This window comes from Cryptomeria japonica, chromosome 3 (genome assembly GCF_030272615.1).
Source record: "Cryptomeria japonica chromosome 3, Sugi_1.0, whole genome shotgun sequence".
Classification (NCBI taxonomy): domain Eukaryota; kingdom Viridiplantae; phylum Streptophyta; class Pinopsida; order Cupressales; family Cupressaceae; genus Cryptomeria; species Cryptomeria japonica.
This window is the reverse complement of record NC_081407.1, coordinates 400,293,899-400,438,077: the sequence shown is the minus strand read 5'-3', so window position 1 is coordinate 400,438,077 and position 144,179 is coordinate 400,293,899. Positions and strand designations below refer to the sequence as shown.

Below are 144,179 nucleotides of genomic sequence, written 5' to 3'. Positions count from 1 at the left end.
TAGGAGGGATCCATCAAAATGCCTTAAAAAAAGGGTGTCACTGAGGATAGTGTAGCGGGGGCAATGGTGGATGAAGGTTTGTTGTTGGGTTTTGGTGAGGTGTGGAGGGATGATATTGTCTCAAAGGTAGGAAAAGGTCTCTTGATACCAAGGGGAGTCAGAACCAACGAGGACACACACCATTTCAGACTCAGGGACATCATATGAGAATTAGGAGTTGCTCAACCAAGAATTCACACTTCTGACTATTTGTCGGCATCTAGAGGAGGGAACCGATTGTAGCCATAGCATCAACAACACAATTATTTGTTCTAGGAATCTGATCAAACTGGATAAGAGTGAAATGTTGCTTGAGGTCTTCTACCATGCTGCAATAGGAGAGTAACTTGTCATCTTTTGTTTGATATTCATCATTTACTTGTTTTATGACAAGTTGGGAGTCACCATAGACCTATAACGCATTTATCTTCCAGTGAGTGGCAAGGCGGAGACTAGTGATTAAAGCTTCATACTCCACAATGTTGTTGGTACACGCAAAGGCAATCTTATATGACTTCGGGATGCAATCTCCTCGAGGTGTCACAAACAAGATACTTTCCCCTAATCCATTTTGTGTGCAAGAGACATAAAAGTACAACTAACATTTTGTAGATGTGGTGATAGTCTTAATGGCGTCATCTAGAAATTATGTTATAAGGGGGTGATCACCTTGAAGAGGAGCATCAACCATTTGATCTACTATAAATTATCCTTTGATTTATTTTCAGTCCACATACTCAATATCAAATTCACTTAATAGCATAACCCATTTTGAAATTCTTTTAGTGAGAGTAGCTTTGGACAACATGTACTTGAGGGGGTCAATTTTGGCGACTATCTTAGTCTTATTGTTGAGCATGTAGTGTCTTAACTTCTGTGTGTTGAATACCAACACAAGGAAAGCTTGTTTTATGAGGGTATAATTGAGCTCATACCCTACAAGTGATCGACTGATGTAGTAGATTGCATGCTCTTTACCTTGGTCATTTGTCTGTGCTAGTAATGCCCCCAATGCCACTATAGTTGCTGATATGTACAAAAGAAGCAACTGTCCCTAGATAGGAGGCATCAAGGCTGGAGGAGAAGCTAGATATTCTTAAAGCTTATCAAAAGAATTTTTACAAAGACAATCCCACTTGAATTTGGTATCTTATCTTAGAAGATGTGCAAATGGGTGACACTTATTTGCTAGTTGTGCAATGAATCTTAAGATGGACTGAAGTTTCCCTTGTAGGCTGTACAACTATCTAAGTGTCTTTGGGGGAGGCAATTCCATTGTAGCTTTCACTTTTGTAGGATCCACTTCTATGCCTCTGCGAGATACTATGAACCCAAGGAGCTTTCCTAATGTGACTTCGGAGACATACTTCTTAGGATTTAGGCGCAACTTGTATTTTTCAAGTCTCTCAAAAATCTGCCTTGGGAGTTCATGTCTTGTTTTTGACTTGCCGAGAAGATCATCTATGTAATCTTCTATTATTTCATGCAAGAGATCATGAAAAATAGTTGTCATTGAGCGTTGATAGGTTGCTCTTGCATTCTTGAGTCCAAAGGGCATAACTTGGTAGCAGGATGTGCCCCAAGGTGTTGTGAATGTTGTCTTATGTTGATCTTCTTCTGCGATTCAGACATGGTTATAGTCAAAAAATCCATCCATGAGGGTGAGCATTTTGTGCCCTATTGTCAAGTCCACAATCATGTCAATGTTGGGAAAGGGAAAATCGTCTTCAAGGTATTCTTTATTCAAATCTATGAAGTCCGTGTAGATTCTGATGCCCCTAGTGGGCTTGCCAATAGGTACAATGTTGGAGACCCATTCAGGGTAATCAATGGGTTTAATGAAACCAACATCCAATTTTTTTTATAATTTTGCTTTGAGTAAGAGGGAAATCTAAGGATTCATCTTGCGTAGCTTCTACTTGACAGGTTTAGCATCCAGACGAACTGCAAGATTATGTACCACCAAGTCAAGATCAAGGCCTGTCATGTCAACATATAACCAGACAAATTGATTTTTGTTTCATCTAAAAAGTTCATGAAGTTCAATCTCTCTTAATCTATTAAGGACTTGGCTATGAGCACATTCTTCAGAATGTCTTCTATACCCAGATTGATTGTGTTAGTTTCCTTAATGAGTAGAGGCGACCTTTCCTGTTGTGGGGGAACCATGGTAGGGAGGTCAATTCCCTCATCTTCAAGTGCCTGATTCAAGTTTTCACTTGAAGATGCATCTTTTATTTTTACTTTTTCCATGTCCAAAGGTGCCTCAGAGAGGTTTTCACCAAGAGACATGATTTTTCTTTTTATTTTCATTTTTTCGACTAAGGGAGTTGACCTGGCTACCAAAGCATGCTTCTAGATGAAGCTGAATCCCATGGACAATTATGTGATTCACAAGGTCTTGCATGTTGAGTAATGTTATGAGAGCATCATCATTGACACAAATATCTAAAACAAGTGGTCCTCGTTGGTCATGGTTAATGAGTTCGGGATGGACAAGCTTAAGCTCATATGGTGTGGAAGAGGTGATGGGGGTGATAGTGTTTATATGGGTGTCATAAAATGTGTCGTTAAAGTATTCGAAGGGAATTTCATAGAATTCCTCTTCATCAGAATCTTTGACTTCAGTAGGAGGATCTGGTTGGGCACCAACGATAATGATCTTAGGTCTAGGAGAGAAACCCAAGCCTCTATTGTACTTATAGGAGATCAGAGAGATGGGTGCTTTCATGCCTTTTTCTTCTGGTCCAAGACAATGTCCTTTGTAACCCATCTTATCTACCATGGCAGATGCTTTTGGATACATCTGCTACGAGACGTCTGCTGGTTCTTCTTCCTCTTCTCGATATAACCAAGAAGTGGTATTTGTTTCTAAGCTTTCCTCATCAAGTGGGCCCTGTATATGGTGAAAATGGATAACAATAATAACAATATTGAAAGGCTAAATGAATTCAACCACAAAACCCTAGCCTAACAACAACAAAGATCCACCATAACATATGAATATTACCTAAGACAATGCAAATCAAATGAAATCACAAAGATTATACCATCACATGTCCAATAGGGTTTGGATCTCCATTCTTCCTATCTCCATTGATCTTGCTTGATATATTTGCTCTCAGATTTTATGTGCACAAGAGCTCAACAACGAATGGAATGTGGTTGCAAGTAGGATCGTAGTGTAGTCGAGTGATCAAGTAGTTATGTCATTAGGGTTTGATAATGAAGGAAGCATCACCTTATATAGAAGACACTATATGAAATGGAGGGATAAGATTGAGAGGTGTAAAAAGGAGGTCGGCTATGATTAGAGGGTAGGTAGAGGAAAGAATAAAATAATGAAAGAGGTAGGTAGTGTAAGAATTAAGAGATGAATGACATGTGTCATGGGTAGAAAAGGTTAATGAATTAATTAAATTAATAGAAGAAGTGGGATAATTAAATAAATAAAAATATTTATTTAATTTAGGAAAAGGGTAATTTAAATAAATAAATGTATTTATTTAAATGAGAAATAAGGCTAGAAGAGGATAAATGAATTAATTAAATAAATAAAGATTTATTTAATTAATAGAAGAATTAAGCTTAGATAATTAAATAAATAAAATATTTATTTAATTAGACATGACAATTTTGGGTGTCTACAGGCCCCACTGTTGGAAGGTAGTTTATTTGCATTTGATAGTGGGTTTATCGTATTTCTTAATTTCCTTTGGTTTTGCATATGACTTAGGAGAGGGTGGGAGTTGACCGATATATAGTGCATTATGTAGGGTATACTCTCCACAACCATTGTCTATGATTTTGACCTTGTCCTCAGATTCGAATGAGGTGGATGCGACATTGGATGGATCAGATGGGGGAAGTGGAGTAGGTATATGGAGTGGGCAATGGTAGGGGTGCTTTCCTTCAAGAAGTTTGCAATATTCAAAGGGTTGTGGGTCTGCACGGATGGTGACCTCTCTACAATTGAATGGAAATTCAAGGCATTGATGGTATGTGGAGGAGACAAATTGAATGGAGTGGATCCATAGATGACCAAGGAGGATGTTATAAGGAAGCTCAAGGTCCAAAACCTGATAAATTGTATCCACAATAGCAGGATGCACTTGAAGAGGTAATGTGATGGTTCCTTTGGAAACTCTCTCTGCATCATCATATGCTTTAATCATGATCTTGCCTGATGTATCAACCAAGTCCTCATAGATTCCCAATTGTTTGATTAACTTATATGTGTACGTTAGGAAATAGGAAATCATCACAAACAAAGATAAGCATTAATCAATTAGCTCAATCACGAAAGCAAATTGCAATGATCTATCCTAAACAACACTCAATAGAGACATAAAGATAAAACATGTAAAAGATTATGCAAACCAAATGTTCCCTTCATGCGGCTCCATTGTTCTTCTTTCTTCTCCAAATAGTTTTGTTGTAGATCTCACCTTCAAGCGCATACACCTAATTGAGAAAGCAAGATTGACATTGACACAAGAATACTAGAAGCGTGATTTGACGAAGTGATTAGAAATTCAATAGTCTGATTAGGGAATTAGGAATCAAGAATCAAGGGATTTGAGTGAAGAAATTCATCCAATTTATAGAGAAATTGGAGAAAAAGACAAGATTAGCATGAAATTGATTCGAATAGAAATTCAAATCAAGAATAGCAAAATTATGACATGTGTATGACAAATTGCTATGCAAGGATTTATGACAATTTATGACAATTTATGACAAATTGCTATGTAAGGATTTATGACATGAATTTGAAATAGAAATAGACATTTAGGAATTTAGGAGAAATTAGAAAATTAGGTTAGAAATGATGACTTGGAAATTAGGAATTGATGCAAATTAGGTAAATTAATTAATAATTTCTCATTCATTAATTAATTTACAAAAATAGGAGGAAATTAATTAGCCAATTAAATAAACATTTAATTGTGACAAGAAGACTTAGGATAAATAAATAAATTATTTAACCTAGAGGGAAAATGCCAAACAAGATTAAATGAATAAATCATAAAACCTTGGAAGATGAATTAGAAATACAAGGACGACAATTAGGTCTTGACAAAGGATCGTTGATATTGATTCGATCATGATTTTGAATTGATAAATGATTTGATTGATAAATGCGTCGAGGAACAATGACAAATTGATCCAAATTGACATGATTGAAGAGGACAAGGATCGATGACAAATCGATCGTAAAACGACGAGATTGACAAGTTGATAAGAGATTGACAAGATCGACCAAAATCATGATTAAAGATTGTTATCGGCAAGACCAAATTCGAAAGCGAGACAAATGAAGAATGTAGAAGAAAGACTCGATGCTCACAAATGATAAAGACCAAGTGCGTAACATAGGAGAAATGTTAATGCGATGCAAAAACTCTAAAATGAGGCAATGCGCCAATGTTAAAGTATGACTCCGCAAGCGTTGACCATTTTTAGGTGTCTACAATATGTACACAAATTCAAACCAGATCCACCGTTTATGAGGACTCTCTTAACTTTATGTTTCTGTACAAGGGCTTCAATATGAAGGGGCTTTTGTGAGATGGATCATCGATGGGTGCGTCCTTGGATGTAAAAATGAGATGGGGTTGTGCAACAAGGTTTCCTATTAGGGCTTGAAATTGGGCTACGTTGACGTTATCGGAGACCCAATATTCTAGGAGGGCCTGCTCAAGGACCTCTTTATAAACATGGATGTTTTGAGAAGTTAAAGAATGGAGATCTATGCAGGTGTTTTCCTGAGATGATCAAGGATATTGTAACAATGAGTAGATGACATAGGGGGTTGGGGAGTAGGAGGAGGAGCTCCTTGGATAATTACTCTTCCTCTTTTGGTAGTCACATTGCAATCATTTGAGGGCGCTTCTCCTTGAATAACTATTTTGGCTTGAGAGGTCTGATTGGATGATTGCAGGTGAGGGACACGTTGGATGGTAACCTTGGGGCTATGAGGAGTAGGAGGGGGGTTGACTCCTCGGATTGTGATGGTATTTACATGGGTATCGATGATTTCTATGTGACCTACCAAGGAGCGGATGCTGAAGACATAATTAGTGTAGTAATAATTGACATTGTGAGATGTTATCATTGGAGTTACCAAGTTTTGCAACATCAACCTTAATATCACCCTTATCAATAAGGTCTTGGATATAGTTCTTAAGTTTCATATACTTACGTGTGTCATGACCATTGATGCAATGGTATTAATAATATTCATTCTCATTATACCATCGGGGCTTAGGTTGGTTGGGATCAAAAAGGTGTGTCATCAGAAAGACAACAACGCCAACCTTGATAAGCTTTTGGAAAATAACCTCAATGGGTTCACCTAGTGGGGTATACTCATGCTGATTGTTGGATCCAGGAGGGCGACCTTGGATGGAAGTAGTGTTGCAAGGTTGTTACTGATCATGAGAATTAAATTGGTTGCGAGGATTAAATCTCACTGCCAACTTGGAAAGCATGTCGGCAATTGTATTCCTTTCTCTTATTATATGGGAGATTTTAAACTTTGTGAATGTTGCAAGAATATCCCTTATATTTTTTATATATTTTTTTATCTTCCACACTCCAATTGCTCCATTGATCAATGCAATAATGATTATGTAATATCCTAGTAATTTTTATTTTTATTTTTTAACAATAAGAAATACAAGCAATCACCACAACCCGTTAAGGTTAGAGAAATAATCCAAACTGCTGAAAGGGAACCCTTCCACTTTTTGTTCACCGAGAGCCCAAGTTGGGAAGGTGAGAGCATACGGTGTTCTGGGGATCGTTAGCAACAACAATCAACTGAAATTACAATGCCTGGGTGGCAAGCCAGCCCCTTCTGCTTATCCAACAGGATAGAAACCAAACTCTTGGCGGTAAACCGACCAAGGGAAATGACAAGAAACTGAGATTCAATCACTCTACCACATATTTCAGCGGGAGGACATTACATCAAGACATCACTCAACCGCATATTTCAGCGGGAGGACAATTGCATTAACTTATCACTCGACCACTTATTCAGTGGGAGGACTAAAAATTACAAATTTCCTGAATACCAGGCGGCAAGCTAGCCTCTTCCACTTATTCAGTGGGATGAGAGTTACAAAGATAGAACTGGTTAGTAGTACTACTACCTAACCTTACAATAATAGAGATGAAAGAAGGAGAGTAATGCAGATTTCTACAATAAGGATATAAATTTCTATTACAACCAATCTGCAGGCTGAAAGTATAAACCACCAGCCTATAGAAATACCAAAATACTCATAACTCCCTCATTTTACATCCAAATCAACTCAAACCAGTCCCAAACCCACTGTACATCATAAGCAATGACAACCAATCAAAACCACGCCCCAAACAAACCTTTATTTATTTTGCATGCATCCCAATGCAACACATAAAACCCACGCCTAGCCTAAGAATTTTGATTTGGCATAATAAATTTAAAACTCCAACAAACATGCTATAAACTTACAAAGTTTATCGCCAGTGCTGGGAAGGAAGATAGAGCTGATACCCATAACCGTCAGTCGCTTCAGTAGAGAGGTGTGATCGAAAATATGCTTCAGCCACAGGAAAAACCAGCGAGTCTCCAGAATCACTTCAACACAAAAAATGTCTATGGTAAACTCTGAGAATGTAGGAGAATACAATGCATAGCTAGGTAATGTATTTCAAGTATGAAACCGGGTAGCACTAGGGAGACGCACTCTGAAGCCTCAAGTTTTGTCGCCAAACCAACAACATAACATTACAAATTTTCAAGATACCAAAATGAGAGCCCAAGTCACTTATTTATAACTTTTTGCCAACCAAATTCAAATTCAAATGCACTCCAAATACGCCCAAACCAAATGCCATTCCATTTCATCCACATTTAGCATTGCATTTCATTTCATTTCCTTGCACAAGTTCGCCCTTTTTAATAAATATAAGTGTCATAAAATAAAGTGTAAAGTGGGCACCCAACTATGAATTCCAAATAAAAAATATTACTAAGGCAATATACTTAGAAAATCGCCCATTTGCCTTGAGTTATAATTTACTTATTAACACCATGACGACCCCTTGAAGTCATATGCAATTTTCACCCAAATAGACTTAGGATAAAATTAATATTTTCTCCCTTCCTAAGTCGTCCATCCATAAAATAATCAAATATTAATACCTCATGCCTAAGGTATAATATATTAAAATACCCTCTCCACAAATATTGATTATTGCCAAATTGAGCCGGAGGCTGAAGTGCTGGAAATCACCAAAAATGAACTGAGTTGGGGCTCTGAACTAAACTGCCAAAAATAGCCATCTGAGCTGAGCTGCAGAATCCTTGCCAAGAATAGCACCCAAAAAATGCTGGAAGACCAACTGCTCAAACTGACCTGCCGAAAATAGCCATCTGAACAGGCCAGCTGACATCCTGCTAAAAATAGAACTGCTAAAAATAGTACTTACTTAAAATAGCATACTGCTAAAAATAGTAAGTGTTTCCAAAGTGATTTTAACCACAATCTGAGTAGTCATCGCACTTACTAAAAATAGTAAGTCAGGAAAAAGTCATTCGATGAAGATGCATGTCGAACCATCTTGAAGCTCTTTGAAAACCCAGAAGGAATCCAGAATCCAAACTGTCAAACTCCCACATATACGCCCTGAAAACACAAAAGAATCCTCCTAGAAAATAGGAAACCCTAATTCTCCTTTCCAAATAGCCTACGAGTCTCCGGAATAGGCCAATGGACCATTGAATGCACATCACTGAGAAGGGGACATTACGGATTATTTGAGAGTTTCCTTCCAAACGGATCATGGGGAGGTTTAGTTTTTTGGCCATTTTGACGGTCAACCACATTGCCTAATCTTTTGTAAAGGTATTATTTCTTTCTGCAAGTTTAGTTGCCCCTAAGGCTATAATACTCTCTGTCCAGTCTCTTGCCACATAACCAACACTAGATGGTCCATGATTTCCTCTTGACGCACCATAAAAATTCACTCAAACCCACCCCATCTTCGTCTTACTCCGTTCCACATTTATATTCAATTTTAACATTGGATTAACCCCAGTAGGCCCATTAACATGCCTTCAAAGTCTTGTGTTGATAAGATAACGAATTCAAAGAAAAAATATGTGAATCCAAAACTAGAATTGAGCAATCTACAATCCCCAAAGCACAAAAATCAGCAATCCACCTAGATCTTAAAATTTGACAATCCTAGATTGAAGCAATACAAATATCTAAATAAAAATCTGAAAAATCCAAACCATAAAACTCAATCAAGTCCCAAAATATCACAACATGAATACTCACTCCAAAGTCCAAAATCCTTCATCCAATAGCATAAGAATATATGATCTCATAAGCCAACAAGACCCACAAGACTAAAACTAAAAGTCCACCATATCACATCCAAAAAAACAACACACTTTAAATATAGCACAATGATGAACTCATTGGTACCACTTCTTATTGATCTCAAGTCATTTATGCATGCCTTCACATTCTACCTCCCACTCCATTTTCCCTGGTGAAACCCTAATAGAAACTAACTTCACAATCATAAAAGTTTATAAATAACATTGTTGAGTATAATACTAACATTATGATCGACCTAATATAGTCATGTGAAATATAATATTATCAACTTACTATGAAATTAGATGCTTGGTTACAGACATTAAAATAATTCAAAAAATTCAAAATTATAAAAATGAAAAAAGTAAAACAAGTAAAGAGAAAATGTGTCTAGTGGTGAAAACCAGTACCATGCATAAACCCCCTACCTATGTGTACCCAACAGTTGGGGGAAATATTCTTCCATCCACTCATCCCATTCATCATTAGTAATCTATACTTGATCATCTATATCATACTATCACCATATCCCATATATCTCCATCCCCATCCATTCAAACCTATCCTCACTTACCACCTTTCACCTTGATAATAGAAGCAAACAAGATCTTGAAATGTCTTTGTAAACCTTTGATGTGTTCAAGCATAAAACCATAAATGAGAAATATACCTATAGAATGAGAATATCATTCCTATGTTACATAGCCCTTAGAAATCACATCTTACATTTTCTTCTTTTTTTCTATCTCCAATGCAATCCTTCAATCCATTATCGTCATTGATATTCCTATCTTTTTATCCACGCTACACCTTCACCCTTAGTGATACAATGAGTTTCTTCTTAAAAATTCACACATCAACCAATCCTAAGCATATTGTGTAGTACATTCACGCTAGAAACAAGATCTAGAATCCTACATTCTAGATCAAGTTCCTTAAATAGTGGGATCCCCTACCTAGCATCCAATTAACATGGCTAGTTGTCTCTAAATCACACCCATGCATCCAATATATTAAGACAAAGCTCTTAATTATCCACACACCACACTATCAACATATGTAATGATCAAAACAAGCTCTGCAACTTTCCTGATCTGCAACTTATTTGAATTTTGAATTTCTTCTACACATGGTGTCCATGGAGGGTGGGGGCTAGGCCCCCCTACTTGTTGATCCTCCTCTAAAATCAGCTATGGTGACAACCTTTGTCAAAAATAATGTGACTTCTTCTGTAATTGACTCATCCCTTGACGATAAAGTGGCATCCGAACTTGTGGTGAACCCTACAGATGCTCTGCATTTGGAGGAGCCTGTTGTCAATGGTACTGCCAAGGTGGCCACGTTGGGATCTAAGGTGGATTCACAACTTGTGGATTCTTTTGGTCCCTTTCTAGTGATTAATGCATTTTTTTCCAAGTCCAAGGAGACAGACGTTGTGCAACCAAAGAAATGCATACATGATGAGATTGTTTCCAAGACCAAGGTGACAAATAGGGTCCAACCAAATGAAAGCACACATGTTAAGGGTTGGAAGAATGCACTTGTAGATAGTACTCGAGGGAACATGGAGCCCAACATTTTTCTAGAATGCTTACAAACTAAGGAAGAAATGGTTAGGAAATAGTTTACTACTAAATGGAAACTCAAGGGCAACGTTTTCATTAGTGCTATGTCTGATGCCACTTTTCTATTCAAATTCATGACAGAGGAGGATGTTGTCTTGGTCCTCTCAGGTCTTTGGGTGCATGGTAAACATCATATTTCTTTTTGCAGATGGAAACTTGGCTTTGACCCAGCTCCTAATTTGAACAAGATTGCCCTTGTCTGGATCCGCCTTCCTGGACTCTTGTTGGAATTTCGGGATGAAATGGTCTTCAAATGGATTGGGAACATGTTGGAATGTTTTGTGGTAGTGGATGAGGTAACTCGAACAAAGTCTAGGTTGGTCTATGCTCACTTTTGTGTTTTGGCTACTATTAGCAAAAATCTTCCCAATTTTATTACTTTAAAATCTAAACTGGGAAGTTGGACTCAAGCCTTGGTCTATGAAAATTCCACTATTTTCTATCAAAAGTGCTCCAAACTTGGCCATTTGATTTCTAATTGTAAAGTCCTCACGCCAAAAACCCTCAAACAAAAAGAACCCATGGCCACTACAGAGGCTGCAAAATTGGGTGAGGCTGGTTTAGTGGCTGCTAGTGAAGACTACCCCTTTTGTGAGGGACTAATTAGGTTAATGGAAACCCCCAATAAATATACTAAAGGGTTTAAGGAGGCTACCACCCCTACTCAACTAGAGCCATGTGTTGAGGAAAATCAACAATAGGAGGCTCATCCCACGCTTGTCATGGACATGGGAGTGATTAATGATACTTCCAATCCATCGGTCTGTGGAACTCCTATGAGGAAGGGGCATTTGGAAGAGGGGGGAGATCCCTCCCCACCTGACAACCCCATCTAACAAAACCAAGGAAGTCCCTATCCCTAACAACCTTGTTAGTGACAAGACGACTAGATAGATTGGCTTAGATGATTCTGATGTTGTCTTTATATCACCAAAGAACTTCTCCTCGCTTGGGGCCTCTTCGAGCAGCTACTTTGTATTATATGATGATGGTTGGATAACACAGAGGATGAAAACTAGGAACATGAAGATTGACATGGGGCCAAAGTTAAAGATTGGATGCACATCGCGAAGACTCTCTAGATACAAGAAAGTGGTAAGGGAAATCACCAATGAGAGGTAGATGACCCTAGACTCATAATCTAAAATTAAGAAATGAGGTTCCTTTGATGGAACATGAGGGGACTCAATAGACCTAAAAATCAATATGCCCTCAAGAATTGCATTTTTGAAAATAATATTGATGTTCTTTTGCTTCAAGAAGTTAAGATGATAGAGAACTCTTTTAATGCTATTGCTAGAAAAATCTAGCCAGGTTCTTAGTTCCTAATCAGCGTCTAGTGGACTGGTTACATGTGGGATCCTTTGCAATTTTTTAGCTCCCTTTCATCCTCCTCAATTAGCTTCTTAGCTATCAAACTATCTTCCCACAATGATTCTTGGTGTCTTGTGAATGTCTATGCCCCCAACACTAGGATGGTTTGTCCTGCCCTTTGGAATGAAATTTTAATATTGATTAAAAATGAATTGGAATCATTTAATGGTTGTCAGTTTCAAGTCCCCTCTCTTCCCCTCAAAAAAGTTGGGGGGTCTTCTGGATTATTCTGATAGCATGAAAAAATTGGCTAATTTCATAAATAGGAATGGACTGATGGATGTGGATTTGGTTGGACAAAAATTTACTTGGTCCAACCATAGGAAAGGGGAACACCTCATTCAATTCAAATTGGATATGTTTTTTATCATAACCAACTGGGACCTGGGATTTAGTGACATTCTTCAAGCTTTACCTAGGACTGTGTCCGAGCATAATCCCATTCTCCTGATGTGTTCGATCAGAAGCACAAAAGGAAGTTATCCCTTCCGTACGAAATCACATGGAGCACTCATTCAAATTTTAGTGATTGTATCAATAACTTGTGGAACACCCCAATTATGGGAATACCTATGTTCACAGTCACTCAAAAATTGGATTTTATTCAAAGGAATGTGAGGGGTTGGAACAAATCCACATTTGGAAACATCTTTGCTAGGAAAAAAGAAGTTAACAATAGACTGACTGCAATTTAAGTGGATTGTATAGGGGGACACGCGGGAGACTCCTTGGAAGCTACTCATAGAGAGGATGAACCTCTAAGGAGGGAATGGAAGGAGAATTTAAAACAAGAGGAAATTTATCGGAAACATAAATCAAAAGTTCAAAAGTTAAAGGAAGGGGAAAATAAAGTTGACTTTCTTTCACAAATCAGCTAGCAAACATAGAAGGAGAAATCTAATTTCATGCTTAATGGATGATCAAAACAAGGAAATTAGAGATTATGACCATTTAGGAGTAATGGCCTCAAGCTACTTTCATAGCCTATTTGAGGAAGACAACAGGGTCAGTAATACCCCCCTTGATAAACGCCTCCTCCAATGCCTCCCTTATTCTCTGGATGAGGTGGACAATGTTGTCATTGTGGTCCCGGTCATGGATGATGAGGTTTGGGATGTAGTCTTCTTGATGGGTTCTTACAAAGCCCCAAGATCGAATGGCTTTCCCCTTACCTTTTTCCAATAATTTTGGGATATTGTTAGCTATGATGTTACCACGACTGCCAAGGACTTTTTCGGAATGGGCAAACCATTAAAAAAGTTTAATAACACTTATATTGCCTTGATTCCCAAAGTCCAGGAGCCTGTGCGCCTCACGGATTTCAAACCCATCAGTCTATGTAATATTGTCTATAAAATATTTTTAAAAGTCCTAGTTAACATGATTAGATAGTCAAAAAGGATTCGTTCCAGGTAGACAAAATCTGGATGATGCTATTACCACGCATGAGGTCATTCATTCAATGGATAAATGTCGCCAGCTAGTTATGGTCTTAAAGCTTGACACATCCAAGGCTTATGATAGGGTAAACTAGTCCACTTCCTATTTAAAGCTAGTAGGAAGCTTGGGATTGGTGATAGATTTCTCAACCTTATTAAGGAATGTATATCTACTATTAAATACTCTTTTTTGGTCAATGAGGTCCCTAGGGAGTCTTTTGGGGCGACTAGGGGTGTGCGACAAGGTGATCCTCTGACTCCCTACCTTTTTATTATTCTTGCTGAAGTTATTGGAAGAAATTTAATCTCCTATGTTAATAACAAGGTCTTACAAGGGATTAAACGTTCCTCCTCTGTCCTCCCTATTGTTTAACAATAGTTTGTGATGAGACTATTGTCTTTGGGGCGACCTCAGTGTCGAAGCTCGGGGATGGAAACCCTTCCTTAACCAATATGTAGAAGTGTTTGGTTAGCATATTAACTATGATAAGAGTAATATTTACTTCCTCCATATTGCTAATAGGATATAAAGTAATGTTAAGGATATTTTGGGATGCCAGATTGCTAGCTTCCTATGTACCTACCTTGGATTACCCCTTACAGTCAAGGAAGTCTCTAACTCCTTTTGGAAATCTATTCTTGAAAGAATGCAGAAGAAACTCGTAGACTGGAAAGGCATACTCCTCAATAGTGTTGACAAACTCCAACTCTTGGCTTCCTCCTTACAGGGGATCCTTGTCTACTTCTTTGAACCTTATTCAAGATCTTCGCCTCTATGGTTGAGAAGTTGGAAAGAATCCAAAGGACTTTGCATTGGACAACTATGGAAGAAAATAAGAGATTGGCCTTGGTTGGATGGGACAAGGTTTGCTACCCAAGAGATAAGGGAGGATTGAGAGTAAGGAAAATCTCACAGTTCAACAAGGGCCATGGAAATTGGCTATTCAAAAATCTGAATGGTGTCGCATTATGAGTGCTAAGTACTCGCACCCAGAAAAATTCTATAGGATATTGAATTTAGAGGGATTCTCCTATGGTTCCATGATCCCTCTATGGTTCCATGATCTAGAATAATACTCTTAAGTGGGAGGGCATCATCTCTCTAGGTATGAAATGGCTTGTTGGTAATGGGAGTAGCATTTGCTTCTAGGAAGATACTTGGATTGGGTATTAACCGTTGGCTCCCATCCCATCTCTTAGAATATTATAGGGTTGTGCTAAAGCTTTTTTTGGGCAATGGGTTGGTGATAACCTTGCCTCTAATAATTTTTGGAAGCATATTGCACTCTGCTGCCATAATCGGCTCCATATTTTGCTTGTTGCCTTTGAGGTGCAAAATATGCTTAAACAAGTCAGATTGCCCTTCTTTCCCCGTGAAGACAAGTTCAAATGGAAATGGAACCTTGGGGGGTGACTTCAAGGTTAAATCTACTTATCATAATCTTCTTCAAGACAACAACTACCTGGATTGGTGGAGGTAGGTCTGGAACCCTCAAATCATCCATAAACTTAACTTTTTCTAGTTGATACTCCCCTACAACAAAATCATCACTCAATACAATCTTATCAAAAGGGGAATTAAACTCCCCAATAGATGTGTAATGTGTAAAATGGAGGAAGAAAATATTTCTCACTTGTTGCTTCATTGTAATTTTGCCAAAATTCTTTGGGGGATGGTATGTCAGGAATTCAATCTATGTTGGACTATGAATGAGGATTTGGTTCACCTGAGGGTCAACACTTAATCCCCTTATTCGTCAATTATGGAAGCAAATTCCACCCCATTTGGGATGGAGCATTTGGGTGTCTTTCTCCCAAATAGGCATGTGTCCTCAAGGACACTTGTCATTCCTCCCCATGACACTTTCCCTTCTCAAGGACACTTGTCATTTCCATGCATGATACTTACCCTTCTCAAGGAAAAAGTGTCTCATTTTCATGCCTCCTCTTCTCCAAACCTGGCCTATTTAATGCCCTCCATTTTCCTTCCAATTCATCCACTTTCATGATTTCATACCATCATAATTCTAAATTATCCACTCATCTTTTGCATAACCATATCATTTTAGCATCCATTTTGCATTATCTTTATCTTGCATCAACAATCATGGAGCCGAATCGAACATCTACAATATAGCGTGCACACATCAAACCAAAAGACAACCAAAGCAAGGGTTTCAAGAGAGTTTGCATTTTTATTGTTTACCATTTTCTTTCAAAATTCCTTTTTAGTGTCTTTATCATGAGTGTGGTTGAATTTTGTGTTTGTTTAGGTGGATAGTTTAACATTTTAATCTTCCTAGTCTTGCACTCACAATTTTCTGAATATAGGATGTATCATTCCTAATCTACATGCTGGGATATTTCATTCTCATATCAACAATATTATCATGATCTTCAAATCAATCAATTATTAGGTTTTAACTTTATTACTAGGGGCAAAGTCTTGTTTGTCTTATCTTTTTATCATTCACGTATGCTCACTTGCTCATTTACATTTGGCTTCTTATTTTACTTAAATTCTTTTATAGTTAAAAAAAAAACAAAAAAAAACAAACAAACAAACAAAAAAAACACAAAAAACACAAAAATGTTCGGTTTACTACAAGATATACTTCCCCAGGAACACCATAGTTCTCTATACTATGTTATGTGTCGAGGATATGATTATTGGGGGCATGATTCTTGTCTTCATTTTTATCTTCAATTAAATGTTTTTCATGCATTTGTGTGTATATTTAAATTTTATTTTTCTATTATTTTATTTTACTTCTCTAGCATATGGTGTATCATCAACATGGTCCATTATATTGAGATGCATAATATTTATGTAAAATAAAATTTGTTGCTAAAAAATGCCATAATCTCTTTGAATATTGATAGCATATACCTATGCTTGAATAATTTGAGAAGATATCATACTACTTCATTGATATCAATTACCCCACCCATCATAAAGACAATTTATCATCTCATTCTCTCATCCCCCTCATGCATCCACTAATCCTCCTCCTTATCTCGCATATACATCTCATCCCTTCCATCCTCATTCCATTTCTCCTCAACATTAATCCTTTGACTTTCTTTCTTCACCATTTTCAATCTCTTTGTATATCACTCAAATCCATAACTATTCACCCCTTATAAGAGTTTTGTCCATTTCGAGAGGGTAGCCATGTTGTTAAAACCTACCTAACCTCTTTAGGTGCATCCCATTATCCAATCCAATTTCAAATCCATTGAATCAATAATTTGAAACATCTTCAAGTGTCAGAGCATATTTCAAATCCAATCTTATTCAATCTTCATGTTGTTCTTGGGATGATCATTCCCACATCAACAATTTTATTAGTCAATCTTTAATTATTTATGGGACATATTGTTCTCATATTAACAATGTTGTCAATCAATCAATCAATCATAATATTTGAATCTTGGAGCATCATCTTTCACAAGTATAATATCACCTTACGTTTTTATATCCATTTTCTTTGAAACAACATTGCTTCTTATAGTCATAATGCCATTTCAAAAGGGGACAAAATATCAACATTGAAATATTGCATATGCTCATCTCTACACTGCTCACCCTATTTCAACACCTAATAACCTTCACTTATTAAATAATTCATCTTACCTTACTTCATTTTTATCATTTGACTAATTTAAATAAAATTATTTCTTACAAATATTTAAATATTAAAATAAATCTAAAAAATATATTATCAACAAATAATTAAATAAAAATAATGATAAATCAACAAACTAGTCAAATTAGGTAATAAATAAATCGAATTAGCCAACTCATTGAATCAAAATAGTTAAATAATTCCATAGAATAATTAAATATGTTACTTATCTAAATATAACTATCACCTCTCCACTTCCAACTCTGTTGTTAATAGAACTAAACTTATGATTCAAAATCAAATCCTAGACATTCATCTATCTTATAAAAAATATCTAAATTGAGATCAAATCCATCATTTCCTTCATCCCAATTTTGAACAATTATATGTTTTGAAACATAGCTATAAACATTTTATGACTTGTAAAACAAATCTATTTGTCAAGCGATATTGTATTACATTTTTAGTTGATTTTGTTTATCATGTTCATCTTTTTGTTAATTCAATTTGATGTTTGCATTTCATTTATTGAAATCTTTCTTTTGTTTGAATTTCACACTTAGAACTACAAATGATTTTCTTGAGAAGATAGCATAAAATAGATCATATATCAAATTCTCTCCTAAAAACATGTTTTATATTATGAATAACTTAGATGAGAATAGACAATAGACAAACTTTGCATAATTATAACCATAGTTTTTTTTACTCTTAAAAATAGTCTTCTCAATCTAATAATTGTTTTCAAACATAAACTAACCTATATATCAATAACTTATTTTATTTTTTATTTTTGAGACAAATATTCAAATATTTCAACTCTCTTTCACCCTTCTTGCAATTTCCAACTATGATGTTACTAAAGTTGTTTGTAAAAGATTGTGAACCCTAGAATCAAGGTGGTCAAGAAACGTGGTGCTTATACTTCTGAGTAGTCAAAATACCTACTAGCAATTGCACCTTCGTGTGCAATGGGTACATCTAAGAGTTGTGGAAGGTTAATTAGCAAAAATATTGGTTTATTTTTTGCATACAGTTGTGTAGCACATGAGATTAATTGGTAGGTAATTTAGTGTGTTTGTTGAGAGGTAGAGAGGAGAGATGGAAGGATCATGTGATAACACATTTCAAATTATCAATAATGCATGCCTCGATGTACATGTTTTTGTCTAACATTTTTTTGGTTTTTCAAACAAAGATCAAGAAAAACTTAATTGATGTGCCTACATTATTGGTGCCTAGAACCTCAAACAATAGTTGCCAGGTCTTAATTTACCTTCAAAGACATAATAAATTTTACAAAAAATGACTTACTATTTAAGAGCTTGAGGGATGCAAAGTTTGGATGTATGACTATTGGGTTAACTTCCATAACAAATTATTTTTTTTAAAGAATAATCACGACTCAAATTCATATTAATGCCACTACTCCATCTTTAATTTTCACACACCTTGAAGTTACCTTAAGATTTAATAATATAGATGGTATTGTTATCATTTTTCTCAAGATTGCCTAATTAAATAAACATGCTTAAAAGCAACCCTAACTATTTCTAATTGAAATTCTACACCCTCCCTACTCAATTTATATGACATCCTTAGGATCAACACCTCGATGACCATATAAAAAATAAACTTATTAAATTAATAAATGATTAAATAAAAATAAAAGTAATTTTTTAAATTTATTAGAATTGAAATATTAGTAATATTATATAATTTAATTTATTTTTTATCAGTAATATTTGTATTTTATTTATTTAGAACTAAACAATACAACTTCAGCAAGATAATAAACTATCAAGAAGTTCCCTAAAACCACCCACCCAATAAACTGGAATTTCAGAACCAGTAACCGACGCCCACACTAAACCCACACCCCCATGCTATGAGTACGAAAAAACTGCATATTACATCTTTCCATTCAAAATTCAGGCAAATTTTGCTTAAAATGTACTAAACGGAAACCATAAAGTTTAATTTTTCCAACTGAAATTTTTACTTAACCAAAAAAAAACAGAGGAAATTGGCACCTAGAGGTACCATTGCTTGCTGTGACGAATTCATCTCTCTTCCTTCTCTCTTCCTTCACATCTCTTCCAACTGAGGCACTCGATTCACCAGCCACCCTAAGTCGGCGAGAGCCTCCTCTTCTCGCGTGTGGAACTCCTATCCTTCCTTCTGCATCCTTTCCCGCTGCCCCTCATGAGACTGGTTTTACCTACTCGCCGCTGTGTCCACCCTCTGCATCAACCACCACATGTTTTGCCAATTCTGCAGATAATCTCCTCGTTATTGACCTCCTAAGGCTCCATTCCTCCACCACTCTTTGTCCACCCTCCTGCCTAGTCTCATCTTCAATATCCATAATTTGGACAAAAATTAGCAACCCTTCACATCCTTGCTTCACATCATCCTTGAAGCGCGCTCTAGCTTCATCACGGCGGTGAAGAAACTGAATACGCAAATGTCTCACCCTCAACTCCTCGTTATCCTTTGGACCTTCTACGAGATTAAAACCCCATCCTGGGACCACCCACTCTAGCAGGGACTCCAAATTTAATAGGTATTGTCTTGGAATAATTCTCTGCACAAGTGTGTCCCAACTCCAAACCCCACGCCATAAGAATGAGTAGATGTCTGCTCTGCACCCACAACGGTGGTCGATAACAACCACCTCTTCTCCTAAAACCAACTGAATTGCTTTCAAGAGTAGAGGGTCCTTAGCCAGAAACATTTTCTCGAGCTTCTTGAGAGGGCAGGTCCTCAAAAAGCCGACATAAGCTTGGAGGATTCCAAAGTGAAGTTCGCTTCCATTTCTGAGCTTGCTAAAAGTTGCAGAAATTTTTGATGAAACCTTATTTAAATTTGGTTTCACCAACCTGCCAAACCTATTCATTACCTGTGCGAGCATTACAAAATTGGCATTCAATGCATGGAACTCCACCATCGTCGCCAGTTCAGAGCATGTCGCAATAACTGTTCATTAACTTAACCTTGCATAGGAAAAAGTCGGCTTCTGATAGGAAATTTGAAATGTTTGTCTTACCAACTTGGTAAGCAATCTTAGCTCCATTTAACGGTTTCTTTTCTGCTATTCCACCACCTCAGCTCCCCTGGCGCGAGACCACATGCATCATTTGACATCCCATCCACAATAATATTTTCATCTCTTTTCACATGCGAGATGTAGTAATTTTTGAAAGCTTTCAGTTTTTCACTTATATTATTTACATATTTGTTCAATTTCCAGCACGGTGTATGGCCTCTAACCAGAGCCTGGACAACAATTTGGGAATCACCCTCTAGGTGTAACTTCGTCACCTTCATATTTGTTGGTAAATCAACTACTAGTAAAGCCGCTTGAACTTCCACCTCATTATTAGTGCCATCTCGAAGCCTTCTAGCACCCGTACATAGGATCTTTCCATCATCATCACAGGCCACACATTCCACACTTGAAATCCTTGGATTGACTTTTGAAGCTCCATCAAAATTTATTTTCAACCACCCCTTCTCTGGTTTTGACCACTTTACCATCTCTCCATCCAAAGGGTCAGTTAAAGGATTAACCCTAGGGAACCCATGAATGGGTCTGAGTTTGATAAGAGGCCAGCTAGCAATAATTAAGCTATCCGTCAAACTATATGGGCGTTTCATAAAGTTATGATTGACTAATGCTGACGAAATAATTTTAGAAATAGCCCGCTCTACTCTTCCATACAATCTATCAAGCCCTTCCCACTTATCTGGAAATATTCTCCTATTTCTCTCCTTCCACAATTCCTAGATTACCGTAGAAGGCGATATTGTCCATACACTCGAAAGAGCATATTTGCACTTTTCCTCAAACCAGCTCCTGAGGAGGTCAGTAATATTATTTGGAAGAGGTACTGACCATCCTAACTTGCTCAAAACAAACCTCCACACTCCCTGAGCCAAATCATAGTTTAATAGCGGATGATCTAATTCCTCATATTTTTTGCACATGACACATTGAAAAGGCTCGTTGAAACCCAGACGCAACATCCTATCTCCTGTCAGAATCCTCCTCTTCAAAACCAGCCAGGTAAACACTCCCGCCTTTGGGAGACACTTAGAACTCCAACATAGTTCGGAAGGCCAGTTTGGTTGGAGGTTTGCATTCTCAATAATATTATATCCAATTTTAACTGAATATGCACTTGATTTTGACCCACACCATTTGATGACATCTTTCTTTATGTTAAGAGATGGGGAGTATTCATCCAGAATATTTTTAAGGCAACTCTTTTGCTGAGGAGACAAAGGCAACTCCTCCATATTTTTCCATTGCCAAACCTCAATTCCATTGGACCGCTTTGCTTGTACATACTCCTTAACTATAGTTCCCCAAATGTCCTCAGTAACTTGTTTAATACTATTAATGTTCTCCGTCAAATATAGAGTTGGTCTTCCATCCCAAGAATCTGTCCAAAACTTGGCTTTCTCCCCATTCCCTACTTGCCATGTTATGTGTTCTGTGATCAGTTTCCTACAAGATAAAAGGAAGTTCTTGATTGCTGAGCCTCAAAGAGGTTCACGAACAGTAAAAATCCTCTCAACCTCTAACGAATCCAGGTACTTATGTTTGAGAATCTAAACCCATTTATGGTCCGGCTTTGCATACATCTGCCAAACCAATTTCGCTCCCAAGGCTTTGTTTAGAGAATACCACTTCCTCAGACCAACCCCTCCCACCTGACGGGGTTGACATACTTTATCCCAAGCAACCAAAAGAAGTTTGTCCTGGTCGCCCTTCCCATTCCAAAAGAGTTTTCTCATAAACTGGCTGATGCTACTAAATATCTTGTTTGGAATTTTAAAGCACATCATGGAGTAGATCGACATTACTGACAAGACTAATTTCAATAATAGAAGTCTACCCACATAGGTAAGCCATTTGCATTTCCATCCCTCTAACTTATTCACACAACTATCAAATAATCTTTTTCACAAATGAGTCCTATTGGCCCCCCCAAACAAAGGTGTTCCCAAAAATCTCACAGGAAGTGTGCCAACTTTCACACCCAATATCATAATGGTTTCTCTTTGTTTTCTAGAATCCATATTAAAAAAGAAAATATCATATTTCTTCCAATTTACCTGTTGCCCGGATGCCTCACAAAAAAATATCAAGAGTTCTTTTAATAGTTCGAGCTTCTTTTAAGGAAGAGTCTCCAAATAGTATTGTATCATCTACAAACTGTTGATGTGTTATAGGGTCCACACCCTCAGCTACCTGGACACCCTTCCATCTATCCTCATTTTTTAGTTTATGGATTTATCGTCCCAGAACTTCTACCAGGATAATAAAGAGAAAAGGAGAAAGAGGGTCCCCCTGTCTTAATCCCCTAGAAGCTTGGAAAAAACCTTGAGGGCTACCATTAACTAGGACTGAGAACCATGGTCCATTTATGCAATCTTTCACCCAGTTTATCTAGTGAGATGAGAAACCAAACTTTTCTAGGACACATAACAAAAACTCCCTATCTACCATATCATATGCTTTCCTGATATCTAATTTGACGAGCATTCATTCCACCTTTGCTTGCCTGATAGAGTGAATGACTTCATGCGCTATTATAATTCCTTCCACAATTGATCTTCCAGGTACAAAAACACTTTTCTCTTCTGATATTATGAATTTGAGTAAGGGTTTCAAGCGGTTCATAATAACTTTAGTGATTACCTTATAGATCACATTACACAAAGCAATAGGCCTAAAATCGCCAAAAGAGGAAGGCTTCTCCACTTTGGGGATTAGAGTAAGGAATGTGCAATTCAGTTCTTTCTCCACTTTTAGATTTACTCTCACTTCTTCCACCACCTGCCATAATTCATGACCCACAATTTCCCAAAATTGTTGGTAAAAGAGGGCGGGGAAACCATCTCGTCCCGGGGCTTTGTCACCCCCCATTGAAAAAATAGCTTGTTTCACTTCATTCGTTGAAACAGGTTTACACAAAAATTGGTTCTAATTTTCTGAAATTATTTTTTGGATGTTACTCAAGAGAGTTTCATGGTTCTTTGATAACAACTCAGTGAAGAAATCCACTGCTTTTTTGTTGATCTCCTCTAAGTCGTTTAAAACATCATTATTCATGTTCTTGATACTCGTCACCTTATTCCAAGATCTTCTAACTTTAACTGAATTGTGGAAGAATTTTGTGTTCTTATCACCTTCCTCTAACCAGTTTTCTCTTGATTTTTGCTTCCAATAAACTTCTTCCCTTGCCAGCAGTTCATTAAGTCTTGGTTTTAGCATCTTCTCGTTATTAAAAGCATTGAGTGTCATTCCATGATTCAAAATCGAGAACTCCAAATCCTTTAGCTCCGCTTCAACCCTGCTTTTGCTATCAAAGATGTTTCCAAACTTAACCTTGTTCCATTCTTTTAATTTACCTTTGAGATGCTGCAATTTTTTGAAAAATCTGAAAGCTTCCGAGCCTATTATCACAGGGGCCTCCTTCCATGTTGACGCAACAAACTGCTTCAAAGATGAGTCCCATAGCCACATTTTCTCAAACTTGAATGGACAACAAATCGGAGCACAATCTAGGCAAATGAGGAGCTCAATAGGAAAATGATCAGAAGCTGCTAAGAGTAAAACCTTGGCTTCAAAAAGGAGGGGTTTAGAAGCCCAATTACCCCCCAGAAAATATCTATCCAACTTCTCAGCTATGTGTTCCCTGCCTGCCCTCCGATTCGACCAAGTATAAGACCCTTTGTTGGTCTTAACTTCTCATAAGCCATTATCAAAAATGAAAATTTGAAAACCCAGTTGGGATGCAGTAATACCCATTCTCCCTCCTATCGTGTCACTAGAATCTAAAATGACATTAAAATCTCCCCCAAGCACAACTAGGTCCTGAGTAAAATTACTTAGAGTAGTCGAGATTTGATTCCAAGTATCCAGTTGTAGATTACCTCTTGTAGGTCCATAAACATTGATCAGAAAAAAGTCACAATTCATTCCAAAAGAGTGGACCTTACACACTTGCCATGCATGAGAGTAAGTAATTTCTTCAACCTTGATGAGATTTGGATTCCAGATTATCCCCAAACCACCTGAAGAACCCTCTGCACTTGACAACACTCCTTCCCAGAATCTCCCAACACCCAACCAAATCTCCACATCTTCCCTACTGAGCTTAGCTTCCCGCAAACAAACAATACCTGGTTTCACCTGGTCAAGCCCTCGCTTGATGAGATGACGCTTGTCAGGAGCATTGCAACCCCTGACATTCCAACTAAGGATCTTCATTGTCCTTTAGGAAGGGTAGCCCCCTTCCTTACTAATAATTTAGACTGACCTTTTGCATTTCCTGCCATCGCAATCCGTATTCTATTTGGTTTACGACCCCTGGATTTCTTTTCTTAGATAGCCGCTTTATCAGTTTGAGAGGTCGACTGTTGAATAGTTCTGCATTCTAGTATGTCTTTTTCATCAAAAGCCCCCCAATCTTCTTCATCTTCCTCCACCTCCCAAGAACTATCATCATTCTCTTCTCCCAACTTATTATCCGCCCCAACATTCAGGATCTCACATTTCTCCTAGTCTCGAAACTCCTCTCTCTCTATGGGACGAACCCCCTAGGTACCCTCCATACTTGCATCTATAACATTCATAACAACCTCCATCTTATTTAACACTTCATCCACTAGTTGTGTGGCATCCAAATGGGCTGTTGGATATGTCCCTCTCAATTTATCATCCATCTTTGGGTCCTCAACTGGAGTGCAAGTTTCACCAGCTCTGGCAATGGTTGAGGTAGCTTCCCTGCCTTGTGAGAGTTCAACTATCCATCCTCTCGATGTATCTCAACAACATGTTCTACTTTAGCTTCCAAAGGGTCATCAATTTGTTTTCCTTTTGGTCCGATCAAACAAACCTCTTTTGAGTGACCGTCTTTATTACAAACCGAACATTTCTCCAGAAATTCCTCAACTTCCACCTTCTGCATCCAGCTCCCCGCGTTTTTGTTGATCTCTATCCATGGCGGGAGTTGGAAATTGGGTTTCCAGCTAACACAAATCCTCGCATAAGAGCTAAAATATTCTTTAGAAATGGCTTCATCCGATTTAAGGTAAAACCCTAGTTTATTTCCAATCATTTGAAAAATGTCCTCATTCCAATATTCCCTAGGGAGATTATATAAACGTAGCCAAATTGGGACCTCCTCCATTGAGGCTTTGATAGGGTTAAAATTTGGTTCGCAATCCCTTATTGAAACTCCTCGTCCTCCCAAGAAAAAGGGGTCGTTTTGTAAGATCTAATTTTTGTCTTTGTTGTTTACTGCTATGACAAGAAAATACCCATTTGGCATAGTCTCCATCTTGAAGGGCCACGTTTCTTCACACCACTTCTTAACATGGCAAAACGTCGACCAATCTCCAAAACATTTCAGGAAAAAACCTCTGTCTTTGAAAAAAGCCACTGAATCACTCCAACTTTTACTATCCAGAAAAAAATGACAACTTGTGATTATCATCAAGTTTGGGTTTCGGTTTCACAACCGACCCAAATCTTGAGATCTTCTTTGGCTTCCATTCTTTCTCCCGCACCCTTTGCCAGTCTGTGTTTGCCCCAACCATAACAGTGCCGCGATCACCAGGATTCAGACGATGATCCCCTTTGGGTCTAGAAAAATCTCTCGCCCATTTATCCAGATTTTTGACATTCAGCCCAAATCCTACAGATCTATTCTGATCCTCCCATACCCATTTCGGTTTCGACCACGATTTGAAGCTTGGATTCATGAAAAATTTTGGTTTGTCATTTTGTCTGAAGTCCCTAAACTCCCTGAGATGTAGACCCAATCTCCTTCGCGATGCCATTGCAACACTACAATAGTAATATTATATAAATTAAAATACAAATTCAAAATATAATTATTTTAGAATGATTAAAATTTCAATAATTTTTTTTTATAAATTAAATTAATTCTAATAACTTTTTATTATTTGTAATTTCATAAAAAATATATTATTAATTATAATAAATTTTAAACTTAAATCTAAGTTAAAATTAAAATACAAGTTTCAAATATATCAAGATTTAAATATTAATAAAAATAATAATTAGAAAATATTAATAAGTAATAAATTTATTATATTAATAAATAATTAAAAACCTATGTTCATAGTTAAAATATTAAACAATAATATTATTAAAATTTACACATATACAAATCCATTATTTATATATATTACAATATAATATTAATATAATATATCACAATTAAAAAAACATATAATTTTTAATTTATATATTGAAATATATGAAAATTTAAATTTTTAAGTATATAATTAACAATAATTTATATGTTATATTTATTATTTAAATATATATTATGAAAAATAAGTTAAATAATTAATTTTTTTTTTTTTCACTCATTTCTCTCTATCCTATCTTATAAATTAATGACATTAGATTTTCACAATCTATAATAACATCCATGAGGCGAAAGCAAACTATGAGACCCACTGATAGCACACACCCTGCAAAATCAGGACACCACGATCTTAATTTGCATGTAACCTCTTCTCAAGATCTATTCTTTTGCAATGAATTTTTATCAACAAATTTGCTATTTTTTCGAGTTTTGTTTCTTCAAACAAAGTCTTTAAATCGTCTGTTTTCAAAATGTCTTCATAATATGCTGTACATTCCAAAACAAAATGTCTTTCCGTCTCTATTGCTCCACTATTGCAAAATAAGCATATCCTCTTTTCCCACTCTTCTTTAGGTATCATCCATCTATCCATTTCACATCGATGAAAGCTGGTTCTTAATAGAACCATTAGCATTTTTGCTTTCCATTTAATATTTGCTCTTATGTAGACTTTTTCTTGATGATTTCAGTGACGTCCATCTTGTTTTGAATATGTGAAAGAAGCTTTTGCACCTTTTTATCAGTTATGCTCATTTTTTAATAATTGTTATTTTAACTTTTATATCTGCAATTTTAGATTCTTCCCCATCAATATCATAATATATTTAGTTATGCTCATTTTTTAATAATTGTTATTTTAACTTTTATATCTGCAATTTTAGATTCTTCTCCATCAATATCATAATATATTTTGGCTTTTTATAATTATATGTGGATGCTGGTAGAATTCACAATAAAGCTATGAAATAGACTATTAATATAGTTGAAACATATTTACACCTTCAAATTACACGGCTATTATTCTTTCACATAGCTGTGTGTGGACTTGAGCTCAGCAGCCACAGCTCAAAACCATACATAATTGCATACAAGATGCAGCCTTCAGATGCACAGTGAATGTTTGATGGACGCTACTGTAGCATATCCTGTTTCAGACCAATTTTTAAAGAGCATAAAAAGAGACAAGAGCGTGAAAATTCCTAACCCTCAATGAAAGGTTTTCAAAATCCAGTGCTTATGGAATGATGGGACAATCCACAACATCCCGGACTGCAAAATTCCCTATCAATTGGTAGTACATATTTACGAGGAATCATCCCAGCCCTGTCAATGGGGGGAAGGAGAAAGGCTTTGGTGTTGGGCGGTACTACTGATGTTGTGAATTCAATATTGGCTTTCAATAAGCCCACCTCGACAGAAGTTTCATCTTCATTGCGTCTTTCTGCGGGACTTCTGCATGTGCACTTTGAGGAAGGTTCAAGCTTGCAGGATTTACTGGGTGAACGGGGAGGAAAGGAAACAGCTTTTGATGATGCAGTCATCGTAGGAGTCGCTGCAGCAACATTAAGGGAACTATCTCTCACTTCCGGTTCATTGGTACTTATCTATCTTTAACCTTTCTTTACTTAACCTTCCTCGTTGTCCTACTGCGCTGGATCACTTCTCATGCTTCAGTGCAAGATAGGGATAATTTTAGCGTTTAATTTACTGCCAATTGACTAATTTTGTTAGTTTTTTTCTTAAAATATTTCCCATTCCTATTGGCCTCAATTTAATTTTTCCCAAGAATTATTTTCCTTACAAATATCCAAAATTAGAAGAATTAAATATTCACAGTCCATTAAAGCTGTATATGAAAGCCTTTGGGTAAAACTATGTAGAGATTTCTACACAACGTTTCAGATGACGCACCGTGACTCATCATTCATTTGCCTCAGCCATTATTATGATCCTGTGATCGGGAGTATTGATTTAAACATCTCGACATAACTTTATATAAAAGCATTACAAAACAAAATTTGCCCAAATTTATATGTAAATATATCAAATCTTAAGAAATTCGAAAAATAAAAATACAATGACTGAACAAAGAAATAAATAATTGAATATTGAAACAAATGTGTTGGATTGATATAGATAAAATATGTGTTCGCCTTTATAGATGTGAAGTTTGGGATTCATACATGGGACACAAAGAGCGTTGATTTTATTGAGAGGGCATACTTCTATGCTATCAAAATGTATTTGGGTAGAGAAAGCAAGTTCCACATGCAATCACTTTAGCATAATTTGGGGCACATCTACTTCTTATTTTAAATTTTTTTCCATGTTACAATGTTGCATACTATTCATTGTATGCCCGATTCTTGTCTGATGCTAAAGTGGTTACAAATATTTATGGTATGCTAGAGTTGCTACTCTTCCCCAGCAGTTACATACTGATATACAGATATTCCCTCCTTTGTATTTATGTTACTCTACCCAGAAAGCTTGAAATCAATGAAGGAATCTGAGAAGCGATCACTAGAGTGTGTTTGAAAGTACTTGGGTAGATATTAAAGAGCCCTTGACAACTAAGGTTCTGCTCAATTTTTCAATTTTATGTCTCCATTTTGGTCACATTTAGGTTCCAGAGTATTCCAAGAGTAGGCTTCCTAAGAATCCTTTTAGCACAATTTCTAGTTTGTTCTTATCATCTTTGGATGCTGATGCAGTCAAGGTAGGGAGATCCAATGAAGGACAGCCCATCTTTGCAGCCTAACACAAACACCATGCAAAATATACTGGTAACCGGTGACAATGCCATAAATAGCAGAAAGAACAACCGGTAACAACACAAAATACATAACCGGTAAATAATATGAACAATTCTTATTACAGTTTGAAGAATTACACATGCCACATGCTGGATCGCAGTTCAGGATACAAACAATGCTTACAACACAGTTATCAGATCCGCAGATCATCTGCACAACAAATCGGCCTCCAGAAACAATCTGCCAGTTCTACCCTAATCCGGACCTCAGCCCTTCTGGCCTCAGTCCACTGGATCAGAATCTCGCCGGATCTACATCTTCGCTCGATCTCTAAATTCTGTTTTCAATCTTCTGTCTTTTGTCCTCTGAAATGATTCACAACCCTCCATTTATACCGTCCGCAAATAATTACAACTCGATCAAGTCGGCCCAAAGACCAACCGGCTCATGAAACTTGCAATGGTAACATGTCGGCTCAAATCACTAAGAACAACTTCCAAAATGCATAAAACAATGCGCGGTCCTCCGGGAACATCGGACACGACACAAGAAACATAAATCCACGATCCACAAGTCATGGGAATCAACCGCAACCTGATCCAACTTCGTTCAACACACTGCCAGACTAACCGGTAAGAACATATCAATCAGGCCAATGCTGGAATCGATAACTCACCAGGATTAAATCCAAATGCCATGAAACTCAAACATGACAAAGATGACGAACACAAGGGAATAAACCCAAAACTACAATGCTAAACACTCAAACAAGAAGAAATGCCACGATCTCAAGCAATTCCACTGAAAATCGCTCAACCAGTAAGAACTACACCGGTGCTCCTGCATCAGATGGAGTCACATCACCACCTTTTACAGTAGTGTATACTTGCAACCTTTGCCTCCTAGAGCCAGAGTTTGAGGAACATTTCATTTATAGATGCCCTATCTATTTTGGGAGACACTTATTGACTGTCTCGAGACTTACGGCTTTATGTTTTTCATTCACTAGGAGTTTAAGATGTTCCATCTTAGATATTAAATACTTAACTTGAGTTTGTCTCACAATCTTAGCTCCAGATTTGTCATTTTCTATTTTTTAGGAAATTGGTGGTCCTCATCACAAGTGACCTAACAACCAATAACAGATAATGGGTCAATCAGTAGACATAATCTCAACAGATTAAAGGTTTAGGATCAGTTAGACATCATATACCTTAACAGCTTACATATACAAGATTATCCAGATACCATAATTTTCGGCTGTACTGAAATTTCAGGAGGTTGGTTATTTGACGATTGCTATTTTTTTTGGCTTTTGACTTCCTAATATATTGTTTTTACTTTTGAGTTTATTAATACATTTCATTCTCGCTTTAACTTTTCTGAGATGCACTAGGCACTCCCTTTGTCTACTTATCGTTTATGTACTCTTTCACTCCTCTTGTCCAATCTTGGCCACTTACAAACATTAATACTGAAACTAAAAATTGAATTAAAATTATCCCACATCAAAGGTTCAGTGTGGATGGTGGACACTTAGATGTTCTGAATTCAAGCATTTTATATTGCATTATAAAGACAAAAAGAAGTTTTTTATGGTTAGTCAGTCAATGATCTCTAGGACTAAGAGAGTTAGTTACAGATGTTTAGGCAATCTCTTTTTTAAGACATTTATAGTACAAGGGAATTCAATCTGATTTTTAAAATATTCAAAGCTTTGTAACTTAAGTGTAGGGTGTTCTCCTTGACGTGTCTGCATCATTGCACATCAATTATAGTTGTATTTAGTCACAGTTACTGAATTTTTGTGTGTTGATTTTTAATAGAAGCTCTTACGAATGGGCCTGAGAATCCACAAGTGGAATGCTATTTTGAGCTTATTTATTTATTTATTAAAAATGAGCTTGGCAAAAAACTTGTTGTCATAAGTGGGATGGTTTGCTAATGCTCCTAAGAATAACACTAATTGATATCATACTGGTCTTCCTTCTTGTAACAAAACAACTCTTGGTGCATATTCAGATGCATATGTTTTTATGTCACGCAGAACATTGTTTTAGGTAGCGCCAGTGTTGTTGCATTAAAAATATTCCTTCTCGATTTCTCAAAATATTGATGCCCAGGTTTCCCTTTGACAAAAGACTTTTCTTAAATGTGGGGCATAGAGAAATGCGCAACACTTGGAGAAATGAGCTACGATTGAGAAGGATCTAGAATTCTCCTCCCTTTTGTAGCATTGGTGGGAGTTGGTCACTATAGTATGGTGTCTAACTTGGCTGGATTGGCTCTAAATTCATCTCGACCAACTACAAAACTTAGGAATACCAGTGAATGTTGGGAAAAATCACAGCTTCAAATTAAGAATGATTTATTTCTTTGCTAGATTTGCTTATATTTCATTCAAACACTCTTTCCGTGTATGAGAAAAAGAAGTATATTTGAGAAAACATCACAAATGAATATAGGAAGTAATTCTTTTTTATCAAGACTCAAATGCATAGTTTTTGAGTCAAACTCATTGACCATATACATGAGTAGTGGTTAATATGAAGTATGAACCCATCTCTCATGAGCATGAATGGTCCACTTAGCACTCATTGCATGTATGTGATGCTCATAGGGATGAAGTATCGAGATTTCCTGAGAGTTCACTCATCCTAGAATCGTTGCAACTCAAGCACATTTAACCATGGAGTTTCCCCCAAGATCATGCATTCTTAGTTTGCTACCACATTTGCAAAACCTTCAACAAATGTTGTTCCCTATGAATCATTCATTATAGAGCCCCTTTTTCTCATCTATTGACAAGTGGGGTATATTTTGTAATGTGCCAAATTATGATGTTTTTATCAGGATTCAATTGCGTAGCTTTTAAGTTAAATTCATTGTCCTACATTTTATGAGTAGTGATTTATACAAGTCCATCTCTCATGAGCATGAATAGTCCACTTAGCACTTATTGCAGTTGATGATATTTACAAGGGCAAATTTTTAGGATTTCTTGGGTGATCAGCCATCTTTTTTCTGCTTTGACTTAAATGCACTTAACCATAGATGGAATACTCGCAGAGTACTCGGTGAGTTTTGAAAAACTTGTGAGTTTTTTTGCTTGGTGAGTATTTACGCCATTAACTTGCACAAAAAACTCGCCGAGTTTTTGGCAAGTTTTTCACAAAAACTTGGCGAGTCTCTGGCAAAAACTCGGCTGCATAAAAACAAGAGGCCCAAACACCTCAAAAAATTATCTAATTTTTTTTTTTCATTTCAGTCCCATTCTCTTCATCAGAATATATACATGAAATATAACATTTAAGTCGTAGGATGTTTTAGAGTGGTTTCAAATCTTTAGGAGTTATAATGCAAATTCTAGGTTTTAGAGGATCTTTTAAATTTTCAGACAGTCAAATTTTAGTAATTAGTAGGCTCCTATCAGCATTCTCTCGCTCTATCTCACTCACTTTATCTGCCCCAAATTTTAGACCTATCTATCTCCCTATCACTCTTCCTCTATCCCCTCTCTCTACCACTCTCTATCTCACTCTCTCCTCTCTCCCCCAAGATCTAGACCTATCTCTCTACCCCTCACTATCTCACCCTCAGACCCCCGCGAGGGGTGCTACCCTCAATCTCATTTTGGCGAGGTGGAGGAGCCACATCGGACTCCTAGGACTAGACCCTCTAGTTATATCTCTCCCCTGGTTTTCACTAGAGCTGGGAAGAGGAAGATGTAAAATGTTTTGATGTAGTATTTACTTTTAGTTTTACAAAACAATTTGCTATTTCATTTTGTTCAAGTCTATCAGCCATCAACATTCCACAAGAGGATGCCATTTTGTACCCAATTTGCATTTAAATCAATCAAACATATCTAGACTCAAGCTTGTTTCTTTTGTGTACTCATTTATTGACTCATTGGATGCATCTCCTCATTGAATTTTGCAAAAAAAATGCATTTCTAATTAAATTTAAGCAATTTTTAAAGTTGCTGAGTTTTTTTTTGGGCCTCGGTGAGTAGTTCAACTAAGCACTTAACCATGGAGTTCCCCCCAAGATCAAGCCCACTTAGCTTGCTATGCCATTTGCAAAACCTCTGGCAAGTGTTATGCTTTATGAAGTACTAATATGACTCAAGTGCGCTTAACTTGGAGTTTCTCCTAAGATCAAACCGACTTAACTTGTTACCCTATTTGCAGAACCTTCAACAAATGTTGTGCCTTACAAAGTATTGGAATGGGTGACCTTCCAAGACGTCTCTATGCTTCATCCTTGTGAGCATCACCTAGATGCAATGAGTGCTATGTGGATCCTCATGCTCATGAAGGATGGGTTTGTGTTGACAACTACTCATGAAATATGGGTCAATGAATTTGACCCAAAAACTACATTGTTGAATCTTCATAAGAACATCATAATTTGATACACTGCAGAAAATACCACTTACATTTCAATTCAAGAAAGTATCAGCAAACATTAGTAATTATTTCATTAAAGTAGCTGCTCAATTACACAAGCGAAAGGGACATGCTAACGAGTCATATAACTCAGGGTTACAAGACTTGCTAGAAACTTGCTACACTTGGCCAAGCTTGATGCAAGTGATATGAAATGAGTCCCAAAGACATAGAATGGAGTCATAATGAGTTTGGTTAGATTCACTCGCAGGGCTTGCCCTAAGCCTCAAACTTAGCTATCAAATTAGAGGCAAAAAAGCTGGAAAGAAAAAAGAACCTAAAACCTTAAAGTGGACCTACATCATTTTGAAAGTCTATTCATTTCATTTGAAAGCACAAACAAGGAGAAAACAAGAACATTCGAAGCTAAAATACAATCCATTAAAGCAAAAACCAGCAAACATAGAGCCTAATTACTAATCTATGGCTTTGACACTCACATTTTTTGAGGGTTCAGAGTTTGAACTCTTAGAGATTGGTTTTTAAAAGTGATAAGATTATCAAAAGTGGCATGTGCCATGAAGTTTTTGTTGTCGCAAAGGTTTTAATTTGGGGCTGTGGCAGGCTGCCCCTTGACCCGGTTGGGGATTGCTTCTGCCAAACACTTGCGCTATTATTAAAAAAAGCAAAATATAAAAATAATGTTGGGTTATGCCAGATGAAAAAGCAACTTTTTTAATTGTCTCCAGATATTTCCAATTAAATTTTGGTTTGCCAAGTCAATTCTGATCTCAAGCAATGCTTCTATGGCTCTAGTAGGATTGCAGACTTGTGTGAGATACGAGCACATGACACACACAGAGCTAATAATGATGGGTGAGTGATATAGGCTCCTATTTAGCATAGTTCATGGCTCAATGTTGTGGTTTGTTTTTGATGCTATGGATATCATAATCCCTGAGTTTTGTACACCTAAAGCACTTGAGAATATTAATATATTTAAAAATATTGTTTCCTTCAATTCAAAATGTGATCAAAGTAGCCTCTAATTGATAAGTTCATAATGTCTTTAAAGTGGATTTATTGAAGGGCGCATGGTAAAATCTTTAAATTCTTAGAAAATCTTTATATTTCATGGTTTTTCATTTTGCTGAGTCTGAGTTTGGGCCAAAAATCAGCTTGCCAAGCTTGAGCCAAGTCGAGTCTTGTAGCTATATGAAATTTGTTTAGTCTTGAAAGAATTCTTTATTACATGTTCTTCTTTCCTTTGAACTTGAAACTGGAATTTCAAATATTTTGGTGTGAAGCATTTTGCCTGCTATAGTTGATCAAATAGATTGCTGATCCAAGGCTGCGGATTTGGTGCAGTCACCGGCTAGGAGAGACCTCAAAGAGATCAGTCCAGACCGGTCAGCAAGAGTAAACACAACAGAAACACACGGACATGATGGAGGCAATGCAGAATAGATTGAATTATATCATGAAAACTGATTACAACCAACCGGTAACAACCGGGTTACAGTAACTGGCTCACAAGCCTGCTAAAACATGCTCAAAATACAAAACAGGTCACATTCGAGACCTCAAATCTTATGATCTATCTTCTATGCTCTGTCTAACTTCTTCGATTACATTCTAATGCTCTATTACAATGATTTATACGATCGAAGGGGATCCGGTTGGCCCAAAAAGGGATCAAAACCCGAAGAAGAAGACCTAATGTGTAAAACCAACAAGGTCGGCCTCCACCAAAGAAATTCCTTTGGAAAATCCAAAGGATGAAGGTCGGGGAAAGGTCGGCCACATGCCAAGGAACATCGGAATCAACGCTCAAGGCTCCGCAAGCTACGGAATGGATCCGGTAGATCACCAACGCAAATAGGTCCTGGCAACCGGTAACAAAAAACTATCTCGGAAACCGGTAGTGATAACTTGCTGGAAAATGATCCAAATGCTCCATGGTTTGGGAATAAGGAAGAGGATCAAGTCTTCAAGAAAAATCCAACTCCACAGGTTCTAGTGAGCCAAATCCGGGAAGCACAGAAACAAATGTTGAAACTGCAAACATAAAGCAAAACATAAAGGAAATATTTTTGGTTGATGCAAGATTGCCATGAACCGGGGATGCTCATGCATCGGGATGCCTCTTTTTTATGACAACCTTATCAAGAGTCATGTAATCAATACACACTGTCCATGTGCACTTTTTTCGTAGTTAGCAATGCTAAATGCAATCCAAGCACTTGATGGGTCTTATTTACCTGATCTTTGACCAAATCCTTTCTATCAAATTCTTCTACTAGAGGCCATGTCCCATTTTTTTCCCTATGTTATTTTGCAAATATTCATTTAATTGATTAATTAATTAATTATTTCTTGACATCTTTTTGTTACTTGTACCATCATCTGACTATTGGTTATATATTTTGAGAATATATATAGGGTTCTATTAACAAGGGTTCACCCTAGAGACTACTAATAGCACACAACACAATAATTGAGAATTTGTATGAACAACCATTATACAAGGCATGGTAAAACTACTACTAGATATAGATAGTATTTACAAACTAGTAGAAACAACTATATGGAGAATCCACTACTAGACCATCTCACACAATATAACATAGCTGCATAAAAACCACATACGCAAGTCCCTAACAAAACATTTAAAGATGAATTAGGGCATTTGCTAAATTCCAAGCCTTAACAGTTGAGGGAAGAGTTGTCAACCATGTATATATGCTTGATTGTATACTCCATTTTTAAAGACAACAACCAATTCCATTAAGGGAACAGTCAGCCCAATTGCATTATCTAGCCCATTTAAAGCTGAGCTATTTTATTAATTCAATCCATCGAACCATAAAGTGGCATTATATAACTACTATGAGCTCCATTGCCCTTTTATGTTGAGAGATTTCCATATATTTCATGACCATATAAAGGTCTCGACAAAAAAATTCTATGTTGACATATCCACCATTAACACTTGGACTATCTCATCCATTGTCTTGATATATCTTTGAACCACCCATAGGCGCCTTGCCCTTGACCTTTGTAGTTGGCAAGCTCACCTGCATTCCCACCATCTTACCTGCTGAAACTCATCCTTCAAAGCAACGCAAACTAGAAGATCTAGTGAACTTTCTCTTTCTACCATATCATTTGTCGTCACCTTTATCTTTAAGAAATTATTGTGCCCCTCAAACAAACCTTACCAATCTCATCTAACCCCTCAGGCCAAGAATAGATTTGATGACCTTTAACTTCTCAACATTGTTACAATTGAAAATTTTCTCAAGCTTGTGATTAATACGCTATGGGGGTCGATCATAATCAAGAAGATTGGAGAGGTTTGGCCAATCTTCCACCTCACAACTGCATGTATGAAATCTCCTCTTGTTTCACACCTTCATTTGCCAAAAAATTCACTACTCGATTTTCCAATAAACAACTTGTTCCCACATCACCCTGAGCTGCCAATTAGGACAATCCTTTTTTCACTGCTTTGATCACTGTTTTGAGAAACCCATTCTATAATTGGTTTCTGTTACTGACACTTTTATAGTCTGCCACATATGCAGTTTGAAGACCTCCTAGGAGGAATTCAACCTTAGCTTCATTATTGTTTTTTACCCCTAAATATTTTGAGCCCCCTTGTGCAATTTTTTTATCCATCTCTTTTCACAAAGCCTGCACCAGATTTTCCAGGTTCCTTTTCGATGCACCATCAAAGTTAATTTTAACTCCATCCTTAGGTACTGTGCACTTTACTTGCCAACCATTAATGTTCTTCACTATTAAGTATTAACCCTTTAACCGTTGAATGGGATAGTAGTATTTGTATCATTCTTCTTATGGATGACTTATGGCATGCTTAGCTGTATACCGGCTTGGAAAAGCTTAGTGTTTCTTTCTTTAATGTCCTATAATATTTGCTAGACCCACTGAGACTGGTATTAGGGATTGAGTTATTAGGGTTGTAAGGTCCCATAGTTGGAAATATCACTCCATTAGGAACCTTACTGAATGTTTATATTCAAATCATAGTTCTGCATATATAACGAATCCATTACTCAAGGATCAGAAATGTGTGGTGACAGTAATTTCGTATCAGTCACCAAGCAGATTTGTCAGTTTCCAAGATGAGAGGGGTGTTTTGTCATGTTTGGATGGATTTCCAAGGCATTACCGTGGCCTTATAAGCACTTTGTAGAGTTGCTATCCCAACTTTTAGACAAATCTTGTATATTATTTGGAAAAGATAATGCACATTTTGTCCCAATAAAAGCAACATGAGATCAATTGGAGTCTGCACTTCTCCTAGCAAACAGGATCTTAAAAAGGTAATTAATATCATCATCGGGAATATCCTTTATAAGAAAGTAGGGATTAATTATTTACATCTTTATTGCGAATACTCCTCATAAGGAAAAATGGATTTGTGATTTACCCATAAATACTGTTGCTCCTGTGTCAGTCTGTCGAATTCAGACTAAGTCTGCAAATTGCACGTTAAAGAGGCATTTGGTTGGCTTTAATTAGAGAGAGTAAAGTAAATGAGTTTGTCAATTTCTTTTAATATTTGCACATGGTTCAAATTTTTGTGTATTCGAATCTTTCCAAGTATTTCTTGGTTGTCTTTAAGTTTACCCTAAAAATAAGAGCCCCTTTGTGAAAATCTCTTACCTGTCAAGTTTGAGGTCCATCCGAGTTGACACCTTAATGTGTGAAAAGTTAAGATAGGCTTTGCAGATTATGAAGTCCCTCATGGCACTACATAAATTATTTCTAAGACATCAGAACCATTTAGATTAGCAGTTTGACTCCTCTAACATAAAAACAGGCCAAAAGAGTCTTTGAAGCTACTTTATGAGGTTATTTTTGTTCTTTCCCCAGCAAGAATTTGTTAGCGGGCTTCTGATTTTACTGCTTGAGCCATCCATTTCCTTGCCAGTGTTTCTCTTCAGGCTCTAATGTCACTAGTAGATATTAGCAAGCATCTTCTTTTCTTTGGGCAGAATCTAATATCCAAAGCTGCAAAATTTTAAGGGAAATCAAAGGGATTCGTTTTTAGGAGGGTCAATGAAAAATCAAAAGCTAATCATCATTGGCTTCCACATACTGTTATATGTTTATTTCAACTTGATAAAAATAATTTTTTCCTGCAGAAGTCATCACAAAGCTACCATAACATACTCATAATTGTGTGTGTATTAAGGTTGCGAGTTTCAAAAAACATGCCTGAAGGGCTGCACTGAAAACATAGACTTTCTTTGTCCTCACCAGGTTTGAGGGTAATGTACTCTGACAAATCTGTCAAGTACATGCACAGGGTTTCATGATGTTTTTGTATTCATGTCATTGGAGTAGGGGAAAATGCAGGTGGAATTGAACCTTAGTGGAAACTTGGCACTTTATAGTTTATTGATCTTACTTCTGAGCCAAGGCCTATTGGCATCATTCTATCTTATTCAATCTTTAACAATTGTTTTGTGTTTTAACCTCAGTTTCTGCATCTATAAAATAAAAAATGATTTACAGTTGTATGTTCTTAGATCATCAAGTTAAGGTTAGCATTATAAATTACTGAACTAACATTTTTAAATTGTGTTGAATACAGTGGCCACGGTTGTTTGTAGTTTTTTATTAAAATTTTAGTTTATGTAATTACTTTCCATAATGGAGCTATTCTCTGAATTTATCAAATAATGTTTAAGATTCTTTTCTTTACTTGCAGGTGATTGTAAAAGATGCTCATACAAATTTAGGAAGGCTCGCAAGAGTCCTTGTTTTGGATCCTCCAGATCGAAGTTCTGCAGATTTCAACCAATCACAGAAATTGTTATTTTCTCACTTGCCCTGCACAAAGCATATGAAAAGCCTTTTGTCTGCTTACTGTTTGCCTCGAGAAAGAAGCTTGGCCATTGACCCACATATGGCATATCTCTCACCTCAGTTGGCCTTTAATATTGGCCTGCATATAGCATGCCTGAAAGTTCTCATAGGTAGCGGTCAAGATTCATTTGCTTCTCTGTTTCTTAATTGTTCTTTTGCTGAAAATAAGTATCTTAAGACAACTGCTGTAGTGGATATTATTCCTTATTCTGATCTTCATCAATTGCATTGCTTAGTTCCCAAAGAGAAAGTGCCTAGAAACCAAAATTGTGGTTTTGAGTATTGTAAACCTGATATGCCTAGATATGCATCACACTTGAGGATATCCTTTGTCAAAATACCTTCCAGCAGAATCTTTGATAAATTAAGAACTGGCTATCCAGTAGAAGTAGAAGAACGGCAAGAAATGATAGATGCTGCTTTACACTGCTATTTCAAAGTTGACAGGCTTCTTGCAAGGGGAGACATTTTCTCCATACAGCTTGCTCAGAACTGTAGATCTGATTTCTGCAGTAATTGCGATAGCAAGACAAGATCACTCTCTTCTGACAATGTGATCTACTTTAAGGTATTTTTCACTTTTCATAATTTTGTTCGGAAATGAGGAGCATTAATAATCTTAGACAGGAGGAAAATTATCTGAACTGGTGATTTCCAGTTTTGGGAATAAAATCTTTTAGTTTTTTTCTTGTATTATTCATCTGATAACTGAATTTCTGTTGCTGGTCTTACCGTTAGGTCATGGCTATGGAGCCTAATGAAGTGATTCTCCGTGTCAACTGCAATCAAACTGCACTTGTACTTGGTGGCAGTGTGCCTTCCCTCTTGCCTCCTGCTTTCCTGGCTACTTGTAGTGTAGATTGCACACCTTTACAACAGGATATAGCTCAACAGTTGGCATTTTTGCTTGCACCTTGCATGTATCCATCTGCATTTTCTTTCAAATTTAAGACCACGGTACTTTTGGAAGGCCCATCAGGTATTCTTTTTTTTTCCATGAATTAAGTTAATAGTAAATCTTCTAGTCTGTGGATTATTTCCTTTTCTTAAAGCACTGCTTTTTAGCAAGCAATGTTACATGGATTTTGTTCCTTAACAACAAAATGGCACAGGCAGGAGATAGCTCTAATTAAAGATTGATGCTATACTGGAAGGAATTTACTGTGAAATTATCTTTTTTTTTTCAAAAGTGCCGGGTAAACTTTTTAACATGACCGGTGACATTGGCATGACATGCCCTCTGGTACCACATGAAACGCTTTTGGCTCGGAGCTATGAATCGGTGAGGTCACAAATGGGGGATCTCATTTCCATTTAACAAAGCTGAGGCTCAAACCTGCAAGCACATTGGATCAGTGAAGGCACACGCCTGCGATCACAAGGGCCCAGCGGGGGTTTGAACCTTGGTGGACATAACAACAACTCCACCACTTAACCAACACACTATGGGAAGAACCCCATTGTGAAATTATCTTTATTATATTTGGTTTTTTAGAATCTTTAGCTAGGCACCACCATAATGGCCTATTTTGCTCTGATGCTATTTATTAAAAAGTTTTTGGAAGATTCATTATCCCATTATTTATTAAAGAGTTCTTTGGAAGGTTCATTGGTTTGTCCAAATGTTGCCTATTTTGCCTTGATGTTCATGTGATTGGGCTCAGGTTCAGAGGGTTTAGATAATTATGCTTCAGCATATTATTTTGTGCAAATAGATGGTTCTTTAGTATATTGTCTAGGCTGAATTTGCTGCCCAACCCCTTTGTTTTGAGACTGTCTTCGGACTCACTTGGTTTATGCACAAGCTGAGATCCATGGTCAATTCACCTTTGTCTCATGGGAGATATGCTCTTGATGCTATGTTTCTTGGAAGCAATTGCCTCGTTGGGCCATCCTAGGCATCAATATTGTAGGTTCTTTGAGGTGTACTTGCTCTTCCAATTTATTGGCATTTTTTTAAACAACTCCCTCTCTTCAAGTTCTCTTGATTTGCTTCTCATTGACTTCTTCCAAGAAAAGAGATGCTTAATCGATTCATTAGAGAGGACATTTAGTGTCAGTACACCTAAGTTACTTGAACATACCCTCTGACATCTCTTAGCCCCAAATCAACATTTTATGTTAAGCATTTCTTATAGGTTTTTGATGGGGTCATTGTTCGGCCCACCTATTTTTAGCATCATCGGTCTCATAATTTGAGGATCACACCTAACTAGTTGCAGGTGTGTTCCAAGTTCTAACCAGCTTTGTGTTGAGACAGACCACCATATTGTACGAAGTTTCAGTCTATGCTGCCTTTGTTCCCTTCAAGAGGGGGAATTTGAGGAGAATTTTATCTACTAGTGTCCAATCTACTATGAAATCCATGGAGGCACTATTGTCTATATCGAGATTTTTGGTGGATCCTTTTCTCTTTTCTTCTTCTACCATTATAAGAAATGCTTTGTCTTATTTTTTGTGTGAGATCTCCTGGTTTGGGCATAGGTCTCTCTGTGGTAATCTCTGACCTACCAGATTGATTACTTCTTTCTCTCAGTCCATTACTGCTGTTGGAGGCATTAAACGCCATTTGGGCACATCTCATTTATGTATGAATGACACATTGCTCAGACATTGCTCTTCCTTCCATTCTAGTACAGTTGTGTTAATGCCAATAAATGTTTCAGTGCAATGAATCAACCCAATTGCCTACTGTGATGGTCCAAATGAACTCAGACCAGTTTAATTGTGGAATCCCTAAGAACTAAGAACTAATTCTCAGTGCAGAGGGCAGTCTAATTGCTTAAAAATGATGATTGCTAGTGTGGATTGCAGTGTCCTCTATCAGGAGATAGCCTGTTTTCCATTAATTAAACACATCTCATCATACTTATTATATTTTATTATGCATTTGTTAGCTCTAGGGAACAATTAGCATACATCATACAAGGGATAATCAACATAGCCAGGTCTAATCCCTAATCAATCCTAATGATCAATCTTAGTGGAAATTGGGAAGTATCTTTGTTAGGGCTCCAGAAAACTATCATCCACAAGTAGTGCCTTTGTATGATGTAACACATGCCCATTCCACCGCAGGCCTTATCCATTGCCTTTGTATGATGTAGCACATGTCCATTCCACTGCAGGTCTTATCTACCTTGCGAGGTATTAATACCACCTTTCCCTAACAATTCCGCATCCAATCCTAGCGTAGGCATTAGCAGAAAAGCAAGGATTAGGCTATGAGTATGCTAACTTCTCATGTATTATTAATATATATGAAATTAAGTATGACTGTCATACATAATTGCAGTCTATATTGATATTACTACTAAATTCTGCATAAGAACATTATCAGGCTTCATATATTAAGCATACATATTCAGCACATCCCCATGCATACCACCAAGAACAAAGATGTTACTGCCTGTAACTTAATAACAGTTCTGATCTGATCTGATTGATGGTGATGTCACTGGAGGCTTTTGATTCCTTTCCTTTATATCTCTCAATGTGAGGGAGAGGTCACACCTCTTCATCATGAATGCCCTTTGGCAAGAGACACACCATTTCACCATTAGCACCCTTTGAAAGAGTGCAACTCTTCATTATTTCTGCTCTTTGAAAGGGACACAACCTGTCACAATCAGATCTGCACCTCTGATTCCCAAATTATCCCCCTCTTAAATGAGGTTCTCTTCTCCCTTTTATATCTCATGTTTGAGGGAGTCACAACTTTTCATTCCATGTATTTTGACCATTCATTAACTTAAATAAATTTTAATTATATTTAATTATATTCTTTAATATTTAAATTTTAAATCTAATTTTTATTCTTTTACATTTCAATTTTATTATTATTATATACCATTAAATTCTATTTCAAAGTTATCTTGATATCGGTTAGTAAGTTTTTTTAATTAAAACTATGATTATGCAGTGTTAAAAAGGATCAGCAATTTTATACTGGTTTTAACTGAAATACCTTGCCGATCTAGAATAGACCTGCTATAAATACTAACAAAATACAATGGGAAGAAAATATTTAAATAAAAGTAGACAAGTCTGCCTACACAGAAAGATCACGGCAGTGATAGAGACAAAACAAGTTATATTCTGAAAAATTAACAGTACACAAGAATCATTTGATAAATAACTAGGAAAAAATATTTGTATTTATAAGTTTGAAATACAAAATGTGATTACAAGGAAAATAACCTATTAAATCTAACTAATCCTTGTTGAAAGAGAGGCCAACAAAATTGTCATGCTATTCCTAGCATGAGATATTATCAATTGAAAGCAAAGTTCATGATTTATTCATTATATTCAGTGTAGAGCTTTCAACCAATACTGCACTTATTGAGCAACAGAGCCAACTACTCAAATGATCTACCTATTGCAAGGACGGGTTCACTCCAAATGACGGTGATTGACTAGAAACTCACTCCAGAACTTACAACAAGAAATCAATTCATACATTACATCCATACACCATGCAGAGGAAGTTTGGAAATATACACTCTATAGTTGATAGTGGGGCATGCCGAGCAGAAGAATTGGTTTAGATTGATTAGATCCTTTCTCGTTTGAGCCCTTACTCGTCAGTGTGAGATCTTATTATTAGAAAGCAAAGTTCATAAAGTCATGAATAAACCTCACTGCAAAATATCTAACAATTATTAGATGGTCAACCTTAATGTAGTGATCAAATAATTGGCATGAATTGAAAAATAACTAATTTCACCCTTAAGTGATGAACATCTTGCAAGCAAATGCCAAACTTAAAACGTATTCACATAGAATTATTCAATATGAATTATTTCTGGAATAATAATTTTGTACCTGTATATACACCTTTTATTTTATGTCTTCAATGTCCTTATATAAAATCAGGCTAGTTGCACAGGTTTTGTCTTTTAAAATGAGCTGAAGATAAATAATCAGGTAATTTTTAACATTTTTTCACAAAACTCACCAAGGACAAAATAATATTTTGTAACTTGAGACTTTAACTTATAAATTAAAAACCCTTTATGGCCTAGAATAAGACCTAAAGAAAACCAATAATTTTTCTCAAATATGACCATGGGTAGGAGGGCCTACATTCTAAGCTAAACCTTAGTGTAATGTTCCCTTTTTAATTCCTTCAGTTTCAAGCCCTAGCACACAGAATATAAACTTGTACAATTGTTTATTAATAAGAATTTTTTATTTTTAACTTGTTGATTTGATAATTACTGTCAAAATTAAATTTATTAGATTGCTTTGGATACTCATAAATCTGCTCAGACTTATATCAGATATTGTTTTCTATAGAATGCCTTTGGTAAATAATTTCTTAATCTGTGTGAGTCAGGGGTTTTCGTCCACAAACTCAGCAAGAAAAATAAAAGCGTTTTCGTCCTTTAATTTCTCAATGAGGGGTTTCATCCCCAGGTTAAATGAACAGAAGTTCCACGCTCCAAAGGAGTAATAATTGGATAATAAAAGATGCATTCTTCATATATTTTCTTTCTCCTTGTTTGGTGTCTTATATATCTTTTTTCCTTCAATAGTCATGATTCTTCACATGCCCCTTGATTTTTAATAAAATTGAACCTTTTTGTTATATTTTATGACTATATTAAATTTTATTATTTTTATATTTTAATTTATTATTATTACAATCCCATTTCAAAAAGGGGACATTACAGTTCGCCCGTCCCAAGATTGCTTGTCCTCAAGCAATCACAAACTAGGATACTCCTAGAATTTCTTCTTTACTTGATTGATTCTTTTTTTAAAGATACCAAGATCCCAAATCAATCTTGGAAATATTATGTATCTTCTAATGATGCTGTGTATTTTGCTAACTGCCTATCTATTGCTAAGTCTTGTTAAATAACTTTGTCTTTCTTGTCTTTAAACAATTTTGCTTGATAATTCATATTGTCTTGCGAAACTTCCTTTATTTTTGTAATAGAGCTCTTATATGCGTGAGTTCTTTTCTTCGTGTTTTTAAACACATCTGAAACTCAACTTTTTCTAAATGGTCTTGCATTGTTTTAGTCATAGATGAAAAACTCGGATTTTGCAATAACTCGGCAAGGCCAAAAAATTTTAAAAACTCGGGACTCGCCAAAACTCGGCAAAAAACTCGGCAAAACTCGGCAACTTTATCGAACATTTGAAAATACATTTTTTTTTTATATATAATTCAAAAACACACATTTACACCAAATTTGTATAACATATATGATTTCCATGATATATAAATCAAATTTTTTTGGTAATACATAGCAACAAATGCAAGTATCATAGCATAAACCAAAAACCAAGTGCAACATATGTATAAGAGTTCAATACATATCAACGTATCATAGTGACAGTCTCATAGAGTTATAGAGTCATAGACCACAAAACAAGAACCTCTGAAATTCTGATTACATATCAAGTTCAAAGTTTGGTATCAATGAAATTATGAAAATAAGAAATCATAAATTGCGTCTACGACTAAAGCTCAAAATAGATTGTGGCCGCTGGGTAGGTGGTGCTGAAGTAGTGGCAACATCCTCAACACTAACAGGTGCCTCTTCTGCATGATCAACCTCCTGCTCCTCCTCACGTGCTGCCACTTCCGCATCCCATTCCTCTCCTGCCCTCTCCAACTCACTCAGCTGCTCATTAGTAAGGAATGGATCCAAATCATTATCAACATCATCAGGAGAAGCAACCCATTCTGCTGCATATGGATCAATGTCATCCAAGTCAAGTGCTTCATGTGAATCTTGCCCTAGCACCTTCTTCTCATGTAATCGAATGTTGTACCGCACATAGACAAGATCATTCAAGCGTTGTTGAGTCAACCTATTGCGCTTTTTTGTGTGGATGTTCTCAAAAACACTCCAGTTGCGCTCACAACCAGAAGCACTACAAGGCTGTGATAATATGCGGATGGCAAGCTTTTGAAGATTAGGCGTTGTGGCACCATAATCTTCCCACCACAAATCTGCAAGGATACAAAATGTGATTTATAACTTGTAAAGATTTCAATAATCTTAAAGAGAGAAATAAATGGTAAAAATTAAACATATGTTTTTTTTTACCTGGTCGTAAGGTGGCTCTCCTACGTTTGCAATCAGGTGAAGAAAACAATTCCCCTAAGGCCTTCTTATAACTCTGCAACTCATCAAGTATCAGGTCTCGAAGGATCTCATCATCAACTAATCTCCGAATGCATGTGTCAAGGCCAATTCTAACCTCTGCATCTGCTTTGAAACTCGGAGAGTAAAAAAACTTGGGATTCAAGAAGTAGGCAGCAGCATGAATATGTTGGTGGAGTTGATGGTTCCACCTCCGATCAATTATGCGCCATATGGGTTCATACTTGGTCTTGTTTGACCCATACAAGTGTTGAATCGCCTCTTTGGCCTTATCCATGGCCTCATATAGATACCCCATGGAGTTATGATCCCCATCCACCATTCGTAGCACCCTCACCAACGGTTCCGACACCTAGATATAAAAAATCTAACAAAATCAGCAGATTGAAATATTAGAAAATTAAATAATAAATCATCAATTAAAGTTTCAAAACTTACATTGATGATCTCCTCCACCATCTTGGCAAAATTAGTATCAAAAATGGCAATCACAACCTTCTCTGCTTCAGGCTTTGTAGCATAAGGACTCCCCAACCATCTTTCACTCACGAACATCCGCTTCAGGTTGGGCAATGTAGCAAGTATGCTCTGCAAGGTGAGGAAATTGGTAGCAAAGCGTGTGACCCCCGACCGCACAAGATCCTTACCTTCAGTGTGTTCTCTCATAAGATTCAGGACCCATGTGTGATTGTAGATGTATTTGGTGATATTCCTTCCATCTTCAACCACTTTCTTTACCCAACTTAGTTTCCCTATGTCCTCAAGGAGCAAGTCAAGACAATGGGCAGCACAAGGGCTCCAAAATAATGTCGGATGTCTAGCCATTAGAAGTTTGCCGGCTGCCACATATGCAACTGCATTATCAGTCACAACTTGGATGACATTCTGCACTCCCACATCCATCACCACTTCATCCAACATGTTGCACAAGGTCTCCGCATTCTTCACTTCATTGGAGGCATCAATTGATTTTAAAAATACTAACTGTCCTCCTGAAGCAACTAGAAAGTTGATGAGTGTCCTGTTCCTACCATCTGTCCATCCATCAGAAAGAATGGTGCAGCCATTCTTTTCCCAAATAGTCCTTTGCTCTTCCACTAATGCATGAGTGTTTTGGACCTCATCCTGCAATAACGGTCCACTTACCTCGTAACGGCTTGGGGATTTGAACCCCTTACCTGCCACAGTCAACGTGGTGACCAATTGGTCCCAAGATGGACTAGAAATAGCATTGAACGGAACATCGTTGTAGATAAAAAATCTAGCACACGCCACCTTGGCTTGTTGGTGAGCCTCTTTATTCCATGCAGTGCCAAGCAATCCAGGTTGTGCACCAGGAGTGTTACGTGGAATAAAGAAGTTTTCCATGTTGCTGTCCAAAGTTCCCTTTGCTCGTATCCGTGGCCCAAGGGAAGAACCAGATGTCCCCACATCTGTATGTGACCCCATGGAACTCAAATCTGCCCTTGGGGCTGCCATTGCCTCTGCTGTTCTCTTTTTTGTTGCCTTCCTTTGATCATATGCTTCAAGCGTTGCTATTGCATCTCTCGTAGCCTCTTCAGTACATTCCGTACAGCTTGTGGTATCTCGGCATTGAATTTTTGCAAGGTGATATTTGAACCTATTAATGCCACCTTTTACAATTTTTTTGCAATGGTTGCAAAAAACATCTCCTCGTTTTGGACCTGGTCTCCCATGTTTCCAACAAGGGTCTCTCTTTTTGCCACCAACTTTAACTGTAGAAGCTGAATCCATTTTCTTTCAAAAAGATGTGGAAAAGAACCTAGCAAAAGAGAGGCAACATTTAGAGATAAATAACATTGTTACCAAAAAAAATCACAAACATCCAAAAATTACAATGACTGTATAACTGTATTTTATTTACAGTCAAAATAGATGACTCTCTAAAATTAAAATTTTTAATTGGTTGTGTATTTTTTTAAGTTTTTAACTTCAAATTTAAATTTAAATGAAATACTTTAATACACATTGACATTACACAGTTGACAGTCATTTCAAATGACTATGAGTATTTCACAATTGACTGTGTAATACACAGTCATTAATTACAATGTACATTAATGATTAATGTATTACACAGTCATCAGTCATTTGAAAATGACTATGTATTACACAGTCATTTCAAAATTTCAAATGACTGTGTATTACACAGTCATCAGTCATTTGAAAATGACTGTGTATTACACAGTCATCAGTCATTTGAAATTTTGAAATGACTGTAATGACTGTGTATTACACAGTCATTTGAAAATGACTGTGTAATACACAGTCATTTCTCATTTGAAATGACTGTAATGACTGTGTATTACACAGTCATTTGAAAATGACTGTGTAATACACAGTCATTTGGAAATGACTGTGTATTACACAGTCATTTCAAATGACTGATGACTGTGTAATACACAGTCATTTGAAAATGAATGTGTATTACACAGTCATTTGAAATGACTGTGACTGTGTAATGATGACTGTGTAATACACAGTCATTTGAAATGACTGTGACTGTGTAATGATGACTGTGTAATACACAGTCATTTGAAAATTTGAAATGACTGTGTATTACACAGTCATTTGAAAATTGAAATGACTGTGACTGTGTAATACACAGTCATTTGAAATGACTGTGACTGTGTAATGATGACTGTGTAATACACAGTCATTTGAAAATTTGAAATGACTGTGTATTACACAGTCATTTGAAAATTGAAATGACTGTGATTGTGTAATGATGACTGTGTAATACACAGTCATTTGAAAATTTGAAATGACTGTGTATTACACAGTCATTTGAAATGACTGTGACTGTGTAATACACAGTCATTTTCAAATGACTGTGTATTACACAGTCATTTCAAATGACTGATGACTGTGTAATACACAGTCATTTGAAATGACTGTAAATTGTAATTACTAATTACTAATGATTGTGTATTACACAGTCATTTGAAATGACTGTGACTGTGTAATACACAGTCATTTGAAATGACTAAGACTGTGTAATACACAGTCATTTTCAAATGACTGTGTATTACACAGTCTTAGTCATTCGAAATAAAACAATACAAAAAGATACCTGGTTGTGCGTGCAAATGCAAACAATACAGTCATTTTGACTGTGTAATACACAGTCATTTCAAATGACTGTGTATTACACAGTCAAAACGACTGTGTATTCGAAATAAAACAATACAAAAAGATGCCTGGTCGTGCGTGCAAATGCAAACAATACAGTCATTTTGACTGTGTAATACACAGTCATTTCAAATGACTGTGTATTACACAGTCAAAATGACTGTGTATTCGAAATAAAACAATACAAAAAGATACCTGGTCGTGCGTGCAAATGCAAACAATATAGTCATTTTGACTGTGTAATACACAGTCATTTCAAATGACTGTGTATTACACAGTCAAAATGACTGTGTATTCGAAATGAAACAATACAAAAAGATACCTGGTCGTGCGTGCAAATGCAAACCCTATGCAAATCGCGTGGCGTTTTTTTGCCTTCCGGAGTCGCGCGAGCCGCGAAATGGAATAAAGACTTCGGTTTTTTTTTTGCCTGCGACTTAAGTCGCGTTTTTCTCGCATTTTGTGCCGCGTTTCGGGCGGGTTTTGGCCATTAACGGCGATTATTTGCCAAAAAAATCGCGGCGAGTATATAAAAAAATCGCCCCGAGTATTTCCGCGATTAACTCGCGCGGGATTATGGATCGCGATTACTCGCGAGTTTTTGAATTGCTCGCCGAGTTTTTCATCTATGGTTTTAGTCTTGTCATTTTTCCATTCTATAGAATTGGAACATTGGCAACTTGCTTGATACGGTTTAGAAAGGTTTTGGTTAATGTTTTCCTTTGAATCTTTAATGCCTTTATCCACTATGATCCTCAAGAGATCATGTGGACTTTGTTGATGTGTGTTTTTTGCACGATCGAACACAAAATAAAGTATTGAATACTCTATCCTCTCTTTAACAAAGACTTCTCAAATGCTGAAGATGGCGAAGGGTCACTTGAGACGACTCCAAGGTTTACAATGTCAGGTTTTGACTTGTTGGATAGCTTCAATGGTATGATGCGTTTGTTGTACCTTCAAGGGGACTTACGTAATTTTTCTTCACCAATTCAAGCTCAATGAATATTATTCTTCAAATGATGTTGCAATATCGCTCTTTCCTATTACTAATGATCTTTGATAAAAAAGTGAAAAAAGGAGCAAGGTTTAGGAATGCTACGCTAATGCTAAGAATGCAAGACAATGGACAACTTCAAGTGAGCTCAACTAAGCTTTGCTTTGACATGCCATGAACATCTCCACAATGCTAGTGCAATCTTCTAAGGGTAGTGTTATGACTTAATCACACATCACCCCATTCCAAATGGGGACCCCCTACCTTTTAGGTCCTCTTGGTCTTTTGGTTTTGGTTCATTGAGTCTTTTCATGGTAGTCTCTTCGGTCTCCTCAGTTTGCAAGTGTTTTGGGGTGAATTTGATCAAGCCTGCAAGTCGTTTGAGTGAATTTGGCTAAGTCTAGAACTTGTTTTGTCTATTTTAGGGTTTCACCCTTCAGACTTAGATTTGAGGTCTTTTTCTTAGGTTTTTGGAGAAATTGAACATTGCATTGGAATCAAGACCCTTCAAGGAACCTACCAATGAAATTTGAGCGAATTTTGAGCAACTTTTGATTTTTAGAAAGTTCCTATTATTTAGGATTTCACTGCCTCCTAGATTGTGGATTGTCTTTATTTTGCCAAAAATCAAACTTACTATTTTTAGCAGTTTCTATTTTTTAGTAAGTTTCTATTTTTAGTGTCATCTTGCCCCGGTTTGCCCTAATTTTGATGTTTATGAAGTACTTACTATTTTTGGTAAGTTTTTCGCAGGCAGGGGTCTCGACATTGAAGACTGAGTATTTTTGAATATTTGTCTATATCCGAAAAGTTTGAAAAAGCAGGCAGTTGATCGAAAAATGGTTGTCTGAATTCATTCCAGTATTGGAAAGGCATTGAAAAATCTTCTAAGTCTGGCAGAGAAATCCACTTCAATCCAAGATGGCATCCCAAGTCTGGAAAAGGGCAAAATTGGCTAAGTCTGGCAAAATCCAAGAGAATCCTTACCTTGGCAGTGAATGGCTTTCAACTGTGGGTGGGCGCCAGATTGGGGTCATGGAGGATTTTTCCTCCAACCCCAAAATTCCATGACTAGGTAGTTTTGGCGCTCATGTCAAGGATTGGGCGCTAGATTGTGTTTGCCACATACGAGTAAACGATTAAATGTAGAAAGTAAATGCACAAAACATAATGGAAATATATAAATAACCAGTCTCTGTATTAATTCAACAGTCCATTTACATCAAGTGCTTATAACATTAAACCCAAATACGACTATCATGATGCCACTACGAAGGAATACCCAAAGGGGTGCGACCAATTGTCGCGTCTAATTGCCCTTCGGGACGACTAACTAACTGACCGCCGTAACTCATTATTACCGACGACAACATAAACATAATATGACAACATAACATAATGATTATTCCCGGCAACATCATCCCCCCCAAGAAAAGAAGTCGTCTCCGGACGACGTAATACAAAATAGAGATGACATTAAACAAAACCAAGGTAGAGAACTACAGGAACTGCTGACGCCAGTTGAGCCCGGAACTCATACACCTACTGCATCCTCGCCTGAAAACCTTTTTCTGCTACCATCAAACTTGTCTGCAAAACACGCTTTTCAGTCTTAGCCTCCACCAACTGCTACTCAAATGATACTGTCTCCCTAGCCAATTTGTCCTCGATAGCCACCCGCGCTGCCCTCTCGGCATCCAACTCCTGGGTACGTTGAGCTAAGTCTCCCGCTAGTACTCCCTCCAACCTGGTGGTTAGCTCCTCCCGAGCCCTCTGTGCATCCACCAAGGCAACCTCTTGTCCAATCGAGACATACTCCGAGTTCCTCAAAGCATACCATTCATGCCTGGAAGTGGCCACAACCCTCGAGCACAAAGGCTAGGAGACGCCTCAAATCCTCCATCACACTCCCCAAAGTTTGATAATTGAACTGAATAACTCCCTTGTATCGTATGACTTCGCGTGTCGGCAATGCCTTCCCTCAGACTCTGTTTGTTCCAAACCTCCAAATCCGTCTCCCTCTACGGCTTATGGATTCCCCGCCAATGCTAAGCTTTAGGCTTTTTTTCTCACAGTACGGGACAACCCAACACTTACCGTGCCTTCTCTGATGCCCTTCGCCCAACTCAAAAAGTGTATTGTAACTCAAAAATAAATTGGGGGTCTGGGGCAGCGCTTTACAACCAATTTACAACCCTCAGAACCACACGAAAGTCCATGGCGCACATCATTTCTGTGATATTTTAAGATGCCAAAAACCCTTCTTCTCCACTCTAATATTTTCAGCGTCCTGGCTCCAGACGCCATCGAATGATTTTTCAATCTGGTCATCGTTTTTTTTTTTTCACATGCCATCACCACCTTTATCCCTGTCGTACCATGGTATTTTCCCTCTCACCCTCTTGTAAACAGTCGCCGCCGTGCTCCTTCAGGCCTGTCACTTTCTCCTTCCAACTGCCCAGCTGCCACCACTTTCTACTTCCTGTTGCCAACGTTTTCCTTGCTCGTGTCGGTCGGTAGTACGGTGTATGGCGGGGTGCGGTGTACTTGGCGTGCTGGTGTGCGGTGTGCAATCTCCTTCCTCCGCGATTTTGTTTTGTTTGCCTTGTGATTTTTTCCTTGCCTATATTGGAATTTTCTCTTTGGCGCTGCAGTTTATTTATGGTGGAGACGGTGCCACCGCATGATGGCACACAGTGCCACCGCACGACGGCACGCGGTGCCACCGCACGGTGACCCTGTGGTGTCATTGTACGGTCGGTGCCACCGCACGGTGGACCTAGCGGTGCCACCAGCGTGGCCCCCACCGAACGGTGTCTCCACTTTTTTTTTTTTTTATAAATTTTTTTCTCCCAGCCGTATGGTCAACTGCCATATGGACCCGTACGACCGTACGTTTTTTTTAAATTTTTTTTTTTTTTCCAATTTCCTAATTTAGTTGTCAAGAGAGTCTTTGGCTCGGGTCCCCTGTCTCTGGGATTGCCCTTCATCCTTCTCAGTTTTCCTCGCCCAAGAGTCTCCCGCGTTGGTCCTGTGCCTCTCAAGTCGCCTGCCTGGCCTCTCAAGTCGCCTGCCTGGCCTCTTGAGTCCCCTTCCATCCTCTTGGGTCCCCCTGCGGACTCTCGGGTGTCCTTTCGGCCTCTTGGGTCCCCCTCCGGCCTCTCGGGTGTCCTTCCGGCCTCTCGGGTCCCTTGCGCGCTTCGCGTGGTAGGGTTTCAATTTGGATCCGTTGGTGGCGAGTTTATTTTCAATGGCCATCCGAAGACCTGGAACCATAAATTCTACAAGAACCACGGTCTCCTTCCCGTACATAAGAAGAAGAAGAAGAATAAAATTTTGAAGGCTGCGGCCTTCCACATAGGGTTCTAATCGGTTCCGACACGAATGATCTTGGGATTATCTACGTCACCGAGGTTTGGGGCGTCTCCCTTCCAATATTCTCTGTATTCCGGCAAGTACACCTCCTCTGTTGCTTGCTCTGGTTCCTCTACTTCGAGCTTGTAGCTCTGGAACATTTCGTAATCCTCCATCTGCCAATGGAAGAGCCCGTTCAATGACCCTGTCTCATCCTTGGAGCACTCTCCTAGTTTGAGGATCCCTTCGTCGTTGGGCTCCCTGCAGCCCTATCCTTCGTTCCTCAGGTCGCCTTCTCCTTCACCCTCTGATTCCGAAGATGATGCCAGTTCCTCACTAACCAACTGTGTCTCGAGGTCTATGATAAACTTCCTTCCTCCATTCTCCATAGACAGAGTATTCTTCCAGTTGTGGGTGGCCTTGGCTACCACCAGCCACCCTCTGCCTAAGATCGCATCATACCCTTTTTTATTTAGTGGGATTACCACGAAGTCTAGTATGAAGGGTTGCGCCCCGATGGTAACTTGTTGGCCCATTTGTCTTGATGGGTTTGATTCCATGTTGATCTGCTCCCAGCAAATTGAATGTAGATGGGCACATCGTCGCCTTCCCCAACTTCCGCCAGGTTTCTTCTGGAAAAACATTGACTCCTGATCCACCATCGACGATGGTATCGGTTAGAATGGTGCCAAGGATACCCATCTCCACAATGGCCGGGTTCCTTCCAGTGTTAACTGCCAGCAGCATGGGGTCTATTGCAGACCCCCCAGGAACATCTGTGCGGTGGTTGGTATTGGTGCGTGGTTGGGAGAGATTATTCAGCAATGCCGTTCGTAATTGAGGCATTGTCTGGAGGAGGTCGTGTACCTTCACAGACACCTCCGGTTTTAATTTTAAAATTTGATTTAGTATAGCATCCCCCGCCTCCGGTCGGCTGGAAGTACTCGCCGTACCCTTCGCCTTTGCCCTTTCTCGTATCTCTTTCTCAATTTCTTCCTGTGCTTCCTGTGCCCTTTGCTTCTCCATCTCCGGGTCTGGGCACATTGCGTGTCTGGCTTGGGCGCGGGTTACGACCAACACTTCCTCTTCTTTGGTTTCCTCGACATTGAGCAAGTTGACGCCGGACTTCGGGCAGGTGGCGTCTTCGTGGTCTCCCGGTCCGCACCATTTGCACAAATATTGTGTGGCCTCTTCCTTTGGGCAGTCTCGGGCGAAGTGCCCCCACTGGCTGCATGCTCTGCATTGTACCATCGGTCGACCTTTGGAGTCTTATTGGATCCGGCTCCTTGTATTGTTATTGTTGTTATTGTTGTTTCGTCTTCCCCACCGGTTATCTCGATAGCCTCCCGAGGTTGCATTGTTGTTTGCTTGGGAGCCGTCGGTACCGCCCGATGTAGTTGGTTGTTCCTGCGTAAGAAATACTTGTTGGCTTCGTGTTTTCATGTTGTAGGGGCATTCCCTGGTGGGATGCCCCATCAACTGGCATATATCACAATAGGCCTTCTTTGGGCAGGAGCCTTTTGTGTGGCCGTCCGTCTTACATTTCGTGCACCAAAGCTCCCCTTCGTCGGTCTTGCTCGGACCTCCCTTCATAACCTTCAGCTCTTTCATCATCCCCAACATGTCCTTCTGTAGGGCTTGCACCTTTTTGTTGGACTCGCCATCGCTGCTGCTTCCCTCGGAAGAGTCATCATCCTCGGACGAGCTATGCTTCTTCTTTTTCTTCTTGGATGTCTTGGTGTTGCTCTCGAGATCCATCGCTCTATTATATGCATCTTCGTACGAGGTTGGTGGAACAATTTTCATCTTCTTCCGGATGGAGTGTTTCAGCCCCTCCACGAACCATCTCTTTTTCAACCCATCCGTTGGTTGACTCTCCATTTTCCCCAGTAACTCCTTTAACCGTCGGCTGTATGTTCGCACTGTCTCGTGCTATCCCTACTTTGTGCTTAATATCTCTGCCACGATCTCATTATCATCTCGAAGGAGTCGAAAATCCTTCTCGAAAGCTTTCTGTAGGTCATCCCATGTTCCCACCTTTGTTTTATCCACATTAGAGTACCAATCAATGGCTACTCCTCACAGGGTGGCAGGGAACTGCACCACCCAATCTGCTTTGTCAACTACCCCGTTGGCTGACCATATTTACTCACACGTATGGCAGTGCCGTACGGGGTCATCTTTGCCATCTCCGTTGAATTTGGGCAACTTCTATTTGCCTACCATCACGCTTCTTACCTTTGGCACACCTTGCCCTCCGGAACCTCCAAGGTTCGTACCTCCCGGGATTGGCCCTCCAGGTCCACTACCGCCGCCTTGCCCTTCGGAACCTCCAAGGTTCGTACCTCCCGAGACCGGCCCTCCAGGTCCACTACCGCCAGGTACTCCGAAAACTGGTCCACTAGGTCCCACCAGACTACCTTGACTACCAGGGATGGCTGAGCCCGACCCGAACAGATTGTTTATGCTACCGTGCCCCTGTGTCCTCCCGACACCTTCGGCTGCACCAGTATCTCCTACTTCTCTGGTCTCGGTTTCGGTCTCCTTCTCCTTCCTGGTCTCGTCCTCTGAAATGGACAAGTTCTTTAGTAGGTCTCTGGTAGCATCGATCAGGTTTAGACTTTGCCTTGTTTGTTCCACCAACTCTTCGCGACTTCTTACCCTACGGTGGTATTCTGGCGAACTGTAGAGTTCTCCTTCAGCACCCTTCGTGACTCCTCGGTTCCCTTTGGGCAACCCTACGACAGTGTAGAGAGTGTAATTCTCTTCGTCTATCTCTGCCTCCGCAACCTCTGTGACACCTCCTGGGTTCCCTTCGAGTAACCCCTCGGCTGGTCGTCCCTCGGCAAGCTGCCTTAGCCTACGCCTTCGTTTTATTCACTGTCTGAGATTCAACACTCTTTGTGCCACTTCCCATTCGTCACTTTGTATCTTTTTATTTTTATTCTTATTTAGTATATTTGGCATAAATCACTTCTGTACATAGCAAGCACACACCATGTACACAAAAAAAACAAACTTTTTATTAATTTCCCTTTCGGCCACAATTTATATCAACATTGTGTCGGGATTATTACAGGGTTCAATTTCCCCTTCGCCTCTTGCCATCACGCTTTGCGTCCCAACGACGATGTTCTGTTTGCGCGTCGTCGGCCGTTGGGTTAATCTCACCGATGGGTAGGCCCATCGTGTCCGTACGCCATCCATTCCTTCCTTTCCCGAGTATGTCTAGGCAACGACGCCAAATGTTTTCCACATACCGGTAAACGATTAAATGCAGAAAGTAAATGCACAGAACATAATGGAAATATATTAAATAACCAGTCTCTGTATTAATTCAACAGTCCATGTACATCAAGTGCTTATAACATTAAACCCAGATACGACTATCATGATGCCACTACGAAGGAAAGGTACGCAATATATAATACCTGAAGGGGTGCGACCAACCGTCGCGTCTAATTGCCCTTCGGGGCGACTAACTAACTGACCGCCGTAACTCATTATTACCGACGACAACATAAACATAATATGATAACATAACATAATGATTATTCCCGACAACAGATTGGGGTCATGGAGGAATTTTTCTCCATGGCCAAATTTCCTTCTCCATGTCCTTTTAGCGCCCAAGCATCAAGGGGAGCACTAGAACTAGGTGGAGGAATTTTCCTCCACACCACTTTTTCCTGCACTATATGGATTTAACGCCCAGGTCAGGCAGTTGGGCGCCAAACTATGGGTCAAGAGGAATTTTCCTCATTGACAATTTTTCTTTCATCATATGGTTTCAACGCCCATATCAAAGGGAGAGTGCTAGAAAGGGGGTGTCAAGGAATTTCTCTCCATGGCCAAATTCCTCCTCAAGGTGACTTTGGGGACCAGACAAGGTGAAGAGCGCTAGGCAAGGGGTAAGGAAGGAATATTTTTTCCAAGGAGAATTCCTTTGTGACATGAGAATCACGCCCAAGGAAGAAATTGAGAAAAGAAATCCCCTAAGGAAAAGATTCAAATATCCTTTCTCAAGTATGGGAATTCGCCAAAATTGAAGAAATTTCGAGGCAAAGACACAAAATTGGTCAAGAGAGTTTTCTCTCTCCTGATCTCCAAAACTCAAATTTGAAAAAATTCCTAAAAAATGGGAAGTGTGACAAATTGATGAAAAAGCTTCCTTGGAACAAGATGAACCCAAAAAGCACAAAAAATTCTTCCCAGATAATTTTTTTCTCTCTAGGCATTTTCTCTCTCCAAGAATCCGGATGATCACGAAATCTTTCCAAGTGGATAAAATTGTCAAAATATTTTTAGGAAAGAAAAATCTTTCAAAATCTCCTTTGAAAATTCAAAATGGAAAGATTTTTACAATCGGCGAGCTGGCAACATGCAAAGGAATATTCCATGCTTATGACGCATAACTTAAGAAATCATGGAAATTTCCATTTCTAAACTAGAGGATAACCGTGGGACATGTTTACATAGTGAGTTATTAAGGAAAGCATGACACATTCTTAATACAACTGCTAAGATTAGTCTCTTGCCAACCTGGCAGCTTGGTGAGGAATTCTATATAAATGATGAAACACAATTCATTTCTCATGTGTGATTTTGGAGAAAGATGAAGTTGGAGAGAAGTGGCAAAGATTTAGAGGCGAAGGATTTCATTTCTTTTCAAAATGTTCTTGATCGCAGAGGTTTTATTTTACTCTTAATTAGGAATTTATCGACTGGAATTTCTCCTTCAGCTGGAATTTATTCTCCACTATCTTATTTAATTCCTTACGCAGATTTTTAATGTTAATTTACTTTGTTTTGTAGGAATGGCGGAATCAACCAAGGTTGTGGTTACTTGCAGGCAGGCATAGATCAAGAATGAGATGAAGGTATTCCTTCCAGAGTCCAAGATAATTTCCAAGTGGAAGTTAATCAACGACACCAACTTGGGAACTTTTCAGCTAGGAGCTTTCAGGCACGAGATTTTTGGAATAGTTGGAAGCAATCCATCACCTACTGCTGTTAAATTTGTCAAGAGTGGAATTGTCTCAGCTGCAGGCTTCCCTCCAGTCATTCAATGTCCAGAATTGATTTTGGAATGCATAAAGCACTATAATGAAGAGAGAAAAGTGATTTTGACATCGGATGGCAAACTTCTGGCTAACTTGACCACCAAAGCTATTGGAGAAACTTTTGGAATTCCGGCTTATCATTCCATGACTTACAGACTCAAGGAAAGAGCAACAACAGTGTATGAGGCTGGTGTTGAAAGATGTGCTGAGCTTATTAACAAGACCTGGATGCAGAAATCAAGACCACATATTTCAAAGATGCCTAAACAGATCACTAGTTTTGATTTCAAGCAAGAATATGTGGACCTGGTAATGATACCGAATAGGATAATGAGATGTCTGGATGCCTTCACTTTTGAAACTTGGTTGTTCTTCTTTACTGGCGAACTTATGAATGCCAATGGGATAGTGGATTGGGTGAGATTGATAAGCCATTATGTGCATGAATAGTTGAAGAATTTGAAGGAGAAGTGTACTCAATCCTTTTACATGAGCTTGTATGTGATTTATTCGCTGGCAAGGATGGGCAGCTTCAACGACTTACCAAGAAAAGGGCCCATGGGATGTGGGCCAAGCAGCTCAAAGTCCACGAATACTATCTCCAATTGCACTTGTATAGCATTGATTCTTTCAAGCTGGTGAATGACATGTTCACAATGCATTGATACAAAAGTTTGGAGCCTTATACATTCAGTTTCCAAAATTTACTTCCATCCAGACCCAAGGGTTTTCCTTTCAGCTGCACAAACTTCCAAGGTATCCTATGGACAAAATGGTGTTACTAGAGCTCACCAGGCAATTGATTGCTTATGACATGATTCAGAAAAAGAAGAGGAAGCTGTCCATCGAATTACCTATTGTCCTAGGCTACTATGTAGAATTATGTCCTTCATTGGCAACAACTGAAAAGTCCTTGGAGGAATTAGCATTCTACCACTTGACATTCCATACGTCTAGATCCTTTTTTGATCCATATAACAAAATCCGCATGGTCACCAAAATGAAGTTCAGGCATAAATTTCACTTGGAAGATTTTTGGGCAAATGCCAAGGATGATGTTGAGATCAGGAAAAGAATGTTTTCCAGATTACCCCTTGACATGATCCGAACTGATGAATTATTCAAGTGCCAGATCAAGTAAAGGAAGATTAGGTTGTGACGCAGCCTGAATTTGAAAAGTTGAAGGATACACCTATCCAGGTTCCAGATTGGTCAAAACCTGAAGTTGATGATTTGGAAGTTTTGGCTAGGCCAGTTCTGAAATTTACCAGGCATTGGGTAAATTGGTGCGTCACGACGCTGAGGGAAGGAAATGTGTGACTTAGTTACCAACTGATGGGGAATATGGATTCCCATAGTGACACCACAGAAGGATCATCTCAAGCCTAGGCTGAAGAAGGAGAAATCCAGCAGGAAGGGGCTGGACATAGCAAAGAAATGGATGTTCCTAAGAAGTCCAAAACAAGGAAGAGGAAAGATGTCCAATCGGAAGTGCAGCCAGAAGTTTAGCTGGAAGAGCCTCAATACAAAAGGCCGAGGGTGGAAGAGGCACGATCGCCGACTAGTTCCTCTAGTGTGCAGGAAGTAGAAATGTTTACACAAGAGATTCCACAAAAGTCAGCCTCAGGATAATGTTCTTGGCAATGTTCCAGCATAGGATTTGCTTAGCGCCAACACTTCTTATAGACCCGTTCCGTTGGAAATTCAAAGGCAAGAAATTCCTCCCAGCACAGAACAACAAGACCTGGATGTTTTCATTGATACCATTCTTGAAGACATGGAGGAAGTTTCACAGGATCAAGGGCATACAAAAATTCATGATCAACCAGCCGTTGTTCCTGATTGGCTCAAAGAAAGGATGAGAAGGGATTCAAAAGAAGAGATAGATTGTCATAACCCCTCTTTGGACATTAGATTATTGTGATTAAATAAATAGGATAATTAAAACATTTATTAATTAACATTTAATAATATTGGGAAATCGTCTCATTTATGAGACTTCACGATTTTCCTCTAATATATACTTATTAATGTTTATTATTATTTGTTATGATTATTATTTATTATTATTGTTATATATGATTATTATTTATTAATAACAAATAAGATTTAACATAAAATTTATATTTCTTAATATTAAATTCATATTTATCAAATAATAATAATATAAGTAATATAAATAAATAATAATAATAAAATAAATATCCGGTGAGTGCATACGAGTAAAGATAACTATTTTTATTTTATTTGTATTTACTTTGCATAACCACCTCAAACTTTCATACGCACTCCATTGTTATGTGCGGATTCAGATTCAATGGTGTGCGTTATTAAGATATTAGCTATACGGAATTTACAATATACTAGGTATAGTAATATTATGATCAGCAATTATGAGACGTTACAATAGTGATTAATTACCAGCCTACACCGATTGGCAAGAAGGCTAATCGTAATTTATATAGCCAACCAATTACATATGGGAAGAGGAGATCAACATAAAGATAAGAACATCGGTTAGTATGATGAAGTGGTGCATTTACAACCTTAGCAAATAAAGATGTCTCTATCTTCAAATGGTCACACCCGATGGAATATATATAATTAATCATGTCATTGCCAGAGGGCATGGAGGGGATATATAATGTTTTCTATTCCAGGCGGAAGAGTTCTTAGGAAGGCCGAAGGCCCAAATACCGTATCCACAATCCCAAAGGGGCATATATCAGAGATGGCACCCTTATTGTATGTCGTTCAAACACAACAATCAGAAACGGCACAATTGCTTGCAATAATACTCAGACTATTAAGCGGATCAGAACTATTATTCGTAGGTTACAGATGCTTAATATATAAGACGATTGCATTCTTATACAGAACTAATAATGAAATTAATTTGGAAGAATAATAAAAATAATAATAGTAATAAAATTGTAATTATTACAATTTGTTTATGAAATGTCTGCAGTACAACAAATATTATAATACTATTTAAAAATAAGTAATAATATAATTATAGGGAATATTACCAATACCGAAGGCTGTAATAAGGAGATTGGAACTGTTATAAAGCTACACGCAGTAAAATCTTTTGTTCTTGGTAGTATGCACAAGGATATGCTTAATACGTATGCCTAATATATGAAGCTTGATAATGTCTGTATGCAGAATTTAATAGTAATATCAGTATAGACTTGAATATGACGACAGCCAAACTGAGTTACACATATAGTGGCAGACCAGATCTGACGTGCGTCAGATCTGTCTGCCTTTACAACCACTAAATATGGTGATTGTTCCTGATTTAAGCAGCAGTATATTAATAACTTATATGATAAGTAATTAGTAGATACATAAATAATTGATTATATAATTTAATTCATTTCTTTATTTATATATATATATTCAATTCAGTATAAGGAATAATATAAGGATCCTAAATATAGATATTGATAATAATAAATATTAATATAATAATTATAGTTAATATTAATATAATAAAAAGTAATTATTAATTAGTAAATTAATAAATATTTATTAAATCACCAAAACAAAGTATTTATTAATTGATTGATAATAATAAGTATTTATTAATTAAAAATTAATTAATGCGTAAATGATTTATAAAGCAAAAATAGGATTAATTATTTAGTATGGTGAGATAGCTAGTACTTGATGGATTAAAGAAAAGATAGAACATCCTAGGTTGGATTCGTGTTAAGATAGTTTGTCTCTTAATCGATTTAGTTAAGTTATAAATATATTGGAAATCAAATTAATTACGGTTAAAATTGTCTTGAACCAAGTTGGGGACATTACATAGATCTAGCACAAGAGTTAGAAAGACTTTTGAGCTAGATGGATAAACCGGTTGAGAAAAGGGCAGCCATGAAATTTTCAAAGATCACAAGGGATGAATTTGGATCCAGAACGTTGCAAAAACAAAAATGAAATCACGCCTGATGAATACGTAATTAGAGAAGTTAATTTGGGGCATGCATCCACAACACAAGTAGTGGAAGATTTTGAAGAATCTTCCTTGGCCATGAAGGAGAAAATAAAGAAGATGAAAGAGAAGTGCAAAAGGCTGAAGAGTGAAAATCAAGTATTGTGCGAATATGTGCGGAGTTTTAAACATCCACTTAGAGAGGAAGATCCCTTCTTTGTAGTTCCCTCCTCTCTTCCTAAGGAAACTGTTGATGGTTCTGAAGAAGTTAGGAAGATAGCTCAATGCTCTAAGGAGTGGGTGGAAGGTGTTTTCACTTTAGCAGGAGGATTCATTGAGAACTTGGCTCCCCTTCACTCCAGAATGCTTGCAATCCTAGACCGGTTGGGAGTTGCGGATAGTTCATGGGAGGACATGCACATTTACCAAGACTTAACTATTCCGCAACTCAGAGCACTAATGAAGATTCCTAGACAGACGTTGATTGACGGGAAAGTTGTCCAGGAGATCGATATTTTTGATTTCCTGCGGTGGTTTTATGTCGTTTGAACCGGAAAGGAATATTTTGAAAGGTTCAATGGGGAGTCTGCTTCTTTAAAGGACTTAGTCAGGAAGGTTCAAGGAGAAATCCTTAACGTAGTAGAGGCACTATTTTCCAGAAGATTGACTCAGGAGGAAATAACGGTGGACTTCCTTAGGGACAAATTGCATGAATTTTTCTTTGTGGATTCATTTTCCACTACACACTTGGAAAATGTTTCTTTGTTCTCTAGCACAATGCGAAAGACACAGGAGTTGGCGGCGGATTGGGAGAAGCTTTTCTTCAAGAGTGAGGAAGAAATTGCCTTGATGGAATTCAAGATGGAAAGCATGCCAAGTGTCTTCGTAGGAGAATTGGAGGCAGTTGTCACCAGGTTCATTGCATATGCCAATAATGAGCGAGATAATGGCAGTCCATTCCTAGACAAGAATCTTTTAACATAATGGTGCATGCATGGTTGGAATCAAAGAAACGGGGCTCGGACTTGGCTCGGACATGGCGAGGCCGACTCGACTTGGGATTGGACTCGGGAGTCAAAACTCGGCTGGACTCGGCAAAGTGAAAAAATCAAGAAATTTAGAGATTTTTAAAGATTTAAAACTTGTTTCATGCACCCTTTATTAAATACACCTTAAAGACACAATAACATCATCAAATAGAAGCTAATTTGATTACATTCACAAGTATACATCAATCACATAAGCATAAACGCAAATTGTAGCTGAAGGAAATAACAAACTTAGATATATAAATATTGTCAAATGTATACAGTATTACAAAAGTCATGGAATAAAAAATCCATGTCATCATATGATCAAATGAGATGCAAACTCTTCCTTTCCAACTCTTGATGCACCAAATGAAAGTATATGTTGTTATATGGAATTGGAGCCTAATCAGACTCAGAGGTTAAAATTTCCCTACTTTTATCGGTGCAATTTCCCCCTTAATTTTACGATGGGGGTTTGGGGGCAGCGCCCCCAAGTTGGGGTCAAAGGGCAACTCTACCTTGTAGGGTCTAAGGGCCAGCGCCCTGCGGGGCCAAAAGACCTATTATTTTATATAGGCGTCGGGTGTTATTTTTCTATTGTTTCTCCTGACAACTCACCTTTCTCCTCCTATTTGCCAAATGAATGAAATGAAGTTCACTTTTAGGCTCAAAGCATAATATAAACCAAAAAAAATCAACTCAAAGCATATTAGAAGTTGTGTTTTTTTTTTAACTTAAAGTTACATGCCACCGGCCAAGTTTGGGAGTCGGGATTTGCCAAAGTCGGCGATTTTGGGCGATTTTTTGTCCCAAACTCGTCCGAGTTCGAGTTTGAGCCCATTGGGCTTGGCGAGCATGACTCGACTTGGAAATCGCCCAAACTCGGTGATTTTGGGCGATTCCCATTTCTCTGGCTGGAATATTTGACCAAGTGGCGGTTGGGTCAATGCATGGCGAGGTGGTGGAGCATCTTTTGCATGTAGTTGTCGCGTTCGGGAGATAATGGTGCATTTATGGCATCATTGGCGATTTTGCATGGGGGAATATTTATTGCATTTATGATGTATTGGGCAGATTTGATGGAAAATGGTGCATTTAATGCACAAGTGGATGCCATTTTGGGCATGCACGAATTGATTATTAATGGGTATAATGGGCATTTAATGAATATTCCCACCTTGTTACATCATGTGTGTGGAATCTTTTGGGGTCAAACCCTAATTAGGGTTTGCATGTAATCAAGGCTTGAGGCCTATATAAAGGCTTGACCCCCTCATTTGTAAAGGGGGGAGAGATTTTCTAAGATTGTTGCGATAAGCTATTGAAGCACTAAACTTTAATACATTGTTCTTTTGATGGTGTATACTTGTCGTGCTTTGTAGCTTGCATGGTCTTGCTTTCCTCACTTAGAGTAGATTTGTTTTATGCATTTTAGCGAACAAAGTTTATTTCAGTATTCTAAGGTGGATCGTTGCTCATACCTTTTGTTAATAGCTAATTGTTGTTAACACTGTAAGGTTGGTTTGAGCCATTACATGTGTGCGTTTAATCGGAATTATTGTGTGGATATTGTTCTCTGATGGTGTTCGCTGATGATTTGAAATCGTCTAAACACAATCCTTGAAGATTGCACCCACTTCATGTAGTTGTCTTAACATGGTGAAGTGAAGCGTGGTTGATCTATTTGAAGCATTGCAGTTTGCTGAGTTCTTAGGTTTTAGCATAGCTTCCCTAAGCTCTCTCTGATTTTACTTTCAACATTTTCAAGTGAAAAGTCCCCCAAAAAAGAGCAGTTCATAGCCAAATCATTCATAAAATAATTCCTTGAAAGTCATAAAATTGTTTAATCTCCTCAAGTGTGTGGAAGTCCCCTTGGATTATCGACATATCACATCAAGCTAACTAAGTCACGTCCATTGCAAATCAGAACCTTGGAGTCAATTGTCTGAACTTATCACAATCTTAGCATACAATTGAACTTTGATCAAGAGAGAGTAAAGTGACCGTTGGGCAACTTTATTAACGGTCACTTTACTCTGTGTTAGGTGTAGTCATAAAACACACGCCAACATGCAACTTGATGATTTTTAAATCACTACCACAAGCGTAGATACCTTGAAGATGAATCATATCAATGATGGAATAGTAATTAAAGTTAAACTTTGGTTAAAATGAGTTTAGTCGACTGCGCAAGATACTTCACCATTGATGGAGTACTAATAGTATGAACAATGAGAGCTTCACTATCAATCATGCACATGCATCTTTCATTCATCTAAAATACTTAAAGCAAATTCTATTCTAATTTTTTGTCTTTTCAAATATTAAGCTCTCCATAAAAGGATGAAGTAACAAGCAAATGCTCCAAAACTCAATAAGTCACCAACACTTAAATGATTTTATTAATTCTGCAGCATCGAGCAACAATTCTTCAAAAGTCTTCTAATTGATCCTTTACAAATGAAATGAGTTGAGCTTATATAGCTCTCTCAAATACAATGAATGGCCAAGGTTAAATCAGAATCAAGGGCCACAATTATGCCACCTAAACCCTAATTAGGGTTTGTTACATCAAAACCTAATCTTATTACAAATTATTTAATATTAGCCAATGGGTATATGACATCCATTTGGCACAAAATATGAGGAAAAATCCTCCAATAAGAAAAAATGACGCCACATGGGATCATAAAAAATTATCTTCTAGAAGCTTATTTCCCTTTTATCCTTTTTTGTTGTCACAAATTCAATGAATCTGGACGTCATGAAGTCAATCTCAGTTATTGGAGCTGCAAGCAGGTTCTTTAACTGTTCTTCCAAGTAGCTGACTTCTTCTAAAGCAGAGGCAAAGGTTGTCAACCATTCAGGCCCATAATCTCTAGTCTTGCTGGGAAGTACCATGAATGAGTGTATATCATCCAGCTGTTTCTCAGAAGGTGATCCGTTTGCTCCAAAGAATATGATCTTCACTTTTTTAGCTAGCTGATTGGCATCAATATGAATTCCTTCATTTGCTTCTCAAGAATAATCTCAGCTACCTCTACAATCTTGTCATGTATCAAGTTTATTGCGCCATCAACTTGGGTGCACCCATTGTTAATATCTTCAAAAATGACCTTCCTCATTCGGAGCAAGTTACACCACTGTTGGAATTTGGGGATTGTCCATCTCTCAATACTCCTCTATCCTCCAATGTTTGCTGAGGTAGTTTCTTCATTGCTTGCAATCTTGGCATAGTATAGTCTCTGGTGAAAATGAAAGTATCATATGTTGCCATGAGGATTTGAGTTCTTTCAAGAACACTTACAGCCTTATCAAACATTTTGACTAATTCCTTCACAAATGTATTCGCCTTCTTGAAAGTCTTATTTATCCAAATCTCCATCAGGTGTGCTGAAGTTCTCATCTTTTCCAAATTGTCAACTGAGTTTGGAGGAAGCAATGGTGGTGGCGTAGCTGAAGGATCATGCTGCCTTAGCAGTTCCTTGAACTGCTGGAAGTAACTTCTCAATGCACTTCTCTTTCCAATTTCTTGTTCTTTTCTACTTCCAGCTTCAACATGTTGTGGACTGTCTTCACTGTGTTGTTCATGTCTTCCAATGCTTGCTCGGTGGTGGGAGGACCTAAATCGATAGTCTCCAAGTCATATTCTTTTGCTGTGATCTCACCTTCGGGCTTATCTACTCTTGGAGTGGCAATTTGTATCACTTGATATAATGTCCATATATATATATATATATAATTGTTTATTTTATAGATTACTTTAATCATTTCAGTACGTTATTATTATTAAAAAGATTATTATTATTATTCACAAATTAATATTAAAGAATTATCCACAAATTGTTATTTAATATGTGCATTACATATTATTATTAATAGTATTATTCACAATTTATTAATATTGAGCATTACCTCTATCGATACTTGTTTATTACAAAAGCTCCAATCATATTATTAATGCATCGGGCTGTGTTTAATAGTGACAAATTTAAATTAGAGAAGGCACGACTCAAGGGGGAGGGTTGTAGCCAGTCAAGAAAATTAAATAACCTGACCACCTTCCTCCAGCAATACATACACGGGAAAGTAAGAAGAGGAGGATATGGAAAGAAAGAAGACGCCAGCAGTCACATTGACTGAGAAAGCTCTACGGTATGAATATGTGGGTTGCTAATGATTTCGTATGATGCTGTTTAATATTATTAATACAATTCAGTATTGTTAATTCAATTAACATTACTAATACAATCTAATATTGCTAATACAATTCAATATTAATACTACTAATACAATTAGTATTAATACAATTTAATATTGTTAGCACAACTCAATCCTGATAGTACATAATAATATTATTAATGTGATGTAACATAATGGTACCAATATAACATAATAATCTAATGCTAATACTGTTAATACAATCTGATATGGTATTGCCAAAATAGTACAATATTGTTAATATGAATTTAATACTGGTAATACAAGACAAAGCTCATAACATTAAAACACTGTCAATATTGATAACATTCACTGCATAAATGATAATACAATGTAATGCTGCTAAGGAATATAATTAACAATTAATATCATTCTGAACTTAAATATTTATTACAACATTTCTAAACATGGTGAAGGAAATGGTGAGAGTATTGTGGGAGGGGTACAGCATATGGGCATCCTTCTAGATATGCCACCTTAAAGTGGGACAAGATGAGCCCATAGAGGCCAAAGAAGTACAAACGGTACGGTCTTTGGGTCTAGGAAGAGGTGGTTTCTAGGGCACTCTCTGCAATCGTCCCCTCTTCACCATGGCTCACAAGTGTACGAAGGCTAATCGTAGAGGAACTAGGATGATGACAAGATGAGGGGGAACGGTTATAGGACACCTCACTAGGTACACCACCTCATATGGATGGCATGGGCCACATGGGGCCAAGAGGGATGGTATATCCGCTCTTGGGCCTAGGGTAGAGGATCTCTAGGGCACCCTATCAAGTCACCTTATTCTAGCTTCCTTATGGTTGAATTTCTCTAATTTATGATTAAGTTAATGTTCCTCTATTCCATTTCTTGTTTTACTTGGGATTGTGATTCTAGGGCGAAAACTAGGGCAGTTACAAAAAGGGACATTACACTTGAGATCCTGTATTGTCTCTTGCCATCTTTGACATTTTCACTGCTTTCTTCCTCTCAACAGTCTCTTGAGTTTTGTTCAAGAAGCTATCTAAATCAATAGGATCTTCTTTTCTATTATTACTTTTGTCAATCTCTCCTTGAGCCATGGTAGCATAGCAGATTTCTCTTCTCCTACTTGCACCTCATTGAGCTACTGATCTTCTTGGGGTGAAGTTACTTCATCTACATTTTCAAAGTCAACATACACATCTGTGCCTGTTTTATCGTTGATTTGCTCAAGTGGAACTGAATTATCTTGAACCCGTGGTTGCTTTCCCTTGTCTGTCTTTTCGCACATGCTGTTCTGAACTGTAGATTCCATGGACTCATTCACTCCATGATCAATGCTCTCTCTAGGTGGATGATTTTTTTGGCCAGTTGTTTGATTCATCTCTACTTCGTGTATGGAAGAGGTACTGGTGGAAGGGCAGCCTAAACTTGATTTATGCTTCTTGTTTGGAGGCTTTTCCTTGTGACTTTCTTTTCTCCTCGATCCTTTGGAATGAGTCGACTGGGTGGCCCTTCCACTCACACTTGCACTTTCTGTATCATCATTGGAACACTCTCTCTCCCATTGATCCGAAAGTCAGCCGGGTATTCTGGCTCTTCAATTTCTGGATTTGGATGTCTACCCATCATTTTGTATATGCAAAGATTGGCTTCATTAAATCTTTGAAATTGGTGATCTCCACGTCACTCCAATTGACCTTCACCTCCTTGTCCTTCTCTTGTTCATATATCGGTTGAAGGCATCTTCCACTATCTTGTGCCTGATTTGGAATGTTGAAGACCTTGCATGTTCTGATGATGTCAATTGAAAGTCTGAGCACATTATTCTTCTTATGTTTAGATCATCTGGAGCATTCATGAAATGATCTTCCAATTGTAGCTTGTGTTTGTGCCTTCTTCCACTAGATCTTTTGATATTGCCATAGGGATCAAAGCTATGTCTGGAAAAGTATGGAATAAGGAGAGATTTCAACTATTCTTCCACTTTCTCTACTGCTTGTAAGGATGGGCACGCTTTTAACGACTGCCCAACTGAAATGGGAAAAGGGATATTTGTCTTGTGTCTATTCTTCTATACTTTGTTATATGTTATCAACTACCTCACCAACTCAAGCAATACTATCTTGTCGGTAGGATATCATGGTAGTATATAGGGCAAACAAGAGCATCCTTGAATCCTTATGTAGGTGAACTTGGGAAACTGGATAAACCAAGCACCAAACTTCTTTATAAACTCCTTTGCTTGTGAGGATAACCTTTGATGAATGCCACCTTGCAAAGTTCTTGTTATGTGCATGGTGAAGGCATCATTAACCCTCCTGTAATGTGCTCTGCCAAGATAATGCAATTGTGTGTATGATTCACATACTCTCAATTTTCTAGATCCCATTTCGATTGGACCTCTATAAATTAATCCTACGTATTCATGAGCTCTGGCAAGCGAATATATGAGATATGAACTCATGTGAAATGTTTAGGTTCATGCAAGTCTCTTGAGTTGTATGTCAAGGTTATTGCTTATAATTCTTGCCCAGTTGATGCTCTCCTTTCTAGTCGATATGATCTCCATGAAGTAGAACATCCATTTCTCGAACCAAGATGCTTGAGGGTTTCCCATGATTCGATTGAGCAAAGTGATTAAATCACTGAATTCCTCCTTGAAATCAATCCTGTGAAGCTTGGTGGGTATCTTAGATATGCCAGGCTTGCTCTTCAATAACCAATACTTGTTGATTATGTTGAGGCATTTGTCGGGATCATCATCATAGAATACTTGTGCTGCTTCCTTGCTTTTGTAGACCATGTCGTTGAATTCAGGTATGTGGAAAGCTTCATTGCTAGCTGTCTTGGATAGATAGGCAAGTTCTTTGCCATTGGGTGCTACTATTGTTCTTTTGCTTGCATCATAGTGTTTGGCACATTGAATGATCAATTCATCGCATTGTATAGCTGGAGGGAAGCCTGCTACTTTCACTATCCCGCTCTTGATCATCATCTTTGAAAATCTAGAAGGCTTGGTGGTATACAGGGAACCTTGGAATTTCATGTTAATTTGACCGAGGTTGGTGTCTCCTACATTGCTCAAAAATGATGTAATCTTGGATTCCTGCGCTTCTCCTCTAGAGTCTTCCTTGATAATTGTCTGCTGTGTACTTGTTCCGGTCTTCAGGGCTGCCATGTTCTTCCTGTGAGAGTTGTCTAAGTTAGTTTTATAATATGGTAGTAATGCCTACAAGCTAAAATCAATCACCTAGGTTAGCAAATGCTGCCCTAAAGCTGATAATTCACTAAAAACTTCAACATTGCTAAAACCCTGAGTGTCTATATTAGAACCCAAGCTTGTAAAAATTTATCCAATCATCTCATTCTCATGAATTTTGCATTAAAATCTATCAAATGATTAATTCAAGAACCCTATAACATGATATAGAATAACATCTTATGTCTGAAACCTCCTCAAAACCCTAGCCGTGGAGCTAAATCAGCACATTTAAGTCTGATTTTCAATTAAAAATGATCAAAACCACTTGTTTCAGACCTGGAAATATGTCTTAGACTGGCTGATGACAAAATTGTCTCTGTATGAAAGCGTTTTGCTATGACATTGAAAGGTAGAATTCACTGATATGAAGGTGCTGATCACTGTTTTGATGGTGAGAAGTTGCTGGTTGCAACAACAAAGTTTGCTTTGTGTTTGAACAAAATTGCTATTGATTGGAGAAGGAATTCGCTAAATTGCTAAGTTACCGGTTTTTCCCCTTTTGGCCTGGGTTCGGGTTCTGGTTCTTGCCCGGTCCTGGTTCTCCTCGGGTTCTGCTTGGGTTCCTCCCAGGTCCTTCCCAGGTGGCCGGGTGGAATTCGCTAAATTGCTAAGTTACCGGTTTTTCCCCTTTTGGCCTGGGTTCGGGTTCTGGTTCTTGCCTGGTCCTGGTTCTCCTCGGGTTCTCCTTGGGTTCCTCCCAGGTCCTTCCCAGGAGGACCTGCGTGAACCCAGGCCCGTGGTTTCCAAAAAACAGGGCCACAGGTCAAAAAAAACAATAAAAAAGACTCTTTAAAATAGTTTTTTTATAATAAAACTCTAATTCGCCCCTTTATGACTTTTTAAAAAAGACTTGAAACTTGAATATTATCTTTTTGCAAATTATGAATATGATATTAGACTTTAGTTATTAGTTTACTGATTACATTTGCGATAAATGAATATTTATTGGCATTGGCAATTAATAATTATGGATTTATGATTTATGATTTATGATTTATGTATGGAAAGTCACATTGTATATTTTATTTTTGTATGGATTGTATATATTGAACATATATATAATATATGGGTATATATATATAATTAAAAAATATATATATATATATATATATATATATATATACGGACGAACCCATACCCGTACCCAAGATTTTTTTTTTTTTTGCCGAATCCGCGAATCCCAACCCGAATCCAAACCCGAACCGGTAACTTAGCAAAATTGCTATTGATTGGAGAAGGAATTCGCTGATCACACAAGAGGTTTGGTGATTGTTGAATGTCAATTTGCCTTGCTTCAATGAAGTTTGCCGATTGTTGAATGCCAATTCGCTGGGCAAAACCACTAAATGCTGAAACTTGATCAAAATCGCTATCAATTGTAAATGAGTTTGCTGTCCTAGCAACAATGATCTTGACAATACTTTGCTTTGAATGGAATCGCTGTTTCCTTGATCCAAAAATTGCTGCCTGATTGAATGAATTCACTTTATCGATTGTATGTTGATCAAATGAAATGACCAACACACCTTTATAGTCACTGAAAGGGGTGCGATTCCTCATCACAAGGCCGACTTGCATCTCATCAAATGTTTTGTAATTTTAATTTTCAAAGAACAAAGCCGACTTGCATACATCAAATTCAAATTGAACAAAAAAAACATTTCTCTTCATTGTGGGGGCCTTCCTCGAGGTGACGTGAAAACTTAAATGCTTCTCCCTTTGCCTTGAATGCAAGATTGTACTTTCACCTAGGCGACGGAAGTGATCATGTGGAAGGTTGCACTTTTGAAGCCCGATTGGAAGTGTTAGGCCGCGTTTTGAAGGGGCAACTGGAAGTGGTAAATGAAAGGTCGCACATTTGGATGGGAATTGGAAGTGTCAAGGTAAGGTTGCGCTTTTAAGCTATTACAGGAAGTTCGCACTTCTTGAAGGCAATTGGAAGTGGTTCATTATGGATTGATCCCTTGACTTGCTATTGATTAGGGTTGTGACAACTTCCTAGCAATGTATTGGCAAGATTGCGATCGTCTTCAAGCAATGGAAATGCACTATTTGCCACATACGGGTAAACGATTAAATGCAGAAAGTAAATGCACAGAACATAATGGAAATATATTAAATAACCAATCTCTGTATTAATTCAACAGTCCCTGTACATCAAGTGCTTATAACATTACACCAGACACGACTATCATGATGATACTAAGAAGGAATGGTATGCAATATATAATACTTGAAGGGGTGCGACCAACCGTCACGTCCAACTGCCCTTCAGGACGACTAACTAACTGTCTGCCATAACTCATTATTACCGACGGCAACATAAACATAATATGACAACATAACATAATGATTATTCCCGCCAACATCATCCCCCCAAGAAAAGAAGTCGTCTCCGGACGACTTAATACAAAATAGAGATGACATTAAACAAAACCAAGGTAGAGAACTATAGGAACTGTGAACAGTAGTCGAGCGTGGAACTCATACACCTGCTGCGTCCTCACCTGAAAACCCTTTTCTGCTACCATTCGATGCTCAAGTGCAGATTTCACCATTAGTGCTTCCTTTGACATCACAGTCCTCTTGTGCCTAAACCAAACTTGTCTGCAAAACACGCTTTTCAGTCTCAGCCTCCACCAACTGCTACTCAAGTGATACTGTCTCCCTAGCCAATTTGTCCTCGATAGCCACCTGCGCTGCCCTCTCGGCATCCAACTCCTGGGTACGCTGAGCTAAGTCTCACGCTACTCCTGCTTCCAACCTGGTGGTCAGCTCCTTCCAAGCCCTCTGTGCATCCACCAAGGCAACCTCACGTCCAGTCGAGACATACTCCGAGTTCCTCAAAGCGTACCATTCATGCCTGGAAGTGGCCACAACCTTTTGGCACAAAGGCTATGAGACACCTCAAATCCTCCATCACACTCCCCAAAGGTTGATAATTGAATTGAATAATTCCCTGGTGCCGTAAGACTTCATGTTCTTGCAATACCTTCCTTCAAACTCTACTTGTGCGCAACCTCCAAATTCGTCTCCCTCCACGGCTTATGGCTTCCCCACCAATGCTTAGCTTTAGGCTTCTTTCTCACAGTACGGAACAACCCCAACACTTACCATGACTTCTCGGATGCCCTTCGCCCAACTCCAAAAAAGTGTATTGTAGCTCAAAAATAAACTGGGGGTCCGGGGGTAGTGCCCCTTGTGGGGTCCGGGGGTAGCGCTGCATTTCTGTGATATTTTAAGATGTCAAAACCCTTCTTCTCCACTCTAATATTTTCAGCCTCCTAGCTCTAGATGTCATCAAATGATTTTTCAATTTGGTCGTCGTCATTTTTTTTTTTCCACTGTAATGTCCCCGATGGCACCCCGGCCATACAACCTCCTCGTACGGTCAACAACAACACTGACACCTCCAGTTGTACGACCACCTTCCTGTGTGGTCAACACCCCTCCACCGTACGGATCACCCCATACGGAATACACGACCAACCGTCTACCATACACACCGTACGGGCCTCCTTTTGCACGTCGAACGCTTAACTACCTCCTGGATGGTTGTGTATGGCTGCGTATGCCTTGCGTGTGCCTGCCCTGTGCTTGCGTGGGCGTTGCATTGTTGGGCGGAGTGCGGGGCTGCGTTTATGTTTGCGGCGGCGGTATCCACCGCTGGTGGTCCATCGTCGGTGTTCCCACTGTCGGTGTTGCCACCGCACGGTGATTCCATCGTGGCTTTTTTTTTTTCAGTGTCCAGATTCGGCTTGGGTTTTGTGCCTCTGGGATCGCCCTTTCTCGGTTTGCCTCACCCAAGAGTCTCCCGCTTTGGTCCCGTTCCTCTCGAGTCGCCTGCTCGGCCTCTCAGGTCCCCTTCCATCCTATAGGGTTCCCCTCCAGACTCTCGGGTGTCCTTCCGGCCTCTCGGGTCCCCTGCGCGCTTCTCGTGGTAGGGTTTCAATTTGGACTTGTTGGTGGCAAGTCTATTTTCAATGGCCATCTGAAGACTTGGAACCACAAATTCTACAGGGACCACGGTCTCCTTCCCATACATAAGAAGAAGAAGAATAATAAAGATTTTGAAGGCTGCGGCCTTCCACACAGGGTTCCAATTGTTGCCGACACAAATGATCTTGGGATTATCTACGTCACCGAGGTTTGGGGCGTCTCCCTTCCAATATTCTTTGTATTTCGACAGGTACACCTCCTCTGTTGCTTGTCCTGGTTCCTCTACTTCGAGCCTGTAGCTCTGGAACATTTCGTAATCCTCCATCTGCCAGTGGAAGAGCCCGTTCAATGACCCCGTCTCATCCTCGGAGCACTCTCCTAGTTTGAGGATCCCTTCGTCGTTGGGCTCCCTGCAGCCCCGTCCTTCGTTCCTCAGGTCGCCTTCTCCTTCACCCTCTGATTCCAAAGATGATGCCAATTCCTCACTAACCAACTATGTCCCGAGGTCTATGATAAACTTCCTTCCTCCACTCTCCATAGACAGAGTGTTCTTCTTCCAGTTGTGGGTGGCCTTGGCTGCCACTAGCCATCCTCTGCCTAAGATCGCATCGTACCCTTTTTTCTTTAGTTGGATTACCACGAAGTCTAGTATGAAGGGTTGCGCCCCGATGGTAACTTGTTGGCCCATCAGTGTCCCGATGGGTTTGATTCCATGTTGATCTGCTCCCAGCAAATTGAATGTAGATGGCCACAGCGTCGGCTTCCCTAGCTTTCGCCAAGTTTCTTCTGGAAGAACATTCACTCCTGATCCACCATTGACGATGGTATCGGTTAGAATGGTGCCAAGGATACCCATCTCCACAATGGCCGGGTTCCTTCCAGTGTTAACTGCCAGCAACATGGGGTCTATTGCAGACCCCCTAGGAACATTTGTGTGGTGGTTGGTATTGGTGCGTGGTTGGGAGAGATTATTCAGCAACGCTGTTCGTAATTGAGGCATCGTCTGGAGGAGGTCGTGTACCTTCACAGGCACCTCCAGTTTTAATTTTAAATTTTGTTTTAGTATAGCATCCTCCGCCTCCGGTCGGCTGGAAGTACCCGCCGTACCCTTCGCCTTTGCTCTTTCTCGTATCTCTTTCTCAATTTCGTCCCGTGCTTCCCGTACCCTTCGCTTCTCCATCTTTGGGTTTGGGCACATTGCATGTTTGGCTTGGGCGCGGGTTACGGCCAACACTTCCTCTTCTTTGGTTTCCTCGATATTGAGCAAGTTGACGCCGGGCGTCTTCGTGGTCTCTCGGTCCGCACCATTTGCACAAATACTGTGTGGCCTCTCCCTTCGGGCAGTCTCGGGCGAAGTGCCCCCACTGGTTGCATGCTCTGCATTGTACCATCGGTCGGCCTTTGGAGTCGTATTGGATCCGGCTCCTTGTATTGTTATTGTTGTTTCTTCCTCCCCATTGGTTATCTCGGTAGCCTCCCGATGTTGCATTGTTGTTTGCCTGGGAGCTGCGGGTACTGCTCGATGTAGTTGGTTGTTCCTGCATAAGCAATACTTGTTGGTTCCATGTTTTCATGTTGTAGGGGCATTCCCTGGTGGGATGCCCCATCAACTGGCATATATCACAATAGGCCTTCTTTGGGCAGGAGCCTTTCGTGTCCCCGTCCATCTTACATTCCGTGCACCAAAGCTCCCCTTCGTCAGTCTTGCTCGGACCTCCCTTCATAACCTTCAGCTCTTTCATCATCCTAAGCATGTCCTTCTGCAAGGCTTCCACCTTTTTGCCGGACTCGCCGTCGTTGCTGCTTCCCTTGGAAGAGTCATCATCCTCGGACGAGCGATCCTTCTTCTTTTTCTTCTTGGATGTCTTGGTCTTGCTCTCGAGATCCATCGCTCTATTATATGCATCTTCGTATGAGGTTGGTGGAACAATTTTCATCTTCTTCCGGATGGAGTGTTTCAGTCCGTCCATGAACCATCTCTTTTTCAACCCATCCGCTGGTTGACTCTCCATTTTCCCCAACAGTTCCTTGAGCCGCCGACTATAGGCTTGGACAATCTTGTTCTTGTTCTACTTTGTGCCATAGATTTCGGCTACTATTTCATTGTCGTCTTTGAGGAGATGGAACTCTATCCCGAACTCCTTCTTCAGGTCGGGCCATGTGCCGACTTTGGCCTTATCCATATTTGAGTACTAGTCAATGGCCACTCCCCTTAAGGTTGCTGGAAATTGTGTTACCCATTCGTCTTGGTTCGTAACACCATTCGTTGACCATATGGTTTCGCAAGTGCGGCAATGGCGTACGGGATCTTCCTTCCTGTCGCCGTTGAACTTCGACAGCTTCTGCTTACTTGCCATCCCACCGCTGGGTCTCGCTCCTCTGGTGCCTTGTGTGCTTATACCTAGTGATCCTCCGCCTCCGCCTCCTGCACTTGACCCTCCACTCGTGAGTCCTCCGGAGAAGGTTGTTGACCCCGAACCGAACAAATTGCCTCCCGTACGGTACCCTTGTGCTCCCTCGGCACCGTCGGCCGTACTGTCACCTTCAGTCGTCTCCCTCCGGTTGTCCTCCGAAAATGACAAGTTCTTTAGTAGGTTTCTGGTAGCGTTGATCAGGTTTAGACTTCGCCTTGTTTGTTCCACCAACTCTTCGCGACTTCTTATCCTATGGTGGTATTCTGGCGAACTGTAGAGTTCTCCTTTGGCACCCTCTGTGACTCCTAGGTTCCCTTCGGGCAACCCTACGATAGTGTAGAGAGTGTAATTCTCTTCGTCTATCTTTGCCTCTGCAACCTTCGTGACACCTCCTGGGTTCCCTTCGAGCAACCCCTCGGCTGGTCGTCCCTCAGCAAGCTGCCTTAGCCTACGCCTTCGTTCTATTTGTTGTCTGAGATTCAACGCTGTTTGTGCCACTTCCCATTCGTCACTTTGTACCTTTTTATTTTTGTTCTTATTTAGTATATTTGGCATAAATCACTTCCGTACATAGCAAGCGCACACCATATACACAAAAAAAAAAACAAAAACTTTTTTTATTATTTTGCCTTTTGGCCACGATTTATATCAACAGTGTGCTGGGATTATTACAGGGTTCAATTTCCCCTTCGCCTCTTGTCATCACGCTCTGCGTCCCACGATGATTGTTCCGTTTGCACGTCGTCGGCCTCTGGGTTAATCTCACTGACGGGTAGGCCCATCGTGTTCGTACGCCATCTGCTCCTTCCTTTCCCGAGTATGTCTAGGCAACGACGCTAAATGTTTGCCACATATGGGTAAACGATTAAATGCAGAAAGTAAATGCACAAAACATAATGGAAATATATTAAATAACCAGTCTTTGTATTAATTCAATAGTCCTTGTACATCAAGTGCTTATAACATTACACCAGACACGACTATCATGATGATACTAAGAAGGAATGGTATGCAATATATAATACCCGAAGGGGTGTGACCAACCGTCGCGTCCAACTGCCCTTCGGGACGACTAACTAATTGACTGCCGTAACTCATTATTACTGACGACAACATAAACATAATATGACAACATAACATAATGATTATTCCCGGCAACATGCACAAGGCTTAGTTCGCACATTTGGAGCCCAACTGGAAGTGTTAGTTTGCTAATTTTGGGCTCAACTGGAAGTGTTAGTTCGTTGATTTTGGGCTCAACTAGAAGTGATCCCAAAATAACAATTTCGCTAACTTAATCCCTTTATCTTGAGCCTTCATGGTGATTTGAACTCTAACCTATCCTTCCTCAAAGTACCGACTCTCTAAAACAAGTTTGTCTTAGCCAAATTTAGCACGTCATCTCCGTTCAAGCAAGCAAAAGATGATGGCCAAATGGAATAATCATTGTGAATCATTCACTCCCACAATGTTGAGGATGAAATCAACTCAAATTCATTTCTCCTAAAGGATCACTACTAGCAATCTAACCTAAACCCCAAAACTGAAAGCAAGAGAGGGGGTCACCATTTGTGATGGGGCAATGTGTGAAATGGTCACAACAGAATCCACATGCTAAAATAGTTTGGAACTTGAAACAAAGAATCCACATGCCTATAGTGCAAGTTGTATCCCTTACTCTATCACCCCTCTTTGCATGTTTTCCATGGTGACAAGAGGTTTGGAATGACATAGGAAGCACCAAGTTTGAAATATTCTCATACTTTAGGTGGCGAACAAATGCTCATCCTCATTTGTCAAATACTTTTTTGTTGAAATATCCTCAATGCCTTTCTTGTAACTCAAAACTTTCGAATTTGGGCTAATCAAAATGTGCTCCTCAAATACATATACATCCTCAATGTTCTTCTAAAAATTTATCAATGACTCACAATGTGGAAATACAAAAGTTCATGATTTGGTGCTTCTTCCTTAAACAAGAACTCTTCCTGATCAACCAGTGAAACCCCTTTAGTATTCTCTTCATTTATATTTTGGTGGCACATGCCATCATTAGAACCCAATAAAACATCTCCCACCAAATACTCATTATCTTGAACTTGCTTTTTATGTTCCTCTTGTTCTTTCTCATTGTCTATTCATTTTCTTGTGGCTTTAGTTCTGGCCTCTTCTTCTTTGAGTTTACCAGCTTCTTGTGATTTTGATTCTGATTCAGACTTCATTTCTTCTATCAAAATTGATTCTTTTGGGTCTTGTTCCTTTATCTCCTCCTTAGCCTTTTCCCCTATGTATTCATATAGGCCTCTTTTGTTGGGATAATTGTTCTCGAGTGTCTCCAAGTACTCATCAAAGGGAACACTAGCTTTGAAATCATTTGGCAACCTTTGATATTGGTCAAAGATTTTGGGGACCTCAAGTTTGTACCTTTTTTGTCCTTTTGTATTGTCATCAATAATTCTTGAACAAAATCTGTCCTCTTCTTTTTTTAAGAACCTTGGCTGAAAAATATTGTATTGCACCTCTATAGAACCTTTCATCTCTATCTTCCTTGTAGGCTTTCAAGTCTTTGTGATTGGAATGCATCCAATATATTAGCTTTACCCTGCACGTTGGCAGGATCACAACGCTGATACCATTTGTAATGTCTTGGTTTAAAATTCCACATTTTTCCTAAAATAAATAACCCTAACCCACAGTAATGACTGCATGATTAATTATAAATATATATTTGTCCTAAAAATTATAACTTTGATTATATAATTAGGATTTAAAGCTTATAATGCATCTCTAAAAATATAAAACTTATCCTCTCGCCTTTCTTGTAATTTTTCTTTGAAATTTCCATCTGTCTCCCTCTGTATAAAGTCTTTGAAATGTTTCTAATTTCTGCGGTGTTTTTGTCCACTAACTTGACAAGAGAAATTAAGGATTTCCGTCCTTCAATTTGAGTCCTAGAGGGGTTTTGTCCTTAGGCTGTCAGATTATTGATTCATGCTCCACAAGGAGTGATAAATAATATTAAAATGTATTCTTCCAATGATGCTTATTGTTCGTTATTGATCTAATATTTTCTGCATACCCAAAATCAACGATAGTAACTATTGAAATCTTTTCTTTAGCTTGTAGCTCTAATGTGTTTAATAGCTCATTTGCCGAAAAAGAGTTTATTGAGATGTCCTCAACACCTTCATTTTTGTGACACAAAACTTCCAAATATGGGCTAATTGAAATGTCGTCAAATGCATATTTATCCTCAATGCTTTCTGAAATTAATCAATGACTTACCATGTGGAAGTTTGTAATATGATGGATGATATAGTGCATTTTCCTCCAACTTGAACTCTTTCCATCCAACAAGTGGAACCCTTTTTGTCTTCCCTTCATTGATATTTTGGTGACATGCTATCATTAAAAACCAATAAAACATCTTCACCTACCAAGACTCTTTGTCTTCAACTTGCTTTATAGGTTCCTCTTGTTCTTGCTCATTGATCTGTTCATTTTCTTGTAGCTCTAGTTTTTGCACTTCTTCCTTGGGTTTACCTGTAATATCCCTACATAAATTTAATTAGATTTCTGATCATCTTATCCTATCTTTGCAGTTACTCTTATTATTGTTAATGACTGTCAATGATTAATTTATTATCTTTGCACTTATTATTTTTAATTCATTAATTTATTCTTGTTATTGTTAATGATTAATTTATTATTTTCAATTCATTAAATACATTGACTTATAATATTAATATCACATTCCATTGTATAGTTTTAATTCATTTTCTTAACTGCATACGTTATTATTAATAAGTATGCTCTATGGGATCGAACTTTTATTTCCCAAGAGCTACCACCGATCATTGCAACTGGACCACGTGGATGAGGGCAGGGGTCAAAGGAAGGGACGTCTCTTTCCCCAAACATCTCTCTCACGCGCGCGCACACACACACATTTATATGGCGGAAGATGGTTTGAATACATTAATAACAAGATAAAATAATTCAGATTTATAAATTAGTCATGTTAGATAATACTTAAACTTTTTGTAAGCTGGAATACTTAATAACAAGATAGGCAGTAATATAATTCAGAATATCAACTACTTCTAATATCCATAATACAAGTGATACTTCCATAACTTGGTCCTAAGTCTTAAATCTATTCTGATTCTTCTAATCCCCAATGGAGATGGGTGCTGTTAGGGATAGGCAGAGTAAATCCACTCCAAGATAGCCCCAAGTACGAAAGGACTGAGGTTCCTGACATCTGGGCTGAATTAGGGAGGTGGTGTCCTAGCACCCTAGACAAGCCAATGACCTCTTCTGGGATTGAGAATTAGAAGAGTTTGGAATTAGGATTGGAGTAATGACAATATTAAGCTGTATTATGAGCAACTTTAATTATCTACTTTAAATTAATGTAATATTAGGTAATAATATATGTTTTCCCTTTGGGAATTGACAGCCTATAAATAGGGGACATTGCATTACCAGCTTCTTGCGATTCTGATTTTGATTTCAACTTCCTTTATCTTATCAAAATTGATTCTTTTGGTTCTTGTATCATGATCTCCTCCTCAGCCATTTTCCTTATGTATTCATATAGACCTCTTTTGTTGGGATGATGGTTCCCGAGTGCCTTCAAGTACTCATCAAAGGGAACACTAGTTTTGAAATCATTTTGGCAACTTTTGGTATTGGTCAAAGTTTTTGGGCCCCTCAAGTTTGTACCTTTCTTTGTCCTTTTGTATTTTCATCAGTAACTTTTGAACAAAATCTATGTCCTCTTCTTTTTGTAAGAATCTTGGTTGAAAAATATTGTATTGAGCCTCAATAGAACCTTTCATCTCTATCTTCCTTTGAGACTTTCACGTCTCTGTGACTGGAATGCATCCAACATGCTAGTTTTACCCTGCAGGGCAAGATCACAGCTTTGATACTCAATTGTAATGTCCCCTTTTTAATTCTTTTAGTTTCAACCCCTAGCATACAGAAAATAAACTTGCACAATTGATTATATAAATAAGAATTCCTGATTTTTAACTCTATGATTTTATAATTACTGTCAAAATTAAATTTATTGCTTTGGATACTTAGAAATCTGCCCAGACTTATATCAGGTGATGTTTTCTGTAGTATTGTTAGTTTTCTTCAAGTCTACAGTAGTTTAATGCCTTAGGTAAATAATTTCTTAATCTGCTTGAGTTGGGGGTTTTCGTCCACAAACTCAGCAAGGAAAATAAAAGGTTTTCATCCTTTAATTTCTGTGATGAGTTTTGTCCTCAGGTTAAATGAACTGCAGTTCCATGTCCCAAAGGAGTAATAATCAGATAATAAAAGATGTATTCTTCATATATTTTGCCCCTCCTTTTTTTTCACCTTTTAGATATCTTTTTTCCTCAGTTACTCCGAGTTTCCGGGATGGGGACGGCAGGGGATGGGGGTATGTGTTTCCGGGACTGTGATTTTTTTTTGCTAATTTTGGGGACTGCTATGTAAAAATAGGGAAAATTAAAATATATAGGGAAATTTAAAATATTCATATGAAAACATGGATAAAACATGCACAAATACATTATAGAACCGTAACAAATAAGAACTAGCAGAGTTCTTATGGCAAATTTGTGTTAAATTGAGAGTCAAAGTCAAATTGCTTATAGAATTCATTGTCAAAATTCACTGTCTGTTTACCTCACTGGGTAAACAGGAAGAATACAGAAATCGAACAGCAATGCACAATGCAAATACAAAAGAAGTACCAGAATAAGCTTGCCATTAATGTCAAAAGATGTTCATATTATAATGTGTCGCCAACATTACATGTCCTCCAACACCCGGAGGTGGTACAATATATGACAGCCGAAGGGGTGCGACACAACCGTCGCAACTCCAACTACCTACCCGTCGGCTAACTAACTGACCGCCGTAACTCATTATTACCGACGACAACATAAACATAATATACCAACATAACATAATGATTATTCCCGTCAACATCATTCCCCCCAAGAAAAGAAGTCGACTCCGACGACTTAATACAAAATAGAGATGAACGACAGGAACTACTGACGCTAGTCGGGCCCGGATCTTATACACTTGCTGCGTCCTCGCCTGAAAACCCTTTTCTGCTACCATCTGATGCTCAAGTGCGGATTTCACCAATATTGCTTCCTTTGCCATCACAGTTCTCCTGGGCCTAACCCAAACTTGTCTGCAAAACACGTTTTTCAGTCTCAGCTTCCACCAACTGCTACTCAAATGATTCTGTCTCCCTAGCCAATTTGTCCTCGATAGCCACCCGTGCTGCTCTCTCGGCATCCAACTCCTGGGTACGCTGAACTAAGTCTCACGCGACTATTGCCTCCAACCTGGTGGTCAGCTCCTCCCGAGCCCTCTGTACATCCACCAAGGCAACCTCATGTCCAGCCGAGACATACTCCGAGTTCCTCAAAGCGTACCAGTCATGCCTGGAGGTGGCCACAATTCGTTGGCACAAATGCTAGGAGCCAACTCAAATCCTCCATCACACTCCCCAAAGGCTAAAAACTGAACTGAATAACTCCCTGGTGTCATACAACTGCACGGACCTGCAATGCCTTCCCTCAAACTCTGTTTGTTCGCAACCTCCAAATCCGTCTCCCTCTACGGCTTATGGCTTCCCTGCCAATGCTTAGCTATGGGCTTCTTTCGCACAATACGAACAACCACAACACTTCCCGTGGTCTTTTGTAGCTCAAAATAAACTAGGGGTCGAGGGGCAGCGCCCCTCGCGGGGTTTGGGGCAGCGCCCCAGCGGGGTCGAGGGAGCGCACGCCAACACCAATTTACAACCTTCAGAACCCCACGAAAGTCCATGGCGCGCATCATTTCTGTGATATTTTATTATGTCAAAACCCTTCTTCTACACTCCAATATTTTCAGTGTCCAGGCTCCAAATGTCAGCAAATCATTTTAAATCTGGCCGTCGTCGTTTTTTTTTTTTTTTAGGCACTGTAATGTCCCGCCATACCACCTCCAATCGTGTGGCTGCTTGGTCTACCTGTGGCGATCGTTTTGCCCTTACGTGGCTGTGTGGAATTGTGCGAAATCCCGCTCTCCCTAAGCGGCGGATCAATCTGTAAGAACCCTCGACCCCATCCATCCGCTTCACTCCCTACGGTAGCTCGTGGGCTGTGTGTATTGATCCGGCCGTGCGGTGCGTCCCTTTCCCTGGCTGCGCGGTGATGTGCCTTCGGTCGTGTTCGGTGTCTTCTTCCTCCGCGGGGTTTTATTGCCAAGGTCGGCTGTGCGGTGTGGTCGCTTCTTCCTTTCCTCAGCGGTGTGCGGCGTTTTATATCCTTGCGCGGCCTTCGGTGGCTCCCACCGCACGGTGTGACCACTGCACGATGGTCCCACCGCACGATGGTTCCACCGCACGGTGGTGTCACCGTCGGTGATTCCACCGCATGGTGGTGCACCGTCCACCGCACGGTGGTGTCACCGTCGGTGATTCCACCGCACGGTGGTGTCACCTTGTCACCTTGGCCCCACCGTACGGTGGCCATTTTCCCCTTCTTTTTGACCGTACGGTCGGTATCGTACGACCGTGCGATTTTTTTTTTTTTTTTTAAGTTGTCTAGAGAGTCTTCGGCTCGGGTCCCCTGTCTCTGGGATCGCCCTTCATCCTTCTCGGTTTTTCTCGCCCAAAAGTCTCCTGCTTTTGTCCCGTGCCTCTCGAGTTGCTTGCCCGGCCTCTTAGGTCCCCTTCCATCCTCTCGGGTCCCCCTCCGAGCTCTCGAGTGCCTGTCTGGCCTCTCGGGTCCCCTGCGCGCTTCGCGTGGTAAGGTTTCAATTTGTACCCATTGGTGGCCAATCTATTTTCACTGGTCATTGAAAGACCTGGAACCACAAATTCTACAGGGACCACGACCTCCTTCCCGTACATAAGAAGAAGAAGGATAATAAAGATTTTGAAGGCTGCGGCCTTCCACACAGGGTTCCAATCGGTGCCGACACTCTTCGGATTATTTACGTCGCCAGGGTTTGGGGCGTCTCCCTTCCAATATTCTTTGTATTCCGGCAGGTACACCTCTGTTGGTTGCTCTGGTTCCTCTACTTCGAGCCTGTAGCTTTGGAACATTTCGTAATCCTCCATTTGCCAGTGGAAGAGCCCGTTAGTCGAGCATACCTCATCTTTAGAACATCCCTCCAATTCTAGCACCCCTTCACTGTTCGGCTCCATCGCGTTCTTGCCCTTACTTTCATCGGGACCCCCTTCCCCTTTATTAGAGTCCTCCGAGTCGGAAGAGGCGAGCTCTTCGCCGACATTTTGGGTGTGTAGGTCAATGGTATATTTTCGCCCTCCCTTCTCCATGGAAAGTGTATTTTTCTTCCAGTTGTGGTTTACCCCTGCGTTGATCAACCACACTCTCCCCAGGATGGCGTCATAGCCTTTCTTCTTCGAGGGAATAACCACGAAATCTAACAAGAATGGTTGCGTACCAATTGTCACTTGCTGGGCCATCAACAGGCCGAGTGGCTTAATGCCGTGTTGGTCCGCTCCCACCAGGTTGATGTGGGTGGCCACAGGGTGGGCTTCCCCAGCCGCTTCCATGTTTCTTCTGGTAGTACATTCACCCCAGATCCTCCGTCCACAATGGTGTCCTTCAAAATGGTCCCACGGATACGCATTTCTACCACAACTGGGTGTCTACCACTGCTCACGGCTAGTAACATCGGGTCAGTCGAAGGGCTGACGGAAACCTCCACCTGTGGTGTACTCTTCGTAGCGGTGGCGGGAACCCCTACCTGTGGTGCACTCGACGATGCGGTGCTTTGCACATTGGTGAGGATGGCAGTCCTCAATTGTGGCATAGAGTCTAGAAGGTCTTTTACCTTTATCGACACCTCTATCTGCAAGATTTGCTCAATGATGTTATTTTCCGCTTCCGTACGGAATGATGTACTCGCCACCTCGTTGTCCCGTCGTTCGGTCGTCATCTCACGTTCAATATTGGCCTTTGCCTCCCGTAATCGCTCCTTCTCCGTACGGGGGTCGGGATAAGTGGCTTTTTTCATCTGGGCGCGGGTGATCGCCAGTACTTCTTTCTCACCAGTCTTCTCAGCCTTCTCAATGTTGAGGAGATTAACCCCTGCCTGCGGGCAATTTGCGTCCTCATGGTCGCCTGGCCCACACCAACGGCAGAGGTGCTGAGGGGTGGCTTCCTTCGTGCAATCACGGGCGAAGTGCCCCCACTGATTACAGGCCCTACATTGGATAATTGGCCTGCCCTTGGCGTCATACTGGATACGGCTTCCGTTATTGTTATTGTTGCCTCTTCCTCGCCTGTTGTTTCGGTAGCCGCTAGACGAGGCGTTGTTGCTCGCAGGCTGGGACGTGCCGACTGACGCAGATGGTTCTGTAAAGAGAACCTGCTGGTTACGGGTCCTCATATTGTACGGACACTCCTTGGTAAGGTGTCCGGCAATCTGGCAAATATCGCAAAATGCTTTTTTCGGACAAGACCCCTTGGTGTGTCCGTCGGTACAGCAGTCCATGCACCATAAATCCCCTTCGTCGCCTTTGCTTGTGCTTCCTTTGGTTGCCTTTATCTCTCTCATCATTCGCTCCATATCTTTCTGGAGAGCCCGTACCTTCCGATTAGAGTCGTCATCACTGCTATCACTTTTGTCAGAAGAGGAATCATCCTCCGACGAGGATTTATTTTTCTTCTTCTTGGACGTCTTCTGTTCCCTTTCTAAATCCATTGCCCTGTTATAGGCGTCGGAGTATGAAGAAGGAGGTACTATCTTCATTTTTCGTCTAAGGGATTTCTTTAGACCTTCCACGAACCACCGTTTTTTCAGTCCGTCTGCCGGCTGGTTCTCCATCTTTCCTAGCAGCTCTTTGAGCCGCCGGCTATAGGTTCGAACAGTCTCGTCCTTTCTCTGTTTCGTGCCGTAGATTTCGGCTACGATCTCATTATCGTCTCTTAGGAGACGAAACTCTGCTTGAAATTCCTTCTTCAAGTCTGCCCATGTGCTAATTTTAGCCTTATCCGTATCCGAAAACTAGTCGATGGCTACGCCCCTCAGGGTTGCGGGAAACTGTGTTACCCACTCGTCCTCATCGGTAACACCATTTGCTCCCCAAATTGTTTCACAAGTGCGACAGTGGCGGACAGGGTCTTCTTTCCCATCCCCATGGAACTTTGGAAGTTTTTGTTTTTGTGCCATACCTTGCCTTTTTACTACTGGTGGCTGTTGTCCTACTCCGGATGGGTCAGATCCTATAAGGGGTGCTTGACCGCCGTGCCCCGGTGTCCCTCCGACACTCCTGGTAGCCCCGGTGTCTTCTCCCTCTTCTGCCTCCTCCCCACTCCTTGGAGTTTTCCTAGCCTCTGGTGTGTGTGGCAAGTCCCTCAAATCCCTCAACTGAGTTTTGGTACACTCTATCCTACGGCGGGTTTCTGCAAGTAACTCCTCCCGACTCCGTGGGTGGCCGCTGGCCTCACCGTCCCTTTCGGAGCGTTCCTCCTCTCTTCGCTTATACCTCTGTCGCCTTTCAGCTTGCTGTTCAAGGATCAAGGCACGTTGGGCTACTGCACGTTCATCTATATATTGTTGCTTATTTTTGTCTTTATTCAGTGTATTGGGCATTAATTCCCAGACCGCTTTCTATATACTTAATGACATAAAAAGTAGAACACTTTTATTCATTCATAATGTGGAAGACAAGTTTATGCCAACAATATGACATAATTATTACAATAAGTGTTCTTTATTCCGTCCCGTATGGCTCACGGTTCAAATGCCCCTGACCTAGCGCCATCTCGTTCTGCTTCCCGTTCCTCGTACTGTTGCAAAATTTCTTGGCGTCGCTCCTCCCGGGCAATTTCCTCCACGCGAGCTTGTTGTGCCAACGATGCTTGTGCTAGCAATCGGGGGAGATGGTTCATCAACCGATTTACCTCCGGATTCACTTCCAACGCTGTCCACACGGCACTTGGTGGGACTTCCGCCTCCGCCGCCTCTCGTCGCACGTAGGTCTGAATGGCTACTTGGAGTAGAATTGAAAATTCTCTTGTCGCGGTGTCTTCTCCTACGTAGAGTTCTGTTTGGGCATCATCGACCTCCGGGTTCACCTCACCAACGGGTAGGCCCATTGTGTCTGTGCGCCATCCGTGTCTCCTGGTCCCGAATTCGTGTCGGCAACGGCGCCAAATGTTTACCTCACTGGGTAAACAGGAAGAATACAGAAATCGAACAGCAATGCACAATGCAAATACAAAAGAAGTACCAGAATAAGCTTGCCATTAATGTCAAAAGATGTTCATATTATAATGTGTCGCCAACATTACATGTCCTCCAACACCCGGAGGTGGTACAATATATGACAGCCGAAGGGGTGCGACACAACCGTCGCAACTCCAACTACCTACCCGTCGGCTAACTAACTGACCGCCGTAACTCATTATTACCGACGACAACATAAACATAATATACCAACATAACATAATGATTATTCCCGTCAACACTGTCTATATGCAGAAATTATGGGGACGTTCCCTAGGAGTCCCCTGTCCCTGGGACGGGGTCACCTAAAAAAATAACCGGGGACGCGTCCCCAGGTAACGTGGCAGTTTTTTCCTTCAATAATCATGATTCTTCACATGCCCCTTGACCTTTATTAAAATTAAACTTAAATTTTATATTTTATAATTTTATTAAATTTATATTTTATTATTTATATTTGTAATTTATTATTATTATTACAATCCCATTTCAAAAAGGGGATATTAATATTAGGCAAATGAAAAAGAGCATACAATAATGAATAATGTACCCTCTTAGACACTATGGTTACAGACAGCCTCTTAATGATCTCAATCAACTGTCAACTCTATAACCATATTACTATATCAACGATGGCCAAAAATAAGAATATGATTACTAAAATAAAACCACCATGGAGTGAATTAGCACTTTCTTACCACCATTACCAGGTCTTGAACATTACTCCATATACAGTTAGGGCGTCATTGTTTAGAAACAAAGAAACCACTCACCCTCAAAAATCCTTATCATACAGAAATGCCTTGTTACATCTATTTCTATGTAAGAGTAAAATTATGGAAGGCAGCAATTTTAAAAAGAAGTCACCAGATCATGCTTTCGTTATGTCATGATCGATTGATGGTTACACATAATCCCATGTATAGAACAGAACTATATTACCACATACAAGCACATTTGCATCAAACATTACTAAGACTTGAAACATACAACAAAAGAAAATGGTCTCGTAACCGACATAATATTGTGCACTCATCTGAATAGAAGATTAATATTATATTCATCCATCATTGGGTGCAGTAAAATACTTCCCCAAAGTTATCTTTATATCACAATTTGTATTTAACTTAAAGCTGGAACATAATATTCCAAAATTTTAAACCAATGAGCTCCCAGATAGCACAAACATTTGACAAAGTCAGGATTCAAACCTTAGAAAGTGTAAGGCAGGGCCAATCCAAAGTTGACACAATCTTCTTCAAGGAGCTTACCTAACAAAGGAATAAAACAAGAATTGAATCTGCTTTGAAATCCATTTAACAGATCCCTTTTAAATATTCCAAGCTGAAAAGGCAAAAGTCAAGCACACCATGCCCATTACCTGCAACATTTATATATTTATTTTCCAAACCCTGGCATGTCCTCATTAGCTATAGACAACAGTGGAAACTGTGTATAATGGCTCTCCAAGATAAAGCAAAGCCAACATGTCCTGTTAGATTGAGGTTATGACACCTCTGAAGGTTAAACAAAAACAAAAAAAGCTTGTCATTATGCTCAAATGATAAAGGCATTCATAGAAATTGTGCAACTAATATCTCCAAACAAGCTTCAAGGCTCCAAATCTTGCAAAGAAAGCCTGTTAAAATCTCTCTATTGTGACCAATACAGGATCAGTTTGTGCTTTGAACTGAATAATAAAACTTTGAACTGTCATTTAGATCAGCAAAGTATGCCCTTCACCGAATCAGACAGCAATCATGTGGTTGAGCTCAACAATTAAAAACCAAAGAAAAACTTACAGAGTTTGGAACTTTCCTCCTTTACCTTCTTTAAACCAAAATGAAGGTGGCTTTACTTGAAATGTTACCATTCATACAACCGAACACATTAAGAGCTTATAAAAAAACTGCTTTCAAATGCATGCAAGTTGTTAGATTCAGCAGGGCTTTTCTACGTGCAGCTAGCAAAAATAAAGAAAAATGAGAACAAAGCTCTTGCCTAAGCTTTCACTATCTTTCAGAGAAGGCTTCTGAATTCCAAGGCCAACAAATACCTTCATTATCTCTATTACTTTGCCAACAGCCAATTGTCAAAGACTTTTGCCAAGTCATTACTGAATAAACTACTTAAATAATGCTGGGCATGAACATTGAGCTGAGAACACTGCCAGATAAGTGTTAAAGCAGTCCATTTTGTATGCTGATTTGGCTTGAATCCAATGTGGCAAAGTGCAGATGTATTAGTGGGGAAGTGGCTTTGGGCAGTAAAAACAATTTTAGAAACCAAATGATAATAACACCCCACACATTGTTGACATATATTTCTATTTATTAAATGGTTTGATGCTTCCAAACATTAATAGTGCAGATTTAAACCGTAGAGCTCGGTGTGTATTTACTATTTACACCATCTCATGCAATTATATCTGAGAAGAGATTTGGACCATCTTGGGAATTTCTAGACATTCTCCTCCAACATGAATTACTTCCAAATGTTTGCTTTACTCTCACGTTGAATATAGAATTTTTAAATCATGCTTTCTTGCCTTTGATTTTTCTACTAGCGATGCATGTCTAATATATGCCATGTCTTGCTTGTTAAAACTGAGCATAATAGTATCTATGTAGAATTACACATTAGAGCATTCCTTAAAGTTTTGAATTATTTGTCTTTTCCCTTGGGACGACAAACTTATATTCAAATGGTTGCAAAAGGATTTCAAATGTACCCTTTCATTGGTATGTTAATCATTGTCATGATATCAATAACGCCCTGAAATTCATGGAACAAGAAAAATAACCCTAGAACAATGAACAAAACAATGCCAACTTCTTTCAAAATGTTGTTACAGAATTTCCAGGATCAAACCAAATCCACAGCAATAATTCATTTAATGGAACCACATTCCCAAACTGAAAATCTGATTAAAAAATCACTGGAATTCATATTAAGACTGACTTGATATGGTTCAAACTTCATGAATGTATCTATTTCAGATTCATTGCAATCAAGAACAATAGACACCTCAAAACATTTCAAGTACAAGCAACCCAAGCAGTCCAAGAAGATAAACAATATACACCTAAACACTTGGACAAAGTATAGAATAGAATTGGCCCTTGCGATGATACAGATTTAGAATTGGAAGGATAAAGAGATACGAATACTGGAAAAGGAGATGTACCAATTTTGGCAATAACAGGCTACGGCTCCCTGACGTCTCAACTCTCACCCTAGTGGTTGGGTTCTATATCAACTCAGTGGTAGCAGCCTTCTTGCACATTTGTTTCATGGTGTAGATCTTATTGGTGAGCTCAATTTACGATCTTTGTCCCCTCTACCTGTAGTTCTTTGCCCATGAATGCTGGGGTCTTCCTCTGTTTATTACATCGCAGTGTCTTCCCCCTCCTCCCTTCTTACTGTTCTTGCCCTGGGATTTGCCATATTTATAGGTTAGCCACCTTTTTTTTTTTTTTTCTTTTCTTTAGGGCCTCTTTTTATTGCCCTAGTCCTTTGTTATTGTACTTGATGTACATTCTAGTTCTGTTGATCTGTTTCGGTCAATTGTGAACATTAGTATATTTTTTCTCTATCATAGCTTTAAGAGTCATTGGGAGACAATGCATATAACATATATGTGTGTATTTTGGTTAGGAGATATACATAGAGGAAGTTAGACTACTGAGGATTGGCTTTGTAACTTAATAGTTTTTGTCTTGGTTGATTGTTGCAGGCTGTGGGAAACGCACCATTGTTAGACAGGTTGCAAAGGCCTTGGGTCTACATGTTGTTGAATACAATTGCCATGATTTTCTGGGAGCTTCAGACCGAAAGACATCTGTTGCTTTAGGACAAGCTTTTAGTACTGCTCAAGGGTGATCTTTCTTATCCTTTATTTTGGAGTACTGCATTTGAAGAAATGTTTGGTTCGGATCTGGGAAAATCTTGCCTTTTGAGGCATCGTACATCCACTTATTATGTCAGAATTTGTTATGTAAAAATTATTAATATCTGGTACCTAGCTATAGAGTGGATTTATATTCCTTTACTATAACGATGCTCAATATAGCTTTATTTTTAGTTGATTTTCAAAAAAATTGGAATCTATCCTTAATGAAAATAGATTATAAGTCAAACTTTTATCAGAAGGAAATATCCATTTTCCACAACAAATAGACTTCATGGACATCTTGGTACCGTGCCAGTATTTACATGGAATAGGCTTATGTGTGCTGCATCCAATTTCTTACGACTAAGTGAAATTTGAATAGGTATGCTCCTGTCATTCTTCTATTGCGCCATTTCAATGTCTTAGCAACATCTACAAATGGAAATTTGTCATCTGATCAGACTGGATCTGCTTCTCAAATTGCTTCTGTTCTTCACCAATTTACCGAGGCGCATCTGAGCAAGAAAGAGCATAATGTTGATCCAGTTGAAATAAAGGACGATCTTGTAAGATTTCTTAAACATATACAACTGAGATGTTCTGGTTTATTTTTTAGTCTCAATTTGCGGTTCATACCTAGGCATTCTTATAATCTAACGTGCACTTTAAAATACTGAACTTGTGATTTATTTCAATGCAGAATCTACCTAAAACTTGGGGTATAAAAAAAGGTCTAACATTTTTAGTAGCAGCTGCTGACAGTACTGAAAATATTACACCTTCCATCAGGCGTTGCTTCAGCCATGAGATAACTATAGGTGCTCCTACTGAGGTCCAACGGATCAAATTGCTCTCTCAGTCTATTCATGGTGCAGCAAGTGGTCCTGACAATGTGAGAACAGAGAGCGTCCATCCTTTTGGTTTCATTTCTTCTGTATATTTAGTGGCTTTTCTTTTTCCAGACGTTATGACATTATCATAAAGTTTGTTGTGTGCAGGATATTGATCTGTATTTGAAGGACATTGCTGGACAGACATCAGGGTTCATGCCTAGGGACATTCGAGCTATAATTGCTGATGCAGGAGCGAGCTTGGTGTCCAGAATTGAGAAGAGCAAGAAAAATGAATTGATTGAATTTAGTCAAAGCTTTGATGTGCGATTGTCTGAAGCAGAGAACAGACACGAGTTTTCAAATGCTGAAGAACATTTCTTGTGCAAGCAGGATTTGGAACAAGCATTTGACCGAATTAAAAAGAGAACTGCATCATCTTTGGGGACACCAAAAGTAAGAAGACAACTTAATTAATCTGAAGATCTTTCTTTCTTTTCTCTCATATTTAATGTGAATAATATGAAAGAAAAATACATATTCAGGTTGACCATTTCATGAATAAAGAGTCTCACTTATAGAATTATTATTTGTATTGTCTGCAAGAACTTTATTGAGAAATTCTCTGTTGAATTTGGACCATATATGTTCTCATACTCTCGCAATAACTGATAAGCATGCTCATTTTTTTCGCAGGTACCAAATGTAAAGTGGGAAGATGTTGGTGGACTTGAGGATGTGAAGAAGGCAATTCTTGACACAGTTCAGGTATTTGTTATTTAATCCCTTTGACATTTGTTCATACCCTCTTGATAAGAATGTCTATGCTGGAATCAAATGGAGGACTAATTTCTCCACATTACATCTCTTCATATCTGTGCCCAGGAAGATATGGTGGAAATAATTCTATAAAAAGGAAGAGGAATAAACTATTAAATACTTGGCAATAACATGAAATTTTGTGCACATTTTTTGCATCATATTATAGGAAATGGCATGAGTAGAGAATTTCATTGGCTTTTGTTGCTACACTTGGAATCAGCAAAGTCTTGGCAGGCTGATTTTTCACTCGGACTCGGACTACATAAATCAAAAAACCCATGAAATACATAGACTTTTAAGGATTTAAAGCTTTTACTATGCATCCTTCATTAAGTCATTTTTAAAGACAAAAATCCAATCAATTAGAAGCAATTGGATTATATACACAAGTACACATCGATCAAATGAGTACAAAAGCGAACTTGAGCTGAAGAAAAATACATTTTTGAATATATAAATTCTAAATATGTTCAAGTGTTTCAGGTTTACAAAATTCATGGATTATGATAGCCATGGAATCAAAAACGTAAATCAAAAGTATACCTGTGGTTGAGTGGAAATTGCATCACTCAGCCCAACTTTTGTAGCTCTATGTGGGTCCTATGTTCATGTCAGAGATAGGTCTTCTTTATAACCAAGTCCTGCCTTATTGAGTGGTGAATTTTGTTGTAATGTCCCTTAATAGAATGCCTTAAAAATATCCTAATTGTGGGTTTCAGTTCTTAGTGCAAGGGTTAAGAGAAAGTACCTTAGCTTCTTCTGTGGTCAAAACCTGCAAAAATAGAGTCCGAAGATACTAAAAATCACGTTAAGGAATGGTTTGTTGACTTGGTGGTCAGCACCTCCTTTGGGGTTTGCGACATGGCTTAACCGCCTCCCGTGGATCTGGGTAAGTTTGGCATTTGTAGCGGGCGTTGATAGCTCGAGCTTTTGGCGCAACAGCAAACATACCTACAATTGGTATCAGAGCCTTGGGTCACGGGTTCAAATCCTAGGAGGTCTCCTTCATTCCGTCGGTGCGGAACCCTCAGTCGGTGCTGAGGGGGAGATTGTTGACTTGGTGGTCAGCACCTCCTTCAGGGTTCGCGACATGGCTTAACTGCCTCCCGTGGATCTGGGTAAGTCTGGCATCTGTAGCGGGCATTGATAGCTTGAGCTTTTGGCGCAACGGCAAACATACCTACATGGTTATATAAGCAACTATATACAAAATTAACTATGTATAGCATAAAGAGAGTTTCATATAACAATATTAGAGATAGGAACACAAATTAGGATAGTGAGCTGTGATACAAGATTTGGTAGGGTGTCTCTATTAACCATTCCTCCTTATCAAATCTAGCCAGGTAGGGTGTCTTTAACCAACCGTTCCCCCTACCAAATATAATCATGCAGGGTGTCTTATACAACAGTTCCCCCTACCCAATATAGACATGTAGGCAACAGTTCCCCCTACCCAATATAGTCATGTAGGGTGTCTTATAACAGTCCCCCCTACCCAATGTAACCATGTGGGGTGTCTTATATAACGGTTCACCCTACCCAATGTAACCATGTAGGGTGTCTTATATAACAGTTCCCCCTAATTCCCATGAATTGATTCAGTTCGTTCAGATTGTTATAAATATTCGAATTATTACCTGCATTCAAAGTTATTACCAGTTGTTCGAATTATTACCAGTTATTTAATTTATTACCAGTGTCAGAATGATTATCAATTTCCAGATTATCTGTCAATGCTTAATCAATTCAGATAATTAGTAGTTCTCAGATTATTTTCAGTTTTATATTCAATTGTCATCGGTTAGTGAATTTTATTGATCATCCAGATATATAGGCAGATATAGAGATTATTATTATCATTGCAGAAGCATACTTATTATTGCAGATGTATTAGACCAGTCATGTACATAAATTAGTATTGTGTTTGCAGTATGTGAAGTGCTGATAGAATAATCTTACTGATGCTGTGGAAGCTTACATACAGAAATACATACCAGGAAATGGACGAATGCCTGGGCGTGATTATGGTAGCATGGATCAGATCCGAACTGCCTATAATCTCCTCCATGATAACACTCGATTCTTTTTGTATCTCTATCTTATTGATGGATTGATGCTAACACCAAGAACAAGGATGTTACTGCCTGCAACTTAATAACAGTTCTGTTCTGATCTGATCAATGGTGATCTCCTGGATGCTTTGATTCCTTTCCTTTATATCTCTCAAATGTGAGAGGGGTCACACCTCTTCATCATGTATTCCGTTGGCTAGAGACACATCCTTTCATCATTAGCACCCTTTTGAAAGAGTGCAACTCTTAATTATTTCTGTCCTTTGAAAGGGACACAACCTTTCACAATCAGGTCTGCACTTTTATTTAAATCAGATCTGCACCTCTGATTCCCAAATTACATCCCCCTTCAAATGAGTTCTCATCTCCCCTTTTATACCTCATATTTGGGAGAGTCACAACTTATCATTTCATGCCTTTTGACCATTCATTAACTTAATTAAATTTTAATTATATTCTTTTATATTTTTATTTAAATTTAAATTTTATTCTTTTGAATTTTAATTTTATTATTTATATTTACCATTAAATTCTATTTCAAAGTGGGGACATTACATTTGTTCATTTAATTTATCATCCAAAATCTTGGTTCTCTTCAAAATTGAAGGTCCTGTTTAACTTAGCCATATAAGACAATCTTTTTCTTTTTCAAAACTTAACAAGCATAGCAATTTCCATCACGCAAGATTTTGACAATTATGCAACACAAGAACAAACGATTTACATGGAAACTCTTACGAGAGAAAACCACAGCAAAGTATTGCTTATGTGAAACTTTCTTACAAATTTCGTAGACATCAAACTACTGGAGATACCAATCCCCACAATTTGTAGGCACCAACCTATTGTAGACATGAATCCCCACAATTTGTAGGCCCCAACCAACTGGAGGTATCAAAGCACCAATTTAGCAAGAGTCACCAATCTCTCCTTTAGAAAGCACCAACTTCCAAAACAAAGTTTTACATTCAATGTTGCTTCTTCAACGGATGATGGACATTTTAATCTTTTCAACTCATATACTTCCTTTCACAAATCTGCTTATAATATTGTTCTCTCCCTTGTATTTTTCTCCTTCAATGGATGATGATTTTATAGGCCTTTACTCACAATTGTGATACAATCTTTTTATATACTCATCTCCTTCAAATCTGCATGTACTTCTCTTTATATATCTGTCTTTGAGTTCCTTCACAAGTCTGTTGCAGATCTTATTTAATTCTGCTATAAATCTGTCTACACACTTGCTTGAAGATCTGCTACAAACTTCCTTATGGTTTGCTCATAGATCTCTGCTTTTTGTCATGACCCCAACCTAAGACCAGCAAAGGTAGAGTATAAAATTGTCTTACTCCAGTAAGACTTCACAATATCATCCTATTGCTCATCTCCTGTGAGGGGAAATATTGCAGACCAGACTTCACAAATTCATCACTTATCTTCTATGGTCAAGAACACTGCAAACCCGATATCATAAGACCTGTGGTTAAGAGATTACGTATGATCTCCTCTAAGACATGCTTAAAGAATTAGTTAAGAATAATTAACAAGGCACAATATGACTCAGCAGTTTAGCTATGCGATTGTCAAAAGGACATGTTCCTTCCCAAATGTCACCACCATGAGGAAAGTCACAACCCTATACCCATAATGGAGAAGTATAAAAGCACTATACCAAGCGATCAAGGGAGGCAAAACAAGAGTAAGAAGAGATAGAGATATAGATACAGCAATCAATATAAGCAAATTGATATTCATAAGAAGGTGCCAGTTCATAAATTAGCACAAGGATTCATCCAAAGAACAACAAATCAGTAGCATCGAAGAGAAGAAGATCAATTGGCACTGAAGCCAGTACAAGTTGCAAACCCAGAAATTAACATATATATATATATATATATATACACACACATTATGCAGCAGTTACATAACTATCAGATATTGTGGATGTAAATCAAGGCACTTATCCAGGCTTCAACTAGGAATTCTAGGGCAAATTAAGTCCTAATAGGGGATATTACACTTTTGATTTGCTCTCAAATCTGATTTAAATCTGCTCAACAAATCTTCAACAATCTGATCATAAGGTGTTTACAAAGTCTGTTCAATCTCCCCTAAAAGGTCTATTCTAAGTCTGCTATAAATCCTCCATAAATCTTCTCTTAACATCACTGATTTATCATATCTTCTGCTTCACAAATTGCTATATTTTTCATATTCTCTTCTTGTAAATCCTTCACATATCTGCTCACATCTCTTAACACATCTATCACTTTCTGAAATCTCTCTCTGTACTTATGAATAATTTTCCATTGTATTTCTTCCTTATTTGATTCTTATTCTATTCTTCTTAAATATCTCATCACATGCCCTTTCACCCAAAGGAGGCAACCATTCATAAGGAATCTGGCTATGTTTAAGAGAAATTAATTTAGTTTTGCTGTCACAAAAGTGGCGCATACATGAAAGGAGGTTGGCCACTTTAAATAAACATCAATTTATTTTCCTCTCCAAATAGGTCAGCCAGCATAACTTGGACAATTTAATTTGGGTGCCATATTATGGGGATTGGCCAGCTCTTGCATTTATTCAAATATTTAAGTTAAATATTTTCTTTTTAAATGCATCCCTTCCAGACATTCAAAATATTTCATTGTTTGGAATGATTAAATCTGCAAATTTTGGACTGAGGATAACTTTGATTATCATTTGTGTTGCTCTTCATAATCCGAAAATCGTCTTTAAAACTTGGTAATGATTATCACATGTAATTTTCACATCATATGTTCGAGGACAAAGGATATTGTCATCATCTGATTTGTTACAATCATATATACAGCAGGTTATAATGTTGCTAACCAACCATCAAATCATTGGGACATTAATTTCCCTTTGACATCAATGACAGTTAATCTTCTTACCTTTGACATCAATGACAGTATGTCCAACAATGTAACCTCAACACTTGATTTTTTGTTTTCTCATGACATATCTTTGGTTCTTGATAGCTTACAACACAGTTGATATCTGGTTTGGTGATATAATGTAAATTAGACCCTTGATCAATTAGTGATAAAGAGTTGCATTCTCCTGAGGTTACAAATCTTTCCTTGATAATTGAAAAGCCATTTCCAGTGTTGACATAGGTTTGAAGTCTTCTATTTTAAACTTTTTGAGCAATGACTTGGCATACTTCATTTGTTTTACAGAGATAATGAAATTTTGATTGCCACACTTCAAGTACGAGACAATGATGCACTATCATCTCATCTTTTGAGATCATCCTTTGTTGCTTCAATCATCCTCTAAGAATTTCCAGTGATGTAATGTCCCTAAATTATGATTTTTTAATTTTTCTGTTTTTTTTTTTTGTGCGTTTTCTGAATTTTCTGAGCAAATGAACAATTAAAAAGAACCAACTAAAAAGGAAATATGGTGATGGAATTACTTATTTTAAACCCTCATTTACAAGAACTATAACTTGTGATTGAAAATTAGTGAATTGTGAATATTGCACTTGATAAATAAGGTTTGGAAAATGTATGGCAGCAATAAATATATCATCACTGAAACCCGAGATCTGATATTTAATCAATAGCACAAGTACAATGCTGAAGCGATATTTCTGAATTTACCAAATTGTCAAATCTTCATACAACTTGCAAAATTGATCAAATAATGATCAGATCTGAATTATTGCAGCCAATATGAACCAGTATGGCTATTGTACAACCTGATATGTGGTTGGAAACTTGGAAATGACTACGGTTGGGCTGGGAAATGATGTTAGTAGCTGGAAATGGTTGTACAAAGTGTCGTGCTAGCTTTCAAAGGCTTCTGCAATGCAGATCCACCCTAATGATGCTGGGAATGATGTAAAATGCTGATCAGTGCTTTAGACTGTCAATAAAGGTGTCCACAAGATGATTGCTCCTTCTCACAAGTGGTTCACCCCTCAAAAGTTGCAAATAATATGCCAAATGCTGGTTGCCCCTGACAAAGGATGATTTGCCCCTCTAGGAATAGTATGACAACATTAAATCTTGCACAAAATGACTCCAAACAGCAATAAACCTTAAAAATCTGCAAATAAATAATTGTGATGATCTCTTGAAGTGTAGCTCTCAAGGTGAACTATCAAAATCAGCTCCAACAACGATGATCTATCATTTGCTTGCAAATATCCTTTCACCAAAACCTGAAAATTTAAATCTAAAAGGGTTTTTGTCCTCAAAGATATTTGAAAACAGCCAAAGGTTTTCGTCCTTGGATGAGTAGAATGAATGCAATGCTCAATTCTGTAAGTGAGTGAAATGCCAAAGTGAATGCTAGATCCCAAATGAAGTTCCATGATTAATAATTTCCCTCCAAAGTCTTTAAAAGTACTTTTTTTATAATTAGGTGTTCAAACACACTCTTAAATAAATAAGATAACATTATAGTAAGTTGCCCCTTAAATATAAAATTACAGAGCTCAACTTGTGAAGCATTTTCCTTGCTCTCCCCTGTTAATGCATTAGTAGCTTCTGCAAGATAAGACTTTCCTAACCCGTTAATCTCCTCTATTCTGTTTTGGTTTACTCATCTATGCTATTAGATTATCTGATTTATGCTTTCCGAACTGAATATGTTTATCAGACTGTAACATTGATCATGATTATGATATTGACATTGGATAAAGATGGATTCGATCGACGACTTGCTTAACATAGTTAAGCGTCGATCTAAATGCTATCGGGCTAGTAACCCGATAGCATATTAATGTCGATTCATTTATGAATCAGCATTAATATACTATCGGGGTATTAACCCGATAGCATATGCAATGCTATTAGTTATCGGGCTTGTTTGCTTTGATACCAATTCATTAGTGGGTGTGTTTATATTGATCTGTTATCATTTACAATGGCACCGATTAGTTATCATAGACACCGAGTGGATCGGTTGACATTTGTAAGAGTCACGACCAAGTGACATCTTGGTCGGACATGTCTAAAAGACATGTCTGATCAAGGTGCCACTTGATTGTGACTACCTTACTATATATGCATCATTCAAAAGAAAGGGGATGACATTGAAATCGATACATGTTCATCCTCCATACCTGCAGCAAAAGAAAGACAACAATATTATTGTCATAGTCATAATACCAAAATCTTAAATACACCATCTTGCATATAACTTGTTCATTAAATTGGAAATTGCAATAACATTTACATGGTATCAGAGCCAAGTTGATCGAACTTGAGGCTATTCAATTTTGTGAATAATTTAAGAACAAGGTTATATACTACGTCACATTTCTCCAATGGCCAGCGCTATCAGATTTGAAGACAAACTCGGAGGTGGTGATGATTTTTCAGCCTGGAAGTTCAGAATCCAGATGATCTTAAAGGAGAACAAAGTGGATTCATTTGTTCAAACTAAAAATGACCAACCTGAAAATGAACCTGACAAAACAACATGGATTGAGGGAAATGAAAAGGCCATAAAAATAATAGTTGATGGGGTGAGAAACAACATAATGCCCATCATAAGAAAACATCAGACATCCTATAAAATGTTCAAAGCACTTGAAAGCACATTTGAGATATCAAATGCAAGTCGAACTCTGGCATTAAAACGAGAAATAAATCATATCACCATGAACAAGGGGGAGACAATCAACGCCTACTTTATGCGGATATCAATTCTAAGAGATGAACTAGCAACTCTGGATTACGAGATCCAAAGCAAAGAGTTAACAGCTCTAGATGGGTTGCCTAGTGGATGGAGTACATTCGTCCAAGGCATCAGTGCAAGGTCCAAGTATCCTAAGTTCGAAAGATTAAGGGACGATTGTCTCCAAGAAGAATCAAGATTGAACAAGATGGGAATAAAACAAAAGAACATAGACGAAGACCTTCAAGTTCTAAATACTAACACAAATAAGACAACCAAGAAGAAGCAATTTAGGAAGAGGAAGGGTCATCAAGGCAAGAACACTTCAAAGAGAGACCTATCACATATTCAATGCTATAGGTGCGATAAGTTTGGGCACTTTGTTGCAAAATGTCCAGAGAGAGCCAAACAAGCCACATTTGCCAGAGCAAGAAAATCTAAAAGAGAAGATGACTCCTAGAACTATGTCCTCTACTCAGCACTTACAAGCCATGCATCAAATAAGTCTAACTCTTGGGTGATCGACAGTAGCTCATCCAGACACATTACAGGGTTTAGAGAAGTGCTAGACTCCATGACAGAGGATAATGATGAGGAAGTAACCATCAGAGATGATTCCTCACATCCAGTTAGAGGAATTGGTTCCTGCACCATCAAATTGAAGACAGGCATATCATTGCAACTCGAAGGAGTACTATATGTCCCCGGCATCAAGAGAAATCTAGTCTCCATATCAGCCCTAGAAGATAACGGATACAGAGTAACCTTCATGGAGAACAAGGTGTTGGCTTGGCCAAGAAATTCTTCCATCAAGAAAGCTAAAGTCATTGGTCAAAGACAAGGCTATTTGTATGAGCTGTGCACAGAGCCCAACCTAGCCCTAATTCATGAAGCAACAAATGCAAATGAGGTCTAGCATAGAAGACTAGGCCACCTGAATTATAGAGCTTTATCATCTATGGGAAACCTTGTCACAGGTTTACCTAAGTTGCAGCAGTATCATTCAGAGGCATGCAAGGGATGTGCCCTAGGTAAAAATATCAAGGGTGCCTTCCATAATAGTACTAGGAAGACAAGCAAAGTTTTAGAGTTAGTTCATTCTGATGTATGTGGACCAATGTCCGTTCCCTCTCTAGGAGGATGTTTGTATTATGTAATATTTGTTGATGACTACTCTAGGAAAACTTGGATCTACTTTCTGAAGTGTAAAGAATCAGAAGAGATCCTTAGTAGGTTTAAAGAGTTTAAATCACTGACGGAGAACTACTCAGGAAATAAAATTAAAATCCTAAGCACTGATAATGGGGGGGAATACACATCAGAATTATTTAAAGATTTTTGTATTAACTCAGGGATTAAGAGGGAGCTAACAATACCTTATAATCCTCAACAAAATGAGGTAGCTGAGAGGAAAAATAGGACAATTGTAGAAGCTGCCAAAGCCATGATTCTTGATCAGAATCTAAATATCAATCTTTGGGCAGAAGCAACTAACACTGCTGTGTATATACAAAACAGATGTCCTCACTCACATCTTGAAGATAAAACTCCTGAAGAAGTATTTACCAAACTAAAGCCAGATATCAGCCACCATAGGATATTTGGGTGTCCTGTTTATATACATGTACCTAAAGAGAAAAGACTAAAACTAGAACCTTCTGGAAAAAGGGGAATACTTGTAGGATATAGTGAAACATCCAAGGCCTATAGAATATATATACATGGTCAGAGAAATATTGAACTTAGTAGGGCTGTAATCTTTGAAGAAGATTTAGCCTTTAAAAGAGCCCTAAGTACAATAGAGCCTGAAATCTATATCCCCACTCCTAACATAGAAGAAGATCCTACTCCTGAGCTTCAGAGGGAGAATCTTGAGGAAACTATAGGTGAAACTCCAATCCTACCTAGAGAAAACCTCAAGAAAAGACCTCTATGGGCCACCAAGACTGTAGCAGTTGCTGCTCCTTCAAAAACCTTCAGGGAAAGCAAAAGACCTAATAAATTCACTAGCTATGTTGCTCTTATGAATGATCTCTCTAAAGCTGAACCAAACAATGTATCAGATGCACTTAAACATCAAGTATGGAAGGATGCCATGTTTGAAGAGTATCAGTCCATTATGAAGAATGATGTTTGGGAGATCGTTCCTAAGCCTACTAAGAAATCTGTTGTTTCATCTAAATGGCTTTTTTTAAAATCAAACATGCTGCAGATGGCAGTATTGAAAAGCACAAGGCCAGATCTGTAGCTAGAGGGTTCTCTCAAAGGGAAGGAATAGATTATGAAGAAACCTTTGCACCTGTGGCCAAATATACCTCAGTAAGAACAGTACTAGCCATTGCAGCAACAAAAAGGTGGAAGGTGCACCAGATGGATGTTAAGACAACATTTCTTAATGGTGAGATCTCAGAAGAAGTCTACCTAGAGCAACCTGAAGGATTTGAAATTCAGGGTGCAGAGTCTTATGTGTGCAGACTCAAGAAAGCTCTCTATGGGCTTAAACAGGCTCCCAGGGCCTGGTATGAAAGAATTGACACCTATCTCTCTAAACTAGGCTTCTCTAAAAATGATGCAGATCCAAATCTCTACTACAAACAAAAGAAAGGTGATATGTTAATATTGATTCTATATGTTGACGACTTACTAATCACAGGAGAAGATCACCTCATAGATCAATGTAAGAAAGATTTATCTAAAGAATTTGATATGAAGGACCTGAGACTCCTTCATTACTTCCTAGGTTTGGAAATATGGCAAAATTCTGAAAATATTATACTAAACCAAGGAAAGTATACCTTGGACATTTTGAAGAGATTCGGAATGCATAACTGCAGACCTATGACCTCTCCCATGGAAACAAATTTACATAAACTTAAGGAAGCATTAGCAGAGTCACAATCCACTGACCCTACTCTCTACAGACAAATGATTGGGTCTTTGATGTATCTGGTGAATACAAGGCCAAATATCTGTTATGCGGTCAATGCCTTAAGTCAGTTTATGTGTGAGCCTAAGGAAATCCACTTGATTGCAGTGAAACACATTATGAGATACTTACAAGGTACTCTAAACCTTGGTCTCAAATATGAGAAAGTCGATCTAGACCTACACGGATTTACAGACTCAGATTGGGTTGGGAGTGTGACTGACAGGAAAAGCACTTCAGGGTGTTGCTTCAGTTTAGGATTAGCCATGATTTCTTGGATCAGCAGAAAACAGTCTTCTGTAGCACAGAGTTCCACTGAGGCCGAGTACATTGCAGCTTCCATGGCTGCTCGAGAGGCAGTATGGCTTAGGAAGTTGCTTGTGGGACTATTTGGTGAACCCATGAAACCCACTGTCATCCATTGTGACAACCAGAGCTACATAAAGCTTTCTATAAATCCAGTATTTCATGACAGATCTAAGCATATTGAGATTCCATACCATTATGTACGAGACATGGTAGACAAAAATGTGATCAAATTGGAATATGTTAGTACAGGAGATCAGACTGCAGATATTCTGACCAAACCACTCTCCAGAGTGAAGGTTGATCACTTCAGAAGAGGTTTAGGTATGATAGAAAGGTAATCTACTTTGTAAATAAGATGTTTAATATGTAAACTTCTTTTGTCATGTTGAGACATTCTGGGTTTCACCCCTTGTGTTCATATCTAAGAGGTGACGATCTCTCAGATTATGAACACTTGTATGCAGACATCATAAGGTGACGATCTTATGATTCTCTAAACCAGTTATCATGTTGGATCTCTGGTATGTCATGGATCTGCCTTGATGGTGTTGTGATAAAACATTTGTATAAAATGTTTGTGCACATATCACAACCTGGATAAGATGAGAATCTAACCATCGTTATATGTTTATCCTTAGTATTGCGTGTTTAGGCAATACTGATATCACGTGTTTAGGTGATATCTTGTCATAATGAAATGATGAATTTTTATATCACATGGTTAGGTGATACTCTATGTCACATACTTAGGTGATACTCTATGTCACATACTTAGAGTGATGTTTTATATTTGTATATTATGTCCTGATGGTACTTCATATCATATGTATAGATGATTAATATTCTTGGAGACTAACATTATGGAAAAGAAATGTGATGCAGGTTACTTTATCTATCTTCCAAAGCTAAGAGGGAGTGTTAATGCATTAGTAGCTTCTGCAAGATAAGACTTTCCTAACCCATTAATCTCCTCTATTCTGTTTTGGTTTACTCATCTATGCTATTAGATTATCTGATTTATGCTTTCCGAACTGAATATGTTTATCAGACTGTAACATTGATCATGATTATGATATTGACATTGGATAAAGATGGATTAGATCGATGACTTGCTTAACATAGTTAAGCGTCGATCTAAATACTATCGGGCTAGTAACCCGATAGCATATTAATGTCGATTCATTTATGAATCGGCATTAATATACTATCGGGGTATTAACCCGATAGCATATGTAATGCTATTAGTTATCGGGCTTGTTTGCTTTGATACCGATTCATTATCGGGTGTGTTTATATCGATCTGTTATCATTTACAATGGCACCGATTAGTTATCATAGATACCGAGTGGATCGGTTGACATTTGTAAGAGTCACAACCAAGTGACATCTTGGTCGGACATGTCTAAAACACATGTCTGATCAAGGTGCCACTTGATTGTGACTACCTTACTATATATGCATCAATCAAAAGAAAGGGGATGACATTGAAATCGATACATGTTCATCCTCCATACCTGCAGCAAAAGAAAGACAACAATATTATTGTCATAGTCATAATACCAAAATCTTAAATACACCATCTTGCATATAATGGAAATTGCAATAATCCCCCACAGCCTACAGGAAATGAGGATAGATGAGAGGTCTTCTCCATGGCTCTATTTCGAAAGAGGGGACATGACAAGTGATGACTAGATCAACATAAACAATCTGTATGACAATCTCCTCCCCTACTTTTTGAGGTAGAGATTGGGGTTATATGAATTTTTGGTGAATACATTCAAAGAGATCGGGACCATATTGATTCTTGGTGAATCCATGTTGTAGGAGATGTTCATTGATCTTGATATGCTAGGCCTTGGGTGCTTGTTCTAGAGTGTATAGAGGTTTGATAAGTTTACATCCCTTTTCTCTTAGCTTGGTGTAGTATATTGTTGTGGTTGTCATATAGACTTCCTTCTTGAGATCTTTAATTAGGAAAGCATTTGTCACATCCTTCTTATTCACTTGCCTACTAAATTGAAGTGTCATAGTGAGAACTATTTTGATAGTCTTGATTTCTGCAATGCGGATTTCTTCATAATTGATTCCTTCTTTTTGAACATAGCCCTTTGCTACAAGTCAAGCCTTATCAATGCTTCTTGTTTTTACCCATAGGGAATTTTCATGTTGTGTCAAGTTTTGAAGTCAAAACCTTGTCTTTTTGTCCTCTCAAATGGTCATATTTCAAAATTTGCTTTGTTGCTCCATGTATTTTGTTGTTCCTCCTTTTATCTTGCATATTAGTACATATGACCTTTAGGAAAATTGACCAAGGCAAAGAATGGAGATAATCAAAGATAAAATGAATTTCAAAGTCGAAATGCAACCCCAATGTTGAGTGTATGCCTAATTGAGGGGACATACCTTACTATAAGAAAGTTTTTGTTAGAGAAATTGGCAAAGGTAGGAGGTGAAGGGTAACACCATATGAAGGAAATGATGTTTTAAATCTAAAACCAAAATTGCATTATGTGAGTACTTGATAATGTAGACTTATGTTGACTTGTTATATTAATTGATTCTCATTGATAATTGTGCACATATACAAAGAGAAATGACTTTGATATTTCGTAAGGCGAGATTGCATTATTAGGTGCACAACTAAGAAAGGGAAAATGAGCACTTAAAGTTTGAATCAAAAAATTGTTAGTTGCACACCAAACAAGTGAATTGTAACACTCATGGTTAGGATTGAAATTGATTTTCCACTTTAAAATTGGAAGAATTGCTAAGTGTGAAGACAAAGTATGCACCTCTTTTTAGTGATTTTTTCATCCATGGGTGTGCGTTTGAAAAAGAGTTATTGAAATCAGGTTTGAATTTTTATTTACAAAGATGCATTTGATTAAAGGAGTTCAAAGGAGGATTGATATGTTGGTGTGAATGAGGTCTTGTATCTAGTGTTTTTGCTAGTTCCTAGTAGGGGAACTTATTCACATGACTTAAGTTTACTCAGGTCCTAGGTGTTGTTTGTAGAAGTCTTAGTTGTCTAGATAAGACAGATCATATCTTATCTGTAATGGCCCTAAATTATAAGTGCCTAGATTCTGCCCTAGACCACAAGTTCTAGTCAAGAATGGGTTTAGAGATACCTTTAATTCTGGTGAAAGTCCTGCAAACAAGCTAGAGATTGTTCCATAAATATAACTCATCAAAACAGATAATTTCATTTAGGAAGTAACGGCATATATATATATATATATTGAAAGCATAAATTCAACCACAGACTGCAACATTATCTTAAAAAGGTTCGACCATTGGGAAGCTCAGATAGGGTGCCCTAGAGACCCTCTAACCCAGGCCCAAGGGCAGACCTTGTCCCCCTTGGCCTCATATGGACCTTGCCAAAATGAGGTGGCATACCTAGTGAGGTGTCTTATCACCGTTCTCCTCAATCTTGTCACATCTATCCCACTTCCTATGATTGAATATCAGACATTCACCATGATAGTGAGGGTGGTTTATCACAGGGTGTCCAGAAAGTCCACCCTTAACAGACCCAAAGGCAGTACCCTTTATACCCCTTTGGCCTCATGGGACCCCGTGGTCATATACCATGAGGTGGCGTGTCTGGAAGGTGACCCCAACACTGTTCCCCTGCTGATAACCTCTCCACTTTCATCATGGCTACGATGCATTCAGATTATAAGAAAATATATATGTCTCAGTCAATTACAGAATGTCCATAATCAGATCCATGCTCAGAAAATGTATAAACAGTATTATCAGCAACGTATAAATTTATATAAATATGCAGAGGTAGATATATACAGTGACATAATGCGATTTGAATATTTGTAAGCAGCAGTATATTAATTCTGGAAAGTGCAGATATAAACATGATTACTATGCATCATACCACCAAACAGAATGTGTAGTCGCACAACTGGAATTAATATTGCTGTAGCTTTTCAGTCTAACCTCCGATGCCTTCCTTGTGTGTTTGTATGTTCCTCTATATACCCCTCCATGGGATAGGGAAGGTGGCGTCTTCTCACTAGGGGTCTGATTGGTTGGACCAATGCACCCTTTCAATATTAGATTGCTCCCGTTAATTATCTTAATTAGGATTAGTTTTCCTTGATCGTTGGGAGGAAGATTTAGGGAAACTTTCCAAGAGGTGCTAATGATTATATGATGGATGAAGTGGAACGATCTATACATGATGTGCTGTCCATAGAAAGGAGATCCACAATACACACGTACACTGTCTGTTGTGAAGGAAGTCCACGATGTTCATGATGTGTCTGACCAATGTGGAGAGGATCCACGATCTGCTCCTGATGATGATCCCGATCTAACTGGTCATAGGTTATTAATTTGGTGATATGGCATTATCTTTATGACTTTTATTTACTTCTAGTTACCTAGGTCATTTAATAAATTGTTGAGGTAGTTGTCTCCTTGTATAGGATAAGACATATCATAATCTTGTCTAATCCTATGTCTCAACCTTGTCTTTATAAGCAAGACCATCTCATTGTATATTTTATATTCAATCAATCATTTCATGCATCTTTATTATGGGAGTTATTCTTGCTATTCTCTCTTGTGGAAGTTGATTTGGTTTTGCAGGGATTATGGGGGTGTTGAGTCACCAATCAACTTCTGCATGGTATCAGAGCTCTAGTGCTACAAGTTCCTTCTCAGATTTGAGGGTTGTCATATGGTTTGAATTTTATAGGTGCATATTGGGATTTCAAGGACCTCACGGTTGAATCCAGGGCATCAAAGAAAGATATTACCAATTCATTTGCCTTTCATTTTGTCAAATTTTGTTATCTTTTCTAAAATCTACAAGGGTTTGTGGCATCTTTCATTAATCTAGGACTTGGTGACACGAGCAATTTTCAAAGACATCATCATACATTTGTATTATTTGTCCTATCAATTCGTATCCAAAATGGAAAGAATTCTTGCATTTGTACTTGGTTTATCTTCTTCCCAAGGGGAGAAATGTTGTTTGTAGGCATTGGACTATGTTTTGTCTTCAAGCACTCACCTTTATTGAAGGACATTATACATTGTGGGGGGGCTATATAGTCTCTCTTTCTTTCCTATGGGGGGATCATTGATTGTAATTTTATAATGGATGTGGTCCTTGGGGGGTATCTTTAAGTCCTCCATGCATCATCCTTGATTGTATCTTTTCTCTTTTGGAGAGGAGTTTTGTACCAATGGGTTTTCTTCTTTCTTTGTTTATGAGAAATTACACTGTAAATGGTTACCTAACATGGTTTTGTAGCCTGGACCCATAATAATCTTGTATCTTTGCATAATAATCTTCTCCCTAAGTTGCACTTAAGGGGGGAAGGGGAAGCGGAGGGGGAAGAAGGGATGGGGCGGTGTTGGTGTGAATAAGGTTGTGTAGTGTTTTTGCTAGTTCCTCATAGGGGACTTATTCACATGACTTAAGTTTACTTAATTCCTAGGTGTTGTCTCTAGTAGTCTAGATAAGGCAGATCATATCTTATCTTTATGACTTTTATTTACTTCTAGTTACCTGGGTCATTTAATAATTTGTTGAGATAGTTGCCTAATTGTATAGGATTAAGACACACGTCATCATCTTGTCTAATCCTATGTCTCAATCTTGTGTTTTATAAGAAAGACCATCTCATTGTATATTTTATATTTAATCAATCATTTCATGCATCTTTATTATGCAAGCTATTTTTGCCATTTTCTCTTGTGGAAGTTGTTTTGATCTTATAGCAATTTTGGGGGTGTTATGCATGTTCGAGTGTGCATTATTGTAGAGGGAAAAGCAGGAACTGAAATTGTCCTGTTAAGGTGTGTGCTTGGAAAGGGAATCTCAGTCCAAGTTTCAAAACATTTAGATGAACATATAGAGGTGTGCACCTCAAAAAAGCCTTTTGCTCTCACATTTCAAATGTATGTAAAGGGACAGTCCTCTACAAAGAGTTCTGCTTTCAAATTCAAATGGTAAGTGTGTATACAGAGGTGGACACTCCAATAAGAAGAAAGCTGAATTTCAAACCAAGCATGATCCATTAATATGATGTCGCATGCCTATGCCAAAACTTATAGAAGAATTCAAAATGTAGCTTCAAGTGAAAAATGTTGTGTCAATGTGTACATCTAGGCAAAGAGAAATGATGTTTCAAATCAAAGTCTAAATTGCGCTGACAGGCATGTGTCTGTATAAGGAAATATGTCGTTTTCATTGCTTGTTCAAACTATGTTGTCAAGTGCATGCTTTAACAAAGGATTTTTCTTTGAATCTAGAAAATTATTTTTTTCCTTGTCAAGGATGCACTTCAACAAGGGGATTTGAGTTGACAGATTTTGAAATGGATTTCTTTAAATAAGTGCACACTCAACAATCAATATGCCATATGGGATGCTCTTCTAGAGAAGAATATTGGTTACTGTTAAATATACCTTCAATTGCTGCCATAAACAGACTGCTCAGCAGAACACAAAAAGAAGATTTCTCTTTTGGAAAGAGAAGAATTCAAGGTACAGTGGAGTACAAAAGGCAGATTACTGGTGGATTGCATCAGAGCAGCAACAGCAGTCATATCAGAAATCAACAGCAGATTTCTAACAGTAGGGCAGTCATTTCAAGTGAATTTCTCCTCTAAACTCCATCAATTCGCCTAATATCAGCAGTTGCCTTTGCATAATCAGCAGAGAGAATTGCAGTCAATTTTCTTCAAATTCTCCCTTTCTCCTTTCATTCATCATCGAAAGGACAACTGATTATAGTGGGTTTTTCAACAGAACTTCAATGAACATTCAGATTGTTTTGTATTGTCAGCAAATGGGAGCCACTATGGAATATTCCCTTCATAAAGGTTTGTTCTTTCAATAAGGTTTTTCTTGGATAATTCAAGCAAAGCTGACCTGTGTCGCCCCAACCCCTGCCTCCTCCCCAAAAAAAGAAGTGAAAAAGGAAGTCCAAAGAGGTGTTTCTTCAAGTAATGAACTGATTTGTCAGGGTTTGGGATACCTAGCCATCATCATATCATAAGTTAACAATTTGCTATCAAAACCAAGCGTTTTGAGATTCAAAGAATCAAAATTGAATTGCCAAAGTACCAGGGGATTTCTAGAGGATCTGCCATGATCATAACAAAGTAAAAGCTTCATAAGAATCTCCAAAGATGCCTATCCAAATTTGTTATTCTGAGTTGAGCTTTTTATACCCAATGTTATTTTTAAATGGCACTGTTTTCAAGGAGTAGATCATATTTTGAGATTTGCTATTTTTAGCCATAGCTTTCCTAGCTTGTGCTATATTTAGCGGTCTTTAGTTTTAGCCTGAGGTGCTTTTTGGGGAGTTGTCTATTTTTAGATCTCTTACCATGTAAAAGATGTGAATTAGTTTGTACTGATCTTTGCCAGCATTTTAGTTGAAGATTGCTTGAGTTCAGATTTAGATTTAGTGATTGAATTTTGTAATAAAGTGGTCAATTTTGAGGATAGAAATAGTAGTTATCTTTTTATTTATTTTCATGCAGTGTTTTGCAAACCTTATAAATAAGTGCCATTTGCACCTAGATTCCTAATAATAATTTTTATCCTTGTTGCTAAAATTGTATTGAACCATTCTTTGTTTAATGTGATTTTATGAGCCAATTACTACTTAATAATTGATGGCTTTGTAATGCGGGCTTTGTAATGCGATGGTGATTAAGTTGGATCTCGAGGCTTTGTATTCAATTCCAATGTTAACTTGTAATATCTTGTTTCTTTGTATGGATGAGGTAAATTGAATTATTTTTTGAGCATTGCGAGCTTTGTATTGCAAAGTGAGAGAAGTGTCATCAAGTAGCTTTGTGTGCATTATTTTTCTTTTGATTTGCCAAGTTGTGTTGTGTAAACAAATTTCAGCCTTGCGTATTTGCTTCGCTTAATCTCCACTTTAGCTGAATAATGCAAGAAAATAGTAATTGTAGGGTTTCCTTCAATCAAGAAAAGTATGAAAAACCATTTTGCCTTGAGTTGAAAAGCATATCGACTTTTTGCTCTATGTGAATTCAAAAAGACATACCTTTAGTTTTATTCAGCATGGGTGTGAATCATCCCCAAAAACATGTACATTTCGTAAATAACATGTATGTATTGTTCAAATTAGTTAAGTATTGATTACAGGGAGCTTCCTTTTCTAATTTGAGGAAGGGTTATACTACACATGTACTCTATTTTGTGTCACATTGACTTTTATCTCAAACACCCATTTGCATCCAATTGCTTTCTTTAATAGTAGAAGAACAACAGGTTGCCATGTATATTTTTCATCAATGCCTAGTATGCATAATACATGACATCTTACCGTGACTTCAACTCATGAGTTACTTCCATTGTTTCTAGTTTTGAATCAGTGTGCAAATTGGAGCCAAATTAACTTTCCAATGAGTCTTGTTGCGGGTCTTTGGCATTGAAGTAAACATATCTGAAATTGTGTTTAACTTCGCATTCTTCATGATGTTGAAAAGCCACATGGGTATTTTGTGTACAGTAGGTGAGGATGAGGATGGACATTTTGTTTGGAACAAATTTTCACACTGTTATGTCTACTCAAAGCAAGAAGATAACCAACATTGAATTGACCAAATTGTTGTGAATGAATACGCTTTTTTAAAAGTTCTTTTTCTCCTTAAAGAACTTTGTCTGACATTTTACCTTGTGCATAACATCAAGAGGCCCTTATGTGCTCAAAGAAATATCTTGGCAATGTGTGAGGTGAAATTTGAAGCGATTAACGCTTCTACTAATTTTTAGTTTGCAATAATTACAGACCAACACTTCTTACATCCCCTTGAGGTGGTATGTTTCCAACTCCTGTCTTTTGTAATTGGGGCTAACAATTTACAAATTTCAAGTACTTTGCAATAGAAGATACAGCAAAAACTAATTAAGGGTTTGTAGATAAAAATAAATTAAAAAATAAGAAATAATATTTAATAAAATTAAAAGAAAAAAAATCAGAAAAAGAAATTAAGGTTTGTAAATAAAAAGAAAAATTCAGAAAAAATCTATTATGAAACAAGAAAAAGGATTAGATTTTTTAATTATTTCCCTCTTTTCTTTCTCATTTTAATAAAAGAAAACAATAGATGTAGAAGACATACCAAATGAGAAAAGAAAAGAAAAAGAAAAAGAAAAGATTTAAAATACTTCTTCAAATTAGATGTGATGGATCTTGGGCTGCTCCAATTTGATGGTGGGCTCCTTCATATGCAGTATAGATTCCTTTAGATGCACTGTGGGCTGCTAGAAACCAGCTCAAGTTCAATTCAATCAATGTTTGCTGCCAATATGCATGCTAGTTTTTGCTTCAACATATTGTATCTTTGTTTCAGTGCTCTTTTTTTCTCCTTGATCATGCTGCAAATGAAATGAATTTGCATAATGAAGTGTTGTAGGTTCCTTTTAGTGTTTTAGGTTTTAATTTTTAAAATGTCTTGCATTTTTTTACTTGTTTTTCCATTATACTTTTCCGGCTGAGTCCTACTAGTGCCATTTGACAAGTCCAATGAGTCTACCAGACTTGCTAGGATTCAGGTCGCCTCTTTTAGATAAGCTTGCCTCAAGACCCAGTGAGTTTGCCAAGTACCCAACAAGTCTTGTATCATTGTTATTGACATTTCAAATCTTCTGTTATTTTTGTTATTAACATTTTTTATGTCAAACATGTTCTCAATTTTAGAATCACATTTCAGTTTTCACTGATGTAGAATAATTAAATATGGTTTTTTATTTTTTAGTCTATGAATATGAGAGAAGAAAGATGGGCAGATTGCAGATGAGGCACGATAAAGAGACCACATGATGGTAGGATTTTGAATATAAGAAAACTCTACATAAATATATGGCATAAATCATACTGAAGAGCATAAATCATACTGAAAATTTTGTTGTTCCATTGATCCTTGACTAGTGAAGTGCTAGGGAGGGGCATAATTGCGCAACAAGAATTCAATTTTTATTTGATTTAGCTGGTGATGCCGATATAAAATGTTATGACCACAAACTTTTCTGTTATCAATGGTTAGTTTCTGGGATGGCTGTGATGGTTTTTAGTCCCATTTTTTTGGTAATTTTATTAGAATCGTGTCAAAAAGCTTGCTGAACACGAATGATCCCAAGTGAAGACTCTGACTTATTGAATAATGAAATTGCTGTGCCTTTGCAGATTTTTAGTTGTTAATGAATTGTCATTGTTACATATTGGAAGTAGTAGTTACAATATATTTATAGTTCCTTTGATTATAGTCCAGAGTAAAAGCTTTAATTAATTTGACATTGCTCTGTTTTTTCAATGAGGAACTAATACTCCTCTTTGTGTTGTGTCTATAGTTACCTCTTCTGCATAAGGAGCTTTTTTCATCTGGGATACGTCAACGTTCAGGTGTGCTTCTTTATGGGCCTCCTGGTACAGGCAAGGTAATGGTTGGATGGAGTTGATTGTGCACTGAGTCATAGAATCAAAATGTTTTGCAATGGCTTGAGTTTGTGTATTTTTTTTGGTGGAACAGACATTATTGGCAAAAGCAGTGGCAACTGAATGTTCCCTGAATTTCCTTAGTGTGAAAGGACCTGAGCTGATTAACATGTATATAGGAGAATCAGAAAAGAACGTTCGAGATATTTTTCAGAAGGTAGAGCAATAAATAATTGTCTTGCATCCTGAAAGTGAACAAGATAGCTTTTCTTAAGCTTTAGGCATTGAGCTGGATGATGGAAACTAATTTGGAACATTCCAATATATTTATGATCAGGCAAGAGCTGCAAGGCCATGCATAATTTTCTTTGATGAACTTGATGCTCTTGCTCCTGCTCGGGGGGCATCTGGGGATTCAGGCGGAGTCATGGACAGAGTAGTATCTCAGGTATAATTACTAGATGATATCTTTCATATATGACCTCTAGATCTCAAATTTGGTTCAGGCACATTCTACAAACATACAAATTAGGACAATGTTTATCAACTACAGGGTTTCAAACTTGTATTAATATATATGATTGTAGTCCTTCTAGGGTTTCAAACTTGTATATATATATATATATGATTGTAATGCTTCTAGGGTTTCAAACTTGTATAAAATTATAAATATATATGATTGTAATGCTTCTGATTGTATTATGAACCATATGATTTTCTTCTGCAGATGCTTGCTGAAATAGATGGTCTAAACGAAACAACCCAGGTATCATTTGGAAAACTCTTTATTTTATGGTTATGTTATCAAAATTAGTGTTTGGTGGTGTATGTTTATAGTCCATGCAGTTTATTTTTGCAAGTGAAGATCCACTAAACTGTCTTTCATTGTTCAGGACTTGTTTATTATAGGGGCTAGTAATCGTCCTGATCTTATTGATCCTGCCCTTTTACGACCTGGTAGGTTTGACAAATTACTGTATGTAGGTATCAGCTCAGACTCATCTTTTAGAGAACGGTAAGTTTAAAGGGATCTTTTTTGCATTGTTAATCTTTAGAAATATTGAAAATATTTTTTGATCATTGAAAATGCCTTTATCCTTAGGGTACTTGGAGCATTGACCCGAAAGTTCAAACTTCATGAGAATGTATCATTGTCAGCAATATCCAAAAGGTGTCCCCCAAATTTTACTGGTGCTGATATGTATGCTTTATGTGCGGATGCCTGGCTTCAAGCTGTGAAACGCAATGTATGTCTTCCATTTATGTTTTCTCATTATTTAAGGTCCTTCTAGATTATTTTATAGAACCAATGAAAAATTTGAAATAACTTACATATCAAAATAGAAAATATCAAATTTTAATGATTTGACTTGTGGAGAGGAAGCTTTATTAATTCATTCTTTTGTTTTATACCATGGCAGGTTGCAGATAAAATGTCAAACACTGGAGATGTTGGTGAAAAGCATGATTCAGTTATTGTGGAGCTTGTAGATTTTGTGAAGGTCTAAATTCTTTCATTTGCTCATATTTTGTTATCTTTATGATATGATTATAACCAATTATTTTATGTGTACCATCGAAAGTGATTTCAGAGGTTACATTGCATTTATATTAATGTTTAGACCTGTGCATTGCATTGTATTTAAGTTAATATTTGTTTGGCATATTTACAATAGTATTCTCAAATAATATGTTGTGACTGTATCACCCAACATTTATAATTTATTCTTTTCCGGAGAGGAACGTTGAATTATTTATGCTTGAAAATGGCTTTGCTAGTCTAGAAATACTCAAGGAAGATTTCCTTTGAAGAGGACAACTTGAATTTTTTGTTTTACTAGCATTATAGTTCCTTCTTTTTTAATGGTTGCAAGCAAAACTGAGGCAAAATCTTTGGTGCCAAGCCATCTATATCCTCCATATGGCATGCAGAAATAAGTATAGTCGCTGTTTTTAACTACAGTATTATTTTTAGCAATTTTGAGCTTCATCCTTTCCTTGTCCAATACATAAGTCTAAGGGATACATGGGGACACGTTCTGGGGATTTTTCCAGGCATCTTGTCATTGCCACATTTCAGGGAGGCCTTAGAAACATCCCCTAGGTCCCCACATCTTTTTCAAAACCCTAAATTGAAGCAAACACACATACTTTGATAAACATCAAAATGCAAACTTTGATGGCACCTCAAGAGGAAATCCAGGGTTGTCTGGCGCTGGTTTCCTCATTCGTAATGATTGGGGTAGACTTGTCTGGGGTGGCTCAGTTAAACTCCCATATGGAACTAACCATGATGCCAAATTTGCAGCTCTGTTAGGTGGCTTGAAAATAGAGAAAAAAATTTAAACTGCATCAATATAGAAGGGGACTCGTTGAATGTGGTACGGGTTGTTATTTCTAATTCAGCACCTAGCTGGAAGTAAAAAATGTGGCTAAGTGCAATCAATGAAATATTGAGGGGAATTGATGATTATTCCATTAAACAAATCTAAAGAAAGGCTAATTCGGAGGCCGATATCGTATCAAATTAGGCAATCGATCAACTTGAGCCCTGCATCATTTCATGTGTCTTATCGGCATGGCTGGGCTTTACCCTACCCAAGGCCTGCAATACTCAGTGCCGGAACTGATCAGGCCTGATATGGAAATGACAGTTTCGGAAACCGCTTGGAAAAACAGGCAACGTCGAGGATGGGGTCATCCAAGTCATGGAGGAGATTTGAATGACCACTTATGAATTTCCGAGTTTATCAATATGCCCTTACTTGAGCATAGATTGAAAGGCTTCAGGAAGTTGTGGTGGCCCTCCGAATATTTACCCATACTCTATGTACCTAAACTATGTAATTTTGTTTTTGACATTAATGGATGGGAGTTACCCCCTATGGTAACAATTTGCAAAAAAAAAAAGAAAAAACATCAAAATGCACCCATTTTACCATTTTATGAGAAGATAACAACAGTGAGAAGAATAGTGGAAAAGAGAAGAGAAGAGACGAATCGCATCGACATTGTCATTTGAGGTAAGTTTAGCATCCACTTTTTTTTGTTCAGTTATTTTTCTTTTGTTTGTTTTAGTTTGCAGCTGTTTTTTGAAAAAAGAAAAAACACTACTGGGGGTTATTGTAGCAAAGAGGTTGGCATTGAATAATCAAACCAAAGAGTTAGAATTGTGGGACGCAACCTTTTTGGAAACTCTTCTCCTATCCTAAAACTCCTTGCAAAGGGACCATTCTATGCCACTAAACCCCATTTGCAATTTGTGACAGTTTTAGAATGAGAAAAAAAAATTGGGGGGAGTAGACATTGGGTGTGCCATGTGCGCACTAGGAATTTTAAACAGACATACACTAGGGTCTCCTATCATCTTTTGTGCTTGCCTAGACATGGGTTAGGATTTGTGAAAAAAATCTTATTTGAGAAGGTTGAAGTTTCTAGTTTGTTTACACAGGGTGAGACAAGATCTAAGGGTATGGTAGTAGAAACTATATAATCTGCTATGCTATCCATGGATGTTGAGACTTAGAGGGGAGAGGGTTCTACCAAAGGAAATGGAAAAGCTTGTGATAAGCAAGCAATAGTTGCAAGGATGTTGAACTTGCAATAACAAGATGTAGATGAGGCAATTGGGAATTTTTTAAACTCCCATTCTATCTTCATGTGGCATGTTCTCCTTACTACAATAACTTGTTGAAAAGGACAAACAAGGTTGGCTCCTCATATGCTTCCTAGAGAACATAGATTACACACCACCTTGCTTGAATGATAATATTCAAAAGCGAGTTTGTTGATGGAGGACATTAGGCAAATCTAGCTAAGGACAAGTTGCTTGATTATCATGATTAGTTGGATTGATATTATACACCTGGCACTCACGATTATTGTAATTACATGTGCAGTTGACTATTATTTTGTTAGAGTTATTGAGTGCTTGAGGAGGCTCAAGGTTGTAGAATTTTAATTTCAGATTCTGAGTAAGGCTATAGTAGTAGAGTTGCATGGAAATGAATGCAATATTAGATATAGATAGGATGCATTTTCAAGATCCCACGATACATATATGGTTGGATAAGGCAATTATAAAATATGCATATAATTAATTATCTATACATCTAAGGATATAGAACATAACTTTTATCATATTTATTTCTATATATTGTGGTTCTTATATTTTAGTTTGCAATATTTATTTTGTTATGTTTGTATCTTTAGTGTGTGCGTGTGTGTGTTTGTTTGTTCAATTTTTATTTTGCAAGTTATTAATTTTTTCATAAACCCTAAATTGGATAAGGCACCATATGGTGTGATGCCATATCCAAATGTATTGGATATGTTTTGAGTATGGTCTTGTTAATGGATATGTTTGGGCAGGGTATCCATATCATATCCAATATCATATCTATATCCATATCATATCCAATATGTAGATATGTGTATCCAGATAAGAGAGAAGTATCCATGTCATATCTAGGAGTATCATAACCAAATCCATATCAAATATGAAATATCTAATATGCAGATATATGTATACAAATAAGAGACAAGTATCCATGTCGTATCTGGGAGTGTCATATCCATATCCATATGAAATATCCTATATGTAGATATATGTATCCAAATAAGATAGAAGTGCCCAACAACTCTACATAGAAGAGGTTGAGGCAACAAATGTTGTACAAGTGGTGACCAATTTAGCATGTGTTTGTAAATTAGTTGGCATGATGGTAGGAGGATACTTACGAGCACATTACCCAATATGTTCATGCATTGTAAGACATAGGGAGGATAGATTGAGTAAAGACTATGGTGGCAAAAGTAAAAAATATACAAATGTTCATTTGCAACCACCACATCTCACTTGCTCTCGATGACTTTTTTGTCTTAAAACCCATGGAGACTAGATGTGTTAGTTACATTATTTTTCTAGAGAGGATAATTGAGGTACAAGAGCTACCATTAATGATGATTAATATAGAGTGGGGTAGCTGGGTGGTGGCTAACATAGTTGAAGGAAAGAGTTTGAAGTAGATGATCCTTGATGATGATTGGTGGTCCATTTTGAGGTAAGAAATTGATATTCTTAATGTTTGTAACTTATAAATTAATCTCATTTTTTGTATTTCTAAATTATAATTTTGAAAATTTAAGCATTTATTGTCTTGAATCTTATTCTTCTTTGAAATTTTTGTTTGTAGATAAATTCTCTTTCATCTCACCGTTGTGTGGGTGATTAGGCATGTTGATGTCGATTCTCCTAATCTTGGGAAATTTTATGGGACATTTGATAATATGCTTGGCTATATAAAGTCAAAAATAACAGGGACATTGATTTGGGATTATGAGAGGAATATATCAAGCCCATTGTAACACGGTGGTGAAACACCATGAATGTAATATCCCTTGGTAAATCTGACCCTGTTTTGCTGATAGGAATTTCAGTTTGCTGTGTATGCTCTTAAAATCAAGTAAAAATGATACAGATGCTTTGAAATGAATGTCAAAAGATCCAGCAAAGAGCTGAGAATGGAATGCACTTGTTTTTACTCTTTTCAAATGCAAATACATGTGTTCCAGAGGTAAAATGCATACCTACAGCCAAGTAGCATTTTTACAAACACTTGGCATGTAAACTAATGTGCATCTACAGCAAGCTATTATGACTGATATGACAATGCAAACTACATCTAAAAGACATGAAGAACCTTCTGTAAATAAGCGCCCATATCTGATGAAGAGGTGGCATCATTAACTCTTGCAATGAGCACTCCTTGATGCCAAAGTACTGTAGCGTTTTACGGTTCACGTGTTATTGTAGCAGCAATAAGAAAAACTTGAAATCTGATCAACAATGGCTGCCAATGAAGAATACAGGTCTGCTTGTTAAGGAGTCTTCAATCTGCAATGTTGGCCCTTTTAATTTGCTCTCAAACCCTGCTGTAACATTCTGGGATAAATATGCAGCTGATAATATGAATTTGTTTGCAGATTCTAGCTGCCATTATGCTAGAAACATGAATTAAGAACTTGCAATAAACTTCATAGTGATTTCTGAGTGAAACCACCTCACAATGGTGCTTGGGTTTCCATCCAACACCAAGAAATCCAAGGGACTTCGTCCTTAGAACAGTCTAATCACTGAATATCAGCAACAATGGAGGAATAACTCAATATAATATTCTCACAACATGCTCTTGAAGGAAGACAAGGTTTGTTTATAAAGATTCCTCAAACTCTAAAAATCAATGTCCATGCTCAATGTGGGATAAATCCTCCTTATGAAGTAGCTTCTCGAACAAGCTGGAGAGCTTTATTAATTAAAATGACTTTATATTGTCATTTTATAAAGTCACTTAATGCTATAATGGCCCCACTCTTAATGACATTTTATAAAGTTAAATAATAACTTTATAATATAATCATTAACAAATAATATCATTAAATGCTGAGTTACCGGGTTCGCCTATATAGGCCCCTGTATTGCTCGAATAGTCCATGGTTCGTGGTTTGTATACGGTACAAAATATGGTTCGGCAAATCCAGTAGCTATATGCTATGTCACAGCATTTACCTAAAATTCGTAGGGTTTTAAAGAGTTTTTTCTGTAAAAATATATTTGATAAAAAGCCCTTATATTTGCGTTTTTTTCCATGTCAGAGGAGAAGAATCGCTGGAATGGTTCCTAAATTTCTTGTGGTGTCCAGTAGCGAGGGTGTTCTTTATCCACAAACAGCTGTAGTTGCAAGTCCAATTGATTCGAGGGGGAATGATACACAGTCTGTCTTCTCTGTCTGCTCTAGCGACGGAGAAAATGAATGCCCGTAATAATTAACATTTGGTTTTATTTAATCTTTAGGTTTGTTTTATTTTTAATTTTTCTTTTCAAAATAAAACATCTTTATATTTTATGTTTTATTTTTAAACTATGCTCATTAGTTATTAATTTTCAAGTTTTTAATAAATCAAAATTCAATGATATATGATATATTATATTATATAATAGATATATTATTATATATTGTATTATATTATATTATATAATATTATATAATATTATTGATTTATAATTTTATTATAAAATATAATATAATATAATATATATTATATTATTAATTATATATATATATATATAATTTGTACGCTGTTTTTGTACTAATGAACCCAAACGAACCCAAACCCCTTTTCAAAATTTTGCCGTACCGGCGTACCGGTTCTTCGAACCCGAACCAGTGCCCGAACCCGTACCGGCAACCTAGATTAAATGCCATTATAATTTTAATATCTCATTAATTACTCATTCTCTCTTTGTCTCGTTTGAACCTGGAGGTCAACCACTGCATCCACTGTGCATCCAACTACCTTACTAAAAATAGTAAGGGTCCCTCTCGATCAACTACTAACTTACCATAAATAGTAAGTGTGTGAAACGAAGGCCAAACTGAACCAAACGAAAAGCAATCCTGAACACTTCTGACCTCTGAAATGGGAATAAGCCTCCTGCACTACCAACTGGGACCCTCTAACTGTTAGTCTTAGCCTACGAGGGCCAATAATAGGCTAATCCAATCATAAAGCATATCATCCGAAAAAGGGGACATTACAGTCCGCCCTCCTTGAAATTGCTTGTCCCCAAGCAATCTCAGAAACAAAATAACACACTAGTCCACCCGGGTCCCAAGGGAAGAATTGGGTAATGTCCCTGTTGATACCACCTAGCTCCTGTAACACCAACATTAGAATAACTGATAGTACCTGCCGAACCAAATCAATACCAACAACTGGTGTCGTAGGAGGAGACAACTCAGAAGGCTGGCAAATTTACTTCCAAAAACCAGTGTTCCACGGGCGTTGGGGACGGGGGGACGCGTTTTCGGGACGGGGGGACCAAGGGCCTAAGTTTGGGGATGACGGGGGGACAGCGGGGGGGTGGCGGGGTGGCGGTGGTGATATAGTTATACATAAACATATAGTACTTGAAAAACTAGTTTTGAAAAGATGTATGACAGTATTACAGTGTAAGAATTATATTTCAAATGAGACTATAGGAAATTTGAAATACTAAATCTAAATACCAAGATTTCTAAGTTGTGTTGTTATATGGAGCCTAATCAGACTCGGAGGTTAGATTTTCCCTACTTCTATCGGCGCGGTTTCCCCCTATATTTTTCAACGGGGGTTTGGGGGCAGCGCCCCCAAGTTGGGGTCAAGGGGCATCGCCCCTTGCGGGGTCGGGTGTTATTTTTCTTTTGGCCCACGTCCAATTAGAGTTACCCTTTAACCCTCAAAAAACTTAAAAAGTCACTTTTTTAAAAAATTTTAATATTAAATATTGCATATACATGGGGGCGACAGGAGACGTCTGGGTGTCTCCCCGTCCTTGGAGAGACGTCTGCATGTCTCTCGAAGGAGAGGGAGACGCCCAAACGTCTCCCAAGGAGACGTGGAGGCGTCTCCATGTCTCTCTGGGAGACGCCCAGACGTCTCCCAAGGAGATGTCTCCACGTCTCCCCATCTCCCTGGGAGACATGGGGACGCGGGGATGTCTCTGCGTCCCAGCGGCGCTTGGGTGGCGGTGGCGGGACGGCGGGGGACGTCGCGTCCCCGTCCCCCCGTCCCTGAGATGTTTCTGACGGGGGGATGCGCCCAAAAAGGGGAGGGACGCGTCCCCGTGGAACACTGCCAAAAACTACGCAAGGTGAACTGTCATACACGCTATCTAACACATGCACAACTGAACTATGCATTCGAAAGGGGTCATGCACATGAGGATCAAAAGTAAAATTGTAGGCACTCCTCACTGTGTAAACACTTTAAAACTCCTCAGTGAGCTCTGGGTGATTAGGCATGTTGATGTCGATTCTCCTAATCTTGGGAAAATTTATGGGACATTTGATAATATGCTTGGCTATATAAAGTCAAAAATTTATAACATGGACGTTGATTTGGGATTATGAGAGGAGTATATCAAGCCCGTTGTAACACGGTGGTGAAACATCAAACACCATGAATACCTTACTTCATACGATAGTCTTTGTTTTAAATCCTAAATGATGTGCACCAAGGGCTAGGAGATTGCTTCCTTCGAAAGATGAAGAGATGAAGGGTTTCTGAAGGCCCTTTGGAAGATCTACATTACTAAAGAGGTAGCTAGACATTGACAACAACGAATTGCTTTTCAATCTTTGGGGTCTCCAATATTCAACTAACTAGAGGCTAGGATAGATGGGGCTACATTATCTCAAATTGACCCTATTGGATGATGGAATTTGCTTGGTAAGGATGCAATAGAGTAGATGTTGCTTTTTGTTTGCCTCTTTTCACTGATTTCTAGTTCCTCTATTGCAAAGAGAAATTGGTCCACATGCAAATTCATTTAGTTAGTCAAGAGGAATAGGGTTCTGAAAGATCCCCTCTCAAGTCTGATGTAAGTTTTTCTGATTTTTGATGCTGCTGAATTAAGGATTTGAGTTAGTTTTTCAAGTGTTTTGGTTTTGTTGCCAATTCTTGAATGGGTTTTACACATGAGACATATACCAATAAACAACGTTTTGGATCCAAATTGTAAAACTATAATTGACATATAAATTTCCGAGTTCTGATTTTTAATAACAACAAGATAACAATTTTTCAGAATTTATAGAATTAAGTCAAATATGCATACCCGGAGTCCGGGGCTTAACCAGTGAAGGGTTTTATTGAAGAATTCAATGAAATCACAGTATATGAGTATCCACTGAGGTACGATGACTCCAATTGACTTTATTTGCACCAACAATAATTTTCAAAAACAAATACTGAAAGAAATAGTGGAATTGCTAAGTCCCACATCTGGCTTGCAGGCAAGATTATTGATTCTAACTGAATTTTCCTCAATGAATGATCAATCTGAACCACAAATGACTCCTATAGCCCGTTGGAATCACCAAATCATTGCTGGAGGGTGTTGATCATGAAGTTTGCATGAATTCCAAATCCTTTTTCTGAATGGTATGGCCAAATTGAGCAACTTGTGGCCTGCTAAATGGTAAGACCAGCTAGGGGATTGGTATGGCTGGCCCTAAGAGTGGTACAACTGCCTTGAGGGGGTTCCAAACCCTTCAAATCTGTAATATAATCCTCGATATCTGCTGAAAGTAATATCTTTTGAAGCACCAATAGAAACCTTGTATGGATTTCCCTCAAGTGTGAATTGGGGTTCTCTCCAATTCACTCATCTCCAAGTAGTTTTTGTTCCCAGAAGTCTGATCTGCTGCTGAAAATCATCTTCAGAGCTCAAATCACAATTTTACTGATGTAAAAATGAATGATAGATGCTGAAATGATATCACCTCATGTTACTTTATTGGCTCCTAACCCTAATCGTACCTTTTAGGGTCCCGTTGCTTTATTTCATTGAAGTTTATTAAAATAAACTCTCTCCTAGAGAGTTCGACCCCTTTGAGGGGCTTATTCATCATTATAAAAGACCACCTTTTTAAAACAACATAATGTTGCCTAGGGGTGTGTGCCATGGGGTGCTTTTTAATGTTTTGTTTTAACTATATAACTTCACCTTATAAATTCACTTTAATTAATTTTCTATTTTTAGCAAAAAAGTGACTATAATAAAATAACATTAAGTACTCATAAAATAAGCCATCCAAGCGTAAATTGCCAAGTTTCCTCATGCCAACACTGACATCTCCTATCCATTGGATTTGCCTACGAACATAGATAATAGGCAAATCTCTGCATCTGAGTAATCATCTAGGAAAGAGGGGACATTACAGTCCTCCATTCTTTGGATTGCTTGCCCTCAAGCAATTTCAAGGCTGGATGCTGAAGTATCATCTCTCCTTCCCACATGGCATCCTCTAACGACAAGTCCTTCCATTGAACCAAATATTCTCTAATCACTTTGCTCCTCAACCTCTTCTCCCTCATGTTCAAAATTTCAGTAGGAATCAAAATCAATTGACCCTCCTCATCCAGTGGAGGTGAATTAGGTGAAGAAACAACATGTTGTCCCAAAGATTTCTTCAAGCAAGACAAATGAAAGACATTATGTATCTTACTTTCAGAAGGCAACTCAAGCTCATAGGCTACCTCTCCAATCCTCCTCAATACTCTGTAAGGACCATAAAATTGGGGCTTGAGTTTTTCTAGCCCCACTCGTCTTGAGTGTACTCTGTTTGTAGGGCTGGAAGCGCAAGAAGACCATTTCTCCAACCTCAAATGATCTCTCAATCCGATGTCGATCTGCATACATCTGCTGATTTTGGGCATGTTGAATGTTATTCTTAAGTGCCTTAAGGATATTCTAACTATCCTGTAACCAATCTTGAGCTCTAGGCGCTCTGCTATCATCCAACGCCAAGTTCACAAAAGATAAAGCATCATAACCTTACAATGCTCGGAAGGGAGTCATACCAATAGACATGTGGTACGCAGTATTATAACAATACTCGCCCAAATACAACCAGCGCACCTATGCCCTTTGCTGTCCTGAAACATAGTTATGCAAATAACCCTCAACCCATTTATTAACTATCTCGTTTTGACCATCCATCTGAGGGTGGTAACTAGTATCAAGAGTCAACTCAGTACCTGCTAATCGGAATGGTTGCTGCCAAAAGTTGCTCATAAATCGACTATCCCGATCACTGACTATAGTCCTAGGGAGTCCATGGAGTTTAAACACCTTTCAAAAGAGCAACTCTACCACCCGAGATGCTGTAAAATCGGTTGCAATAGAGAAGTGCGCATACTTCGTCAATCTATCCACAACCACATAGATACAATCCTTCCCCTGAACTCTTGGAAGACCAGTGATGAAATCCATCAATATACTCTCCCACTTCTGCTCCGGAGTAGGCAATGGCTACAAAAGACCAGCTAGGAAAGTATGCTCTGACTTGTTCTACTAACAAGTCACATACGAACGTAGCACAAGACATCATCCTTGAGACCCTTCCATGAGTTTCTCTCTCGTACCTACCTATATGTCTTGAAGTAACCAGGATGTTCTGCTAGTAGTGTGTCATGGATGACGTGTAGAATCTTATCCTTCAATTTCAATCCAGGTACTAAATAAATCTTGTCCTTATAATATATCACATCATCAATCACCATGTATCTGTCATCCTGAATCCGCCCATCCATAACCTCGCATACACATTGATTTTTGGAATACTCAACTAAAAGTTGAGACTTCCAATCAGCTGAAATCTCACTCAAGGAGCATAGTGTAGCAAATGAAGGCCTCCCGGAAAGTGCATTGGCAACAATATTCTTCTTCCCTTTGACATTCTCAATGTCAAAGTCATACGCCTATATTTTGCTGACCCATTTCTATTGGTGCTCACTAAGTTCTTTCTGCTCCAAGAAATACTTCTAAACTATTGTGGTTGGTCCTCACCACAAATCTGCCACCTACCAAGTACTGTCGAAACTTCGCTGAAGCATGCATAATGGCGAGCATCTCCTTATCATAGGTGGAGTACAGTCTCTCATTATCCCCAAGCTTCCTACTCTCGTAGGCAATGGGATGGTGATTCTGCATGAGAACCGCACCAATACCCTCTCTTGATGCATCACACTCTAACACGAAGGGTTGAGAGAAGCTTGGAAGAGCCAATATTGGACATGAGCTCATAAGCTTCTTAAGTTTGTCAAATACACCCTATGCTTCATCTGTTCATCTGAATGCACCCTTTCGCGCGAGATATGTCAAAGGAGCTGCAAGCTGTGAATAACCCTTCACAAACCTCCTATAATATCCACATAAGCCTAGGAAACCCAACAACTCTAAAATATTCCTAGGTGGTGGCCAATCAAGTAGCGCCTGTATCTTCTTCTGATGAACCTTCATTCCATTAGCACCAATCACATGCCCCAAGTATAATATCTTTGTAAGTCCAAATTCACATTTGGACATCTTGGCAAATAAGGACTGTGCCTCCATAATGCCAAGTACTTCATCAAGATGTCTCATATGATCCTCCCAAGATCTACTATAAATCAGTATATCATCAAAAAACACTAGCATATACTTACGCAACTGCATTTTAAAAATGTTGTTCATGCAAGATTGAAAGGTAGCAAGGACGTTAGTAAGGCCGAATGGCATCACCAAGAACTCGTAATGCCCATAGTGACATCTGAATGTTGTCTTATCAATGTCCTCATGAACTTGAATCTGATGGTACCCCGATCGAAGATCAATCTTCGAGAAGTACAGTGCACCATGAAGCTCATCTAGTAACTCATCTATGCGCGGAATTGGGTATTTGTTCTTGATTGTTTTCTTGTTCCATGCATGATAGTCAATGCACATGCACATAGTGCCATCCTTCTTCTTCACCAGTACAATTGAAGAAGCAAAGGGGCCAAAATTAGGCCTAATATGCCCCATATCAAGTAACTCATGGATGGTCCTCTCTATCTCATCCTTAAATTTCTTAGGATGATGATAGGGTGTGGGAGTCATGGGCTTAGCGCCCTCTAATTCTATCACATGCTCAAATCCACGATGAGGAGGTCTACTAGGAGGAATATCACCAAAAATAACCCTGTTCTTATCTAGCACTGTCTGAACATCAATGTGAAATGGCTGCCCATCATGTGAAGTAGGTGAATTGGATGAGATGAAACACTATGCTGCCCAAGCAACATCACCATGTTTGAAAAGAGACTCCATCCTGCATGCTGAGACTACCATAGGCCCACTGTCAAAAAGAGCCTTCAAAACCACCTTCTTTCCATCCACCATAAACTCCAACTCCATCTTTGTGACGTCTTGAACATATCTCCCAAGTGACTATATCCACTGGATGCTAAGCACTGCATCAATCTCACCAAGACCTACTATGTAGAAGTCATCAGTCAAGGTATAATCACCCATCTGGATACTAAGTTGTGGCACCCTCTTGGTGCACCTCATAGTAAAGCCATCTGCTACTGTCACACTAAAACCAGCAAAGTCCTTTGCTTGCAATCCATGCCTAGCAACCAGACCCTCATCAATAAAATTGTGTGTAGCACCACTATCCACGAGGTAAGTCACTCTGTGTCTCTTAATTACTCCCTTCAACCAAAAGGGATGAATCCTAGGGACTCCTGAGAGAGTAGCAATAGTGACCTTGGATGTAACCAAAGTCTCATCCTCCCCAAGCTCTACTTGTAGAATCTCTTGTTCATCCTCACCATTGCTGCCCTCAAAAACTGTATCTTGTATATGCTCATCATCCACATTTGAATAAACCTCAATGAGATGTGCCTTACCTTTCCCAAGGCATCGGTGTCCAGGCTCCTAAGGCTCCTTAAACGAGAAGCAAAGCTTCTTCCTCCTCAACTCATCACATGTCTCCTAGTCCACCCTAGGAGGAGGTGGTGTACTCTTACCCTGAGTAAATGATGTCAGGAATGGTTTGGAGTTCCCAGGAAACTTCTTATACTGCTGATAAGAAGTAGGTGATGGTGAAGTGTTGAGATCTAAGGTAGTTTGAATAGCCTCATGCAAATTCTTAGGCTTAAGAGCCTTGACCAAACCCCATAATCTATCATGTAACCCCTCAATGAACAACATCACCACACATCTATCTGGTATCTCTAGAACCATAACAACAATGTGTTGAAACTTATTAATATAAGTTTCAACATGTCCAATCTGTCGCAACAGTGCAAGATCTCTATAATATAACTCCACATCCTTACGGTCAAATCTGACAATCAACCACTCAGTAAACTCTGTGTAAGAATGAATGAGTCCATGGTTTTGGGTAACCAAACCATGGTGCCACCAATCATAAGCCACACCCTCCAAATGTAACACTGCAATTTGAATAGCTTCGTCCTCATGCATCGGCTTAAGTGAAAGGTAGATGTCAAGTTTGTGCAACCAAGCTCGTGCACTGATCTTCCCATTGCCATCAAAGGAAGATAAAGTGAGCTTATTGGTAGCTCGCATGAGGTCTGCCATAACATTTTGAGACTCAACGCCCTCCTGTGGGTCTATTGGTGGTGGCTCATCTCTAGGAGGAAAATGAGGCCGCATAGATCTGTTTGTTGTCCGTGTATGAGTCCTATCACGCCTAGGAGAACCAAGAGCACTGCCTATTGATGAAGGAGTTCTACTACTCCCACAGTTGCCTGCAACTGAAACAGACCTATCAACTCTATCATGTCTACCACGCCTATCCCTAGGCTGAACCAAATCCAACCTCTCTAAGAGACCTTGCAGCTTGTCTTATGCCTGAACAATCTGCGGTTGGGTATTAGCAAGAGTTCTAAGTAACTCATTAGGATCAGGTCAATTCTGTCTCTCCCCGTGCTGGGGACTACTATTACCCTCAGACACATCACCCATGTCAAAATCTAAATGTCCTTGTGCTCTCCTGCAAGTATAATATTTGTATGGTCCTGTCCTTCCCAGGTGCATAGAAATAATCAGAAGACCCTCAAGTTTACAGGATCATAGCTCTGATACCACTGAAAGATCCCCACTCAAATCTGATGTAGTTTTTTCTAATTTTTGATGCTGTTGAATTAAGGATTTGAGGTAGTTTTTCAAGTGTTTTGGTTTTGGTTTTGTTGCCAATGCTTGAATGGGCTTTTACACATGATAAATATACCAATAAACAACGTTTTGGATCCAAAATGTAAAACTATAATCTATTGATATAAATTTCTGAGTTTTAAAACAGCAAGATAACTTTTCAGAATTTATAGAATTAAGTCAAATATGCATAATCGGAGTCCAACGCTTAACTAGTGAAGGGTTTTATTGAATAATACAATGAAATCACAGTATATGAGTATCCACTGAGGTACAATGATTCCAAGTGACTTTATTTGCACCAACAATAACTATCAAAAACAAATACTAAAAGAAATAGTGGAATTGCTAAGTCCCACGCCTGGCTTGCAAGCAAGATTATTGATTCTAACTGAATTTTCCTCAATGAATGATCAATCTGAACCACAAATGACTCCTATAGTCTGTTGGAATCACCAAATCATTGCTGGAGGATGCTGATCACGAAGTTTGCATGAATTCCAAACCCTTTTCTGAATGATATGGCCAAATTGAGCAACTTGTGGCTTGCTAAATGTACAACTAGCTAGGGAATTGGTACAGCCAGCTAGGGAATTGGTACGGCTGGCCCTAAGAGTGGTATAGCTGCCTTGAGGGGGTTCCAAACCCTTCAGATTTGCAATATAATCCCTGATATCTGCTGAAAGTAAATATCTTTTGAAGCACCAATAGAAACCTTGTATGGATTTCCCTCAGCTGTGAACTGGGTTTCGTCCAATTCACCTATCTCTAGGGAGTTTTTGTTCCCAAAAGTCTGATCTGCTGCTGAAAATCATCTTCAGAGCTCAAATCCCAATTTTGCTGATGTAAAAATGAATGATAGATGCTGAAATGAAATCACCTCACATTTAGGGTCCCATTGCTTTATTTCATTGAAGTTTATTTAAATAAACTCTCTCCTAGAGAGTTCTACCCCTTTTAGGGTCTTATTCATAATTATGAAAGACTACCTTTTTAAAACAACATAATGTTGCCTAGGGGTGTGTGCCATGGGGTAGTTTTAATGTTTTGTTTTAACTTGATAACTTCACCTTATAAAGTCACTTTAATTAATTTTCTATTTTTAGCAAAAAAGTGACTTTTTAATAAAATAACATTAAGTACTCATAAAATAATCCATCCAAGCGTAAATTGCTAAGTATAAGTCCCCTCATGCCAGCACTAACATCTCCTATCCACTGGATTTGCCTACGGGGATGGATAATAGGCAAATCTCTGCATCTGAGTGATCATCTAGGAAAGAGGGGACATTACAAGGTTGCTTTGCAACGTGCAAGAAATTGGTGATCAACATAGTGCTTTGTGACTTTAAAATCGATAGAGTTTTGAGTATTGTTAGACTCCAACTTTGCACTAGGATATTGATCCTTACGATGTTGCATAGGTTGATGAGGAGTTACACGAGGGATTGGTTGGGGTACCATTGGATGAGCTCGTCTTTCATATTGGGAGTGACTTAGATTTTAACATTGATTTTGATGAATATGAAGATCACGTGTAGCAGCAATATATTTAGTTTCTATATTTTTTAAATACTTTGTTATTTAATAATATTAGCCTTTCAGCCTTTTGATGTATCTGTACATAATGACATTGAAAAAAATGGAAATTTGTTGTATGTTGTCTCTCATGTGACTTCTCAATTTAATTCTAATGTCATCAGTTTGGCAGTGCTTTTCATAGTGTGTTAATTTATGTGTTTTTTTATTAGGTTCAATTGCATAGTTTTTGAGTCAGATTCATTGATCCATATTTCATGAGTCAAAGTGGTTCACAAAAACCCATCTCTCAGTAGCATGAATGGACCAATTGCCACTCATTGCATCTAGGTGATGCTCATAGAGGTGTAGAATTTGAATTTTTGGGGAGGTCAGCCATCCTAGTACTACTTTGGCTCAAGTGCACTTAAACATGGAGTTTCCCCCAACATCAAGGCCATCTAGCTTGGAGTTTGTAATAGGGTTATAGCTCATATAATGAATATGGTGAATGCCTTATCATATGAATAATTAATTTCCAATAGTTTTTAATTTTAAAAATTTTTCCTATTTTTTAATTGCCATTGCCCCAAATAGGATTCCGATCTCCTGCCATCTCCAAAGTGCATTCTTGTGTTTCCTGCTGTCCCTGTCCCTGTCCTAGAATACCATGGAACATAGGTAAATCCATGCTTATTTAAAAATGAAATGTGATACTCAAAACAAAGTGATATACTTTCAAGGAAACAAATGGGGAAAAGAAAGAACAAAAATGACAATTTTTTTCCAAATCTCGTGGAAACTTGTTAAAATAAAACTTCAACTTAGGGTCAACTAAATTTATAGGGAGAATGAAACCTTGGCCCACTTGCTTCCAAAAATAATTTTTTGATACATAAAGTCAAAGAAGAAAAGGATACAATTTTTTTTCCAAACAGGAGGAATTTTTGCTACTATATGTGTAAATCTTGTAAGGATGCAAGAAAGTTTTTCAATTTGTAGTCAATGCATCAGTAACTGGTGACACTACAGAAGTAAAGTTCCTAATTGGTTTCCATAAAAGGTCTCATAAAAACTCAGTGTCTGGCAAAGATATTCTACATTTTGTGTAGATATTGATGCTGTTTCATATCCATTTTTGGGATACTTTGTCATTTCAGATGTTTATGCTGTAATCAATTTACTTGATGTCTGTAACATTTCTCTTAAATTTACCAGATTCATGTCTTATTTCAAAGACATCTGTCAAATCAGAGTCCAACAAATGCCTACCTTTCTCAATTATAATTCTAAGTCACCTGATTCATATCCATGTTTGAATTTCATACAACAGGGAAATATTCTTCCTACATTTTAATGCAATTTCTCTTATGTTGTTTCAAGCTTTGTTTCATGCTTAGAAATATTCTCATGTCCATATTTATAATTTGACAAGTTGGGTTATCTGTTTGATAACAGGCACTTGGAGAGTTGTCACCATCACTGTCTCTGGCAGAGCTCAGTAGGTATGAAAAGTTACGTGAGCAGTTTGAAGGCCAGTCAAAATAAAAATTACACCTCCAAAGCATTTGGAAGACTCGTTTATCTTCTAATCAATGTGAGTTTGCCAAATATGATGGTAGTGAAATTTTCTAAATTGCATTTGAAATGACAACACCCTTTCCAAGAAGAGTGAATCTACGGGACTCTATTACGTTGATGAAGGCCTTCAATTTTTGAAGCACTCTGATGTGCAATTGAGTTTTTGATTGGCATTCATATGTTGAGCTCATAGTTCTTGAATCCCAAAAGCGTTTAATGTATTGCTAAATTTTTTATTTTGAAGCAGACCTGGGTGGGAAATCATCAGATCAGTGTTATTATTGACTAGCAGGGTAAAAAATTGGAAGATTCACTACATCTGTATAAGGGGGAAATGGATCAATCAAATGGTGATTTTGGTGAGATGACACATCGTTTTTGAAACAAGAGAATCATTCAACAAATAAAATTTGCATTCCATCATTTCTATATGGTCAACATCATAAGAACGTCAGTTGGACAGCATACATCCTTTTCCACCCTTTGAATGAAATTCTTGATTGATAATGCATAAACTGCTTCATGCTGTGCTGAAGCTCTTAAAACTGAGAACAGCACTTTGTGAGAAAGTGGTAATGAGAAAATCAGGTAAACAATTTGTACATATAAACATGTTGATCACTTGACAATACCATTAAAATACTTCTGGAAAACTATTCAGAAAAAGACCACAGTTGTACGTAACAATAAGTCAATGAATTCAAATAGCTCCACTTAAAAACTCTAGAAGTCATTGTATCAATGTATTGCAGACTTCTGGGATTGCCTTGAGAGGATTTTAAAACTCATTTCCTTTAAGGAATTCCAGCTGCTTGCTGCATTATAATTTTATGTTGTAAAATTATTATATTAATCGTTATAGTTTCTAACCACTTACAGCAAGGAATTCTGAATGCTTGCTACTGCATAACATTGTGAAGTCCTACAGTTATTTTTTAGTAGAAACTCCCAATTAAACTTGAAATGGTGACAAAATATTTTTAAAGTGTTGAGTAGCCATACACTGCCTTTGAGTTGTTTTGTCTTGCATAATAAATGTTGTATAAATGAAAACTAATAATTATATATATTGTTTAGATTAATTATTGAGTGTTTTTATTAGAGCCCTTGCCCTTGACTTTTGAAGGTTTGTTAACAGGGATCTACGTTCTATACAATTTATTTGCAAAAAAGAAACATTTTATATACTTTCTGGTGAGAGAATAGAACAAAAAGAAATAGGTGGGAGAAATGTGTAATATGGCCCATTCAATGCTTGATCTTTAGTTGTATGCTTGTCTTTGTCCTGTTATGCTCACATTGTGTTTGATATTGAGTCATTCATTTGTTTGCCAACCATTTACAATATCTACTATACTTTTGTGACTTAGCCCTCTTGAATTTTGGTTATGGTATGCTTGTGGTTTTGAGTTCTTTAGAGTTTAGACTGTCCCTTCGTGTTTTGTTTGTTTTTTAAAGCTTGGGTGTGCGAAGTAGATGACTTTGCCAATATTATACAATGGCTCACTGATTTAAATATATTTTGGGTGCTTTTTTATTTTTGGCTTTGTAACCATCTGATGTGCTTTGTGACAGTTTTTTCTGCCCATTATCTTCCACTCATCTTCCTGTACAACCACGGACCAGAAAAGCCTACAAAGTCTCGTTGTGTGTAGTTATATTTTATTTAGAATTATTAAAGGGAATCTTTCCTGTGTTGTTCAAGTCCAAATTCAACACTATATTATCTTGTATTAGCTAGATTCTAATTTTAGGAAATCATTATTTACTAGGAACTTAGTGATTTGAAAGACACAGCCTTCTTGTATCCGTTTGAAATTATGTCAGTTAAATCTCATGTTTCCATTAAATCTAACTGCCACTACTCAAGGCTTTGAATTCTTTGTATGTTATTTTTAGTTCATAAGGGTTGCAGACAAACTTTTGAGCTAGGACATTAGGTTTAAAAAATGCACAGAAGTTAGGGTTGCATGCTAGAAAGGATGCAGTTTTTGAATCAAAAATTGGGAAGACAGTGACGTATTTTCAACAACACTAAATTGTAGGGAAAAAAAGGAAATTTGTTTTAACAAAATAGTGGCTTAACAGTGGTGCACATTTAAACCCTAGGTGTGGCGTGAATAGGCACAGGTAAAAGAAAAGCACACACTTGATTACAAAGTTAAAAGAAAGTAACGTAGAATTAAAAAAATGTGGCCATGTACAGAAGCACGTGGTAGGAACAAGGGTGCCTGTGTTTTCAAATAAATTATTGTTCAAGGGCCCATATTAAGACATGCACGTGACAAGAGGAGACACGTCATCATGGAAAGCTCTACAATCATTGCCAACTAGACTTTAAAAAGCTTTGTTTCAAAAGTAGCTGAATCAACTTCAAATAAGACCACTTTTCTTACTTGACATCACTTCAGATCAGTCCCCACCTTCCAAAATAAGAGCAAGTCTTCTCTAAATAAAAGAACATCAATGTTTTGGTCTTTTGTGGAAAATTCAGAAGACATTGACATTTTTATGGGCGAGCGACTGATTTGGAAAATTTTGGTTAAGTAGACTTCTTTCCTTCAATCTTCTACAACAGAGAACACTGTTATCCACTGAAGGAAACAGATAAAGAGATGGAAAAATAGAGAGAGATGGGGATAGACAAATAGATCTATGGAGAGAGGGTGAGAGAAGTAGGGGGAGATAGACATATATTGGAAGAGAAAGAGAGAGATATATAGATATACATGAAAAGAAAGGGAGAGAGTGTTGAAGACACCCAAATGTTGAGAGTTGGTGGGGGATGTTGATGATATGATAGCTATGGTTGGACTCGTTCTGGGCCGATAGAGATAACTTAATTGTCTAATTGGCCTATCGGCCTTAGACAATTACATATGCTGAATCATTAATGAGAAAATATAATTAAATATTTATATGTGTCGACTTTGTATTAACCCGCCAACCTTAAGATGCGTTGATTCAAATGAAGAGACGTGATGTTTAATATGATGGCTGACTCTTGGAGAAATCGTGCTGCTTTAGGGGTCATATGATCGGGTATATATGTGGTTTGTCTCTCTCTCTCTCAAAGGCATCAAAATAATCATACAACAAGCAGATCGAATATACATTATCCTACAGCAGTTCAATAATCAGCAGTTCGTGTTCTTCTCCAAGAGATCGATTTCATTCCTTAGTTGTGTGCTCTCATCTACAAGGCGAATCATTCATATAGAAGTCAGATTGAACAAGAATAGATCATCATTAAGCAGTCCACATTCCTACAGCAGTTCGGATTGCATACAACAGTCCAGGGTGAATCTATTGCTTCAAAGTGTGAAGTAATTCTCTGTAAAGTTACTTGTCATATTTGAAATAATAAAGATATACTTCATTGCTGGGTTTTTCACCTTCAAGAGGAAGGTTTGCCCAGGGTACTCTTTGTGCAATTGTGTTTGATTTACTGTCTATGTAATCTGATCATAAAATTAACATGGTATTAGAGCCAAGTTAAGTAGTATCGAAGCTCTCCCTCCTTCACCTTCAAGAAGCAATTTCCAACAACAAAATGGTGTACGGGTTGAAGGTTGAAGATAGACTCGAAGGTGCTTCGAATTTCACTTCATGGAAGTTTAAAATTCTTGTTACTCTTGAGGAAAGTGATCTTCAGTTTGTGGAAGGAAAAGATCAGTCTGACCTTGAAGATCAAGAAGAGAAACTTCAGTTCAAGAAGAATGTTGTCAAAGCAAAGAAGATCCCGATTGACTCCGTGAAGGATCACCTTATGCTCATCATTTCCAAGATGTCAAATGCAAGAGACATGTTCAGAACCTTGGAAGGAATGTATGGGATCAACAACACAAGTAGGGCACTTGCATTGAGGCAACAACTTCATCAAGTCAAGATGGCGAAGGGAGAATCAGTCATATCCTTCATAATGAAGATTTCAGAATTGCGAGATCAACTAAGCACCATTGGAGATGAAGTTGTGGACAAGGATCTTGTCATGCTAGCATAGAATGGCCTCCCTCATTCTTGGGAGCCCTTTATTCAAGGTATAATTGGGAGATCCAAATTTCCTAAGTTCGATCGTCTTCGTGCTGACTGCATCCAAGAAGAATCAAGGTTGGCTGCTAGGGGAATTGTCAAAAGTTCTCAAAATGAAGACACTCATGTTCTTGCAACCCGATCCACTAAGAAGAAGGGGAGAAATCGGAAGAAAGGCAACTTCAAGAGGAATAGAGATCAAAGGTCAGACTTTGCACCTGATTCAAAGAAGAAGAAGAGAGATCTCTTCCACATCCAATGCTTTTAGATGTGACAAGTTTGGTCACTTTGCAAGAGATTGTTTGACAAGGCCTAAGCAACAAGAGACAAACATTAATGAAGTCTCTACTCAAAAGGAAGTTGAAGACAACTCTAATGGATTCCTCTTCATATCTCCCTTATCAAGTAATATTCCCACAGATAGTGACACCTGACTAATTGATAGTGGGGCCTCTCGACACATCACAGGCTATCGAGATCATCTTTCCGATTTGGTGGAAAGGGAGTCCAACCTTCAAGTAATCATTGGAGATGATGCACACTATTCGGTGAAAGGATTTGGTGCTACATTACTCAATCTAGAATCTGGAATTTCTTTTCATCTAAGTGATGTTCTATTCGTACCAGGAATCAAGAGAAATCTAGTATCTATTTCAGCCTTGAAGGATAAAGGATATCAAGTAGCATTTTCAGAAGGGAGAGTTCTTGCATGGCCAAAGAACTCCAGCATCAAGACTACTCGTGTGATTGGGAATCGATATGAGAGTTTGTACAAGCTTTCCCTTCGTCCAGCTCAGGCTCTTCTACATGACTCTTCAAATTCCAGCGAACTATGGCATAGAAGACTTGTACATCTACATTTCAAGGCTCTTCCATCATTAGAGAAGATGGTGAAAGGTATTCGTAAACTCAGTCATGTTCATGATAATACATGTAAAGGTTGTGTTATGGGTAAAAACACTAAGAGTCCATTTCATAGTAGTGAAAGTAGGTCTAAAGAAATTCTAGATCTTGTACATTCTGATTTATGTGGGCCAATGTCAATGGCATCCCCAAGTGGATTTTTGTATTATGTAACTTTCATAGATGACTACTCTAGGAAGACTTGGATTTACTTCTTAAGGTCTAAAGAGTTTGATGAAGTCCTAGGTAGATTTAAAGAGTTTAAGGCTCAATTAGAAAACTTATCTGGAAAAAGAATTAAAATTTTAAGATCTGATAATGGAGTGAATACACCTTAGGTAGCTTTTGTGATTTCTGTATTGAGGCAGGGATTAAGAGGGAGTTTTGTGTCCCTTACAACCCTCAACAAAATGGGGTTGCAGAAAGAAAGAACAAATCTATTTTTGAAACTACAAAAGCCATGATCCATGATCAAGACTTTCAAACCTTTCTTTGGGCAGAAGCTTCTAGAACAACAGTGTATGTTCAAAATAGATGTCCTCATCGGATATTGCAGAATATGACTCCAGAAGAAGCCTTTTTTAGGGATTAAGCCTGATGTCAGTCACTTGAGGATCTTTGGGTGTCCAGTATATGTCCATGTACCCAAAGACAAAAGGACCAAGTTGGAACCTTTTGGCAAGAGAGGAATATTTGTGGGCTACTATGAAACCTCTAAAGCCTACCAAATTTACATTCCTGGTTAGAAACAAATAGAAGTGAGCAAAGATGTTACATTTGAGGAAGATGTTGCATTCAAAAGATATAAGGTTTCATGCATGGAGATAGATGATGAAAATCATGAGACTCCTCAAGACATGGACATTGGTCATACTCCTGAGATTCATAGGTAGTCCACTGAACTTGTACCAGATGATGGTCCAATTGAACCTTTGGATCCTACTGATGGGCTTAGAGATATTGTTGTGAATCAAAAGAGACCTCTTTGGGCAAGGAACACTATGCAAGAGGCAAAAAAGTTCGCGGCTCCTGGAGGCACATTCAGAGAAAGTAAAAGACCACAAAGAGTCTTTAGCTATGTTGCATTGATGTGTAATCTTCTTGAGATTGAACCTTCCAGTGTTGAAGAAGCTTCAAAACAACAAGTATGGAAAGATGCTATGGATGAAGAGTATCAATTCATTATCAAGAATGATGTTTGGGATATTGTTCCTAGACCTAAGGGACTGTTAGTGGTATCTTCCAAATGGCTATACAAGATTAAGCATGTAGCTGATGGAAGCATTGAGAAGTACAAGGCTAGATTTGTAGCTCGTGGTTTCTCTCAGTAAGAAGGAATAGACTATGAAGAAATATTTGCCCCTGTTGCTCGCTATACTTCTATCGGGACCATCATTACCATTGCAGCAGCTAAAGGATGGAAGTTACATCAGATGGATGTAAAGACAACCTTTCTCAATGATGTAATTGAAGAAGAGGTCTACATTGAGCAACCTGAAGGCTTCGCGATTCATGGGAAATAGTCTCATGTGTGCAAATTGAAGAAAACATTATATGGCCTTAAGCAGGCTCCTCGTGCATGGTATGAAAGGATTGACAAATACTTGGTGAGTTTGGGTTTCTGCAAGAATGTTGATGATCCGAATCTGTACTTCAAGGCATTCAATGGTGACATGTTAATCTTGGTTCTATATGTTGATGACTTATTTCTTATTGGTGAAGATCATCTCATCCATAGATGCAAGGAGTTGACTTCAGAATTTGAGATGAAAGACCTAGGACTCATGCATTTCCTTTTAGGTTTGGAAGTATGGCAGAGGCCTAATGAGATTATCCCGAGTCAAGGAAAATACACCATTGACATCTTGAAAAGATTTAGAATGTTAGATTGCAAGTCGATGTCTACACCGATGGAAACTAACCTGAAGAAATTGAGGGAATCTGCAACTAGTTTTGATCTTGTGGATCTTACTATGTACAGGCAGTTGATTGGATCCTCGATGTATCTAGTTAACACTAGACCAGATATTTGCTATGCAATGAGGGCACTTAGTCAATTCATGTGTGAACCAAGACAAATACATCTAGTTGCAGCCAAGCATATCTTGAGATACTTGCATGGCACAGTTGGATATGGCTTGAAATATTCTTCCAGTGTGGACGTGAATCTAGAAGGCTATTCTGATTTTGATTGGGCAGGGAGTGTTACTGATCAGAAGAGCACCTCTGGTTGTTGCTTCAGTTTGGGATCTGCTATGATTTCCCGGTGTAGCAGGAAGCAATCTTCAGTGGCATAAGCACTGCAGAGGCATAATACATTACAACATGTGTGGCAACTCGTGAAATAGTGTGGCTTCGGAAGCTCCTTGCACGATTGTTTGGACAATTATTGGAGCCTACTATTATTCATTGTGATAACCAAAGCCGTGTGAAGCTATCGGTTAATCCAGTGTTCTATGAGAGAACAAAACATGTTGAGATCCAGTACCACTACATCATAGATATGGTACATAGGAATGTTGTTTAGTTGAGATACATTCGTACTGAGGAGCAGACGATTGACATTCTCACCAAGCCCCTTGCCAAGGTGAAGTTTGTGTATTTTTGAGACAAGCTTGGAGTTGTGGAGAATGAAGCCCTTGCTGAGAGGGAATCTCAACATAGATGTATTATAATGCATTCTTCTCCGTGAGAGAATTTTGAGGTGCAAGCCCTTGTTAATGCATTCTTCTCTTTGAGAGAAGCTTGAGGTGAAAGCCCTTGTTCCACCCTTTGGGAGTAGCCATGGTGGATGTCATGTGAGAGACTCCATGAAGTAGCACTTGTGTTTATTCACCCTCTAGGAGTAGCCACGGTGAACGTCATGATGAGATGACGACATCACGATTCCATGATGAGCACTTGTGTTCATTTGTTTTTCCGTCCATGGGAGTAGCCATGATGGACCCACAGTTTGGGAGTAGCCATCGTGGATGTCACTATGTGACTCAGATATTGAGAAGGACTCCTCCCTAGCTAAGAGGGAGTGTTGATGATATGATAGCTATGGTCAGACTCCTTCTGGGCCAACAGAGATAACTTAATTGTCTAATTGGCCTATCGGCCTTAGACAATTACATATGCCAAATCATTAATGAGAAAATATAATTAAATATTTATATGTATCGACTTTGTATTAACTCACCAACTTTAAGACGTGTTGATTCAAATGAAGAGACATGATGTTTAATATGATGACCGACTCTTGGAGAAGTCGTGCTAGTTTAGGGGTCATATGATCGAGTATATATATGGTTTCTCTCTTTCTGAAAGGCATCAAAAAAATCATACAACAAGCAGATCGAATATACATTATCCTACATTAGTTCAATAATCAACAGTTCGTGTTCTTCTCCAGGAGATCGATTTCATTCCTTAGTTGTGTGCTCTCATCTACAAGGGGAATCATTCATATAGAAGTCAGATCGAACAAGAATATATCATCATTAAGTAGTCCACATTCCTACAACAGTTCGGATTGCATACACCAGTCTAGGGTGAATCTATTACTTCAAAGTGTGAAGTAATTCTCTGTAAAGTTGCTTGTCATATTTGAAATAATAAAGATATACTTCATTGTTGGGTTTTTCACCTTTTAAGAGGAAGGTTTTCCCAGGGTACTCTCTGTGCAATTGTGTTTGATTTACTGTCTATCTAATCTGATCATAAAATTAATAGGGGGGAGGCGGGCAGGGGGTGCGAGCGATTGGGGGCGGTGCGGGGGGATGGACGGGGGGTAAATTAGCATTAATTATAACTTAACCATACATTAACCTTTAAACTGTTAAATTAGATCTGGATAAATAAAAAATAGGAATAGAATATACACCAAACAAGAACACCAAGATTTTTCTGTGGGAAGAACCAACTCACAATATATGAAACAAGTTTTCCAATATATGTTTTAGGCTCATTGCAAAGGAAGTTCACTACTCCCTAAATGGACTTGCAAGTGAATATCACTTCTCGAAGCCAAGATGCAATGAGATTACAATGAGAAACATAATGTGAATTGTTGTAGAAGCATCTGACAAATGTTGATAGTGCAGTCCTCTTTGTAGCCCAAATACTTTGTCACACAGATTTTGCATGCTTCATAATCATATGGTATTACTAAATTATTTT

General features: G+C 38.3%; 2 protein-coding genes across 4 annotated transcripts; both read left to right on the top strand.

The window, feature by feature from the left end:
• The first annotated feature begins 27,658 nt into the window (after positions 1-27,658).
• Positions 27,659-135,801, top strand: LOC131047867 (peroxisomal ATPase PEX6). Of its 3 annotated transcripts, XM_057981660.2 has the most exons (17): positions 27,662-28,282; positions 39,577-40,302; positions 40,473-40,713; positions 93,216-93,357; positions 93,754-93,937; positions 94,072-94,263; positions 94,370-94,657; positions 94,898-94,969; positions 116,366-116,452; positions 116,545-116,667; positions 116,788-116,898; positions 117,178-117,216; positions 117,344-117,465; positions 117,553-117,697; positions 117,872-117,952; positions 134,958-135,096; positions 135,328-135,801. In XM_057981660.2, the coding sequence occupies exons 1-16, from the start codon at positions 28,016-28,018 to the stop codon at positions 135,045-135,047; spliced, it is 2,910 nt and encodes a 969-aa protein (XP_057837643.1). In that variant the 5' UTR covers positions 27,662-28,015; the 3' UTR covers positions 135,048-135,096; positions 135,328-135,801. The 3 variants fall into 3 exon arrangements, with proteins under 3 accessions (XP_057837644.1, XP_057837643.1, XP_057837642.1); XM_057981659.2 differs by having other exon boundaries at positions 134,958-135,801; XM_057981661.2 differs by lacking the exons at positions 117,872-117,952; positions 134,958-135,096; positions 135,328-135,801 and having other exon boundaries at positions 27,659-28,282; positions 117,344-117,407; positions 117,553-117,693.
• Positions 135,802-138,633: 2,832 nt separating this feature from the next.
• Positions 138,634-139,083, top strand: LOC131047864 (uncharacterized). Its single transcript, XM_057981656.1, has one exon. The coding sequence runs from the start codon at positions 138,634-138,636 to the stop codon at positions 139,081-139,083; it is 450 nt and encodes a 149-aa protein (XP_057837639.1).
• Positions 139,084-144,179: the final 5,096 nt, after the last annotated feature.

Coding starts and splice junctions, on each gene's coding strand:
- LOC131047867 (XM_057981660.2), top strand. CDS start 28,016: ATGGGGGGAAGGAGAAAGGCTTTGGTGTTGGGCGGTACTACTGATGTT. Junction 94,264..94,369: donor CAGCAAGTGGTCCTGACAAT/GTGAGAACAGAG, acceptor TGTTGTGTGCAG/GATATTGATCTGTATTTGAA. Junction 117,698..117,871: donor TTCAAGCTGTGAAACGCAAT/GTATGTCTTCCA, acceptor ATACCATGGCAG/GTTGCAGATAAAATGTCAAA.
- LOC131047864 (XM_057981656.1), top strand. CDS start 138,634: ATGGTGTACGGGTTGAAGGTTGAAGATAGACTCGAAGGTGCTTCGAAT.